Raw genomic sequence first — 101,421 nt, forward strand, 5'->3', positions numbered from 1 at the left:
AAACAATGAAGATGGCTTTTGTTAGTACTCACAGCGGTCAGGCTAGCAGCTGGTGGAAGCCTCTGGCGACGCACAATGGGCTTCATGCAGGAAGCAATATGAGAACAAATTGGACAAAATGGATCATTAAATTTGTTGGCTAAATAAATACTAGTGGTCCATTGACCCCAATTAAATCTATAAAAAACCCTTGGATGATATTGTGTGCATTCAGCTTCTGAATGGTTTATAAACTGCTCAGTACTGACGCTCGGGAAAATTATTATCATTATTATTATTATTCAGCCAGTCATAACTTTGTGTTCACAGAAGAATCAAACTGTTGAGTTCATTCTAACATTTCTCTCCTCTACAGTCCACAGGGAGGAAACTAACTCAGAGACTTTAACAGTGAAATAATAAAATGTTGGATTAACACTCACCCTGCTTCAGTCTTCAGTCTTCATCATTCTGCTCCGTTCACTCAAAATGGAGTCACTGAACACTTTCACTTTGAGGGTTCTCTTCCTGTTCACACAGTGTGTGTGTGTGTGTGTGTGTGTGTGTGTGCGTGTGCGTGTGCGTGTGCGTGTGTGTGTGTGCACTTATTTTCCTGACAAATGAGGACAATTCTATGATAACACACCTTCAATATCAGGAAAAAGCTCGGAAAAATGAGGACATTTTTGGGTGTGGGTATGTGTGTGTGTGTGAGTGTGTGTGTGTGTGTGTGTGTGTGTGTGTGTGTGTGGATATCTGGGAATAATAAGGTTCCTGGCTCATTTGGGTGTAACAACACGAATCCGACACTAGAGGTCTCTATATGTCCTGCATTAGCAGAGGCCTGATATACAGATCACAGGGGCTGTGACAGTTAACAGAGAGTTTACTCTCAAAAGTACTCTGTCAGTTTTGGTGAATAGATATTTGGGACTATTTATGGTCAGTGTTCCTGGTATTATATATATTCAAAAACTATAATCGAATTTCTTAAATTCAATCAGTTTAATTCAGATCTAAAAATTCAAGTCTAGTAAAAAAAAAAACCTGGTTGCTCAAACTGGCTTGGTCAGATTCAGATTCACACCTGAAGTCCGGGATGCCAAAGACGGAGCCTCAATGGAACTGATCCGACCTCTGGCCTATCACGTTAAGATCATGTGAGCCAAGCATCTGCGGCAGGTCATGATGGGAAAGTGGTGTGATGTGTTTTTTAAATCACCTTACTAAAACCAAAAACAGAGAAATATGGTAAGGAATAGATTAAACCAGGTATTCTCAACCACTGGTGGGCCTCAGAGCACCACCTAGTGGGTCGCGGAGGTACTGACAAATGGTTAAATTAACCTCTTCAAAATCCGACGGCCGCTATTCTGTTTTTCAGAGGTTGTAGCGGGCGGGTTTTAAAGCTAGAGGAAGGATACTGCAATGATATGAAACTAAAAAACCTAAGGAATCCCTTGGTCCCAACCATGCCATGCTAGCTTTTTGGGAAGGAGGCTAAATAACACTTCAAAGTTACGCTAAATTTTGGTGAGGAAAAACTGTCATGGCCATTTTCACAGGGGTCCCTTGACCTCTGACCTCAAGATATGTGAATGTAAATGGGTTCTATGGGTACCCACGAGCCTCCCCTTTACAGACGTATACGTCTGGGATGCAGTGATACTAAATGGAGCATTTTTTAAAACGCAAAGTGATGTTGGAGACAACCCTGCACCAGTAAAAGCTCCAAAGCGTGTGGTGAGGAAATATGATCCTGAGTAGTTTGGATTCATAATGGCAGGCAGTGATGGGTGAGGGTAAGCTGAATATTTATGTGGGTCATTACACCTGACGGTGGCATAACACATATTTATAGCCAAGTTTGTCATTTATTTGGGAAAGTGGTCCTCTGAATTATTTTAACAATCAGACATGGGCCTCAAGTTACAAAAGGTTGAGAACCCCTGGTAAAAGGAAGTAACAATTAACATGCAACATACAATACAGTTTTATGTGTAAAGAAAACACACACACTCAGATAAACTCACCTGACTTCCTGTAAATGGAGAGGGGAGGAGCAACACTCAGCAGGTGATCCAGGTACATGAACAGGAAGAGAACCCTGACTCTTAAAGTGTTCAGTAACTCCATTTTGAGTGAACAGAGCAGAAGGATGAAGACGGAACACTGAAGCAGTTTGAGTGTTAATCCAACATTTTATTACTTTACTGTCAATGTCTCTGAGTCAGTTTCCTCCCTGTGGACTGTAGAGGAGAGAAATGTTAGAATGAACTCAACAGTTTGATTCTTTTGTGAACACAAAGTCATGACTGGCTGAATAATCCTCATTAAACCTGCTGTAACCCAAGAAAACAAGCAGAGATTTAAGGAGAACTGACCAGGTGAATGCTGGATGCTTTTATTATACTGTATGCTGTATGTGTGTGTGTGTGTGTGTGCGTGCGTGCGTGCGTGCGTGCGTGCGTGCGTGCGTGCGTGCGTGCGTGCGTGCGTGCGTGTGTGCGTGTGTGTGTGTGTGTGCGTGCGTTAGTTCCCTTTCTCTCAGTCTTGCCTGTGACTCTTGCACAAACTTGTTTTCGTTAAATGTGCTGAGCTCACAGTCAGTGTTCCTGTTTAACCTGTCAGACTGACTTCAGATCAGAAGATGAGTGATGGTGTGGAGGAAGAGGAGGAAAGAGCAGAGTCTCTAGTCTCTGGCTGTCTGTCTATGAAGAGTGACCGGTCCAAAGATCAACCTCCAAACGTCAGTAATGAACCTGGAACCTCAGAGTCAAAGTAAGAGACTTTTTACTGTAAGCTGACCTGGGGGACGATGATGCATTGAGGATGAAGACAAAATGTTCTGCTAAAATATTTATATTCCTCAAAATGCAGCTTCATGTTGTACTGATAGAGAAAGAAGATGTGTCATCTCTGGCTACCATCTATGTTTGGATTATGAAAAAGAGTTGCAACTCAGTTGCAGTTTTTGTATTATGCAACAGACAATAGTTTTTTCTTTCAGATGTTGAGAAGAATCTTAGTCATATAAGTCTGAAAACAAAAAACTGAAATATTACAGAAAAAGCACCAAATTGATTTAAACATGAAAATGAGATCTTTGACATTTGACCAAAACTCATTATAATTCAACCTGTTCAAGCCAAAAGAGATTCTCATAAACACACCGTGTTAAAAAGCTGATCTGTGTGAGCAACACACACACGCCCTCATAGATAAACTCTAAGGTCAAAGGTTGAATAACAGAGCAGAAGGATGGAGACTGTAGACTGAGGCAGGGTGGTAGCGGAGCAGCTAAGCTGAAATATTCTTAACAATTGTGCATTTTGAAATAGAAGAAACACATTTGGCACAGATGTAGGTTTATATATTATGAAAAAATATAGATATCGGGGCACTGCGAATTTGGCCCCTGGGGGCCGTGGCAGCCATTTTTAAAAATGGCCGCCAAAAAGGCACTAAATATTCCAAAATGTTGCAGAATATTTTCATTAGCAGTAAAATTGACAGAGATATCGCTGGACAAAGGTCTGGGTCACCAGTAACTTCTAATCACAGTTAAAGCGATACTGACCTTTGGTAGAACTTTGGGTTGTATTGCTAACTAGCTGTGATATATTTTAGACTTTATTGTCCCACAAGGGGAAATTCTTTTTCCACAGCACTGTACTTGTCAGACACCAATACATACAACAGCACACAGTAACACAGTAACAGTAACAGCAACAGCAATACAACAGTGACAACAACAGGAAATGATGGTCAGCAGTACACACTCAGACCTATTCAGCGACGCCTGTTGTTTAAGGCGGCTATGACTGCAGGTATAAAGCTTTTCCCAAAGCGAGCCCTGTTGCACCTCAGTGTTCTGTACCGGTGCCCGGAGTGGGGCATTATGGTGAGGTGGTTTATTGAGTTAGTGTGTGATGTCCTGTGCTATTGAGATTACATTGCGTGCAATGGCTTTGTTGTTGAGTTCTGTGAGGTTGGGTGTGGAGAGACCAATTATCCTGGCAGCAGTGTTGGTTATGTGTGTGAGTTTTGCCCGGTTAGTGACGGATTACATGTTAAAAAAGCAGGTGGAACAGTAGAGTAGGATGTGCTGGATAATGCTCTGGTACAGCAGTAGGAGGAGATTGGGGGGGTAACATAAAGTCCTTTAAGTTTGCGGATGACTGATAGTCTTTGATGGCTCCTTTTTTGAATGTCGTTGATGTGTTGGTCAAACCTGAGTTTATTGTCCAGAGTCACTCCGAGGTATTTGAAGCTGTCAACTACTTCAACTGTTTGAGCATTGATGATAAATAATGGGGTGCTGAGGTGAGGTGAGATCGATTTGTATTTCCTTTGTTTTGCTGATGTTGAGGTGAAGATGGTTGTCCTCACACCACTGAGTGAAGTGAGCAACTGTGTTGTGTTGGTCCAGGGCAGTTATTGTCTGTGAGTATGGCGAGAATGGCTGTGTCGTCTGAGTATTTGAGGTAGGTGGTGTTGGGTGACGGACTGGTTCAGTTTGTCACTGAGGAAGTTGTGTATGAGATAGATCAGACGGTGGAAGAGGGGTGGGGGGGTGCCGTGCAATGTATTCTGGTAGCGTGGCGGCGCGATTCAAGAAACAGCGTCACGTCGCCCGCTCCTTATTTGCATAAAGTTGAGGTCTAGTCTACTTTATGCAAATCACGGGTGTCCGACGCGACTCGCTACCTCTCGGAACTCCTGAGAATCTTTTAAAGCAAACGTTGTCGATCAAAAATAAAGACAGATTCAGCAACTGCATGGATTATTTCTGGCCTCAAATGTTCTCAGAAACACATTTCAGTGAACTATTTTCGTGAAATATAAGAAGAAAAAAGTTTCCAAACGATCCTCCATATTGTTTCCGGTTTGAAAGCTGGGAGCAGCAGTCCACGGAGGGAAAGCGTTCTTCCAATCAGAATGTTAATCCAACATTTTATTACTTTACTGCCAAAGTGTCTGAGTCAGTTTCCTCCCTGTGGACTGTAGAGGAGAGAAATGTGCCGCTGCCACCTTGTGGTTTCCCGGCGTGCCCTCACAATATGCGTGTCCATGAGCAAGTTGCAGTTTTTTTTCCATCATGTTATATAGCCTCCAGAATAATATCAATGTTTTAAAAGTGGCCAAAGAGCGCTGATTATGTCCTTTACTGATTCACAGTCACTTTGGGCAGTTTAGTTTGAGTTAGTTAGGTTTGAACTGAGGTTACAAGTGGTCTGAATATTGCGGTGACCAGAAGTCTAAGACACACAGCATGTAACACTGGTGTCCTATTCTTCCTTGTTAGAATAGAATAATATCAATGTTTTAAAAATGGCCGTTGTTCACCTTTAATAAAAAAACTTCAGCCAGATCACTAAATGTTTAATAAGACAGTCAGACAGGAAAAACAGCTAATTGTTGTTTATTAAAGCAGGAGAGTTCAAATAAAGGAACATTTTCATTGCAGACTGAAAGTCTTGATATTTTTCACCAACAATCAACAAATCATTTTAGTAATAAAGTAATGTCTCCACAGAGAGAAGAAGAGGAGTCATGCTTCTGTGGAGGAGCTGATGTCCAGATCCAGTACAAGACCTGGACTGCAGACAGCCAGTCAGACCAGCACTGTACAAGGTAAGACTGTAGATCTGTCTGATGATGTCTTCATGTCTGAAAACAGGACTTGTTGTTTTAATACACTGACTATTGTTGTGACAACCATTTAAGATCGTCTCCATCATACATATCTGCTCTGCATCACTTGTACTTTGTTCTCCTTTGAGAGAAAATCTGAACCCAAAAGGAATACATTTATATTTTTATGTTTTGTTTTTATGATAGCACTCCGTCTTTGCATTAACCAATCAGAATGATCTTTTTTTTCCCAGCTGCATAGATGAAGATGGAGAACTATTAAACTCCGTATAAAGTAACAACATCACTGTTCTATCACAGACAGACAGTCACACTGACTAACAGCCAGACAGCAGCCTGAGACACAACAAGAGACACAGACTTTGAACAACAGCCCACATTAGCTTTCCTGCTAAAGTCTCCTTCTGTAACTTATAAACACACATCTGGTCCTGCAGAGCGACACGTTGAACAAGTGACCAAACAAACACCCACTGAGGAAAGCTGCACTGCTAACATCAGCTTTCAGGCTACAGTAGAGTGATAATTAGCTCGTCAGTTGCAGCACATTAAACATCTTAAAAAGTGTTAATATATAATATCTAATATCAACATTAGTTAGTTTAGATGTTTAACAGGGTCCTGTCACTTCAGTTCCTCTGCTAACAAAACACTGTCTGCACTCAGCTGGTAAGTTTCAGATTTCAGCACATTTGTTTACTTTGTCTTTTCCTGTTTTCTGTTCTGCGATGTGCCAAGCCATGAATACATGCATTACCACTGCAGGACAAACCGAGCTGAACTGTAGTCACATCGGAGGTTTATTTATTTACTGCTGAAAACTCAACATTTCCTTCTGCTTCACATAATAGTCCTCCACCAGCGGGGGGCTTTTATTTTGAAGCAGCTATAGGAAACGCAGTGTATTTCTCAGATTCATGGTTCTTTGTTAGAGGTGCTATATATAGTAAATACACGTCTACACAAGAAGACATGAACATATTCTGCGTTATTTGATCAGTTTTAAATATTACAGGAAGGTAGGAACAGCCACAGTGAGCTGTTTAGATGAAGAGCTGCTGGCGAGCAGCTGAGGCTCCGCCTCCTCTGCTGTCAATCAAACATGTACCCCAACACACAGTCAGAGGCTGAGAAAAAATTTGCATTTCTGGTGCTTATCTTTAAAAATAACATCTAAAAACAATAAATGTAAAAATCACCTTGACGTTAGTTTTGACTTCAAGAAGGGATGATGACTTTATAACCTTTACTTCTTTATATGTTGTTATATTGATATTTTCATGTTAGCATTGGAAATAAAAAAGTTTCTTTATTTCGTCTGAAACTTTTTTCTCTCTCTTTCAGCAGATAGTATTCTACAGGAGGTTTTAGATGAACATAAGATCAGTCTGAAGAAGAGATGTGAATGTGTGGCTGAAGGAAGTGATGAAACAGGAAGTGGAACCCTCCTCAACAGGATCTACACTGAGCTCTACATCACAGAGGGACAGAGTGAAGAGGTTAATACCCAACATGAGGTGAGGCAGCTTGAGACAGCTTCCAAGATGAAGACCCTCCATGACACTCCAATCAAGTGCTACAACATCTTTAAAGCCTTACCTGACCAACGGGGACACATCAGAGTCGTTCTGACGAACGGCGTCGCTGGTATTGGAAAAACCTTCTCAGTGCAGAAGTTCACTCTGGACTGGGCAGAGGGCTGGGAAAACCAAGATGTCAGTCTGGTGGTTCTGCTTTCGTTCAGGGAGCTGAACTTGATCAGAGATGAGCAGTACAGTCTTCTCATGTTGCTCCATGTTTTCCATCCAACATTACAGAAGGTCACAGCAGAGAAGCTCGCTGTCTGTAAAGTTCTGTTCATCTTTGACGGCTTGGATGAAAGCAGACTTTCACTGGATTTCCACAACAATGAGGTTGTGTCTGATGTCACCCAGAAGTCATCAGTCAACGTGCTGTTGACAAACCTCATCCAGGGGAATCTGCTTCCCTCAGCTCTCGTCTGGATAACTTCCCGACCTGCAGCAGCCAATCAGATCCCTCCTGCATGTGTTGACAGGGTAACAGAAGTACGAGGCTTCACGGACGCCCAGAAGGAGGAGTACTTCAGGAGGAGATTCAGTGATGAAGAGCTGTCCAGCAGAATCATCTCACACATCAAGACATCCAGGAGCCTCCACATCATGTGTCTAATCCCAGTCTTCTGCTGGATCACTGCTACAGTTCTGGACCACATGTTGACTACAGACCAGAGAGGAGAGCTGCCCAAGACCCTGACTGACATGTACTCACACTTCCTGGTGGTTCAGACAAAGAGGAAGAAGCAGAAGTACGGTGAGGGACATGAGACGAGTCCACAGGAGCTGACGGAGACTGACAGGGAAGTTCTTCTGAAGCTGGGGAGGCTGGCGTTTGAACAGCTGGAGAAAGGAAACATCATTTTCTACCAAGAAGACCTGGAGCGGTGTGGTCTGGATGTCACAGAGGCCGCGTTGTACTCAGGAGTTTGTACAGAGATCTTCAAAAGAGAGTGTGTGATCTTCCAGAAAACAGTCTACTGCTTTGTTCATCTGAGCATTCAGGAGTTTCTGGCTGCAGTCTACATGTTCCACTGTTACACAAACAGCAACACAGAGGTACTGGAGGCCTTCCTTGGAGAAGATTACAAGCACAGAGAGTCAAAGCTAAACTCTTTTTTCCAGAATATCTAAAATTTTTTTGGAATCGATCTTAGCCCATCTCTGGATGTCTTCCTGAAGAGAGCCATGGAGAAATCCCTTGAAAGTAAAAATGGCCACCTGGACCTGTTTGTTCGCTTCCTTCATGGCCTCTCTCTGAAGTCCAACCACAAACTCTTAGGAGGTCTGCTGGGTCAGACATACAACAGTCCAGAAATCATCCAGAGAATCATCAACAACCTGAAGGCTATGAACAGAGATCATATCTCTCCTGACAGAACTATCAACATCTTCCACTGTCTGACGGAGATGAACGACCAGTCGGTACATCAGGAGATCCAAGAGTTCCTCAAGTCAGAGAACAGATCAGAGAAGAAACTCTCTAAGATCCACTGCTCAGCTCTGGCCTACATGCTGCAGATGTCAGAGGAGGTTCTGGATGAGTTAGACCTGAAGAAGTACAACACAACAGACGCGGGACGACAGAGACTGATTCCAGCTGTGAGGAACTGCAGAAAAGCTCAGTAAGTCCAGATGTGATTAACTTTATAGATCAGTGTAGATTAGTAGTTTAGCTCTTCTAATATACACACTATAAAATTATTCTTAAAATATAATATTCTTTTAAGTGTTCCACGTGTTTATTACATAAATATGTCAGTTGTAATTTGTCAGAGAGGTTCTTGAGCTGTTTCAAATGTTGAGTGAAAAAAATGTTTCAGTAGGTTGTGATTCTAGCTGTCAAGTTAATGAACATTTATTCTATTTCTAATACTTGTTACATTTTACAGTTTGTTCTTATTTATCTTTTTGGGTGATTGAGGCGACATGTGAACCTGGTAAAACAAATTTTAAAAAACAAAAGATCAGCTGGCTGATGGAGCGCTGGGTCTAACTCGGCAGCAACAGAACGTTTTCTTGTCCGGAGGGGAGTTGGGACGGTCCTGGGATCAGAGCCCTGGTGCTGGGGTTTGCACTGGCTGAATTTGAGCTAACTTCTAACTGGGGGTACGTCTTCTGGAGCTGCAGTACACTCTACTCCCGGCGGCATGGAGGACAAGGCAGGGAGGACGAGGCGGGGGTGCGAGTCAATTTCTCGTTTCTGCTTCTTCTAATTTAATCCAGACAGTGCAGTGTCCATTCAGAGCATGTCTGTTCAGAACGGGCCGAATGCTTGGTTGTGGTGTTGCTGCTTGCAGCTTTCTTGAGGACCGCCCGTACAAATAACTTAACACTCGACATTGTGCTACCAGCAATACACCCACCAAGTGTGAAGTCGATTGGATGAGCGGTTGTCAAGATATGCGAAGGACAAACAGACAGACAGCTTTATAGTTAGATAAACAAACTATCAAAACACACACAGACCCTGGATGTATTATTCTGTAAAAGTGATTTGGTAGCACAAGTGGAGATATCAAGTCAGTGAACTGATTCAGTAACGTCAGTTGCACAACAGCATCAATCTAAAGTTTTAACATTAGCATTAGCTTGGGTTGAGCCAGGGTCAAATATTTCAAACCGGTTTGATATTAAGCCAACTTCAATTTCCCTTGGGATCAATAAGGTTACTATCTATCTATCTATCTATCTATCTATCTATCTATCTATCTATCTATCTATCTAAACACCGGACCAGACTGGTGTACCGAATTTTACCACTAGGTGTCACACTTGACTCAGCAGCCGGAGAGAGCCCATGAATGAGAGTGGAGCGACTCCAGTCTACATGGTGGCAGTAATGCACCTCTAAGCTGGTTTGCCAACCGCCAATAAACACTAAAGAAGAAGAGGCGGCACCACATTACACGTTACCTCCTGTTTTTTGGGCTCATCTCTTTGCCACGTCTCATCTCGCACAGGTTGTTGATGTAGGCTACTTTTTAATTTGATTTAATTCTGTCATAATGACAAATGTCGGTTCTGCCGGTTAGCATAAAATCAAACCGGTTTAAGCTTGTACACCGGACCAGACAGGCAAAACCGAAAATCTACCCAACTGTAGCATTGGTCACCGTAAACTACTGGTCATACGAGATAACGATTGTCGTTGTAAAACTCCTGAGTTGATGCTCAGAAAAGAGTGTTTATGACAAAACGCCATGCAGTCATCAAAATATCTAGTTATATTAATGTTTAATTATGAACAGGTCTAATATTATTACGTGATTTGTTTAATTTCTCTACTGTTTAGCAGCAGTCACTGAATTTTCCCATTTATGGACGTGAACCTGACAGCAGCAGGTAGCTAGCAAAGAGAGGTCAACTTCCTCAACTGTATTATTATTACATATTCACTGAGTTTTGAAAATGCTTTTCTAATCAAGAAGGCCTCATGCTAACTTTGTGGAGACAGACCTGGGATCAGATCACACTTACAGATTGGACATTAGGGAAGCCTCAATGTAACTTCATGTTCTCTCTCTCTCCATCTGAAAGATTAAAGAAAAACAAATATTAAAAGTCTGCAGGTTAGAGAGAGAGTGATGAGAATTATTGTTTCATGTCAAACAGTGAGATAAGATTAAATGAACCACTGATGTGAGGAGCAAATGTTAATCAAAGAAGTATATATCAAACTGTTTAGTCATCAAATGAAGTAAATATAAACTGTCCTCTTTCATAATAACATATTTTTTAATTTGTGTGTCATGACAGACTTTCTGAATGTGAACTCTCAGATACTCACTGTGAAGTTGTGGCCTCAGCTCTGAAGTCCAACCCCTCCCATCTGAGATATCTGGACCTGAGTAACAACCACAACATGCAGGATTCAGGAGTGAAGCTGCTGTCTGCTGGACTCGAGAGTCCAAACTGTAGACTGGAGATCCTGAGGTCAGTTCACTGACTGTAGCTTATGTAGTTTGTACACACACTCTCTATGCACTGGCTCTGTTCCAGATGGCTCTAGAGAGGGACATTCTTGTTTGCGTCAGCGACCGTAGCTCTCCAACACGCTTGGCACACAGGAGAGGCTTCAGTTGGTTGCAATCTCCTCACCTCAATTCAATTCAATTCAATTTATTTTTATATAGCGTCAAATCATAACAGAAGTTATTTCGAGACGCTTTTATATGGAGCTGGTCTAGAGCGTACTCTATAGTTTAGAGACCCAACAAGAGATCCCACCAAGAGCATTGAATTTGGGTGCACTGTGGCCAGGAAAAACTCCCCGTTTAGTGTGTAGAAACCTAGAGCAGAACCCGGCTCTGGGTGGGCAGCTATCTGCCGCGACCGGTTGGGTGTTGAGAGAGAGAGAGAGAGAGAGAGAGAGAGAGAGAGAGAGAGAGAGAGAGAGAGAGAGAGAGAGAGAGAGAGAGAGAGAGAGACAGAAAAGAGATGGGGAGAGATGTACAGCAACCACAATAATAGCACAGCAGCTGTAAGAACTAATACAAGTAGGACTAATAACAAAAATCAAAAGCAGTGGATGTAAAAGAGTGATAATACAACTATCAGAATTAATAGCTGTAATAATAATAGAACTATATAACTAATACTACTAATAATAAAAAGGCTGATAATGATGATGGTAGCAGTGGGTGTCGAGCAGGCAGCAGACGTGGCAGCAGATGCAACCACGATCCAGGTGTAACCCCATCCATGGATACCTGCAAGACGTGAAAGCACAAAGACTCCGGGGAAGAAATCAAGTTAGTAATAATGAATGAGACATGAATATATACGGAAGGAGAAAGGAGCTCAATGTGTCATAGGAAGTCCCCCGGCAGTCTAGGCCTCTAGCAGCATAATAAGGGGTTGGTCCAAGGCAGCCTGAGCCAGACTTGGGCCAGCCCTAACTATAAGCGTTATCAAAGAGGAAATTCTTAAGCCTACTCTTAAATGTGGAGACGGTGTCTGCCTCCCGGACCGAGACTGGGAGCTGGTTCCACAGTAGAGGAGCTTGATAGCTGAAGGCTCTGGCTCTCATTCTACTTTTGGAGACTCTAGGAACCTCAAGTAACCCTGCTGCATTCTGGGAGTGCAGTGCTCTAGTAGGGTAATAGGGTACTATGAGCTCTTTAAGATATGATGGGGCCTGACTGTTTAGCGCTTTGTAGGTGAGGAGGACGATGTTAAATTCTATTCTGGATTTTACAGGGAGCCAGTGTAGAGAAGCTACCTCACCGCTAGATACCGCCAGATCCTACACACTGGACCTTTAACCACAGACCTTATTTCAGGCATCTAACTAAAAACACATTAAAAAAAAACATTGACATCCAGACGAGGGAACAGGAAGTGCTTAAATGCTGACTCATTTCTGGGTTTTAGGACTCATTCCTGTAGCACTCTATTTGAACATGTCTAAAGGTGCAGCACTCTTCAACAAACACGTATTGCACCAACTTAAAGGCACGCAAGTGATGATTATGAACGACACCATCAAATTAGAGGTTTCTCTGGTTCTGAGTTATTTCCCACATTCTTTTTGACAGCAGATCTAACTGTGCTCTGTTTTCATGTCAGCATTGTCTAATTATTTGAAGCCGCAGACATTTAGATTGCAACAACAACCAAATAAATATTCTGCATCAGACACCTCTTTGCAGGTTCATATTTTTTTTCAATTCTATCTCCATACAATAATCACATGTTCATATGTACATTCAAAGAGTTATTGATGTATGTCATCATTCCTTCTGTCTGTGAATCAATCCCCGTATAACCTGAGTGTTACAAGATGAGGACAAAATCCAGTCTTATTCTGTGTAAAATGACCTGTAAAGTTGATCTTAAACTAATCGCAGGCTTCAGCAGTCTGAGTTAGATGTATTAGGGCAGGGTGACTTGGAGAAAATCAAATATCACAATATTTTTGACCAAATACTTCAATATCAATATTGCGACAATATGTAGGATTGACCATTGGTGCTTTCACAAAATATTTACACGATGAGATATTTGATAAATAATCATCAGTAATGTGGATCTAATGACAAAGTGTAAGTGACAAATAATAAAACAGCTAGAACAGTCTGGTAAGTTCAGAAAATTACATCACCTCACTGTAATTTAGCCTTTAAAGCCAGGAAAAGACAACACTTATGCCATATCACGATATTACGATATCAAAAATCGAAGATGATATCTCGTCTCATATCACGATATCGATATAATATAGATATATTGCCCAGCCTTAGTATGTATCCATTAAGTATGTTGTGTTTGACAGTTTCCTTGTTGAGCTGCAGGAGGAATAGTAACACAAAGAGGGAATTTGGTACTAAACAGTCTGTAACTTTGGTAAACACTAGGGGTTGGAAAACAAATTGATTCACCTATGTAAAGCCATTTTTTTTTACGATTTTGAATTAGATTTTTTAATGCCAGAATCTATATATTTACTCCATTTGAGTCTATGCGGAGGTAGAAGGAAGTTACCGCTTTTATTGTTGTAGTCTGAGTGACGTGACGTCATATCCGTTCCAACCAAAACAAACAAGCCGGCCACCGCAAGCTGAAACGAGAAAGTATAAAACAGCGGAGGGTCAGCGTGGATACGACCTGCACCCTCCCATTTTAAATCCAAAGTGGTAAACACTACACATCCAGTAAAGTATGGAAACACTTTGGGTTTCACACATTGCAGGAAAAGCAGAGCTAGACATCACGGATAAAGCTGCATGCTAACTCTGTCACGGGCAGGAAACGTCATCATATTGCGGTAACATGCGGTCGAGCCGGCCGTCTCTCTCATCTCCGTGGTCAAATGGGCCGACGATACAACTGTAGAGCACCCAGATACTGACATTTATGTTAAATGACCATGGATGTATAAAGAGAACGGAGCTGATGGGAGAGCTAGCAACGACCTTGGAGAAGTTAGAGGAAGTATACACTTGTGACTACATCTGGTTTTCAAAATAAGGTGTTAACAAAGGGAAGTCTATGTACAAAATACATATATGGAAATAAGACTGACTGATTATATTCACAGAAGTATAAAACATTACATATCCCTTATAAATTAGAAAGAAAATACCACTAATTTGTGAGGGAAATGTAATAAATACTTCCTGACAATGACTGGTATATTTGACTTAAGGACATCTCTGACTACATACATACTGAAAATCAAACATTTTTACTGGATTACTTTAGATATTTTCCAAAGTAAAAGGCCCTAGAAGTGTATGATTCAACTTTTTCCCCATGGTCTAGTGTTAAAAAAAATATCAAAAATCACCACATATCGCAAAATCGAATCACAATACCTGTAGAATAGCAATAATTGAAAATCACAATACATATCGAATCGTGATAGTATCGTATCAGGAGATAGTTGAATCGTCCCAGCCCTCGTAAACACCCACTTGATTTGTCAGACTCAGATTTCTGAATCTTCATATTAGTTTCAGTTGAACTGATGAAGTCATTTCTTACAGTGTAGTTGTTATGAAGGGACCACTTCACAGGAGGAATGATTACTGCCACCAATAACTCTTTTAATGTACATATGACATGTGGCTGTTGTTTTAAGACAAACTTGAACAAATGTGGACCTTTCCTGTAAATTACATAAATCTACTAAGCTCCCAGATACAGTAAGAAGAAGGCCATGTAATAAATGAAATAATGAGGTCCAACAAGTCTGATTTGATATTGATCCTCTAATTCCAGACTTGACAGAGATCAGCAGCATGTTATTGATGTGTGTTGACATGAATAGTTGTATGAATGTTGTGGTGACATTTGGATGATGTCTGTAGAAGGCTGACATTATGATGATCCACAATAACACAATGACAAAGTCACTCTACTCATTTTAGGGAAAAGCTCATTGATTAGGACATAGTACTGTTGAGCTACACATTTAAAACCTGAACACATCTGATTGGATTATAAAGTGATTTTTATCTTCATCATTTATTCTTTATTCAGATTGTGGAGCTGCAGTTTGTCAGAGATCAGCTGTGCTTCTCTGGCCTCAGCTCTGAAGTCCAACCCCTCCCATCTGAGAGAGCTGGATCTGGATGACAATGAGCTGCAGGATTCAGGAGTGAAGCTACTTTGTGGTTTTCTGGAAAGTCCACTCTGTAAACTGGAGGATCTGGGGTCAGACACCATTTTTTACTTCTGTACAGAGATTAATATGATGTGAAAGCTGTGGTGACACTAAACTGCAGACATAAGGCTGATATTATACTGATCCACACTGAGGGCCCTATCTTACACCGAGTGCAAAGCGGCGCACAGCACAGTTTCAGACCAACGCAGTTCTCATTTTCATGCCCAGCGTCCACGTTGTGTAAGTAGCAAGTGTACTTTTTGCTGATTTTTTTGTTGCCTGATTTCCTTCCCTTTCCCCCAAAATCCATCCTGATATATTTGAAACATTTGGAAACTTTGAGATCTTGAGTTGAATCTTGAATCAGTTTCTGTGGGTTTTTATTTGTGTTTGGCTGCACAACATGAGTTAGTATAGATGGATCCACTGGTGGAGCTGTCAGAGTTTAAGAGGTGAAGTCACTACGTCTTTATTGAAGTAGCAGCATGTTGTCATTCATATTAATGAGAGCTCTGTTTCACTTTTTGTATTTTACAGTTTTTAACCTGCATCCTGTTGGCTTCAGGTGTTTGGAGTTTACATTTTCTAAACTTCTACGTTCTAAACCTTCTTCAGCTCTGAACACATTATTAAACATTGAATGATTTCAAGCAGGAACGTTGTCTTCTAAACTTACATCATTTATTCTTTATTCAGATTGAGTGTCTGCAGGTTGTCAGATATCAGCTGTGCTTCTCTGGTCTCAGCTCTGAAGTCCAACCCCTCCCATCTGAGACACCTGGATCTGAGCTACAACGACCTGCTGGATTCAGGAGTGAAGCTTCTGTGTGATTTTCTGGAGAGTCCACAATGTAGACTGGGGACTCTGGGGTCAGTTCACTGACTCTGTTACTATTATAGATCTTATAGGTTTAATTAACAATTGAACCTGATTTATGTACAAACATAACTTACATTCATAAAGTTGTTAATGTCCTTTTGTTCATATTTTCATGTTTCTTGAACTAAATTTAGTCTGCAGTCACAAAAGACTTGTGTTTCTTAAAGAAACTGTTTGTAAGAATCAGAAATTGCTTGTTAACAGCGACACCCGTGGCTGTTAAGTCAATGAAAGTCAGCGTCCTGTTGCTCGCGCTCGCGCTCGCTCTACATAGACATGAACGAGCATCGTTCAAAACAGTGAGGCGACACACGTCAGCTAAAACCACAATATCACTCTATATTTCAGCTGCTTGGCAGTAATGTTAGCTGACCAGACGAAGGTCTCTCCATGAATCAATGCTGATCCTAGTGTTGGCTTTTCCTGCTTCAGCCTCCCGACCGTAGTGGGAGGGAGACACCAGCACCCGGTCGGAGACGATAACGTTTCTCTCTGCGGAGCTCCGTCACTTCACAAGACACAGGAAACCTCTGTTGGTCTGGAGGAGCTGGAGCAGTTATTTCTGCACAAACGTCCACTATACATTCACTAGATATTCTCAGAGCTACGAAGTCTTCTGCAGTGTGGAGTGTGCACGCATGCACGTGAGATGGAGCAGGCTGAGTGAAGGCAAGCAGGCAGAGGACCAGAGTACAGCAGAGACTCCGACCCTGGAGAACAAAGCTACGGTCTCCCCCGCATCCTCCGACCGCGGCCAACACTGTTTAACAGACGGGCTTCACTAGAGACAACTTTGAGGTTTTGGTGCTTCCGTGTAGTTTGTGTTGGAGTCTGAGTCTGAACAGCGTAGCCACACGCGAGCGCGCTTGGGACACCGACCCGGGTGATTTATACATGTAAGAAGTTACAAACAGTCCCTTTAAAGAAACTGTAGAAAATGTCCACTGTTAGTTGTTAAAGTAAATAAATGTTTATAATTTTTTGGTAAATGGTCACATCTGGATACAGAAGATCCTCTAAACTAATATTGGTTTTACATTGATCAAGTTTACTTCATGAAGTAGAAATATTTCTCTGGTTTCTGCTAATTTCAACGTATTCCACAAATAATGTCTGATCATTGATATTGATTATTCCACACACACACACACACACACACACACACACACACACACACTCACACACACACAAACACACACACAGACAGACAGACAGAGAGAGAGATCAGCAGCATGTTATTGAGGTGTTTTGACATGAATAGGTGTATGAATGTTCAGTCAGGACCACTTTAGTCAAAGACACTTATTCCATTTGCAGTATATACATTATATTTGGCGGTATGGCTCTGTTCTGGGACCTCCCTGCCCATCCACGCGCATGCGTGGATCCACGAGCCTACGTGTTAGCATGAGGCAAGGAGAGCACACCTCCTTGCCCTTCCATGTGCAGACATGGAAAGCCAAAGGCAGGGAGAGCAGCAGCAAAGACCCCCAAAACAACCATACCAGGCAATCCTCCCTGGCCTTCCATGCGCTTACATGGAAGAGCCACAGGAGGAGCTAGCTGAGCACCCAGAGAAACCCGTGCAGATTCAAACGACATACAGTGATGCCATCTGCATCTACACAGGTTGTGCCCCTCCATGTGCATACGTGGAAAGCATAAGGCAAGGAGAGCACACCTCCTTGCCCTTCCATGTGCATACATGGAAAGCTAAAAGCAGGGAGCCCCAAAAAATGACCACACCAAGAAAACCTCCCTGGCCTTCCATGCGCCTACATGGAAGAGCCAGCAGGAGGGGCCAGCGGTACGACTTAATAGAAAGCTAATTAGACTAAAACGATATACAGTGAAGCCTTTTGATTCTTCACAGGTTGCAGGCTGAGGCATATGGCTAGAAAGTTAAATGAGAGAATCAAGCAGATATGCCGTAACATTTACTATATATAGCCAGCAAGTTACAGAGCACTCATAGCTTTTGAGCTTCAAGGATGTCTTGAGCCTCCGGCCGGAGATAACGCTCATAAGCGGTTGATGACCATCGGCCCCAAAGCCTTGAGTGTGGAGACAAGAGCTGTTAATGCTGCCGTAGCTCGGGCTGCTGGAGCTCGGACTGCTGGGCTTGGACTGGGGTTCGAACCGGGCTCGGACCGGGGCTTGGACCGCAGGATCTCGTGCTCTTTTGGATGGCGGCTCAGCGGCCGTAGATGGGACTGCAGCGGAGTTTCGGGCACTTTCTTTCCTTTTCTCAGCGGCTTTCCTGGGAGCGCAGGATTTGAGAAGATCTGCTGGTGGAGTTTTGCCATGGACGTTTTCCAAAAACATTTCAAAAAGCTCTTAATGAGAAGACCCGACTGGAGCCGTGATTTGGTTTTCAACCAGCAACGGTAGGCCGGCTGAAGCAGCTTAAATAAGGCGCCCTGTATGAAATTTATCAATAAATGCATAGAGAGGAATCAGCTGATCCGACAGCTGATGCATCAGCTGATTGGGCTGGCTTAAGATCAGCTGTTATCACTTGATAGCCGTTGTATGAGCAGAGCTTGACATTATGGCCTGCCTGAACTAACACTACGCTCGATTTGTGGTGACATTTGGATGATGTCTGTAGAAGGCTGACATCATGATGATCCACAATAACACAATGACAAAGTCACTCTACTCATTTTAGGGAAAAGCTCATTGATTAGGACATAGTACTGTTGATCTACACATTTAAAACCTGAACACATCTGATTGGATTATAAAGTGATTTTTATCTTCATCATTTATTCTTTATTCAGATTGAGGTTCTGCAGGTTGTCAGAGATCAGCTGTGCTTCTCTGGCCTCAGCTCTGAAGTCCAACCCCTCCCATCTGAGAGAGCTGGATCTGGATGACAACGAGCTGCAGGATTCAGATGTGAAGCTGCTGTCTTATCTTGTGGAGAGTCCAAACTGTAGAATGGAGACTTTGAGGTCAGTAGAGGGTCGGAGTCGGCCCATGCTGGTTTCAGCAGTATTGTTGTGATGTGTTTCCTCAGTTAAGCTGTGAGAGGAGAACAGTCAGCCAATCAGATCAGCCAGAAGCTTGTTGTGATCATGTGTTAGAGTTGATGTGAAGAAGATGTTGTTGTTGTGTTCATGTCTCCAGGAAATAAAGCTGGATTACAGCTGACAGCATCACAACATGTATAGAGACAGTGGTCCTCATCCATCAAACTGCCGTACCATCAGATCTGATCAGAAAGTGTTTGTTCTCTCAATGATCAGTTCATCTTTGTCACAGCTCTGAGATCAGTCTGACTGAAGACTCAAATCACTGGCTCTTATTTCATAGAACCATCGTTACATTTAGTAACCATGACGTGGTCTTTATACAGACCAGAACCTCTGCTGAAGTCCAGTAATCATTTGTAATTCAAATGTCACTGAGACCCTGTTTTCTAACACCTTTGAACCCTAACAGCAGTAAATCCATCATTAAAGTGAGCAGTGAATGTCTCTCTGATTCTGCAGTATTGATGCGTTCAGGACTCTCAGCAGTTTATTTCCACTGTGTACTTCAGTGAAATCTACAGACTTGATGCCCAAAGTCTCTGCAGGTCTGTGAGTGCTGAGCTCAGTGTGTTCACTCCAATACGTTAACATGAGAGCTGAAAGGAAGCCGGCTACGCTACACAGACTGAAGTCCCTGCTGCTCTTTATACTGGATGATTTATTTATATTTTTATTTTACCTTTATTTAACCAGATAAGTCAATTTAGAACCAATTCTCATTTACAATGACGACCTGGTTCAAGAGGCAGCGACAGAAGGCAAGGTGATACAAGATATTAGATCATCGAACATAAATACGATAAGTGCAATAAAACATTAGACAAAATTAAAACATCACAATATATACAGTATATACAACAATAGATATATGTATATATAATGTATATATGTGCTGTGTACCTTGTAATGAGTTATTAAAGGAGGGTAACGGGATGAAGGTGTGGAGTTTTAGTGTCTTTTGTAACTCGTTCCAGTCACTAGGAGCAGCAAACTGGAATGAGTGACGACCAAAGGAGGTGCAGACTTTAGGAACGACCATACTAATGAATTTGCTAAAGCATAAATTGCGGTTACTGTTGGAGATATTGAGTAGTGAGCGGAGATATGGAGGTTGGTTCTGCCAATGATAGTTTTATAAATGAACTGTGTGCTGCATCACTGACTGACAGCTGATGAAGGGAGTCTCTGTAAACACTGATTCATGACTTCTGTTCTCTTCTTCTCTCATCAGATGGAAGCAGTGATCTCTGTCAGAGTCTGAGTGATCAGAAAAGTGGATGTGTTGAGAGGATCAGCCGTGTCCTGATGATCCACAGAGGTTCACCACCTGGACCTGGATCTTATTTGTCTTTTTTTTATTCATTCATATATTCTGAACCCAAAATGCCTCTGCAGAATAGTTCAGTTTATGACAACATAACTGTAGATGAACACATTTAAATAGATCTTTCTGCTTTGCTTTGTGTTGCAGCTCCACTCTGTGGAACGATGGAGTTTTGCTGTTTATTTCCACATATTTCTAAATGACAGTGGAAGTTAATAAAGTTACCCTATTAAAACCAAGCCCTCAGGAAGAGCGCCCTCCACACCTCCGTGGGATGGTGCAGATGGTACAGAGCTGCTTCAACCACCACCCCGCCAAAGCCAGCAGCAGAATAGAGCAGGTCTAGCATAATGAAGGTGCAATGGAGGTTCCTGCTATTTAAAGAGCGGGTCTATTACTATTATTATTATTTAGATTTTTTCTAGGTGTGTGTTTTCCTTATATATTGAAATCCAAACATTCAAATTTTGGTCGAAGTACTTCCACAGTAACAAGGTTTTGTTTTATTTTCTACACACAGATAACCGTACTTAAACTATCTTTAGTCTAACGCTGCCCTGCACTCCGTGTCATAAACTGCCTTACATTTTAAACTGTACAGAAAATAGTGAAAGTAACTGGCTGTCATTAAACCGACGCTACAATGCTTTGTCCTCCCTACACATGAAATCATACCTGATGTTCTCCTGGCACTGCTGAAATGAGCACACATACGGGGTTTAGGGTGGTCTCTTCAAGTTTAGGTTTCTCAGCCACAGTCTTCTGGATGTTCAACACACTGTTGTTGAAGCCACAAATTTAGCTTTGTCTGGTTGTTAGTACAGCCGCGAACAGCACAACAAGTACCAGAGCTCTGCAAGGACATTTTAGAAAACACAAATTTAACGTTAGTTAAATATCTGTTAAAAAATAAAGCAGGATTTACTAAATTGAAGGCGAATTACTCTTCAAAAGAAGCGCCGTTGGCGGTTAGCCACTATGATTATCCTATGGGACTAACTAGTTTACTGCTACTTCTGCTACCTCAATGGAAGTTAGGCCCATAATCATTTCTACAGTAACGCTCCCCGAGAATAAGCTGGATAAAGAGTTATTTAGCACCAGGCTGAGAAGCAGTGTTTTGCTGCTCCTGTATTTCACCACAGCAAGGTGAGAGGTTAAACCACCGGAGGTCAGCAAAAACAAGCTTCTCAGGGGTTGTTGAGTTACTCTGGAATCCAAGGCACTTTCAGGTAGACGTAACCTGAGGTGGGGCTACCAACATGTGCAAAGCCAGAGGGCTTTAGAAACTCCAGTAATCTGGAGAAAAATGTTGGGCACTCAACACCCTTGGCGAATCCTGTTATCTTCTTGTCAGTCAAGTGCTGGTTACAATTACGAAGAAATTACAATGATGATTTATGTTTTCCATCTTGCATAAAAAGGTTTTTGTTCAGTAGTGGTCATTTCAACCAGTAACCATGCTTATACCGGTTAGTTTGAATATATTACATACCGGCGGGTTTGCAGTTTGCAGGAGCTTAGTTTAGTTATTATACTGTAACTGAAAGGGGTGGGGGGAAAAAATCCATTCGCTGATTTTGAAATAGATTTGTTGATTACCAGAAGGAAGTTACCGATTTTATTGTTGTACTGTAGTCAGAGTACCGTGACGCCATATCCGTTCTGTATCCGTCAACCAAATCAAACCACAGTCGGCCGCAGTGTGCTGTAACGAAAAAGCGGAAAACAGCGGATACGACCTGCACCCTCACATGTTAAATCCAAAGTGGTAAACACTACACATCCAGTAAAGTATGGAAACACTTTGGGTTTCACACATTGCAGGAAAAGCAGAGCTAGACATCACGGCTAAAGCTGCATGCTAACTCTGTCATGGACAGGAAACGTTATCGTATTGCGGTAACGTGCGGTCGTGCCGGCCGTCGCTCTCATCTCCGTGGTCAAACGGGCCGACGATACAACTGTAGAGCACCCATATACTGACATTTATGTTAAATGCATTCAAACGGCCCCGATGGAGCTGACCATGGATGCATAAAGAGAACGGAGCTGACGGGAGAGCTAGAGACCACCTTGGAGAAGTTAGAGGAAGTATACACGTGTGACTACGTCCGGTTTTCAAAATAAGGTGTTAACAAAGGGAACTGTATACAAAACACATATATGGAAATAAGATTGATTGTATTATATTCACCAGAAATATAAAACATTGCATGTACCTTGTAAATTAAAAAGAAAATACCACTAATTTGTGAGGGAAATGTCTTTATTCTTTATAATTTTGGGTTGCTGGAAAAAATGTAATAAATACTTCCTGACAATGACTGATATATTTGACTTCAGGACATCTCTTTTTACTGGATTACTTTAGATTTTCCAAAGTAAAAGTCCCTAGAAGTGTATGATTTCACTTTTTCCCATGGTCTAGTGGTACAAAAGTTAACATAAATCGCAATACTTAAAATTCGCAATACTTAAAAATCACATACATATCGAATCGTGATAGTATTGAATCAGGAGATAGGTGAATCTTCCCAGCCCTAGTAACTAATGAGTCGTGCACATGCAGTGACAGGTAGATGAAGCTGTATGACATAGGTGGAAAAGTGGCAAAGATAGTATTGAGTGGGCTAGGTAAGTAAGGAGAACGACAGGTAGAGTAGGTAAGTGAGGGAGATGACAATACATGGGCAAGGATGAGTAGTTACAGTAAGTGAAGTTTGTTTGGTGAGTGACAGGTCGATCACGCTGAGTGACAGCTGGACTAAACATAACACTAGCTCCATTCTACGTTTCATGCTTAAAATATCTAGGAGACATAAACATGATGTTCTTTCTTTATTTGTTGACATTTGCCATTTTATGGGTTCTTCACAAATGAAGAAAGAACATCTGTATTTACAACAAATAATCCATATGAATAATAAGCATAAACAGAAATGAGTCTCTGACAATTCATTCATGCTGGTGCAGACACACAGACACTGTGCTTCATTAATGAAGCATTAATAACCGTAATGAAGGGCATGAAGTCATGCTTCTCTTAGTGTACCCATGCACACTTAACTCCACACAAATACTGGTGTTTCTGTAGCCTGAACCGAGAAAGGTTCCAGTCAGGCCAAATATATACACACACACTTGCAGTTAGAGAATTTCCTGGAGGATTACCAGTGTGGGAAATGAAGTCAGGCATTCAGGGTGATACCATTTAACTTAAAGTCAATCCCAGTTGTTTGTGCAGTGTCGTGCGAAGCATAAGGTCTGCAATGATCTTTAAATGAGCCATTAATACTAATGTAAGGCAGGCTTTTCACTACCTTAACTATAACCTTACTTATAACTTAATTAAACTCCTGTAGGGCTGTGGGTAGAATAAGAGCACGGGGAGAGCTTGGTCTGGTCAACAGGATCCACATTTTAATCACCCAACTCAGCCTAGGACAAAACACAAGGTGGCCCATCACTTCATATCCCTCCGCCAATCTAAACCATCACTCCTCCCACAGGCACGCAAGGTGCGCCAAACCATATAGTTCCATGCTCTAAATTAAAGAGCAGAATACAAAATGTACACTGTATAAAATATGTCTTTATAAAAATAAATCTAATCTTACATTCTTCCCCCTCTTCAGATGAAATGTCCTCATTTCAGAGTTTAAGAAAAATAAATCTAGTCTTAAAACTGAAACAAAGAGGAGACAATCAGTACCTTGTAACTGCTGAGTGAATATGGAAACAATAACACATCACATAACCAGATGAATGGAAATAACTTACAAACTTCAATAACATACAGGAAAGTAACTTTCTTTTTTTTTTCACATTTGTTTCAGGTTTTCTTTTTCCTTTTTCTTTTAGTACCTTTATTTGCTTTCTTTTGTTTTTGTCAAACACTGACTATCTGAAAATGTTGCATGCAAACCCTCAATAATCAGGAAATAAATGTCTAGTGTCCCAATAAATGTTCACAATCAGTCCATATCTGTCATTTGAGTGGGAGAGAGATTGCTCACAGCAAGAGCCGCTGGGGTCTCCGAACAACCCGTCCAGAACGTGTCGTTGATGGGTCACCGGTCCGTGTCCCAACAGGCACTGCTGGAGCGGTGTTAGTCCTTTGGATCTGTTGCGGGTGGACTCGTGACACCCGTCCTGAAGGTCTCCGCAGCAGGGGAACAGAGAGGCAGGCAGGAGCAGAAGCCTGACCAGTGTCAGATGGTCCAGGGTATATGGGGAGCGAACCAGACAATGACGTATACCTCGGGAGAGTGTCCATAGGTAGCTGAGGCACAGGTAGATTCACTGGTGCTGAAGATGTATCCCAAGTGGATCGATAAGGCTTCAATCGATCATAGTGAATTACTTTTGATCCAGCTTGTGGACGTTTCAAATCCAAGAGTTTGTATACAAGTCCCTCGTTATTTGACGAGACAACTTTGTATGGTCCAGTCCAGTTAGGGTCAAGTTTCTTTCTTTGTGTAGTGGGATCGTCCATCCAGACCAGATCTCCACATTTATAAGGTTTAAACTTGACATGCTTGTTGAAGTAGTACTCACGCTTGAGTCTCTGGTCCTCACGATGAGAGCGAACAGCTTGAAAAACGGTGTCAAGCCGTTTCACCAGTTCTGAACCGTAGTTCTGTGGAGTCTGTGATTCCACTGGCGTCGAAAGAGCCACATTAGCCGGAACACGGGGATCTCTGCCATGAGCAAGGAAATAAGGCGAGTATCCAGTGCTAGAATGTGGAGTTGAGTTAAAGGAGAGAACAACTGCTGGCAAATAATGGTCCCATTCACCTCCATGCTGATGAATGAGTTTAGCCAACTGTTGTTTCAGAGTTCGGTTAAATCTCTCAACCATCCCATTTCCACGGGGGTGATATGGTGAGGTTCTTTTATTTTTGATGTTCAGTCTCTGACATATTGTTTGAATGATTTCAGATTCATATTGTCGTCCCTGATCTGAAAATAGTTCTTCTGGAACTCCATGTTCAGGAATGTATCTCTCACAAAGTAGCTGTGCTACAGTAGCAGCTTTCTGATCTGACATAGGAAAAGCATTAACATACTTTGTAAAATGATCTTGTACTACAAGCACATACTTATGTCCATGTGATGTGAGTGGGAGCTCAGTAATATCTGTGCACACAAACTGGAAAGGTTTTTCTGCTTGTATGGATTGCAGAGGAGCTCTGTGTTGTGGTACAGGTTTTCTGTAAGCTTCACATGTATGACACGTATCACAAAAGTTATCAATATCAGACCTCATGGTTGGCCAATAGCACATAGTTAGGGCTTTCTTGAATGTGCGCTCAGCACTGTAATGACCAGAACTGGGATTACCATGGAGAATGTTCATTGTCTCTGTGATTAGTGAGGTGGGAATCAGCACTTGGTTCACCACTGGCTGTCCTGGTGCAATGTGAGCCTCTCGACAGAGTAAGTCATTACACAGCACAAGTTTAGGGAACTGCCACCAGAGTTTTCTCAGAATTTTCCCTTTTACATGTCTGAGGTATGGTCGTTTGTTTTTCTGTACCCATGTGTACACTTCAGAGAGAATGGGGTCAGAAAGTTGTTTAGATAAAATGTCATTTCCTTGAGTAGAAAGTGTGTGTTGCAACATTTCAATACCCTCATTTGTTTGAACAACAGCAGTGACTTTTACTGAAGAGCACACCTGAGCTGTTGTGGTAGAGGCAGCAGGAGGTTGCACAGGCAAATTGTGCAACTGTGGAACTGGAGGTGACGTTTTCATTTTGACAGGAGAGGAGTGGTTATCCTGGGAGGGAGGCGTTGTTTCCTCCGGAACCACTGGGTCCTGTTGTGAGAGGGGAATCCGTGACATTGCATCAGCGTTTGTGTGTTTCTTTCCTTCTTTGTGTATTATTGTCCATTGATAAGGATCCAACTCCAAAGCCCAGCGACCTCGTCGTCCTGTGGGGTCGAGTGTGACATCCAGTTTCCGTAGACTGAGGAGTGGACGATGATCAGTGATGATTGTAAATGGATTACAACTCAAGTAGTGTCTGAAGTGTCTGACAGACCAGACAATGGCCCAGAGTTCTTTGTCATATGTGGACCATTTCTTTTCCGTGCGGGTCAGAACATGACTTGCATATGCTATAACCCGTTCTTGTCCATTTTGAACCTGAGAGAGCACTGAGCCAACTGCATAGTTAGATGCATCTGCACTGAGAATAAATGGCTGATGAAAGTTTGGAAAAGCCATTATTGGAGGGGAGATGAGTGCATCTTTTAATGTCTGAAATGCAGCTGAACATTCCTCTGTCCATTCAAAGGGCACATGTTTTTGTGTGAGTCTATGAAGAGGAAGAGCAATGAATGCATACTTGTGCACAAAACGTCTGTAATAAGAGCACAATCCCAGAAATGCTCTTACCTCAGTGGGGGATCTTGGAACAGGCCACTCACTTATACGGTGGCTGTTGACTGGGTCCAGTGCCAGTCCATCACGTGAAACAATGTGTCCCATGTATTTAACAGCAGATTTGCAAAAGTCACATTTCTTTGGATTTAGTTTTAAACCCGCTTGTCTGAATCGTGTGAGAATCTCAGTCAGGTTTTGAAGATGATCATCAAAGTTTCGTCCCATACAAATGATGTCATCAAGGTAAATGACACATGTCGTCCAATGGAGACCTCTCAAGACAAGCTCCATTAGTCTCTGAAAAGTTGGTGGTGAGTTTTTCAGACCCATGGGCATCACTTTAAATTGGTAGAGACCATCACTTGTTGTAAATGCTGTTTTAGGTCTGTCTGCAGGATGCATTTCAACTTGCCAGTATCCACTTGACATGTCCATGGTGGAGAAAAACTGAGAGCCAGACAGTGCATCCAAACTATCATCAACTCTCGGGAGAGGATGTGCATCAGTGATGGTAACTGAGTTCAGTTTTCTGAAATCGACACAAAATCTGTACGTGCCATCTTTCTTTTTCACCATGACTACTGGGCTGGCCCAAGGGCTCGTACTGTCCTCAATGACATCCTGAGCTTTAAGCTCCTCCACCTGACGTTGGATTTCTGCTTTCATGGAAGGAGAGGTACGATAGGCTCTTTGTGAGATGGGAGTGTCAGAGCTGGTTACGATTTTGTGCGTGACCAGGTCTGTTCTTCCAAAGTCATGTGAGTGTTGACTGAACACATCAGAGAATGAGGTCAAAGTGTCTGTCAGTGTCTTATGTTGTGCACTTGTAAGGTCGGGGTTTGACATATCAGGCAGTACAGATGGCTTGGAGATCAAAGGCATCTGAATGTTGATATTACAGACAGAACTTTCCATCACATTGTATTCATCGTTGTTGCTGCCAGATGTGGCGTGAAAAGTTCCTATCTGAGTGTCGCAATGTAACATGACTTTCTCACTAGAAGGATTAGCTACTTTCACATAGATGGAACCTTGTTCAGCTTTTGCCACAGTCCATGCAAAACCAGCAGATGAATGATCAGTGTAGTGTGGCTCAAACACACCTGCATAGTCATGAGGTACTAGGCCTTTAAGTGGTACATCTAGTTTAGCAGTGATGACCATCTCTGACATGGCTGGAACTGTAACTGTAGAAGATACTGTAACATTAGTCAGTTTAGGGACATACTGGTGTGGGCTAACCAGTGGCACTACTTTGTCATCTACAATGAGAGCCATGTTGCGAGTATTTACAATAATGCCGTTAGCAACCAGAAAATCCCAGCCTAAAATCAGTGGTTTAGTACAGTTTCTGACAACTTGAAGGGCATGTATCATTGGCTTGTGAGCAATACTTAAATTGACTGAGATTGAGCCAACTGAGTCCAAAGGGTCACCTGTGACACTAGTGAGAGGAACAAACTGTTTCATAATGGGCTTTTTGTGGAGAGAAGGTGTAGACATCCTAAAATCTTCACTGATGACTGAAATGTCAGCTCCAGTGTCAACAAAAGCATGCACAACAGTGTCCTCAATCACAACTGACACATATCTTTTCGACACATCAATCCCAGATAAACTGTCTCTGGTAAAGTCAGTAGGCGTGGCATTACTGTCTTCATGGGCCTGGGTAACGTCAATAGCTGGCAATTGGCCCCCATTGTCAACTACTTGTAGTTTACCTGGTTGGTGTGAGAAGGAGAATGGAAGCGTACATGTCCAGGACTAGGAGAGTGATGAGAGCGATGAGAGGGATGTCTGTCCTCACGGCGTTCAGGAGAGCGGCCACGCTCGGTGTAGTCCCTGGTTGATGGGCTGTAGCCACGTGCATGGCGCTCAGATGATCCAGAACGATTGTGGGAATCCCGTCTGTCATACTTGTCTCTTTCATACCTTGAAGGTCTGTAGGAGCGATCACGAGCTGAGTATCGGTCATAGGAAGAGTCTCTGTAGGTGTTTCTGTCTGAGGAATAGTAATGGCTGCGGCCTCGTCCACCATCAGGAGTGGGGCTCCGCTGATGAGATCTGTAGTCTGATGAGCCGCGTCGTGTATCATGTCGCTGGCGTTGCACCTCTAGCTGTAGCTGCTCAACTTTTTCTGAAAGTGTATCCAGTGTCTTCTGCATTTTTCGAAGATCATCTGAGGTGGCAGAGTGGACACCGAGAGAAGTGGAAGATGCAGAAAGGTGAGTGGATGTTAAGGGAGGGGCAGGAGATGCGCCAGATGCCTGAGAAAAACATGGCAGAGTGTTGGTAGATGAAAACACCCTGCTAGCATGATGGGCAGTCTCAATCTGTAGTGCAAACTGAAGAGCAGTTTCCAGTGTCTTCACACCATGCTCATGACAACGCAGCTGAAGATATGGCTCAATTCCAGAGATGAAGCGTCTGAATTTTTCTCCATCTTTAGCATGTTGTCCATATGTGGGAAAAGCTTCCTCCACTAGTCTGCAAATTTCAGCAGCAAATACTGGAAGAGCCTCACCAGGCAGGCGAGTGCGTGCATTGACGTAACTTTGAAATGTAGACAGATAAGCAGTCTGTCCAAAAACAGCTTTCAGTTTTTCTTTAACTGCAGTGTAGTCAGATTTTGTTGCATCAGGTAGGCTATCCCAGTAGCTAAAAGCAGCACCACCAAGGCGTGTAGGTAGCAGCTTAGCCAAACTGTCTTCATCATCATAATTAGGAGTAGCCTCTACAGTCACTTCAAAACGTCTGCACCATTTTGAAAAATCCTCATTTCCATCTCCCATAAAAGCATGAGGAAAATCCCCCTTACAGTACTGTGGCATAACATGGCTAGAGCCGGGAGGGAAGGGCAGTTGGTTCCAAACGTCACTTTGACTGGTCATGGTTAATTACAGCGATCACTGTTTAAACTGACAGGGCCACGGCTCTTCAAAGTGTAGTGAAAGTTCAGAATAGGCACATGTAGCTTAACAGTCTTAGCTTTGGTGAGCTAGGCCAGTCCACTTTGACGTTGTAGCATCCAGAGTAACACGTCAACAACTTTACCATGCGACCGTCCCACGCGGAGAAGTTCACAAGCAGCACTCCACATGAAGCAGCGTGAAAATCCACGAGGAGAGCAGAAAAAGTTATGTCCACGTTGCCAGTCTCTGTAACTCACTTATATCTTCCTTTGTTGTTATCTTGATGATTTAATGTCCAAAAAAAAAAGTTTGTTTTATTCCACCAGCACACTGACCGAGTCACTACATTAGCGTTAGCTTGAAGCAGGAGCAGTCCACGGTGAGGAGGGAGAGGGGGAAAAAAATGGCGCTGTCGTCTACAGGCCGTCCGCTCGTTAGTCCCCGGCACAACTCAAAACTCTGCTGAAAGCAGTCCACAAACCCGCTGCCACCAGTGTAAGGCAGGCTTTTCACTACCTTAACTATAACCTTACTTATAACTTAATTAAACTCCTGTAGGGCTGTGGGTAGAATAAGAGCACGGGGAGAGCTTGGTCTGGTCAACAGGATCCACATTTTAATCACCCAACTCAGCCTAGGACAAAACACAAGGTGGCCCATCACTTCATATCCCTCCGCCAATCTAAACCATCACTCCTCCCACAGGCACGCAAGGTGCGCCAAACCATATAGTTCCATGCTCTAAATTAAAGAGCAGAATACAAAATGTACACTGTATAAAATATGTCTTTATAAAAATAAATCTAATCTTACACTAACACACACTGAGGGTCAAGTAGAGTTTGATCATTAAACTAAATACTGTATATTACTGCCTACACAGTGCAATGTTACAGTATATAATAGGTTCCCACTGCCTGTTGAGCGACTGCCCAAAAGTGATCCAAGCAAATCTCCTTGGGTGGCCTCCAGGAACCCCTTGAGGGTGAAACATAGGCGCAGTTTGAACTTTAAGGTTGGGGGTTCACAGAAATAAAAAAAATCAAGAGGAAATGTAATGTGTGCAACAGAGATGTTGTTTACACAAAAATTAATAAACAGCCACCACGCGGTCCATTTTTATACCCTGACTAATTTGCCCAATGAGTGATGGAATATTGCGAGAATTACCATAGAAACCGAACTCCCACAAACCGCAAAACCCAACAGTAAACCAGAGATTAGCCTTGCAGGCTCGTTGATAGACCTGCAGTAGGATACCCGGTGGTGTCTAATAGCATATATTGAGCAAAAATTCCATAATAACCTTTCAGCATATTGTAATTCAAGTGTTCTGAGAGATAACTAGACTTCTGTTCCTCCTCATGGCTCTGCTTTCAGGCTTTAGAAAATCTAGCCTGTGACGGGAGACTTTGACCAATCACAGGTCATTTCATTGAGAGAGCGTTCCTATTGGCTGTGCTCCGGTCATGTGACCGGAACTTGGCGTTCCTTCAACAGATTTCACCATAACGGCGGCGTCACAAACTTTCTCATTTTACAGCTAAACCGTGCACTACAAGATGATTCTGAGAACATTTGAGGAAAGCAATAGGCATTACAGTAACAGAATATTGATTCATATTTGATCAGCGCTGCCTAGTTTGACCGTTTGATCAGAGTTTGCTGGACAGCAGACCTCAGATCAGCTCTTACTGCTTGTTTTCCACCGGTCTGTGAAATCTTGCAGATGCTGTCAAGAGCACCGGAGGACACCGGAGTACACCGGAACACACAGAGGAACAAGGTTTTTTTCAGGTTACCTGTTTCATGTACTACTGTCAGGATATAGCGACCGACAAATAACTTTTTTTAATCATATTTGCTCCAATCTAGCCTACTTCAGCTTTAAGACGGCTTGCTAAAATCAACCAGTCACACTTTTTTGTTTCATCATTTCCAGTCCCCTTCTCTCTCCCCACAATTCCTGTTCCGTTCCATCTAAAAAATGCAAGAAAAACATATTCTTGCTGTTAGCCTGTTCCCAGTGCTATTTAACGGCACATCATCACAGTATACCCACTACAATAAACTAGAATACACCAGAGATATAAATACACAATATGTTCAATAGATAGCCAAACATTGACAGTGCAGCATTTACAGTAGCTTCATGATTGATGAATAGTGTTTTACAAACCTGCAATTAAGTGTTAAACTGACAAACTTTAAAATGCACGCATTACGAAGCTTCATTGAAAACGTTTCCATTCAAGGACAGTCAGATGGAACAATTACAATTACAAAATTGACGGTATAAATAAACTTTTGATTAATTACCAATCTGTATTCTGTTCAATTTAAGCATGCAAGAATAAATAAAGGAGTTTTACATCTTTTAATTCCCAAATACTTAGATATCAGTGGTATAAATAAAGCTAATTCAGCTTCTACCTTCTAGCATTTCATCAGTTACCACCAGTGAAAAAAAAGCTGAGGAATGCTTTTTAAATTGTTGGAGTAATTAAAAACTGAAATTCATCCAGTAGCACACGGGGTAAAGTCTGTCATTCATGATTGGTTCTAGATATCTTGGTACCAGCGGACAGATTGGACAGACATGTGAAATGGTTTAAATATGCAGTCCATACGTGCTGTACACTACGTGTGCAGTGTGTGAGGTTAGGAATTTATCATGATCTTTTACAAGGCCCCCTGAGCAGCTGTTTATGAACTGTAAAGGTGCTCCAGGTAAGATTTTTATGTCAGAATCCAGCTGTCTAATCAGCATAAATAACACAATGGGTCCACTCACCAATAGCTGCTGAACATTCACTTTATTTTCCAAATGGTCAGTGATAAAATATCTACATGTAGTAGGCTATTACCCAGTTGTCTCTGCTAACTTTGTCAGCTACTGAAGTCTTTACGGCATGATATAGAAAAGGATTGTATTGTGTGTACTATGCAGTGTACTATTAAAATGTTTCTATACAGACGATGTTCAGTTCCCACACCAGATGGGATATATATAATCCCAACATTGTCTTCCACAAACGGGAAAAACCTGACAGTAAACCAGAGATGAGCCTGGTTCGTTGATAAACCTACAGTAGGCTACCCCATGGGGTCTAATCATGAACCGTACGCCTGTGACAGGCACATTAAGCAGCACGTGGCTTCTGCGGAACCTTTTTTGTTTTTTTATTTCGGCGTCCATGTTAACAGGTTAGAGCAACCACGCTGCCCGCGTGAGCAGCGCGACTCAGCTGCGTGTCAGCTGCGTCTCTTCTAGATATTTGAGGTCTTGCTTATTTTTACCGTGAGCTACGCGTGGTTCACAGCAACAACAGACAGTGAAAGTGATTTTTTGACTGTATATTGAGATCATGTCAGCAACATTACTACACTTTCAATGTGTGTATTTGTAGAATATGTCACGGACGTGAAAAAAAAGTAAAGATTTATTGTAAAATCAACACTTCCTGCTTTCATTTCAAAATAAAAGCCCTTGAGTGTTTTTTCTGTGGACAAAATTCCTTCATTTTTATCACAAGGCTTTTATTCCGAAATATGTGCAGAACAGCGTTGTAGAACATGCAGTGACTTGGAGAGCTCCATAAATGAATAAAGTACTGGCTTTTAACTGTGGATTATTAATATTATTTACAATGAGCACACGCTTCTTCAACTTTTTCTGTCTAAAATAAATATAAATTACATATATAATGAACTGAAATGGCCATTATGAAAGGCAAACTCAATGTAGAAAGAAAGGGCTGGCAGCAGCAGTCCAGCAGCAGCAGCAGTCCAGCAGCAGCCACAACGCTGCAAGTGTGGACGTCACACACGTGAAAAACGCAGCCATTCAGCGAGGCTGCCGCCACGCACTGCTGACGTTCCCCTTATAGACAGAGTGTTATCCTTCCAAAGGACCCCTTACAAGACACCAGTGAGCATAGTTTCAATTGTATTATTTTCTTTTTTTTGCTTTATTATGTATGACTTGTATTTCCAAAAAAAACATGGTATAGATATATGGGTTAAATGGAAATTGTTAAAACCTATTAAAAATATAGTTATCTTTGCCCCAAAGCACATGTTACAGAGCAGTGTATAGTGGTGTCCCCATGTTCTAACTCTGCAATGAAGCTGGCGGGTGAAGTGTTATCGTGTTCAATAGACATGATGGCAAGAACTGTAAAAATAATACCCAGGTTGTAAAACAAATAAAGGACGTTTTCCTTAAAGCTAATGCTAACCTCTGCAGGTGATCCAGAAAGCGGCAGCGCGACTGGTCTTCAACCAACCCAGAACAGCACACGTCACTCTGCTGTTCATATCCCTCCGCTGGCTCCCAGTTGCCGCTCGCATCAAATTCAAAGCCCAGTTGCTCGCTTACATAACAGCAACAAAAACAGCTCCCTCCTGCCTGAACTCCCTCATCCAGGTCTACACTCCCTCCCTCCTGCCTGAACTCCTTCATCCAGGTCTACACTCCCTCCGTCCTACCTGAACTCCCTCATCCAGGTCTACACTCCCTCCGTCCTACCTGAACTCCCTCATCCAGGTCTACACTCCCTCCGTCCTACCTGAACTCCCTCATCCAGGTCTACACTCCCTCCGTCCTACCTGAACTCCCTCATCCAGGTCTACACTCCCTCCGTCCTACCTGAACTCCCTCATCCAGGTCTACACTCCCTCCGTCCTACCTGAACTCCCTCATCCAGGTCTAAACTCCCTTCGTCCTACCTGAACTCCCTCATCCAGGTCTACACTCCCTCCGTCCTACCTGAACTCCCTCATCCAGGTCTACACTCCCTCCGTCCTACCTGAACTCCCTCATCCAGGTCTACACTCCCTCCGTCCTACCTGAACTCCCTCATCCAGGTCTAAACTCCCTTTGTCCTACCTGAACTCCCTCATCCAGGTCTACACTCCCTCCGTCCTACCTGAACTCCCTCATCCAGGTCTACACTCCCTCCGTCCTACCTGAACTCCCTCATCCAGGTCTACACTCCCTCCGTCCTACCTGAACTCCCTCATCCAGGTCTAAACTCCCTTCGTCCTACCTGAACTCCCTCATCCAGGTCTACACTCCCTCCGGTTATAACTAGATGGTGAATCAGAAGACAACTAAACTATAAAACATTTAATCTGTGATCTGCTTCACTCCGGTATGAAACTCTAGTGATGTTGATGTATCAGATCAGTCTGATCAGCAGCAGCGTCCAATCAATAACTGATATCCAATAAGGGGGCGTGTCGGTCGGATATAAACTTCCGTGGAGGAGACACTGGAGGATGCACTGGTGTATCCTCGCTCATAGCTCCTCCAGCAAGCCTCCTCGCTCCTCGATCCACGATCCTCGATGCGCATTTTATGAATTGGGACGTCCTTCAAGATGGATCGCTGAGATCGATTTCCGGGTCACAGCCGGACGGCCGAGGAGCGAGGAGACGAGGAGGCAAAAAATGGTGAAATGAGATGCAGCTCAGGTAGAGCTAAACAGGAAGCTATTAAACAGGAAGTGACTACACAGGAAGTGACTACACAGGAAGTGACTACACAGGAAGTGACATCGTGGAATGACAGGAACTGACAAATAATATGAATTTACACATGAATTTCTTTTTAACTATAAAGTAATTATTTCCATCTCGTTTGATTACATATAATTGCTCAAATAAGACGTGAGAAAATAAATTAAAAGCCTTGAAAGGCACAACAATAATGTTTGATGTAAAATAAACCAACAGAACTGATTAAGATGCATACTCTAGATTTTATATTCACTAATCATGTACACACTGGAAAATTACAGTTCTATGAGATACTCTGCTAGATTTCACATTACATGACTGAACACAGACACATAAAGTCGCCCGTGGAGCTTCTTCCCCTCAGAAATCAGTGTTGAAGAGGTCGATATCACCACCTTTCATGTTCTGTTGTTCCTGCTGGAGCTGCTTTCTGCCAGCAGATGTCACCGTTCCCTCTGTTTTACCCCAAAGGTGGTTTATCTGAATGGATGCAGTGAACACTGAACTGATGATGTGAATGCTTTCTTTCTGACTGACTTGTTTTGTAAAGGTTAAGTGTCATCATGATGTATTTAAACTTGATTTAAAATGATGGAAACTGGATTTGAAATTAAACTCAGCAAACAAGTTGCACAAACGCCCACTTAGACTCAAGTATGAACTGATTAGAGTTTGGTGGTCAAAGGTCAAAGGTCACTGTGACCTCACAAAACACATTTTTGGCCATAACTCAAGAATTCATATGCTAATTATGACAATCTCACACAGATGTTTTTTATGATAAAATGATGAAGTGATGACATTTCCGACAGACATGGATTTAAACTGCACCTTGACTGGTTGGGGGAAGCAGACAACCGTGAGGCGGATATTCTCGTTTTTTCTTTTCCAAGACAAAACAAGTTTATTTATTTCATCTATGTTTAAGTATTTTGAGTCAACTCATTTTAAAATAAGTTAGCTAACTTTACGATATTAACAAAGAAATGTAATTAACGTTAGTGTTAATGGTCACTTTCATTTTTTAAAACTTAAACATGTTTCTGTGGTTTTCTGTCCACATCTTAAGATGAACAAATATCTGTTACTGCAATGGACAGTGAACTCATCATTGTAGTAAAGATGAGACTGCAGGTATTTTGTCATATTAGTATTCAACAACTGTCTTTGACAGAACCTCTTTAACATCTCACACAATAAATAAAAGTTCAGTGTTCCTCAGCAGGGAGAGAAAACTGCATGTTCATATGTTATAATAAGTGCAGCAGTATATTCTAGTATACTTTACAGTCCCAGTAGCTACAGTTTGTGCCTCATGTCTTTAGACCTTTAAACTCAAGTCACAGAGCTAAGCAGACTATTTTCTGACTATCTTTGAAAAATCCATAAAATCTTTCATCAGCAACACTTACAGCTGTTTTGAAGACTCCACAAAGACTCTTCTGAACATCTGTTGCAAAATAAAAATACATTTTAATCACTCTACAAAGTTGTGATTGTATTTCCAAATCCAAGTTGCTGGAAACGGCCCGTCCTTGCTCTAAAACACAAGCAAAACATTCACACCTTTTGTATGATATTGGAATTGTATATAGGAAGAAACATCAATATAAACAAATGTAACTCATACGATAATACAAAACATTTTAAAATTGTGCCTCACATTGTACTAACTGAGCAATAAGATGTGTCATTTCTGGCTACCATCTGTGTTTGGATTATGAAAAAGAGTTGCACAGTTGCAATGCATGAAAATGGCTTGAATAATTTTGTATTATGCAACAGACGGAATCATTTTTCATCCAGATATTCAGAAGAATTTAATTTGTATAAGTCTGTAAAAGAAAACAGAACAGAAAAAAATCTTAAGGTTTTATACTAAATAGATTTATTAACATGATTTAAACATAAAGCTGAGATCTCTCCATTCCTACACCACCATGTTCTTGTTTGGTTGGCTTCGGCTATGTTACTAGATTAGGTTTAACACCCTTCATTCACCACACAACCACTCATCCATCTCCTGACAAAGTGATAACACTGATTCACACACCTCATCACCTCACTGTGTTTTTTGGTTATTGTATGTTTAGTAATAAACTTGTTCACCTTTCAGTTTAAATCCGTGTCTCTGCCGTCTCTTGTCATGGCTCACGAGCCGGGTCATGACACTCATAAACACATCAAGTTAAAAAGCTGATCTGTGTGAGCGCACGCACACACACACGCACACGCACACGCGCACACACACACACACACACACACACACACACACACACACACACGCGCACACACACGCACACACACACACACACACACACACACACACACAGATAACTCACCTGACTTCTTGTAAATGGAGAGGGGAGGAGCAACACTCAGCAGGTGATCCAGGTACATGAACAAGAAGAGAACCCTGATTCTTAAAGTGTTCAGTGACTCCATTTTGAGTGCAGAGCAGAAGGATGAAGACGGAAGATTGAAGCAGGGTGAGTGTTAATCCAACATTTAATTATTTCACTGTCAAAGTGTCTGAGTCAGTTTTCTCCCTGTGGACTGTAGAGAGAAATATTAGAATGAACTCAACAGTTTGATTCTTCTGTGAACACAAAGTCATGACTGGCTGAATAATCCTCATTAAACCTGCTGTAACCCAAGAAAACAAGCAGAGATTTAAAGAGAACTGACCAGGTGAATGCTGGATGCTTTTATTATACTGTATACTCTGCGTGTTATGTGTGTGTGTGTGTGTGTGTGTGTGTGTGTGTTACTTTCTGTTCTCTCAGTCTTGCCTGTGACTCTTGCACAAACTTGTTTATGCAAGTAAAATGTTCTGAGCTCACAGTCAGTGTTCCTGTTTAACCTGTCAGACTGACTTCAGATCAGAAGATGAGTGATTATGTGGAGGAAGAGGAGGACAGAGCAAAGTCTCCAGTACCCAGCTGTCTGTCTATGAAGAGTGACTGGTCCATAGGTGAACCTCCAGACTTCAGTAATGAACCTGGACCCTCAGACACAAAGTAAGAGAGCTGCTATATTCGACTTTCCGCACAAATGTATTTGCCAACTAAAATGTAACAAACCTCGTCAAATAAACTCTTCCTCTTAGTATCTGTGACAGCTGTCAGTCACCTAGAAAAGATGTAATCTAATCTAATAATAGTGTCTAATAGTCTAATAGTCTGGTGGCTTTGAAGAGAGCGATATACTGTAACGGCTTCAGTTCCCCGTCAGAAAGGACTGTCTGACAGCGAGGTAAAGCGGCTGTGGACGGAAGCAGCAGAAAAAATTATTTTTGCCACCTAATATACTGTTTATATATATATATATATATATATATATTTGTTTAATTCTACGCTATATTTAGAATATTTTTTCTGCTTTACCTCGCGATCAGACAGCCCTTTCTGTGGGGAACTTAGGCCATTTTATCACTGTCTTCAAAGCCACCAGACTCCATTCACAAAAACAGTAACTTTACCTCTCAGAACACAGGAGTAGCTGGTCTACCGCTGCGTCGATCGGTTAATTTGTTTGTGTTATTGTGTGACTTTCTGATCTGAACTAACGTGGCGTCCACAACAGTACATCGCTTAGCTTCCTGCCGGTACTCCTGTCTGCTTCTCCTAACTGGGAGCACGCCGACCGCCATCTAAGTTACTGTGTGTAGCGTTAATACACTGACTATAAGGATGTATATATACTGTACATGTCGCAGCGTTATCACGCAGAAACCTACATCAGGTCACGATGTGGGAAAAAGTTTTTAGAAGAGCTTGAAGGGAAAACAGCATTTCGACGTTAAAACATACGTACGTAGTGTTCAGATTTGAATACATAAGGAACACCACTGGAAAGATACAGAATGATATAAAAACAAAATGATGCCATGCCAATGCCATGATTTTGTTGATTGTGTGTTTGTATATTACATTTCTACTAAAATGTATTTACTAACTGAAGTTTAACACACTTTTTTCGTGACAGAGAGAGAATTAATTTGTGCATTCTTCCTCTTTGTATCTGTGACAGCTGTCAGTCACCCACAAAAACTGTAATCTAAGAGGATTAATACAAACTTTTGAACCAGATTATTGACAGTAGCAGTAGTTTGTGTGTTTAGAGCTACTGAAATGGCTTTGTCATCAGAGAATTTATCAAGGATTCAAGCAATATGAATAAAATCATCTTGGTGTTTGCAGAGTTCAGTACAGACAGAGAGCAGAGTCTCCAGTACCCAGCTGTCTGTCTATGAAGAGTGACTGGTCCATAGATGAACCTCCAGACTTCAGTAATGAACCTGGACCCTCAGACACAAAGTAAGAGAGCTGCTATATTCGACTTGCTACACAAATGTATTTGCCAACTAAAACTTTACAGACTTCGTCAAATAAACTCTTCCTCTTAGTTTCTGTGACAGCTGTCAGTCACCTAGAAAAGATGTAATCTAATCTAATAATAGTGTCCAATAGTCTAATAGTCTGGTGGCTTTGAAGATAGCGATAAAACGGCTTCAGTTCCCCGTCAGAAAGGGCTTTCTGACAGCGAGGTAAAGCAGCTGTGGACGGAAGCAGCAGAAAAATTTATTTTTGCCACCTAATATACTGTATATATAAACTGGAAAAACAAAGTTCCATAACTTGTGTTTGGTCGATTATTTCTCTGTTGTTACAATGCTAATTGGCATTGTATTTTACATCGTTGGAAAGCCTGTTTATTTACCTTCACAATGATGTCCAACTTGTAAGGATCATGCATTTGTGGGATGAGCAGCACAGCTGATTATGTGGGTAGCGCCCAAGAAAAATTTGCCAAAATGCTCCGTCAATGGTAAACAGTGTATTCTCCTGTTGGTATTGACTCTTGTTTTGAGTTGTTTGGTGGATTGGATGATTGAACTCTCTATCAGTAACAAGGAACAAACAAGACATATTGGCAATTTTACACTTTATTCATTTAATACACCGTCAGGAGCCTCAGTAGCGGTGGAAGATCCATACGCAGCCACAGCAGCCTGGCACCTCCTCCTCATGCTGGTCACCAACCTGGTCACACGTTGCTGTGGGATGGCGTTCCATTCCTCAACCAGGATTCGTTGCAGGTCAGCCAACGAGGTTGTGTTGGTCACTCTAACACGTACAGCACGCCCAAGCTGATCCCACAAGTGTTGAATTGGGTTGAGGTGTGGACTCTTGGCAGGCCGTTCCATTCTCTCTACTCCCACATTGTGGAGGTAGTCTGTGATAACCCTGGCTCTGTGGGGACGAGCGTTGTCATCTTGGAGGATGAAGTTAGGTCCCAGATTGTGGCGATATGGGATCGCCACTGGCTGCAAAATTTCATCCCGATATCTACCTGCATTGAGATGGCCTTCAATGATGACAAGCCTTGTTTTGTCAGTGAGGGAGATGCCGCCCCACACCATGACACTGCCCCCACCAAAAGATGTTACTCCATCGGTGCAACAATCAGCATAGCGTTCTCCGCGTCGTCTCCATACTTTGACCCTGCCATCCAACTTTGGCAGACAGAACCTAGACTCATCACTGAACATGACATTCCCCCACATGTTCATGTTCCATTGTCTGTGTTGTCGACACCAGCGCAAATGGGCCTGACGATGAAGGGCAGTCATTGCAGGCTTCCTGGTAGCCTTATGAGAATACACTGTTTACCATTGGCAGAGCATTTTGGCAAATTTTTCTTGGGCGCTACCCACATAATCAGCTGTGCTGCTCATCCCACAAATGCATGATCCTTACAAGTTGGACATCATTGTGAAGGTAAATAAACAGGCTTTCCAACGATGTAAAATACAATGCCAATTAGCATTTTAACAACAGAGAAATAATCCACCAAACACAAGTTTCCGAACTTTGTTTTTCCAGTTTATATATATTTGTTTAAGTGTACGCTATATTTAGAATATTTTCTCTGCTTTACCTCGCCATTAGACAGCCCTTTCTGTGGGGAACTTAGGCCGTTTTATCACTGTCTTCAAAGCCACCAGACTCCATTCACAAAAACAGTAACTTTACCTCTCAGAACACAGGAGTAGCTGGTCTACCGCTGCATCCATCGGTTAATTTGTTTGTGTTATTGTGTGACTTTCTGATCTGAACTAACGTGGTGTCCACAGCAGTACATCGCTTAGCTTCCTGCCGGGACTCCTGTCTGCTTCTCCAAACTGGGAGCACGCCGACCGCCATCTAAGTTACTGTGTGTAGCGTTAATACACTGACTATAAGGATGTATATATACTGTACATGTGGCAGCGTTATCATTCAGAAACCTACATCAGGTCACGATGTGAGAAAAAGGTTTTAGAAGAGCTTGAAGGGAAAACAGCATTTCGACGTTAAAACATACGTACGTAGTGTTCAGATTTGAATACATAAGGAACACTGCTGGGAAGATACAGAATGATATAAAAACAAAATGATGCCATGCCAATGCCATGCTTTTGTTGATTGTGTGTTTGTATATTACATTTCTACTAAAATGTATTTACTAACTGAAGTTTAACACACTTTTTTCGTGACAGGAAGAGAATTAATTTGTGCATTCTTCCTCTTCGTCTCTGTGACAGCTGTCAGTCACCCAGAAAATCTGTAATCTAAGAGGATTAATACAAACTTTTAAATCAGATTATTGACAGTAGCAGTAGTTTGTGTGTTTAGAGCTAATTAAATGGCTTTGACATCAGAGAATTTATCAAGGATTCATGTGATATGAATAAAATCATCTTGGTGTTTCCAGAGTTCAGTACAGACAGAGAGCAGAGTCTCCAGTACCCAGCTGTCTGTCTATGAAGAGTGACTGGTCCATAGGTGAACCTCCGGACTTCAGTAATGAACCTGGACCCTCAGACACAAAGTAAGAGAGCTGCTACTAACTCATTTACATGACTCATTTTTCAGCTATCTCTGCCAATGTTTGCTGTTGATTTAGTTTTTATGTTAAAGTTTTTATTGAAGTATATTTGCAAACTACAATTTAAACTTTTTGTGACACAGACAAAGCTAAATCATTTGTGCCATTTTCCTCTTAGTATCTGTGACAGCTGTCAGTCACCTAGAAAAGATGTAATCTAATCTAAGAAAACAGCTACAAACGTTTAACCGTCCTTATTGTCAACAGTAGCAGTAGTTTGTGTGTTTAGAGCTACCTTAATGACCTAAAAAAGAGAATTTATCAAGGATTCAAGCAATATGAATATAATCATCTTTATGTTTGCAGAGTTCAGTACAGACAGAGAGCAGAGTCTCCAGTACCCAGCTGTCTGTCTATGAAGAGTGACTGGTCCATAGGTGAACCTCCAGACTTCAGTAATGAACCTGGACCCTCAGACACAAAGTAAGAGAGCTGCTATATTCGACTTTCCGCACAAATGTATTTGCCAACTAAAATTTAACAGACTTCGTCAAATAAACTCTTCCTCTTAGTATCTGTGACAGCTGTCAGTCACCTAGAAAAGATGTAATCTAATCTAATAATAGTGTCAAATAGTCTAATAGTCTGGTGGCTTTGAAGACAGTGATATAACGGCTTCAGTTCCCCGTCAGAAAGGACTGTCTGACAGCGAGGTAAAGCGGCTGTGGACGGAAGCAGCAGAAAAAAATATTTTTGCCACCTAATATACTGTTTATATATATGTATATATATATATATGTATATATATATATATATATATATATATGTATATATATATATATATATATATACATATATATATATATATTTCTTTAAGTGTACGCTATATTTCGAATATTTTCTCTGCTTTACCTCGCCATCAGACAGCCCTTTCTGTGGGGAACTTAGGCCGTTTTATCACTGTCTTCAAAGCCACCAGACTCCATTCACATAAACAGTAACTTTATACTGACTATAAGGAAGTATATATACAGTACATGTGGCAGCGTCATCATGCAGAAACCTACGTCAGGTCACGATGTGGGAAAACGTTTTTAGAAGGGCTTGAAGGGAAAACAGCATTTCGACGTTAAAACATACATACGTAGTGTTCAGATTTGAATACATAAGGAACACTGCTGGGAAGATACAGAACGATGTAAAAACAAAATGATGCCATGCCAATGCCATGATTTTGTTGATTGTGTGTTTGTATATTACATTTCTACTAAAATGTATTTACTAACTGAAGTTTAACACACTTTTTTCGTGACAGGAAGAGAATTAATTAGTGCATTCTTCCTCTTCGTATCTGTGACAGCTGTCAGTCACCCAGAAAAGCTGTAATCTAAGAGGATTAATACAAACTTTTAAACTAGATTATTGACAGTAGCAGTAGTTTGTGTGTTTAGAGCTACTGAAATGGCTTTGTCATCAGAGAATTTATCAAGGATTCATGTGATAAGAATAAAATCATCTTGGTGTCTGCAGAGTTCAGTACAGACAGAGAGCAGAGTCTCCAGTACCCAGCTGTCTGTCTATGAAGAGTGACTGGTCCATAGATGGACCTCCAGACTTCAGTAATGAACCTGGACCCTCAGACACAAAGTAAGAGAGCTGCTATATTCGACTTGCTACACAAATGTATTTGCCAACTAAAACTTTACAGACTTCGTCAAATAAACTCTTCCTCTTAGTTTCTGTGACAGCTGTCAGTCACCTAGAAAAGATGTAATCTAATCTAATAATAGTGTCCAATAGTCTAATAGTCTGGTGGCTTTGAAGATAGCGATAAAACGGCTTCAGTTCCCCGTCAGAAAGGGCTTTCTGACAGCGAGGTAAAGCGGCTGTGGACAGAAGCAGCAGAAAAATGTATTTTTGCCACCTAATATACTGTATATATAAACTGGAAAAACAAAGTTCCATAACTTGTGTTTGGTCGATTATTTCTCTGTTGTTACAATGCTAATTGGCATTGTATTTTACATCGTTGGAAAGCCTGTTTATTTACCTTCACAATGATGTCCAACTTGTAAGGATCATGCATTTGTGGGATGAGCAGCACAGCTGATTATGTGGGTAGCGCCCAAGAAAAATTTGCCAAAATGCTCCGTCAATGGTAAACAGTGTATTCTCCTGTTGGTATTGACTCTTGTTTTGAGTTGTTTGGTGGATTGGATGATTGAACTCTCTATCAGTAACAATGGAACAAACAAGACATATTGGCAATTTTACACTTTATTCATTTAATACACCGTCAGGAGCCTCAGTAGCGGTGGAAGATCCATACGCAGCCACAGCAGCCTGGCACCTCCTCCTCATGCTGGTCACCAACCTGGTCACACGTTGCTGTGGGATGGCGTTCCATTCCTCAACCAGGATTCGTTGCAGGTCAGCCAACGAGGTTGTGTTGGTCACTCTAACACGTACAGCACGCCCAAGCTGATCCCACAAGTGTTGAATTGGGTTGAGGTGTGGACTCTTGGCAGGCCGTTCCATTCTCTCTACTCCCACATTGTGGAGGTAGTCTGTGATAACCCTGGCTCTGTGGGGACGAGCGTTGTCATCTTGGAGGATGAAGTTAGGTCCCAGATTGTGGCGATATGGGATCGCCACTGGCTGCAAAATTTCATCCCGATATCTACCTGCATTGAGATGGCCTTCAATGATGACAAGCCTTGTTTTGTCAGTGAGGGAGATGCCGCCCCACACCATGACACTGCCCCCACCAAAAGATGTTACTCCATCGGTGCAACAATCAGCATAGCGTTCTCCGCGTCGTCTCCATACTTTGACCCTGCCATCCAACTTTGGCAGACAGAACCTAGACTCATCACTGAACATGACATTCCCCCACATGTTCATGTTCCATTGTCTGTGTTGTCGACACCAGCGCAAATGGGCCTGACTAATCTAAGAAAACAGCTACAAACGTTTAACCGTCCTTATTGTCAACAGTAGCAGTAGTTTGTGTGTTTAGAGCTACCTTAATGACCTAAAAAAGAGAATTTATAAAGGATTCAAGCAATATGAATATAATCATCTTTATGTTTGCAGAGTTCAGTACAGACAGAGAGCAGAGTCTCCAGTACCCAGCTGTCTGTCTATGAAGAGTGACTGGTCCATAGGTGAACCTCCAGACTTCAGTAATGAACCTGGACCCTCAGACACAAAGTAAGAGAGCTGCTATATTCGACTTTCCGCACAAATGTATTTGCCAACTAAAATTTAACAGACTTCGTCAAATAAACTCTTCCTCTTAGTATCTGTGACAGCTGTCAGTCACCTAGAAAAGATGTAATCTAATCTAATAATAGTGTCAAATAGTCTAATAGTCTGGTGGCTTTGAAGACAGTGATATAACGGCTTCAGTTCCCCGTCAGAAAGGACTGTCTGACAGCGAGGTAAAGCAGCTGTGGACGGGAGCAGCAGAAAAAAATATTTTTGCCACCTAATATACTGTTTATATATATACATATATATATATATATATATATATGTATATATATATATATATACATATATATATATATATTTCTTTAAGTGTACGCTATATTTCGAATATTTTCTCTGCTTTACCTCGCCATCAGACAGCCCTTTCTGTGGGGAACTTAGGCCGTTTTATCACTGTCTTCAAAGCCACCAGACTCCATTCACATAAACAGTAACTTTATACTGACTATAAGGAAGTATATATACAGTACATGTGGCAGTGTCATCATGCAGAAACCTAAGTCAGGTCACGATGTGGGAAAACGTTTTTAGAAGGGCTTGAAGGGAAAACAGCATTTCGACGTTAAAACATACATACGTAGTGTTCAGATTTGAATACATAAGGAACACTGCTGGGAAGATACAGAACGATGTAAAAACAAAATGATGCCATGCCAATGCCATGATTTTGTTGATTGTGTGTTTGTATATTACATTTCTACTAAAATGTATTTACTAACGGAAGTTTAACAGACTTTTTTCGTGACAGGAAGAGAATTAATTTGTGCATTCTTCCTCTTCGTCTCTGTGACAGCTGTCAGTCACCCAGAAAAGCTGTAATCTAAGAGGACTAATACAAACTTTTAAACTAGATTATTGACAGTAGCAGTAGTTTGTGTGTTTAGAGCTACTGAAATGGCTTTGACATCAGAGAATTTATCAAGGATTCATGTGATAAGAATAAAATCATCTTGGCAGAGTTCAGTACAGACAGAGAGCAGAGTCTCCAGTACCCAGCTGTCTGTCTATGAAGAGTGACTGGTCCATAGGTAAACCTCCACACTTCAGTAATGAACCTGGACCCTCAGACACAAAGTAAGAGAGCTGCTACTAACTCATTTACATGACTCATTTTTCAGCTATCTCTGCCAATGTTTTCTGTTGATTTAGGTTTTATGTTGAAGTTTTTATTGAAGTATATTTGCAAACAAAAATGTAAACTTTTTGTAAGACAGACAAAGCTAAATCATTTGTGCCATTTTCCTCTTAGTATCTGTGACAGCTGTCAGTCACCTAGAAAAGATGTAATCTAATCTAAGAAAACAGCTACAAACGTTTAACCCTCCTTATTGTCGACAGTAGCAGTAGTTTGTGTGTTTAGAGCTACCTTAATGACCTAAAAAAGAGAATTTATCAAGGATTCAAGCAATATGAATAAAATCCTCTTGGTGTTTGCAGAGTTCAGTACAGACAGAGAGCAGAGTCTCCAGTACCCAGCTGTCTGTCTATGAAGAGTGACCGGTCCAAAGGTAGACCTCCAGACCTCAGTAATGAACCTGGACCCTCAGACACAAAGTAAGAGAAGAGAGAGTTCAACTTTTATTAATCACCAGCAGAACTGGCAAAACAAAATAAGCTGTCGATACAGCACTGTGCACACCCTCTTCACAGACCAAGGGCTCCGTCTAACAACAGAAACTTCTTCTACTTCGCTGGTAGTCATTTACCACAGAGAGTTTCACCCTGCCCCCTGCTGGCGGGTGTAATTATACACACTCAAACAAAAGACTGAATATTACAGCATATTACTGAATGAAAGGTTAAATAAATGTAACTAATATACTATAAAAAATTATATTTCTTTCAGGTGCTACATAAGCTGACCTGGTGGACGATGATGTATTGAGACTAAAAGATTTATATTCCTGATGCAGAACTATTAGTGCAGATACTGTTTCAACCTAAGATGGACCACACACAAACACACAAACTACTGATGGTATTTCTGTAGCAAAACACCTGAAAACCTCCAATTCACAATTTATCATCAATTTAAATCATGTTTTCATTCAGATCCACTGCAACAGGAAATAAACTGGGACACATTTGGAATGTTTACGTTAACAACTGTGAAATGGTCTACAGATCTGCAACTATTCAAAATCTGCAAGAATGTGCTTCAAATGTGTAATTCATTTTCTCAAGTTTGTCCTCAAAATATTTAGTTGGTTTGACTTCACCTAAAATCAGCTGTTATGACCTACTGGGTGTCATCTTGAATCAGTGCACATCATAATTGTGCAACATGTGGTGAAAAATCATCTGTAGAAATTATTTGCTCACCTTGATTATATGTGTTGATGGTTTGAGTTTGTTCTTTTACTACATATGTAAAATATGGTGAAGGAAAACTCTACTCAAAGGTCCACTTACTAATGATTTAGAGCTTGCAATTGAAAGCTTTGGATCATTATTATGTGGACCTTTGAGCTTAGATTCTCTGCACCACATCTTGTTTCTGAAGGTGAAAAACAAACATCTCTGGTGTAAAAGTATCTGCTGACAAAAAAATGGCATGAAATGGTCACTTCTGTTTTTCAGAATATTTGAATTCATGCCTTCATTTGATAGTTGACAGTAGAAAGTGTCAGAAAACATATTGACATTAAAAAAAGGAACACCATGACACCAGTGTTACATGCTGTGTGTCTCAGACTGCTGGTTTACCTCAATATTTAGACCACTTGTAACCTCAGTTCAATCACCTCAGTGGTGATATGAATGGAGTATAGAATTTATATATAAATAAACATGCTGTTACTTTCTGAATCTATTCTATGTGTTAATAATAAACACTTATAAAACAGGGAAACTGTGTCAGACCTTTCTGACTTCTGTCATCTTCCAGTAGTTATAGTTTATACAAGTTCTGTCCACTGAAACGGAGAAATCCATGACAGGATTTCAGCGCACGTTGTGAAGGTCATCCTGCGGCTAGCGACCATGCTAGCAACAGGCACGACATATTGGTAGCTATAACTAGTTAGTTTGTTAAATAACGTTAGCTATAACTAATTCAATAAATACCTTCCTAGACTTTTGTTGACCAGGTAGAGCACAGATGGAAATAATCCGAGATACCTTACTGGTGTGCTGTTCATCACTGTGGAAACTACAAGCTAGATGCTGCCCAAATCCTGTCATGGATTTCTCCGTTTCAGTGGACAGCAGTTGCATAAACTATAACTACTGGAAAACTAAAGAAGTCAGAAAAGTAAGAGACCGTTTCTGTGTCTTATAATTGTTTATTGTTAACACAATAAATTCAAGATGTTTATTTATATTGCAAATGTTGAAATTCTATACTCCATTCATATCACCACTGGCAGGCAGTTCATGTTTACTGTGATGACGCTGCCACCTTGTGGTTTCCCAGGGCGCCCTCTCAATATGTGCGTACATCAGCAAGTTACATATTTTATATAATTATTTTATCTCCAAAATAATGATTTTTTTTTTTAAATGGCCATTGTTCCCCTTTAATAAACAAACTTCAGCCAGATTACTAAATGTTTAATAAGACAGTCAGATAGGAAAAGCAGCCAATTGTTGTTTATTAAAGCAGGAGTTAAAATAAAGGAACATTTTCATTAGACTGAATGCTGAATTCAAACAGAAAAGTAACACCACTTTAACTCTTCTCTGTGATCATCTGAGCTTCGGTTTCGGCAAAGTCATGATATTTTTCACCAACAATCAACAAATAATTTTAGTAATAAAGTAATGTCTCCACAGAGAGAAGAAGAGGAGTCATGTTACACTGGAGGAGCTGCTGTCAAGATCCAGAACAAAACCTGGACCTCAGACAGCCAGTCAGACCAGCACTGTACAAAGTAAGACTGTAGATCTGTCTGATGATGTCTTCATGTCTGAAAACAGGACTTGTTGTTTTAATATGTCACAAAAGTGTGTGAAGTTATATTTGGATACCAGCAATAAAAGGTGTTTCCACTGTTAAGGAGGACCCAATGCAATATAAACAGTTTAAAAGATTTATTTAAACTGCTTAAACTATCATAAAACAGATAAATAAAATCAGATAAAACAGTGGCAATTGAGATAAAACTACAACAAATGTCCTTAGAATGGAGGTGCTAAAGTCCAATGGCACAGCGGGCAATAAATAGTTAAAAAAAGGGGAGTATTTAAGTCTCAAGATGTCAAAGGGGGAAGGGGGTCCTGAGGCCGTCGGCTCCTCTGTTCCGGCCCTGCAGCTCTGCTGCACCCTCGTCCGTCGTTGACGCTACGGAGAGAAAAAGGGAACCTCAGTGGCCAGCGCACACAAAGTAGCAGCTCACACGCACACACCAGAGATTGCTTGGTTCACTTTCCTTTACTTATCGTTTAGTAGGCGTTGAACTAAGTCTTTTCACTTCCGTCTAGCTCGTCCCACAGCGGCCCGTGTTCTTGTGGCAAAACGCACCGGTGAAGCCGCCTCTGTCCCAAACTCGCGTGTCAAGCTCCGCATCCTCGTTCCCTCGTGCCTGCTTGTTCTCTACCTTTGTTCAACTCCTGCGCACCTGTCCACAATCAACTTAAAAGAAGCACAGCGTCTCTGTCTGCCAATACGGAGCTGTCAGGGGTGTGTGAATCAATTTGTCACAGCTGTTTCTCATCCGTTAATCACCTTGATCCAAATTAAAAACAAATCAGTAAAACCAGATATGAAATATAAAAACCCATGCAATAATAAAACTGGAAAACATGCAACACCACAACATCAATAAAAACAATATAAGAAATACATATACACACATGATAAAACCCATAATAATAAATAAACATGCGACACTGGATCAAGTGATTAAAAAAACTATATCTTACTGACAAATACACTGACTATTGTTGTGACAACTGTTTAAGATCTTCTCCACCATACATATCTGCTCTGCATCACTTGTACTTTGTTCTCCTTTGAGAGAAAATCTGAACCCAAAAGAAATACATTTATATTTTTGTTTTGTTTTTATGATAGCACTCCGTCTTTGCATTAACCAATCAGAATGATGTTTGTTTTCCATCTGCATAGATGAAGATGGAGAACTATTAAACTCTGTGTAAAGCAACAACATCACTGTTCTATCACAGACAGACAGTCACACTGACTAACAGCCAGACAGCAGCCTGAGACACAACAAGAGACACAGACTTTGAACAACAGGCCACATTAGCTTTCCTGCTAAAGTCTCCTTCTCTAACTTACAAACACACGTCTGGTCCTGCAGAGCGACACGTTGAACAAGTGACCAAACAAACACCCACTGAGGAAAGCTGCACTGCTAACATCAGTTTTCAGGCTACAGTAGAGTGATGATTAGCTCGTCAGTTGCAGCACATTAAACATCTTAAAAAGTGTTAATATATAATATCTAATGTCAATATTGGTTAGTTTAGATGTTTAACAGGGTCCTGTCACTGCAGTTCCTCTGCTAAAAAAAACACTGTCTGCTCTCAGTTTGTAAGTTTCAGATTTCAGCACATTTGTTTACTTTTTGTCTTTTCCTGTTTTCTGTTCTGCGATGTGCCAAGTCATGAATACATGCGTTACCACTGCAAGACAAACCGAGCTGAGCTGTAGTCACATCAGTTTTTTTTATTTACTGCTGAAAACTCAACATTTCCTTCTGCTTCACATAATAGTCCTCCACTAGCAGGAGACTTTTATTTTGAAGCAGCTTCAGGAAATGCAGTATATCTGCCAACAAGACATGAACATATTCCGGGATATTTGATCAGTTTTAAATATTACAGGGAGGTCGGAACAGCCACAGTGAGCTGTTTAGATGAAGAGCTGCTGGCGAGCAGCTGAGTCTCCGCCTCCTCTGCTGTCAATCAAACATGTACACCAACACACAGTCAGAGGCTGAGAGAGAAATGAGCATTTCTGGTGCTTATCTTTAAAAATAAAATCTATTAACAATAAATATAAAAATCACCTTGACGTTAGTTTTGACTTCAAGATGATGGGATGATGACTTTATAACCTTTACTTCTTTATAGGTTGTTATATTGATATTTTCATGTTAGCATTGGAGTTTCTTTGTTTTGTCTCAAACGTGTCTCTCTCTTTCAGCAGATAGAGGTCTGCAGGAGGTTTTAGATGAACATAAGATCAGCCTGAAGAAGAGATGTGCATGTGTGACTGAAGGAACTGATGAAACAGGAAGTGAAACCCTCCTCAACAGGATCTACACTGAGCTCTACATCACAGAGGGACAGAGTGAAGAGGTTAATACCCAACATGAGGTGAGGCAGCTTGAGACAGCTTCCGAGATGAAGACCCTCCATGACACCCCAATCAAGTGCCAGGACATCTTTAAAGCCTTACCTGACCAACAGGGACACATCAGAGTCGTTCTGACGAACGGCGTCTCTGGCGTTGGAAAAACCTTCTCAGTGCAGAAGTTCACTCTGGACTGGGCAGAGGGCTGGGAAAACCAAGATGTCAGTCTGGTGATTCTGCTTTCGTTCAGGGAGCTGAACTTGATCAGAGATGAGCAGTACAGTCTTCTCATGTTGCTCCATGTTTTCCATCCAACATTACAGAAGGTCACAGCAGAGAAGCTCGCTGTCTGTAAAGTTCTGTTCATCTTTGACGGCCTGGATGAAAGCAGACTTTCACTGGATTTCCACAACAACGAGGTTGTGTCTGATGTCACCCAGAAGTCATCAGTCAACGTGCTGTTGACAAACCTCATCCAGGGGAATCTGCTTCCCTCAGCTCTCGTCTGGATAACTTCCCGACCTGCAGCAGCCAATCAGATCCCTCCTGCATGTGTTGACAGGGTAACAGAAGTACGAGGCTTCACTGACGCCCAGAAGGAGGAGTACTTCAGGAGGAGATTCAGTGATGAAGAGCTGTCCAACAGAATCATCTCACACATCAAGACATCCAGGAGCCTCCACATCATGTGTCTAATCCCAGTCTTCTGCTGGATCACTGCTACAGTTCTGGACCACATGTTGACTACAGACCAGAGAGGAGAGCTGCCCAAGACCCTGACTGATATGTACTCACACTTCCTGGTGGTTCAGATTAAGAGGAAGAAGCAGAAGTATGAGGGTGAAGGACATGAGACGAGTCCACAGGAGCTGACGGAGGCTGACAGGGAAGTTCTTCTGAAGCTGGGGAGGCTGGCGTTTGAACAGCTGGAGAAAGGAAACATCATGTTCTACCAAGAAGACCTGGAGCAGTGTGGTCTTGATGTCAAAGAGGCCTTGGTGTACTCAGGAGTTTGTACAGAGATCTTCAAAAGAGAGTGTGTGATCTTCCAGAAAACAGTCTACTGCTTTGTTCATCTGAGCATTCAGGAGTTTCTGGCTGCAGTCTACATGTTCCACTGTTACACAAACAGCAAAACAGGGGTACTGGAGGACTTCCTGGGAAAAACACATCTTTATTCACTCCTGGAGAGAGCCATGGAGAAATCCCTCGAAAGTAAAAATGGCCACCTGGACCTGTTTGTTCGCTTCCTTCATGGCCTCTCTCTGAAGTCCAACCAGAGGCTCTTAGGAGGCCTGCTGGGTCAGACAGACAACAGTCCAGAAATCATCCAGAGAATCATCAACAACCTGAAGGCGATGAACAGAGATCATATCTCTCCTGACAGAAGCATCAACATCTTCCACTGTCTGACGGAGATGAACGACCAGTCGGTACATCAGGAGATCCAAGAGTTCCTGAAGTCAGAGAACAGATCAGAGAAGGAACTCTCTGAGATCCACTGCTCAGCTCTGGCCTACATGCTGCAGATGTCAGAGGAGATTCTGGATGAGTTGGACCTTGAGAGTTACAATACAACAGACGCGGGACGACGGAGACTGATTCCAGCTGTGAGGAACTGCAGAAAAGCTCTGTAAGTCCAGATGTGATTAACTTTATAGATCAGTGTGGATTAGTAGTTTAGTTTTTCAAATATACACACTATAAAATTATTCTTAAAATATAATATTTTTATAAGTGTTCCACGTAGGGGTGGGCGATATATTGAATATAGTCGATGTATCGCTGCTTGTCCCACGCGCGGTATATAAAATGACTATATCACGAACATCGAATACAAATTGTCATGTAATGTTTTTAAGCCACCCCGCCGGCATGAGACTCGCTTTGGCATGTCCTCCTGTCCCTCTCTCTCCTCCGGCTCCCTCTCACAGACACGTCACAGACTCTGCCCCCATGCATCCAGAGTTCTCTCCTGGGTGAGTGTGTGCAGGGTTTTACCTGCAGAGAGGATTACGAGGCGGCCGCCTCTGTCAAATATCTCCTCGCCTCCAGCTCCGGACTTAACTCTGACGGGTGTTTCATGGAAAACACTATTTTCTAACAAGCATTGCTGGATGGATTTTAGTCATTTGTAACTACATGTGCGGCATTATGCCATTGTGTTGGCGATGTAACAAACAGCACAGTGAACCAGAAGCCGCTTTGGTTTTCGGCTGGATCGCTGCAAAGCGGGAGCAGCTGTGTTACCGCTGGTAACGTTTTCTCCACCACAGCAAAAAAATCCACTAAAGTAAACAAAACCCCCTTCCCCTCCCGTTTGATGTTATAATATAGCTTTATATCGCCAGTTGGCGTTTATAAACGCCGTTGCAAGCGGCAGTCTGCGTTTGTGAAAGCCGCTCCATCCGCCTCTTTACATGTGTGCCATGAACAGTTTCATAATGAACCGAAAATACTTTTACACTTCTCAGTGGGCTGGCTGGCCCTCACCGGGCGCATTTCCTCCAACAGTCCGCACACTGCTCTAGTTCGGCTCGGTAAGCCCCGGGCAGGGAGGGGGGATTGGCTCGTGGCTCCGCGGGGGCCGTTGAGGGCTCGCTGTTCCCTTTGTCGCTGCGGGGAGGGGCGGTCCCCTGCTCCGTACTTAAGTACAGTACTTGAGTAGCCTACAGTCCACCACTGCTAGAGCACGACATTAAAATTGTTCCAAAAGAAATAACTAATGAATATAAACAAGAATGTTTTAATGCAGTGTGCTGCAGGGACTACAAGAATCATCATATTGGTGTGATTCTGTGCATCAAAGGGTTAAATTGAGCATTTATGAAGTGCTTAGAGGATATTTGAAAATATCGCGATATATATCGTGTATCGCGATATAGCCTAAAAATATCGCTACATTATTTTTAGGCAATATCGCCCAGCCCTAGTTCCACGTGTTTATTACATAAATATGTCAGTTGTATTTTGTCACAGAGGTTCTTGAGCTGTTTCAAATGTTGAGTTCAAAAAATGTTTCAGTAGATTGTATTTCTAGCTGTCAAGTTAATGAACACATTTATTCTATTTATTTCTAATATTTGTTACATCTTACAGTTTTTTCTTATTTATCTTTTTGGGTGATGGAGGCGACATGTGAACTTGGTAAAACAAATGAAAAAAACAAAAGATCAGCTGGCTGATGGAGCGCTGGGTCTAACCGGTGTAACGGCAGCAACAGAACGTTTGCTGGTCTGGAGGGGAGTTGGGGCGGTCCTGGGATCAGAGCCCTTGTGCTGGGGTTTGCACTGGCTGAATTTGAGCTAACTGCTAACTGGGGGTACGTCTTCTGGAGCTGCAGTACACTCTACTCCCGGCAAAGCAGCCTCCCGGCAGCGGGGAGGACGAGGCGGGGGTGCGAGTCGATTTCTCATTTCTGCTTCTTCTAATTTAATCCAGACAGTGCAGTGTCCGTTCAGAGCATGTCGGCTACTCGCGGTTAGGAACACCGGTGAAGTACAGTCTGTTTCACAGGAAAAAACATACCCCGGTAGCTGTTACTAGCAGTCAGAAACATTGGTGAAATACACTTAGCGGAGGTAATTTCCAAATAGGTGTATTAGTTGCTTGCTTTGACACAACCACCACAGTTATAAAGTAGAGCATGGATTTAATTATCGGAGGTATTTTCCTGCAGGTACCGTTATTAGTGTTATTTGACCGGACAGGTATACCGAATTTTACCACTAGGTGTCAAACTTGACTCAGCAACTGAAGCTGAGCCCATGAATGAGAGTGGAGCGACTCCAGTCTACTTGGTGGCAGTAATGCACCTCTAAGCTGGTTTGCCATTCGCCAATAAACACTAAAGAAGAAGAAGCGGCACAACATTACACGTTACCTTTTGTGTTTTTGGGCTCATCTCTTTGCCATGTCTCGTCTTGTCACCCCAAAAAAACACATGAACTTCCTAGTCAACAAACCTCTTCCCCCTACCTCCTCTACTAACGTTTGATCTCCTTCATGTTGCCGTTCTCGGCTCATGGCCTGTCGGACACCACTGACTCCGTTAGTCTGTTTATGAACCATCATAATATCATAATATTACGTTAATCACGTTGTCATATTGATTATTAGTAATGGAATACAGGCTGGATATAACACTGTGACTCTGTTGGCACAGGTTGTTGAGGTAGGCTACTTTTTAATTTGCCAGAATGTGTCATAATGATAAATGTCGGTTCCGCCGTTTAGCATAAAATCAAACCGGTTTAAGCTTGTACATCGGACCAGACCGGCAAAACCGAAAATCTACCCAACTCTAGCATTAGCCACCGTAAACTACGGGTCATAAGAGACAACGATTGTCTTTGTAAAACCCCTGAGTGTGTTGAATCGAGCAATGGTGCATTTTATTGCTAATGAATTCAAGTTGTGTTCCATAATCTTGATTTTAAGTCTTTCCTTTTATTCTGTTACTCACAGAAAGAAACTCAGGTGTTTCTTTCTCTTGTTGGTGTAGAGAAGAGTAGTAGCAGGAAATACACAGCTTCCACCAATAACAGCGGTCCGATGAATATATAACAGCAGAATGGTAGAATTCTGACTATTTAAGAGATCTTATACACACCAAAGATCAATGTTATGTTTTTAATGCTGATACACTGATAACATCTTTCTGATGACATTATGTTGAAAATAATGAAACCTTATTGGTTCGTTAATTGTGTTTGTGAGCTGAATACATGTGATGCTCAGAAAAGAGTGTTAATGACAAAACGCCATGCAGTCATCAAAATATCTAGTTATATGAATGTTTAATTATGTACAAGTCTAATATTATTACGCAATTTGTTAAATTCCTCTACCGTTTGGCAGCAATCACTGAATTTTCCCATTTATGGAAAACAGTTGGGACATTAGGGAAGCCTCAATGTAACTACATGTTCTCTCTCTCCATCTGCAAGATTAAACAAAAACAAATATTAAAAGTCTGCAGGTTAGAGAGAGAGTGATGAGAATTATTGTTTCATGTCAAACAGTGAGATAAGATTAAATGAACCACTGATGTGAGGAGAAAATGTTAATCAAAGAAGTATATATCAAACTGTTTAGTCATCAAATGCATGAAGTAAATATAAACTGTCCTCTTTCATAATAACATATTTTTTAATTTGTGTGTCATGACAGACTTTCTGAATGTGAACTCTCAGATACTCACTGTGAAGTTGTGGCCTCAGCTCTGAAGTCCAACCCCTCCCATCTGAGAGAACTGGACCTGAGTAACAACCACAACATGCAGGATTCAGGAGTGAAGCTGCTTTCTGCTGGACTCGAGAGTCTAAACTGTAGACTGGAGAGTCTGAGGTCAGTTCACTGACTGTAACTTATGTAGTTTGTACACACACTCTCTCTGCAGTGGCTCTGCTCCAGATGGCTCTAGAGAGGGACATTCTTGTTTTTGCGTCGGCCACCGTAGCTCTCCAACACGCTTGGCACACAGGAGAGGTTTCAGTTGGTTGCAATCTCCTCACCTCACGGCTAGATATCGCCAGATCTGGACCTTTAACCACAGACCTTATTTCAGGCATCTAACTAAAAACCCACTCAAAAAAAACATTGACTTCCAGACGAGGGAACAGGAAGTGCTTAAATGCTGACTCATTTCTGGGTTTTAGGACTCATTCCTGTAGCACTCTATTTGAACATGTCTTAAGGTGCAGCACTCTTCAACAAACACGTATTGCACCAACTTAAAGGCACGTAAATGATGATTATGAACGACACCATCAAATTAGAGGTTTCTCTGGTTATGAGTTATTTCCCACATTCTTTTTGACAGCAGATCTAACTGTGCTCTGTTTTCATGTCAGCATTGTCTAATTATTTGAAGCCGCAGACATTTAGATTGCAACAACAACCAAATAAATATTCTGCATCGGAAACCTCTTTGCAGGTTCATATTTTTTTCAAGTCTATCTGAATAAAATACTCACATGTTCATATGTACATTCAAATAGTTATTGATGTATGTCATCATTCATTCTGTCTGTGAAGCAATCCCCGTATAACCTGAGTGTTATCAGATGAGGGCAAAATCCACAGACTTGTTCTGTGTAAAATGACCTGTAAAGTTGATCTTAAACTAATCGGAGGCTTTAGCAGTCTGAGTTTTATGTATTAGGGCAGGGTGACTTGGAGAAAATCAAATATCACAATATTGTTTACCAAATACTTCGATATCGATATTGCGACGATATTGTAGGATTAACCATTGGGGCTTTCACAAAATATTTACACAATGAGACTTTTGATAAATAATCATCAGTAATGTGGATCTCATGACAAAATGTAAATGACAAATGATAAAACAGCTAGAACAGTCTGGTAAGTTCAGAAAATTACATTACTTCACTGTAATGTAGCCTTTAAAACCAGGAAACAGCCAGTACCACAAAGAGGGAATTTGGTACTAAACAGTCTATGACGTTGGTAAATACTTGTGATGGGGAAAAAAAAAATTCACTTACAGTACTGTATGTATCGCAATTTCTTTTTTAGGATTTTGAAATAGGTTTTTTAATGCCAGAATCAATATATTTGCTCCATTTGAGTCTATGCGGAGGTAGAAAGAAGTTACCGCTTTTATTGTTGTAGTCTGAGTGACGTTCCAACCAAAACAAACCAGTCGGCTGCCGTGAGCTGAAACGATAAAGTATTAAACGGCGGAGGGTCTGCGTGGATTCGACCTGCACCCTCCCATTTTATATCCAAAGTGGTAAACACTACACATCCAGTAAAGTATGGAAACACTTTGGGTTTCCGACATTGCAGGAAAAGCAGAGCTAGACATCACGGATAAAGCTACAGGAAATGTTATCGTATTGCGGCAACCTGCGGTCAAGTCGGCTGTCACTCTCATCTCCGTGGTCAAATGGGCCGACGATACAACTGTAGAGCACCCATATACTGACATTTATGTTAAATGCATTCAAACGGCCGTGATGGAGCTGACCATGGATGTATAAAGAGAATAGAGTTGACGGGAGAGCTAGAGACCACCTTGGAGAAGTTAGAGGAAGTATACACGTGTGACTACGTCCGGTATTCAAAATAAGGTGTTAACAAAGGGAACTGTATGTACAAAATACATATATGGAAATAAGATTGACTTATTATATTCACCAGAAGTATAAAACATTACATGTCCCTTATAAATTAAAAAGAAAATACTACTAATTTGTGAGGGAAATGTCTTTATTCTTTATATTTTTGGATTGCTGGAAAAAATTTAATAAATACTTCCTGACAATGACTGATATATTTGACTTCAGGACATCTCTGACTACATTCATGCTGAAAATCCAACATTTTTACTGGATTACTTTAGATATTTTCCCCAAAGTAAAAGTCCCTGGAAGTGTATTTTTTCCCATGGTCTATTGCTACAAAAGTTATTAAAAATCACAATAAATCGCAAAATCTAATCAAAAGACTTGTAGAATAGCAATACTTAAAAATCACAATACATATTGAATCGAGATTGTATTGAATCGGGAGATATTTGAATCATCCCATTCCTAGTAAACACACACTTGATTTGTCGGACTCAGACTGCTGAATCTTCATATTAGTTTCAGTTGAACTTATGAAGTAATTTCTTACCAACAGTCCAACAAGCCTGATTTGTTATCTAATTCTCTAATTCCAGACTTGACAGAGATCAGCAGCATGTTATTGATGTGTGTTGACATGAATAGTTGTATGAATGTTGTGGTGACATTTGGATGATGTCTGTAGAAGGCTGACATTATGATGATCCACAATAACACAATGACAAAGTCACTCTACTCATTTTAGGGAAAAGCTCATTGATTAGGACATAGTAATGTTGAGCTACACATTTAAAACCTGAACACATCTGATTGAATAATGAAATGATTTGTATTTACTTTTTTCGTCTTATTCAGATTGGACGACTGCAGGTTGTCAGAGATCAGCTGTGCTTCTCTGGCCTCAGCTCTGAAGTCCAACCCCTCCCATCTGACAGACCTGCAGCTGAGTGAAAACAAGCTGCAGGATTCAGGAGTGAAGCACCTGTGTGGTTTTCTAGAGAGTCCACACTGTAGACTGGAGACTCTGAGGTCAGTTCACTGACTCTCTGTTACTATTATAGATCTTATATGTTTAATTAACAATTTAACCTAATTTATGTAAAAACATAACATTCTTCATATTTTCATGTTTCTTGAACTAAATTTAGTCTGCAGTCACAAAAGACTTGTGTTTCTTAAAGAAAGTGTAGAAAATGTCCACTGTTAGTTGTTAAAGTAAATTAATGTTTATCATTGTTGGTAAATGGTCACATCTGGATACAGAAGATCCTCTGAACTAATATTGGTTTTACATTGATCAAGTTTACTTCATGAAGTAGAAATATTTGTCTGGTTTCTGTTAATTTCAACGTATTCCACAAATAATGTCTAATCATTGATATTGATCCTTCTGAACACACACACACACACGCACACACACACACATACACACACACACACACACACACACAAACACACACACACACACACACACACACACACACACACACACACACACATAGATGAACACAGAGATCAGCAGCATGTTATTGATGTGTGTTGACATGAATAGGTGTATGAATGTTGTGGTGACATTTGGATGATGTCTGTAGAAGGCTGACATTATGATGATCCACAATAACACAATGACAAAGTCACTCTACTCATTTTAGGGAAAAGATCATTGATTAGGACATAGTACTGTTGAGCTACACATTTAAAACCTGAACACATCTGATTGGATTATGAAGTGATTTTTATCTCCATCATTTATTCTTTATTCAGATTGAGTGTCTGCAGTTTGTCAGAGATCAGCTGTGCTTCTCTGGTCTCAGCTCTGAAGTCCAACCCCTCCCATCTGAGATACCTGACTCTGGGTGGAAACGAGCTGCAGGATTCAGGAGTGAAGCTCCTGTGTGGTTTTCTGAAGAATCCACACTGTAGACTGGAGACTCTAAGGTCAGACACCATTTTTTACTTTTTGCTGATTTTTTTGTTGCCTGATTTTCTTCCCTTTCCCCCAAAATCCTTCCTGACATATTTGACATATTTGGAAACTTTGAGATCCTGAGTTGAATCTTGAATCAATTTCTGTGGGTTTTTATTTGTGTTTGGCTGCACAACATGAGTTAGTATAGATGGATCCACTAGCGGGGCTGTCAGAGTTTAAGAGGTGAAGTCACTACGTCTTTATTGAAGTAGCAGCACGTTGTCATTCATATTAATGAGAGCTCTGTTTCACTTTTTGTATTTTAGTTTTTAACCTGCATGCAGCGCCACATGCTGCCCCTTTTATCCACACACGTTCACACGTTCACACACACACACACACACACACACACACACACACACACACACACACACACACACACACACACACACACACACATACATAGGGTCGGATACAGAGAATACACACACACTCAATATTATTCTATTCACACACTTGTATTTATATTCCATATTGTATATAAACCCCTCTCATTGTAAATAATGCCATTGTCCCCACAATTTTTATCACATTTAAACATTATTTGTATAGTTGATGTTGTTTTCCACAATCTTGTGAGCACTGCCACTTTGCATTTCACTGCACATCCTGTATGAGCATGTGACAAATAAAACTCTTGAATCTTGAATCCTGTTGGCTTCAGGTGTTTGGAGTTTACATTTTCTAAACTTCTACGTTCTAAACCTTCAGCTCTGAACACATTATTAAACATTGAATGATTTCAAGCAGGAACGTTGTCTTCTAAACTTACATCATTTATTCTTTATTCAGATTGTGGGACTGCAGGTTGTCAAAGATCAGCTGTGCTTCTCTGGTCTCAGCTCTGAAGTCCAGCCCCTCCCATCTGAGAGAGCTGGAGCTGAGTTACAACGACCTGAAGGATTCAGGAGTGGAGCTCCTGTGTGGTTTTCTGGAGAGTCCAAACTGTAGACTGGAGTTTCTGGGGTCAGTTCACTGACTCTCTGTTACTATTATAGATCTTATAGGTTTGATTAACAATTTAACCTAATTTATGTAAAAACATAACATTCTTCATATTTTCATGTTTCTTGAACTAAATTTAGTCTGCAGTCACAAAAGACTTGTGTTTCTTAAAGAAAGTGTAGAAAATGTCCACTGTTAGTTGTTAAAGTAAATTAATGTTTATCATTGTTGGTAAATGGTCACATCTGGATACAGAAGATCCTCTGAACTAATATTGGTTTTGCATTGATCAAGTTTAGTTCATGAAGTGATTTTTGGTTTCTGTTAATTTCAACGTATTCCACAAATAATGTCTGATCATTGATATTGATCATTCAGAACACACACACACACACACACACACACACACACACACACACACACACACATACACACTAAATGCAGTTGTTTAAAGGATCAATATAGTATTGATCCTGTAATTCCAGACTTGACAGAGATCAGCAGCATGTTATTGATGTGTGTTGACATGAATAGGTGTATGAATGTTGTGGTAACATTTGGATGATGTCTGTAGAAGGCTGACATTATGATGATCCACAATAACACAATGACAAAGTCACTCTACACATTTTACGGAATAGCTCATTGATTAGGACATAGTAATATTGAGCTACACATTTAAAACCTGAACACATCTGATTGAATTATGAAATGATTTGTATTTACTTTTTTCATCTTATTCAGATTGGACGACTGCAGGTTGTCAGATATCAGCTGTGCTTCTCTGGTCCGAGCTCTGAAGTCCAACCCCTCCCATCTGACAGACCTGCAGCTGAGTGAAAACAAGCTGCAGGATTCAGGAGTGAAGCGCCTGTGTGGTTTTCTAGAGAGTCCACACTGTAGACTGGAGACTCTGAGGTCAGTTCACTGACTCTCTGTTACTATTATAGATCTTATATGTTTAATTAACAATTTAACCTAATTTATGTACAAACATAACTTACATCCATAAAGTTGTTAATGTCCTTTTGTTCATATTTTCATCTTTCTTGAACTAAATTTAGTCTGCAGTCACAAAAGACTTGTGTTTCTTAAAGAAACTGTAGAAAATGTCCACTGTTAGTTGTTAAAGTAAATTAATGTTTATCATTGTTGGTAAATGGTCACATCTGGATACAGAAAATCCTCTGAACTAATATTGGTTTTGCATTGATCAAGTTTACTTCATGAAGTGATTTTTGGTTTCTGTTAATTTCAACGTATTCCACAAATAATGTCTGATCATTGATATTGATCATTCAGAACACACACACACACACACACACACACACACTAAATGCAGTTGTTTAAAGGATCAATATAGTATTGATCCTGTAATTCCAGACTTGACAGAGATCAGCAGCATCTTATTGATGTGTGTTGACATGAATAGTTGTATGAATGTTGTGGTGACATTTGGATGATGTCTGTAGAAGGCTGACATTATGATCCACAATAACACAATGACAAAGTCACTCTACACATTTTACGGAATAGCTCATTGATTAGGACATAGTAATATTGAGCTACACATTTAAAACCTGAACACATCTGATTGAATTATGAAATGATTTGTATTTACTTTTTTCATCTTATTCAGATTGGAGGACTGCAGGTTGTCAGATATCAGCTGTGCTTCTCTGGTCCGAGCTCTGAAGTCCAACCCCTCCCATCTGAGAGAGCTGGATCTGAGTGGAAACGACCTGCAGGATTCAGGAGTGAAGCTCCTGTGTGGTTTTCTGGAGAATCCACACTGTAGACTGGAGGCTCTGAGGTCAGACACTATTTTTTACTTCTGTGCTGAGATTAATATGATGTGAAAGTTGTGGTGACACTAAATTGCAGACATAAGGCTGATATCATACTGATCCACGCTGAGTATCTTAATGCTAAAGTACATTTTCTTCTACAGTGGTTTAGTCCATTGACTGCGGCAGAGCAATGTTAAGCTACACAATTAAAACCTTAATATATCACAACACCTGACTTGCATCACGTTTTTTTTTTTTTTTTTAAAGAAATGATGATAAAATAAATACATAAATATAAAGAAAAAAATAATCTCTATTTCAGTTATCAGACAATAATAAATATATTCAGTATTTGTTTTTTTTTGTTGTTTTTTTAAGTAAATCTTATGAAGCTATATGATGCTTATACTGACTGAAAAGTTTAAACTGAAGATGTTTTGATTTTATGACTCCACTATTCCTAAATTATAAATTATATTGTAGATGTCTTATCTTACATATCTTTTGTTCACATATTCCCAAAATCCATCCTGACATATTTGGAAACTTTGAGATCCTGAGTCGAATCTGGAATCAATTTCTGTGGGTTTTTATTTGTGTTTGGCTGCACAACATGGGTTTGTATAGATGGATCCACTGGTGGAGCTGTCAGAGTTTAAGAGGTGAAGTCACGACGTCTTCATTGAAGTAGCAGCACGTTGTCATTCATATTAATGAGAGCTCTGTTTCACTTTTTGTATTTTACAGTTTTTAACCTGCATCCTGTTTACATTTTCTAAACTTCTACGTTCTAAACCTTCTTCAGTTCGGAACAGATTATTAAACATTGAATGATTTCAAGCAGGAACGTTGTCTTCTAAACTTACATCATTTATTCTTTATTCAGATTGTGGGACTGCAGGTTGTCAGAGATCAGCTGTGCTTCTCTGGCCTCAGCTCTGAAGTCCAACCCCTCCTATCTGAGAGGGAGCTGGGTGGAAACGAGCTGCAGGATTCAGATGTGAAGCTGCTGTCTGATCTTGTGAAGAGTCCAAACTGCAGGCTGAAGACTCTGAGGTCAGTAGAGGGTCGGAGTCGGTCCATGCTGGTTTCAGCAGTATTGTTGTGATGTGTTTCCTCAGTTAAGCTGTGAGAGGAGAACGGTGACACAGAGAGAGAGAGAGAGAACAGTCAACCAATCAGATCAGCCAGAAGCTTGTTGTGATCATGTGTTAGAGTTGATGTGAAGAAGATGTTGTTGTTGTGTTCATGTCTCCAGGAAATGAAGCTGGATTACAGCTGACAGCATCACAACATGTATAGAGACAGTGGTCCTCATCCATCAAACTGTCGTACCATCAGATCTGATCAGAAAGTGTTTGTTCTCTCAATGATCAGTTCATCTTTGTCACAGCTCTGAGATCAGTCTGACTGAAGACTCAAATCACTGGCTCTTATTTCATAGAACCATCGTTACATTTAGTAACCATGACGTGGTCTTTATACAGACCAGAACCTCTGCTGAAGTCCAGTAATCATTTGTAATTCAAATGTCACTGAGACCCTGTTTTCTAACACCTTTGAACCCTAACAGCAGTAAATCCATCATTAAAGTGAGCAGTGAATGTCTCTCTGATTCTGCAGTATTGATGCGTTCAGGACTCTCAGCAGTTTATTTCCACTGTGTACTTCAGTGAAATCTACAGACTTGATGCCCAAAGTCTCTGCAGGTCTGTGAGTGCTGAGCTCAGTGTGTTCACTCCAATACGTTAACATGAGAGCTGAAAGGAAGCCGGCTACGCTACACAGACTGAAGTCCCTGCTGCTCTTTATACTGGATGATTTATTTATTTTTTAATTGTATCTTTATATAACCAGATAACTCAATTAAGAACCAATTCTGATTTACAATGACGACCTGGTTCAAGAGGCAGCAACAGAAGGCAAGGCCATACAAGATATTAGATCATAGAACATAAGTATGATAAGTGCAATAAAACATTAGACAAAATTAAAACATCACAATATATACAGTATATACAACAATATATATATATATGTATATGTGCTGTGTTCCAGAGAGGCAAATTCAGAAGCAGGTGCAGTGATCAGAAACTATCTCTTGTAATGAGTTATTAAAGGAAAGTAACAGGATGAGTGTGTGGAGTTTTAGTGTCTTTTGTAACTCGTTCCAGTCACTAGGAGCATCAAACTGGAATGAGTGACGACCAAAGGAGGTGCAGACTTTAGGAACGACCATACTAATGAATTTGCTAGAGCATAAATTGCGGTTACTGTTGGAGATATTGAGTAGTGAGCGGAGATATGGAGGTTGGTTCTGCCAATGATAGTTTTATAAATGAACTGTGTGCTGCATCACTGACTGACAGCTGATGAAGGGAGTCTCTGTAAACACTGATTCATGACTTCTGTTCTCTTCTTCTCTCATCAGCTGGAAGGAGTGGCCTGTGTGGCTGTGTTGAGAGGATCAGCCGTGTCCTGATGATCCACAGAGGCTCACCACCTGGACCTGGATCTTATTAACTCTTTTTTTATTCATTCATATATTCTCAACCCAAAATGCCTCTGCAGAATATTTCAGTTTATGACAACATAACTGTAGATGAACACATTTAAATAGATCTTTCTGCTTTGCTTTGTGTTGCAGCTCCACTCTGTGGAACGATGGAGTTTTGCTGTTTATTTCCACATATTTCTAAATAACAGTGGAAGTTAATAAAGTTACCCTATTAAAACCAAGCCCTCAGGAAGAGCGCCGGGCAGCAGTACTACAACTTCTGTGACCGTCACGTGATTCCATTGGGCCAAAAAATACTTTTTCCCATAGACTTACATTGGGAAAGAGACGTCTGTAACTCAGCGGATAGTTTATTTTGAGGTGAATCAACTTCCCAGTATGAACACTCTAATAGCCCTTATTTAAATAATTAGGTCCTAAAAGTTGTAAAATGCACTAATAGCTGAATCCAGAGTAATTTCCCTTCCTCTGTTCATGTGACCGAGCTATGTGACTGAGCAGACGCTACTATGCCTGCTCTATGGGACCAATTTGTGTGGAAGATCGCCGGAAGATCCGGGTACTTTTCCAATCGGAAGTCGAGCCATTTTGGCTTCATGCGCCACTGAGCAACTTTCATAGGACCGAACGGGGCGCCGTCTCCAACGCTGTATCCAGGTCTCTTAATACTGTACGTCCATGGTAGTATGTGATGGGAAGGGTCCCTCCACACCTTCGTGGGATGTTGCAGAGGGTACAGAGCCGCTTCAACCACCACCCCGCCAAAGCCCGCAGCACAATAGAGCAGATCCATTATGATGAAGGTGCAACGGAGGTGCCTGCTATTTAAAGAGCTGGTCCATTATTATTTTATTTTTATTTATTTTTATGTGTGTGTTCCTAATATATTGAAATCCGAACATTCAAATTTTGGTTGAAATACTTCCACAGTAACAAGGTTTTGTTTTATTTCCCACACACAGATAACCGTACTTAAACAATTTTTAGTCTAACACTGCCCTGCACTCCGTGTCATAAACTGCCTTACATTTTAAACTGTACAGAAAATAGTGAAAGTAACTGGCTGTCATTAAATTACATACCGGCGGGTGTGCAGTTTGCAGGAGCTTAGTTTAGTTATTATACTGTAACTAATAGGGGTGGGGGGAAAAAATCCATTCGCTTATTTTGAAATAGATTTTTTTAATACCAGGATCAATATATTTGCTTCATTGAGTCTATGCGGAGTTAGAAGGAAGTTACCGATTTTATTTTTGTATTGTAGTCAGAGTACCGTGACGCCATATCCGTTCTGTATCCGTCAACCAAATCAAACCACAGTCGGCCGCAGTGTGCTGTAACGAAAAAGCGGAAAACAGTGGATACCACCTGCACCCTCACATGTTAAATCCAAAGTGCTAAACTCTACACATCCAGTAAAGTATGGAAACACTTTGGGTTTCACACATTGCAGGAAAAGCAGAGCTAGACGCCACGGCTAAAGCTGCATGTTAACTCTGTCATGGACAGGAAACGTTAATGATTGCAGTAACGTGCGGTCGAGCTGGCCGTCACTCTCATCTCCGTGGTCAAATGGGCCGACGCTACAGCTGTAGAGCACCCATATACTGACATTTATGTTGAATGCATTCAAACGGCCCCGATGGAGCTGACCATGGATGGATAAAGAGAACGGAGCTGATGGGAGAGCTAGCGACGACCTTGGAGAAGTTAGAGGACGTATACACGTGTGACTACGTCCGGGTTTTCAAAATAAGGTGTTAACAAAGGGAACTGTATACAAAACACTTATATGTAAATAAGATTGATTGTATTATATTCACCAAAAGTATAAAACATTACATGTCCCTTATAAATGAAAAAAGAAAATACCACCAATTTGTGAGGGAAATGTCTTTATTCTTTATAATTTTGGGTTGCTGGAAAAAATTTAATAAATACTTCCTGACAATGACTGATATATTTGACTTCAGGACATCTCTTTTTGCTGGTCTTTCCCATTAGTGCTTTTATACGGCTTGACTCCTCGACTCCTCGACTCGCGTCTTAGTCCCACCCACGGGAGATGCGAGCGGAGGAGGCGAGGAAAAGACTCGAGGAGAGAGGAAACGAGGAAATATGTTTTTAGAGACATGAGACGTCGTTTCCTCTGAAGCGTCACGTGAAGCGACGTCCGTTTCTGATGACAGCAGCAGCTGATCACATCTGGATCAGCTGTCAGTTGGCTTCAACAGCTTTTTATGTCTGAACTGATCTAATAGTAATAAAGAAACAGAGTTATCAGAGCAGCAGTGTTTCCTCTCTGTAGCCTGTTACCTGTTTAACAAACACCTGCACATTAATAACAGCTGCAGTCTGTATTTCTACTGTGGACTGAGTCCTGCTTAGAGGACCAGGAACCATCTCTACTGTGGACTGAGTCCTGCTTAGAGGACCAGGAACCATCTCTACTGGCACAATATCTTTATATTATTTATTCATTATTAGCGTCTGTATTAATTTATATTCTGACAGTAGAAGTTATGTATTAGTCTGAATGTTTGAGGGAAAAGTGAAATGATATAACTCATATCAAACCCGACGCTCAGGAATTATCAGCTTCACATGTGACTGAATGGAAATGAGGATAAATGATGTAAAAGGTATAAAAGACAGACCCTCCTTCTCTCTCTGACTTTAACTGGATACTTAATAAAAGTGAATGATCATAACAGATCATCAAAAGAAAACTCTTTCTAATAAATGAAGAAAGTTATTTTAAGTCTGTTCATTGTCAGCTTTTATAAACCCCTCTCAGTGTCAGACTCCTTCAGTGACGGTGTGTGAAGTAGAGATACTGCAGGTCCTTCTGCTGCTGGAACACTTCACCATCAACATGATCCGTCTGTTGTTCACACCTACAGTTAACACAGATTATAACTAGATGGTGAATCAGAAGACAACTAAAATATAAAACTGTTAATCTGTGATCCGTCTTCACTCTGGTATGAAACTCTAGTGATGTTGATGTATCAGATCAGTCTGATCGGCGCGGCGTCCAATCAATAACTGATATCCAATAAGGGGGCGTGTCGGTCGGTGATAAACTTCCGTGCAGGAGACACTGGAGGATGCACTGGTGTATCCTCGCTCATAGCTCCTCCAGCAAGCCTCCTCGCTCCTCGATCCTCGCTCCTCGATGCGCATTTTATGAATTGGGACGTCCTTCAAGATGGAGCGCTGAGATCGATTTCCAGGTCACAGCCGGACGGCCGAGGAGCGAGGAGACGAGGAGGCGAAAAATGGTGAAATGAGATGCAGCTCAGGTAGAGCTAAACAGGAAGCTATTAAACAGGAAGTGACTACACAGGAAGTGACTACAAAGGAAGTGACATCGTGGAATGACAGGAACTGACAAATAATATGAATTTACACATGAATTTCTTTTTAACTATAAAGTAATTATTTCCATCTCGTTTGATTACATATAATTGCTCAAATAAGACGTGAGAAAATAAAATAAAAGTCTTGAAAGGCACAACAATAATGTTTGATGTAAAATAAACCAACAGAAGTGATTAAGATGCATACTCTAGATTTTATATTCACTAATCATGTACACACTGGAAAATTACAGTTCTATGAGATACTCTGCTAGTTTTCATGTTACATGACTGAACACAGACACATAAAGTCGCCCGTGGAGCTTTTTCCCCTCAGAAATCAGTGTTGAAGAGGTCGATATCACCACCTTTCATGTTCTGTTGTTCCTGCTGGAACTGCTTTCTGCCAGATGTCACCGTTCCCTCTGTTTTACCCCAAAGGTGGTTTATCTGAATGGATGCAGTGAACACTGAACTGATGATGTGAATGCTTTCTTTCTGACTGACTTGTTTTTGTAAAGGTTAAGTGTCATCATAATGTAGTTAAACTTGATTTAAAATGATGGAAACTGGATTTGAAATTAAACTCAGCAAACAAGTTGCACAAACGCCCACTTAGACTCAAGTATGAACTGATTAGAGTTTGGTGGTCAAAGGTCAAAGGTCACTGTGACCTCACAAAACACATTTTTGGCCATAACTCAAGAATTCATATGCTAATTATGACAATTTCACACAAATGTTTATTATGATAAAATGATGAAGTGATGACATTTCCGACAGACATGGATGTAAACTGCAACTTGACTGGTTGGGGGAAGCAGACAACCGTGAGGCGGATATTCTCGTTTTTTCTTTTCCAAGACAAAACAAGTTTATTTATTCCATCTATGTTTAAGTATTTTGAGTCAACTCATTTTAAAATAAGTTAGCTAACTTTGCGATATTAACAAAGAAACGTAGCTAACGTTAGTGTTAGCGGTCACTTTCATTTTTTAAAACTTAAACATGTTTCTGTGGTTTTCTGTCCACATCTTAAGATGAACAAATATCTGTTACTGCACTGGACAGTGAACTCATCATTGTAGTAAAGATGAGACTGCAGGTATTTTGTCATATTAATATTCAACAACTGTCTTTGACTGAACCTCTTTAACATCTCACACAATAAATAAAAGTTCAGTGTTCCTCAGCAGGGAGAGAAAACTGCATGTTCATATGTTATAATAAGTGCAGCAGTATATTCTAGTAAACTTCACAGTCCCAGTAGCTACAGTTTGTGCCTCTCATGTCTTTAGACCTTTAAACTCAAGTCACAGAGCTAAGCAAACTATTTTCTGACTATCTTTGAAAAATCCATAAAATCCTTCATCAGCAACACTTACAGCTGTTTTAAAGACTCCACAAAGACTCTTCTGAACATCTGTCGCAAAATAAAAACAAATATTTCTAATCAGTTTACCAAGTTGTGATTGTATATCCAAATCCAGGTTGCTGGAAACGGCACGTCCTTGCTCTAAAACACAAGCAAAACATTCACACCTTTTGTATGATATTGGAATTGTATATTGGAAGAAACATCAATGTAAACAAATGTAACTCATATAATAATAAAACATATTTTAAAATTGTGCTTCACATTGTACTAACTGAGCAATAAGATGTGTCATTTCTGGCTACCATCTGTGGTTGGATTATAAAAAAGAGTTCCACAGTTGCAACGCAGGAAAATGGCTTAAATTATTTTGTATTATGCAACAGACCAGAACAGAACAGAAAAAATACTTAAGTTTTATACTAAATAGATTTATTAACATGATTTAAACATAAAGCTGAGATCTCTCCATTCCTGCACCACCATGTTCTTGTTTGGTTGGCTTCGGCTATGTTACTAGATTAGGTTTTACACCCTCCATTCACCACACAACCACTCATCCATCTGCTGACAAACTGATAACACTGATTCACACACCTCATCACCTCACTGTTTAGTAATAAACTTGAACACCTTTCAGTTGCGTGAGTGCACACAAACACACACACACACACACACACACACACACACACACACACACACACACACGCACACACTCACACAGTCACACACACTCAGATAAACTCACCTGACTTCCTGTAAATGGAGAGGGGAGGAGCAACACTCAGCAGGTGATCCAGGTACATGAACAGGAAGAGAACCCTGACTCTTAAAGTGTTCAGTGACTCCATGTTGAGTGAACAAAGCAGTAGGATGAAGACTGAAGACTGAAGCAGGGTGAGTGTTATTCCAACATTTTATTATTTCACTGTCAAAGTCTCTGAGTCAGTTTTCTCCCTGTGGACTGTAGAGGAGAGAAATGTTAGAATGAACTCAACAGTTTGATTCATCTGTGAACACAAAGTCATGACTGGCTGAATAATCCTCATTAAACCTGCTGTAACCCAAGAAAACAAGCAGAGATTTAAAGAGAACTGACCAGGTGAATGCTGGATGCTTTTATTATACTGTATAATGTGTGTTACTTCCTGTTCTGTCAGTCTTGCCTGTGACTCTTGCACAAACTTGTTTTTGTTAAATGTTCTGAGCTCACAGTCAGTGTTCCTGTTTCACCTCTCAGACTGACTTCAGATCAGAAGATGAGTGGTGGTGTGGAGGAAGAGGAGGACAGAGCAGAGTCTCTAGTCTCTGGCTGTCTGTCTATGAAGAATGACGGGTCCAAAGATCAACCTCCAAACGTCAGTAATGAACCTGGAACCTCAGAGTCAAAGTAAGAGACTGTTTTTACTATAAGATTACCTGGTGGAAAATTAAGCATTGAGGATGAAGACAAAATGTTCTGCTAAAAGATTAATATTCCTCAAAATGCAGCTTCATGTTGTACTAACAGAGGAAGAAGATGTGTCATCTCTGGCTACCATCTATGTTTGGATGATGAAAAAGAGTTGCAACTCAGGAAAATGGCTTAAATTATTTAATAACAGACAATATTTTTCTCTTTCAGATGTTGAAAAGAATCTTAGCCATATAAGTCTGAAAACAAAAAACTGAAATATTACAAAAAAAGCACATTTGTTTTAATCAAATTGATTTAAACATAAAAATGAGATAACATTTGACCAAAACTCATTTTAATTCAACCTGTTCAAGCCAAAAGAGATTCTCGTAAACACAGCGTGTTAAAAAGCTGATCTGTGTGAGTAACACACACACCCTCATAGATAAACTCTAAGGTCAAAGATTTCCTGTAAATGAATAACAGAGCAGAAGGATGGAGACTGTAGACTGAGGCAGGGTGGTAGCGGGGCAGCTAAACTGAAATATTTGTAACAATTGTGCATTTTTCTATAGAAGAAACACATTTGGCACAGATGTAGGTTTATATGTTATGAAAATATATAGATATTGGGGCACTGCAAATTTGGCCCCTGGGTGCTGTGTCAGCCATTTTTTTCAAAATGGCCACCAAATAGGAGCTAAATATTCCAAAATGTTGCAGAATATTTTCATTTGCAGTAAAATTGACAGAGATATCGCTGGACAAAGGTCTGGCTCACCAGTAACTTCTAATCACAGTTAAAGTGATACTGAACTTTGGTAGAACTTTGGGTTGTATTGCTAACTAGCCGTGATATATGACCAACTAAAGAAGAAAAACATCATCAACGGGCGTGAGCGGATTACGTTTTGTTGTGCTTTTTCTCTCTCTCTATTTACTCCCTTGCTTGGGAAACAGGTCGCTATGGTTGCTTTCACTCATAACCCATTCTGTTCGGTTAAAACAAACTCAGGTCTGTTTGCCCGGTTAGTACAGTTTGTTTAGGGTGATGTGAAAGCTCATTCAAACTCTGGTGAAGACCAAACAACCGAACTCTGGTCCACCTTAAAAGTTTTGTCTCGGTCCGCTTCCAAGCAAACTCTGGTGTTGTTTGATTCAGATGTGAAAGCAAGCGAACCAACCACCAGCAGAGATGTGATTTTAGCATTATTTCAAAAGCTAAACTACTAATAAATCCATCTGCTGATGGTGAAATCTGTTCAGGAAGTGATCTTATTGATTGTATTTAACGTCATGTATAGAAGCACGGCAGCGGTTAAAACTGCTGTGCTTGTATCTAACTCTGTGTACTTTGTCAGTTCATGAACTCCATTAAAAAGTGTGTGACAGCGATCCCAAAGTAATACGCCTCATGCACGTGTCCGTGCGCTCCCCGACGTTCGCACTATGCATTCGCACCAATCATCTGAAAGCGTGCAAAGGGGCTTTTGTACAGTCCTGTCTCTACTATTACAATATGATACGATACAACTTTATTGTCAGTTTGCACTGAAATTCATTTTGCATCCATAGGCAGCTCAGTTTGAGAAAAAGTACACATACAATAGACATACTGTTACCATAAACAGACAGACAAGTAAGACCCATCAGACAAAAAAACAAAACACATCACAATTATTCATACATAACCCATTACAAAATTACCATCTGTCCTCTGGATTTACATGTCTTTAGCAGCACATTAATTATTATTTAACAGCAAGATGGACTGATGAACAAAAGCGTTCTTTAGCCTGATGCGGTTAAACGTAGGGACTCTGAATCGCTTCTTGGATGGCAGAAGTTGATATTCCCCATTTAAAACATGTAAGGTATCAGAAGAGATGCTGTTGGCAAGTCTGAGCATGCTCTTGTTGTGAGTTGCTTGAAAGGAGGCTGTCACAGGTTGGCCAATGATCTTCGCGCAGATTTTGATTTGGCTATAAAGTTTAGTTTTAAGTTTTACAGATATACTACCGAGCCAGGCTGTGCTGCAGTACAACAGGACACTCTGAATCACGGAACTGAAAAATAGAAAAATAATCTGGCTACTGGCTCCAAATGATCTGAGTCTGCGAAGAAAGTAAATGCGCTGCTGTATCTTCTACAAGTAAATTCAATGTGAGGGGTCTATGATAGGGTGGAGTCTATCATAACTCCCAGGTATTTGTATGAAGAGACCTGTTTATAATTATTCATCATAACATGTGGCCAATTTATTAGTATGTATTAATCAAAGAACACAAATATACACATCAGAAGCAATAAAGTGCTGCAAAAAATTCTGTCAGTCACAGAATTTGATTTCCCCACGTGGGTCCTGATGATGCAGGATGACAATCAGAGAGTTACCTGTCAGTCTCTATGACTTCCTGTTTACTCCTCTGGTTGGTTTGTAAAAAGTCAGTGTGAACAGGAACCGGACCAGAACTAAAATGTAACAATGGATTATTTTTTCTCTTGGTCCGGTCCAAATGAACTCAACTACAGGCGTGAAAGAACCTTTAATCACACTTTTAGCACATAAACAAACGTGAACAAAGGGGACTCTGCCAACATGTAAATAAGGAGTTCTGTAGTCCATGTGATTTGAATTTGATAATAAAAAATGGAATCAACTTTAAAAATTCGAAATATCGTGGAATTTACCAAAATGTGGATACAATTGATAAAAACCAGGGTTTTCCCTGCCATTATAAGTGTTTTTTCACAGCGTCTGAGCCAACTGAACAGAAAACAAACTATGCTGCTATGTTTTGGTGTCCTTTACGGGGACGCTGCTTCTGTCCTCTGCTCTCTGTGTTGGTGTTTCATCGAGAGCGAGGCTCAGATTCTCGTCCTCACACGGACACACTGGTGGCTTCTCAGTGCGAGACCTATAAAAAACATGAAGACTCTGACATGTTCCCGTGGTACCAGTCCATCTATCCCCTCAGTCACGAACAGCTTGCTGGCAGGACCTCACAAATATGTTGTGCTGGTTAAAGGTTCAGCGAAAATTTGTTTCAAATCCCGGCGCTCTTTCTGGGGGCTTGATTTAGTAATATCTAAAGATATTCCTCTACACTTCAGTAATGATCCTGCACCGTCAGACACAAAGTAAGAGAGCTGCTATATTAAAAATGTCTACACAAATGTATTTGCCAACTAAAATTTAACAGACTTCGTCAAATAAACTCTTCCTCTTAGTATCTGTGACAGCTGTCAGTCACCTAGAAAAGATGTAGTCTAATCTAAGAAAACTGCTACAAGCTTTTAACCCTCGTTATTGTCAACAGTAGCAGTAGTTTGTGTGTTTAGAGCTGCCTTAATGACCTAAAAAAGAGAATTTATCAAGGATTCAAGCAATATGAATAAAATCATCTTGGTGTTTGCAGAGTTCATTACAGACAGAGAGCAGAGTCTCCAGCACCCAGCTGTCTGTCTATGAAGAGTGACTGGTCCATAGGTAGACCTCCAGACTTCAGTAATGAACCTGGACCCTCAGACACAAAGTAAGAGAGCTGCTACTAACTCATTTACATGACTCATTTTTCAGCTATCTCCGCCAATGTTTTCTGTTGATTTTGTTTGTATGTTAAAGTTTTTATTGAAGTTTATTTGCCAACTAAAATTTAACAAACTTTTTGTGACACAGACAAAGTTAAATGATTTGTGCCATTTTCCTCTTAATATCTGTGACAGCTGTCAGTCACCTAGAAAAGATGTAATGTAATCAAATAGGCTATAGCTACAAACTTTTAAACTTCCTAATTATTGACAGTAGCAGTAGTTTGTGTATTTAGAGCTAATTAGATGGCTTTAACATCAGACAATTTATCAAGGATTCATGTGATATGAGTTCAACCATCTTGGTGTTTGCAGAGTTCAGTACAGACAGAGAGCAGAGTCTCCAGTACCCAGCTGTCTGTCTATGAAGAGTGACTGGTCCAAACATTCTCCTCTGAACTTCAGTACTGAACCTGGACCCTCAGACACAAAGTAAGAGACTGTTTTTACTGTAAGCTGACCTGCTGGACGATGATGCATTGAAGATGAAGACAAAATGTTCTGCTAAAAGATTTATATTTCTCAAAATGCAACTTCATGTTGTACTGATTGAGCAAGAAGATATGTCATCTCTGGCTACCATCTATGTTTGGATGATGAAAAAGAGTTGCAACTCAGAAAAATGGCTTTACTTATTTTTTTATTATATAAGAGACAATATTTTTTTCTTTCAGATGTTGAGAAGAATCTTCATATAATTCTGAAAAAAAACAGAAATATCACAGAAAAAAAGCACAATATTTTTTAATCAAATTGATTTAAACATCAAAATGAGATAACATTTGACCAAAACTCATTTTAATTTAACCTGTTCAAGCCAAAAGAGACTCTAATAAACACACCATGTTAAAAAGCAATGTAACTACATGTTCTCTCTCTCCATCTGAAAGATTAAAGAAAAACAAATATTAAAAGTCTGCAGGTTAGAGAGAGAGTGATGAGAATTATTGTTTCATGTCAAACAGTGAGATAAGATTAAATGAACCACTGATGTGAGGAGCAAATGTTAATCAAAGAAGTATATATCAAACTGTTTAGTCATCAAATGCATGAAGTAAATATAAACTGTCCTCTTTCATAATAACATATTTTTTAATTTGTGTGTCATGACAGACTTTCTAAATGTGAACTCTCAGATACTCACTGTGAAGTTGTGGCCTCAGCTCTGAAGTCCAACCCCTCCCATCTGAGAGAGCTGGACCTGAGTGACAACCACAACATACAGGATTCAGGAGTGAAGCTGCTGTCTGCTGGACTCGAGAGTCCAAACTGTAGACTGGAAACTCTGAGGTCAGTTCACTGACTGTAACTTATGTAGTTTGCACACACACTCTCTCTGCACTGGCTCTGCTCCAGATGGCGCTAGAGAGGGACATTCTTGTTTTTTCGTCGGTCACCGTAGCTCTCCAACACGCTTGGCACACAGGAGAGGCTTCAGTTGGTTGCAATCTCCTTACGTCATCGCTAGATACCGCCAGATCCTACACACTGGACCTTTAACCACAGACCTTATTTCAGGCATCAAACTAAAAACACATTAAAAAAACCCATTGACTTCCAGACGAGGGAACAGGAAGTGCTTAAATGCTGACTCATTTCTGGGTTTTAGGACAAATTCCTGTAGCACTCTATTTGAACATGTCTAAAGGTGCAGCACTCTTCAACAAACACGTATTGCACCAACTTAAAGGCAAGTAAGTGATGATTATGAATGACATCATCAAATTAGAGGTTTCTGTGGTTCTAAGTTATTCCCACATTCTTTTTGACAGCAGATCTAACTGTGCTCTGTTTTCATGTCAGTATTGTCTAATTATTTGAAGCCGCAGACATTTATATTGCAACAACAACCAAATAAATATTCTGCATCAGACACCTCTTTGCAGGTTCATATTTTTTTTAATTATATCTCCATACAATACTCACATGTTCATATGTACATTCAAAGAATTATTGATGTATGTCATCATTCCTTCTGTCTGTGAAGCAATCCCCGTATAACCTGAGTGTTACGAGATGAGGGCAAAATCCACAGTCTTGTTCTGTGTAAAATGACCTGTAAAGTTGATCTTAAACTAATCGGAGGCTTTAGCAGTCTGAGTTAGATGAATTAGGGCAGAGTGACTTTGAGAAAATCAAATATCACAATATGTTTGACCAAATACTTCGATATCGATATTGCGACGATATTGTAGGATTGACCATTGGTGCTTTCTCAAAATATTTACACAATGAGATATTTGATAAATAATCAAAGTGTCAATAACAAATAATAGAACAGCTAGAACAGTCTGGTAAGTTCAGAAAATTACATCACTTTACTGTAATGTAGCCTTTAAAACCAGGAAAAGACAACACTTATGCCATATCACGATATTACGATATCAAAAATCTAAGATGATATCTTGTCTCATATCACGATATCGATATAATATTAATATATTGCCCAGCCTTAGTATGTCTCCAGTTAGTATGTTGTGTTTGAAAATGTCCTTGTTGAGCTGTAGGAGGAATAGTAACACAAAGAGGGAATTTGGTACTAAACAGTCTGTAACTTTGGGCAACATTGATTTTTTAAAGCCAGAATGGATATATTTACTCCATTTGAGTCTATGCGGAGGTAGAAGGAAGTTACCGCTTTTATTGTTGTAGTCTGAGTGACGTGACGTCATATCCGTTCCAACCAAAACAAACAAGCCGGCCACCGCGAGCTGAAACGATAAAGTATTAAACGTTGGAGGGTCTGCGTGGATACGACCTGCACCCTCCCATTTTAAATCCAGCGTGGTAAACACTACACATCCAGTAAAGTATGGAAACACTTTGTGTTTCAAACATTGCAGGGAAAGCAGAGCTAGACATCACGGATAAAGCTGCATGCTAACTCTGTCACGGACAGGAAACATTATCATATTGCGGTAACGTGCGGTCGAGCCGGCCGTCTCTCTCATCTCCGTGGTCAAATGGGCCGACGATACAACTGTAGAGCACCCATATACTGACATTTAAGTTAAATGCATTCAAACGGCCCTGATGGAGCTGACCATGGATGTATAAAGAGAACGGAGCTGACGGGAGAGCTAGAGACCACCTTGGAGAAGTTAGAGGAAGTAAACACGTGTGACTACGTCCGGTTTATTAAATGAATTACATTATTAAACATTGAATGATTTCAAGCAGGAACGTTGTCTTCTAAACTTACATCATTTATTCTTTATTCAGATTGAGTCTCTGCAGGTTGTCAGAGATCAGCTGTGCTTCTCTGGTCTCAGCTCTGAAGTCCAACCCCTCCTATCTGAGAGAGCTGGAGCTGAGTGGAAACGTGCTGCAGGATTCAGGAGTGAAGCTTCTGTGTGGTTTTCTGGAGAGTCCACACTGTAGACTGGAGACTCTTGAGGTCAGTTCACTGACTCTCTGTTACTAATATAGATCTTGTATATTTAATTAACAATTGAACCTAATTTATGTACAAACATAACTTACATCCATAAAGTTGTTAATGTCTTCTTCTTCATATTTTCATGTTTCTTGAACTAAATTTAGTCTGCAGTCACAAAAGACTTGTGTTTCTTAAAGAAACTGTAGAAAATGTCCACTGTTAGTTGTTAAAGTAAATTAATGTTTATCATTGTTGGTAAATGGTCACATCTGGATACAGAAGATCCTCTGAACTAATATTGGTTTTACATTGATCAAGTTTACTTCATGAAGTAGAAATATTTGTCTGGTTTCTGTTCATTTAAATGTGTTTTGTCAAATAATGTCTGATTGTTGATATTGATCTTTCTGAACACACACACACACACACACACACGCATGCATGCCCACACACACACACACACACACACACACATACACACGCAGAGATCTTCAGCATGTTATTGATGTGTGTTGACATGAATAGGTGTATGAATGTTGTGGTGACATTTGGATGATGTCTGTAGAAGGCTGACATTATGATGATCCACAATAACACAATGACAAAGTCACTCTACTCATTTTAGGGGAAAGCTCATTGATTAGGACATAGTAATGTTGATCTACACATTTAAAACCTGAACACATCTGATTGGATTATAAAGTGATTTTTATCTTCATCATTTATTCTTTATTCAGATTGGAGGACTGCAGGTTGTCAGAGATCAGCTGTGCTTCTCTGGCCTCAGCTCTGAAGTCCAACCCCTCCCATCTGAGAGTCCTGGATCTGAGTGGAAACGAGCTGCAGGATTCAGGAGTGAAGCCCCTGTGTGGTTTTCTGGAGAGTCCACACTGTACACTGATTACTCTGGGGTCAGACACCATTTTTTACTTCTGTACTGAGATTAATATGATGTGAAAGTTGTGGTGACACTAAACTGCAGACACAAGGCTGATATTATACTGATCCACACTGAGGGCCCTATCTTACACCCAGCGCAAAGTGACGCAAAGCACAGTTTCAGACCAACGAAGTTGTCATTTTCATGCCTAGCACACACGTTGTGTAAGTAGCAAGTGTACTTTTTGCAAATTTTTTTGTTGCCTGATTTTCTTCCCTTTCCCCCAAAATCCTTCCTGACATATTTAACAGATTTTGAAACTTTGAGATCTTGAGTTGAATCTTGAATCAATTTCTGTGGGTTTTTATTTGTGTTTGGCTTCACAACATGAGTTAGTATAGATGGATCCACTGGTGGAGCTGTCAGAGTTTAAGAGGTGAAGTCACTACGTCTTTATTGAAGTAGCAGCACGTTGTCATTCATATTAATGAGAGCTCTGTTTCACTTTTTGTATTTTACAGTTTTTAACCTGCATCCAGCGCCACACGCTGCCCCTCTTATCCACACACGTTCACACACACACATAGGGCGGCCACATCCAGAGAATACACACACACTCAATATTATTATATTCATACACTTATATTTATATTCCATATTGTATATAGACCCCTCTCATTGTAAATAATGCCATTGTCCCTACAATTTTTATCACATTTTAAAATTATTTGTGTAGTTGATGTTGTTTCGCACAATCTTGTGAGCACTGCCACTTTGCATTTCACTGCACATCCTGTATGAGTATGTGGCAAATCAAAATCTTGAATCTTGAATCTTGAATCCTGTTGGCTTCAGGTGTTTGGAGTTTACATTTTCTAAACTTCTACATTCTGAACCTTCTTCAGCTCTGAACACATTATTAAACATTGAATGATTTCAAGCAGGAACGTTGTCTTCTAAACTTACATCATTTATTCTTTATTCAGATTGAGGGGCTGCAGGTTGTCAGAGATCAGCTGTGCTTCTCTGGCCTCAGCTCTGAAGTCCAACCCCTCCCGTCTGAGACACCTGGAGCTGAGTAACAACGACCTGCAGGATTCAGGAGTGAAGCTCTTGAGTGGTTTTCTGGAGAGTCCACACTGTAGACTGAAGACTCTGAGGTAAGATAAGATAAGATATACTTTTATTGTCCCCGTGGGGAAATGTTTCCTGGACTCCGTCCAACTGCAGTTACAAACACTAAATTAAAACAGCATCAACAACAATAATAAACAATTCCACATCAGACAGGGAAACAGTTTCACAGAAACAGATGTTTCAACACATACAAAGTCCATGTACATAATGGCACATACTATCACACACACTATCACACACACCATGGCAGGTATTGCACCGGTAGTGCACTGCACCGTCTACCGTGTTGCCCATATTGCACAGACAATAGCCTAATATTACACAGATGCAACATATTGCACTGTCCCTATTTAACATATTGCACTGTCCCAATTTAACATATTGCACTGTCCCAATTTAACATATTGCACTGTCATTATGATAGCCTGATGTTACGAGTTGTTGAGGAGTTTAATAGACATCGGCAGGAATGAATGTTTGTAACGGTTCAATCTGCACCGTGGGATTCTATATCTCCTGCCGGAAGGTAAAAGTTGGTACTCCTGATGTAAGATGTGAGTTGGGTCTGACACAATGTTCTGTGCCTGTCTGATGACAGACTGCTCATAAAGCATCTGGAGGGTAGGGTGGTTTTTGAACCCAATAATCTTCATGGCAGTCTGCACCAGGCGAGAAATCTGTGACCTCAACTGCACAGTCAGGTTACCGTACCAGGCCGTGATGCCGTATCTTACGATACTTTCCAAGACAGCCCGGTAGAAAAGCAACATGATCTTCTGCTCCACTCCATAGAACCTGAGTCTGCGTAAGAAGTACATCCGCTGTTGAAGTTTGGAGCAGAGGTTTCCAACATGTACCTTCCAGCTGAGAGTGTTGTCGATGTGGACCCCTAAATACCTGTATGAACAGACCTGTGTGATAGGTGTATTTTTAATAACCACAGGCCTGAGGTCACCCACCATCTTTGGGTCAAACACCATCTCCTCTGTCTTCCTCACATTCAACTCAAGATGGTTGTTGTCACACCGCTACACAAATTCCTCTATTTCAGAGAAATCGTCCAGTGGGCTGCTATCCCTGTGTAGCAGGCTGAGTATGGCTGTGTCATCAGAGAACTTAATAATAAAGTTCTCAGGATGGGATCGCTTATAGTCATTTGTGTATAATGTAAAGAGGACTGGGGAGCTAACACAACCCTGAGGGGCACCAGTGCTGATCGACCTGGGTGGGTCTGAGAGGGCGCTGTTGACCCTGACCTGCTGCGTTCTGTCTGTCAGAAAGGAGAGGTACCATTTTAAGGTGAAAGGATTTACACTCATCTCCCTCATCTTTCCCATGAGCAAGTGCGGCTGCACGGTGTTGAAGGCTGAGCTAAAGTCAACAAACAACACACGTGCATAAGCTTTTGGATCCTCAAGATGTTTACTTACCAAATGAGTGATACATTTAATAGCATCATCTGTGCTGCGGCCTCGCTTATAGGCAAACTGAAAAGGATCTAAATGCACCTCCACCTCCTTCCTGAGCAGTGTCACCATAATCCTCTCAAAACACTTCATGACAATGGATGTCATAGCCACCGGCCTGAAGTCATTGTTGACCTTTGGGCACGTTTTTTTAGGGACCGGTGTGATTATTGATTTCTTCCAGAGGGAGGGGATGGTGTGAGAGTCCACAGATTTTTGGAAGATGGGGCACCATGCTGTTGTTAGCTCCTCTGCACATGTTTTAAGAAGAAAAGCAGATATCCCATCTGGCCCTGTGGCCTTCTTAGTACACAGTTGTTTAAAAAGTGATTTTATTTGATGAGGTTCCATCACCAACCTGGCGTCCTGCTCAGAGACAGAGATTGAGTTAGAAACATCTCTACATTCAGAAGAAAAGTCCCTTGTTTCAAATCTCAGGTAAAAGTCATTTAGCTCCCTTGCTTTTTGCAGATCGTTGGGGGTGCTGAGATTTTTATGAGATGGAGCCATGTTGGTGATTTTCTTCATAGTATCCCACAGTTTACTTGGGTTATTAGCCACCATTTTTTACTTCTGTACTGAGATTAATATGATGTGAAAGTTGTGGTGACACTAAACTGCAGACACAAGGCTGATATTATACTGATCCACACTGAGGGCCCTATCTTACACCCAGCGCAAAGTGACGCAAAGCACAGTTTCAGACCAACGAAGTTGTCATTTTCATGCCCAGCGTCCACGTTGTGTAAGTAGCAAGTGTACTTTTTGCTAATTTTTTTGTTGCCTGATTTCCTTCCCTTTCCCCTAAAATCCATTCTGACATATTTGACAGATTTTGAAACTTTGAGATCTTGAGTTGAATCTTGAATCAATTTCTGTGGGTTTTTATTTGTGTTTGGCTGCACAACATGAGTTAGTATAGATGGATCCACTGGTGGAGCTGTCAGAGTTTAAGAGGTGAAGTCACTACGTCTTTATTGAAGTAGCAGCACGTTGTCATTCATATTAATGAGAGCTCTGTTTCACTTTTTGTATTTTACAGTTTTTAACCTGCATCCAGCGCCACACGCTGCCCCTCTTATCCACACACGTTCACACACACATCCAGAGAATACACACACACTCAATATTATTATATTCACACACTTATATTTATATTCCATATTGTATATAGACCCCTCTCATTGTAAATAATGCCATTGTCCCTACAATTTTTATCACATTTTAAAATTATTTGTGTAGTTGATGTTGTTTCGCACAATCTTGTGAGCACTGCCACTTTGCATTTCACTGCACATCCTGTATGAGTATGTGGCAAATCCAAATCTTGAATCTTGAATCCCGTTGGCTTCAGGTGTTTGGAGTTTACATTTTCTAAACTTCTACATTCTAAACCTTCTTCAGCTCTGAACACATTATTAAACATTGAATGATTTCAAGCAGGAACGTTGTCTTCTAAACTTACATCATTTATTCTTTATTCAGATTGAGGGGCTGCAGGTTGTCAGAGATCAGCTGTGCTTCTCTGGTCTCAGCTCTGAAGTCCAGCCCCTCCCATCTGAGAGAGCTGCAGATGAGTAACAACGACCTGCAGGATTCAGGAGGGAAGCTCTTGAGTGGTTTTCTGGAGAGTCCACACTGTGGACTGAAGATTCTGGGGTCAGTTCACTGACTCACTGTTACTATTATAGATCTTATAGGTTTAATTAACAATTAACCTAATTTATGTACAAACATAACTTACATCCATAAAGTTGTTAATGTATTTTTCTTCATATTTTCATGTTTCTTGAACTAAATTTAGTCTGCAGTCACAAAAGACTTGTGTTTCTTAAAGAAAGTGTAGAAAATGTCCACTGTTAGTTGTTAAAGTAAATTAATGTTCATCATTGTTGGTAAATGGTCACATCTGGATACAGAAGATCATCTGAACTAATATTGGTTTTACATTGATCAAGTTTACTTCATGAAGTAGAAATATTTGTCTGGTTTCTGTTCATTTAAATGTGTTTTGTTAAATAATGTCTGATTGTTGATATTGATCTTTCTGAACACACACACACACACACGCATGCATGCCCACACACACACACACACACACACACACACACACACACAAACACACACACACACCAAATGCAGCTGTTTAAAGGATCAATATAGTATTGATCCTTTAATTCCAGACCTGACAGATCAGCAGCATGTTATTAATGTTTGTTGACATGAATAGGTGTATGAATGTTGTGGTGACATTTGGATGATTGGATGATGACATTATGATGATCCACAATGACAAAGTCACTACTCATTTTAGGGAAAAGCTCATTGATTAGGACATAGTACTGTTGATCTACACATTTAAAACCTGAACACATCTGATTGGATTATAAAGTGATTTTTATTTTCATAATTTATTCTTTATTCAGATTGGTGAGCTGCAGCTTGTCAGAGATCAGCTGTGCTTCTCTGGCCTCAGCTCTTAAGTCCAACCCCTCCCATCTGACAGTCCTGGATCTGGGTGGAAACGAGCTGCAGGATTCAGGAGTGAAGCTTCTGTGTGGTTTTCTGGAGAGTCCACACTGTAGACTGGAGGCTCTGGGGTCAGTTCACTGACTCTGTTACTATTATAGATCTTATAGGTTTAATTAACAATTGAACCTGATTTATGTACAAACATAACTTACATCCATAAAGTTGTTAATGTCTTCTTGTTCATATTTTCATGTTTCTTGAATTAAATTTAGTCTGCAGTCACAAAAGACTTGTGTTTCCTAAAGGGACTATTTGTAAGAATCAGAAATTGCTTGTTAACAGCGACACCCGTGGCCGTTAAGTCAATGAAAGTCAGCGTCCTGTTGCTCGCGCTTGTGCTCGCTCTACATAGACATGAACGAGCATCGCTCAAAACACTGAGGCGACACACGTCAGCTAAAACCACAATATCACTCTATATTTCACCTGCTTGGCAGCAATGTTAGCTGACCAGATGAAGGTCTCTCCATGAATCACTGCTGATCTTAGTGTTGGCTTTTCCTGCTTCAGCCTCCCGACCGTGGTGGGAGGGAGACACCGGCACCCGGTCGGAGACGATAACATTTCTCGCTGCGGAGCCCCGTCACTTCACAAGACACAGGAAACCTCTGTTGGTCTGGAGGAGCTGCAGCAGTTATTTCTGTACAAACGTCCACTGTACATTCACTAGATATTCTCAGAGCTACGAAGTCTTCTGCAGTGTGGAGTGTGCGCGCATGCACGTGAGATGGAGCAGGCTGAGTGAATGCAAGCAGGCAGAGGAGCAGAGTACAGCAGAGACTCCGGCCCTGGAGACCAAAGCTACGGTCTCCAGCGCATACTCCGACCGCGGCCAACACTGTTTAACAGACGGGCTTCACTAGAGACAACTTTGAGGTTTAGGTGCTTCCGTGTAGTTTGTGTTGGAGTCTGAGTCTCAACAGCGTAGCCACACGCGAGCGCGCATGGGACACCGACCCGGGTGATTTATACATGTAAGAAGTTACAAACAGTCCCTTTAAAGAAACTGTAGAAAATGTCCACTGTTAGTTGTTAAAGTAAATTAATGTTTATAATTTTTTGGTAAATGGTCACATCTGGATACAGAAGATCATCTGAACTAATATTGGTTTTATATTGATCAAGTTTACTTCATGAAGTAGAAATATTTCTCTGGTTTCTGTTAATTTCAACGTATTCCACAAATAATGTCTAATCATTGATATTGATCATTCAGCACACACAAATACACACACACACACACACACACACACACACACACATAGATGAACACAGAGATCAGCAGCATGTTATTGATGTGTGTTGACATGAATAGGTGTATGAATGTTGTGGTGACATTTGGATGATGTCTGTAGAAGGCTGACATTATGATGATCCACAATAACACAATGACAAAGTCACTCTACTCATTTTAGGGAAAAGCTCATTGATTAGGACATAGTAATATTGAGCTACACATTTAAAACCTGAACACATCTGATTGGTTTATAAAGTGATTTTTATCTTCATCATTTATTCTTTATTCAGATTGTGGAGCTGCAGTTTGTCAGAGATCAGCTGTGCTTCTCTGGTCTCAGCTCTGAAGTCCAACCCCTCCTATCTGAGAGAGCTGGATCTGAGGAAAAACGACCTGCAGGATTCAGGAGTGAAGCTGCTGTCTGATCTTGTGGAGAGTTCAAACTGTAGACTGGAGACTCTGAGGTCAGTAGAGGGTCGGAGTCGGTCCATGCTGGTTTCAGCAGTATTGTTGTGATGTGTTTCCTCCGTTAAGCTGTGAGAGGAGAACAGTGACACAGAGAGAGAGAGAGAACAGTCAGCCAATCAGATCAGCCAGAAGCTTGTTGTGATCATGTGTTAGAGTTGATGTGAAGAAGATGTTGTTGTTGTCTTCACGTCTCCAGGAAATGAAGCTGGATTACAGCTGACAGCATCACAACATGTATAGAGACAGTGGTCCTCATCCATCAAACTGTCGTACCATCAAATCTGATCAGAAAGTGTTTGTTCTCTCAATGATCAGTTCATCTTTGTCACAGCTCTGAGATCAGTCTGACTGAAGCCTCAAATCACTGGCTCTTATTTCATAGAACCATCGTTACATTTAGTAACCATGACGTGGTCTTTATACAGACCAGAACCTCTGCTGAAATTTTTCAACACCTTTGAACCCTAACAGCAGTAAATCCATCATTAAAGTGAGCAGTGAATGTCTCTCTGATTCTGCAGTAATGATGTGTTCAGGACTCTCAGCAGTTTATTTCCACTGTGTACTTCAGTGAAATCTACAGACTTGATGCCCAAAGTCTCTGCAGGTCTGTGAGTGCTGAGCTCAGTGTGTTCACTCCAGTACGTTAACATGAGAGCTGAAAGGAAACTCTACGCTACACAGACTGAAGTCCCTGCTGCTCTTTACACTGGATGATTTATTTCTATTTTTATTTTATCTTTATTTAACCAGATAAGTCAACTGAGAACCAATTCTCATTTACAATGACGACCTAGCCAAGAGGCAGTGACAGAAGGCAAGGCCATACAAGATATTAGATAATAGAACATAAGTACGATAAGTGCAATAAAACATTAGACAAAATTAAAACATCACAATATATACAGTATATACAACAATAGATATATAAATATATATGTGCTGTGTTCCAGAGAGGCAAATTCAGAAGCAGGTGCAGTGATCAGAAACTATCTCTTGTAATGAGTTATTAAAGGAGGGTAACGGGATGAGGGTGTGGAGTTTTAGTGTCTTTTGTAACTTGTTCCAGTCACTAGGAGCATCAAACTGGAATGAGTGACGACCAAAGGAGGTGCAGACTTTAGGAACGACCATACTGATGAATTTGCTAGGGCATAAATTGCGGTTACTGTTGGAGATATTGAGTAGTGAGCGGAGATATGGAGGTTGGTTCTGCCAATGATAGTTTTATAAATGAACTGTGTGCTGCATCACTGACTGACAGCTGATGAAGGGAGTCTCTGTAAACACTGATTCATGACTTCTGTTCTCTTCTTCTCTTATCAGATTGAAGAAGTGATCTCTGTCAGAGTCTGAGTGATCAGAAAAGTGGATGTGTTGAGAGGATCAGCCGTGTCCTGATGATCCACAGAGGTTCACCACCTGGACCTGGATCTTATTAACTCTTTTTTTTTATTCATTCATATATTCTGAACCCAAAATGCCTCTGCAGAATAGTTCAGTTTATGACAACATAACTGTAGATTAACACATTTAAATAGATCTTTCTGCTTTGCTTTGTGTTGCAGCTCCACTCTGTGGAACGATGGAGTTTTGCTGTTTATTTCCACATATTTCTAAATAACAGTGGAAGTTAATAAAGTTACCCTATTAAAACCAAGCCCTCAGGAAGAGCGCCCTCCACACCTTCGTGGGATGGTGCAGATGGTACAGAGCTGCTTCAACCACCACCCCCCCGAAGCCCGCAGCAGAGTAGAGCAGGTCTAGCATAATGAAGGTGCAATGGAGGTGCCTGCTATTTAAAGAGCGGGTCCATTATTATTATTATTTAGATTTTTTCTAGGTGTGTGTTCCTTATATCAAATTTTGGTCAAAGTACTTCCACAGTAACACGGTTTTGTTTTATTTTCTACACACAGATAACCGTACTTAAACTATTTTTAGACTAACGCTGCCCTGCACTCCATGTCATAAACTGCCTTACATTTTAAACTGTACAGAAAGTAGTGAAAGTAGCTGGCTGTCATTGAACCAACGCTACAATGCTATGTCCTCCCTACACATGAAATCATACCTGATGTTCTCCTGGCACTGCTGTTGGTCCCTTTAAGGACCTGACATCTCTTCTCCGCTGCTCTTTCGTAGCCCAACCACAAAGTAGAATACAGGTTTTCCTACGTTAGATTTTTGTCGACAAAATGAAATGAGCACACATACGGGGTTTAGGGTGGTCTCTTCAAGTTTAGGTTTCTCAGCCACAGTCTTCTGGCTTCCTCGTCTGAAGGTAGGCGATGGAAACTGTACCGTTGGTCACAAAAACAATCCCTTTTTGTTTTGGGTGCATGTTCAACACACTGTTGTTGAAGCCACAAATTTAGCTTTGTCTGAATATTAGTACAGCCGCGAACAGCACAACAAGTACCAGAGCTCTGCAAGGACATTTTAGAAAACGCAAATTTAACGTTAGTTAAATATCTGTTAAAAAGGGGTTTAAAAATGGTTGTCCTATGGGACTAACTAGCTTACTGCTACTTCCGCTACCTCGATGGAAGTTAGGCCCATAATCATTTCTACAGTAACGCCCCCCCCCCCCCCCCCGAGAATAAGCTGGATAAAGAGTTATTTAGCACCAGGCTGAGAAGCAGTGTTTTGCTGCTCCTGTATTTCACCACAGCAAGGTGAGAGGTTAAACCACCGGAGGTCAGCAAAAACAAGCTTCTCAGGGGTTGTTGAGTTACTCTGGAATCCAAGGCACTTTCAGGAAGACGTAACCTGAGGTGGGGCTACCAACATGTGCAAAGCCAGAGGGCTTTAGAAACTCCAGTAATCTGGAGAAAAATGTTGGGCACTCAACACCCTTGGCGAATCCTGTTATCTTCTTGTCAGTCAAGTGCTGGTTACAATTAAGAAGAAATTACAATGATGATTTATGTTTTCCATCTTGCATAAAAAGGTTTTGGTTCAGTAATGGTCATTTCAAACAGTAATCATGCTTTTACCGGTTATTTGGTGTGCAGTTTGCAGGAGCTTAGTTTAGTTATTATACTGTAACTAATAGGGGTGGGGAAAAAAAATCCATTCACTGATTTTGAAATAGATTTTTTTAATACCAGGATCAATATATTTGCTTCATTGAGTCTATGCGGAGGTGGAAGGAAGTTACCGATTTTATTGTTGTACTGTAGTCAGAGTACCGTGACGCCATATCCATATCTGTATCCGTCAACCAAATCAATCCGCAGTCGGCCGCAGCGTGCTGAAACGAAAAAGCGGAAAAACAGCGGATACGACCTGCACCCTCACATGTTAAATCCAAAGTGGTAAACACTACACATCCAGTAAAGTATGGAAACACTTTGGGTTTTACACATTGCAGGAAAAGCAGAGCTAGACATCAAGGCTAAAGCTGCATGCTCACTCTGTCATGGACAGGAAACATGCGGTCAAGCCGGCAGTCGCTCTCATCTCCGTGGTCAAGCGGGCCGACGCTACAACTGTAGAGCACCCGTATACTGGCATTTATGTTGAATGTATTCAAACGGTCCGGATGGAGCTGACCATGGATGCATAAAGAGAACGGAGCTGAAGGGAGAGCTCGCAATGACCTTGGAGAAGTTAGAAGAAGTATACACGTGTGACTACGTCCGGTTTTCAAAATAAGGTGTTAACAAAGGGAACTGTATACAAAACACATATATGGAAATAAGATTGATTGTATTATATTTACCAGAAATATAAAACATTACATGTTCCTTATAAATTAAAAAGAAAATACCACAGATTTGTAAGGAAAATGTCTTTATTCTTTGATTTTTGGGTTGCTGGAAAAAATTTAATAAATACTATACTTTACTTACTTCTTTTTACGGGATTACTTTAGATTTTCCAAAGTAAAAGGCCCTAGAAGTGTATGATTTAACTTATTCCCATGGTCTAGTGGTACAAAAGTTAACGGAAATCACAATAAATCGCGATTTTCAAGTCGCAATACTTGTAGAATCGCAATACTTCAAAATCGCATACATATTGAATCGTGATAGTATTGAATCAGGAGATAGGTGAATCTTCCCAGCCCTAGTAACTAATGTATCGTGCACATGCAGTGACAGGTAGATGAAGCTGTATGACATAGGTGGAAAAGAGGCAAAGATAGTGGTGAGCGGACTAGGTAAGTAAGGAGAACGACAGGTAGAGTAGGTAAGTGAGGGAGATGACAATACATGGGAAAGGCTGAGTAGTTACAGTAAGTGAAGTTTGTTTGGTGAGTGACATGTCGATCACGCTGAGTGACAGCTGGACTAAACATAACACTAGCTCCATTCTACATTTCATGCTTAAAATATCTAGGACACAGACTGTGTCTAAAGACACATAAATATGATGATCTTTCTTTATTTGTTGACATTGGCCATTTTATGGATTCTTCACAAATGAAGAAAGAACATCTGTATTTACAACAAATAATCCATATGAATAATAAGCATAAGCAGAAATGAGTCTCTGACAATTCATTCATGCTGGTGCAGACACACAGACACTGTGCTTCATTAATGAAGCATTAATAACCATAATGAAGGGCATGAAGTCATGCTTCTTTTAGTGTACCCATGCACACTTAACTCCACACAAATACTGGTGTTTCTGTAGCCTGAACCGAGAAAGGTTCCAGTCAGGCCAAATATATACACACACACTTGCAGTTAGAGAATTTCCTGGAGGATTACTAGTGTGGGAAATGAAGTCAGGCATTCAGGGTGATACCATTTAACTTGAAGTCAATCCCAGTTGTTTGTGCAGTGCCGTGGAAAGCACAAGGTCTGCAATGATCTTTAAATGAGCCATTAATACTAACACACACTGAGGGTCAAGTACAGTTTGATCTTTAAACTAAATACTGTATATTACTGCCTACACAGTGCAATGTTACAGTATATAATAGGTTCCCAGTGCCTGTTGAGCGACTGCCCAAAAGTGATCCAAGCAAATCTCCTTGGGTGGCCTCCAGGAACCCCTTGGGGGTGAAACATAGGCGCAGTTTGAACTTTAAGGTTGGGGGTTCACAGAAAATCTAAAGTAACATACTGTACACAACTTGTACAGTAATAAACTGTTGAGAATACAGTATTATAGTTCAGAAGTTTACTTAATTTTGAAAGTTAAAATCTCTAGTTTTCATTTTGAGACTTATTTCAGAATAAACATGAGGTCTCGGGAACAGAGCAGTAGCTTCCGTCTGTTGTTAACTGTCTGATCTCTGTATCGTCGTCCTCTCTCTACGTACCTCCTCTTCCTCTTCCACAAAGCTGACTTTGGTCTTTGGGAAAAGAAGTTGAGTTTTCTTTGTCTGTCTCCCTCGAATACATATGCTAAATATCACTCAAAGTTGTAATAAATGTATGAAATTTAACAATATTCAACAAACAAACAGCCTGATCTGTTGAAAATAGCCCAGTTGTTATGGAAACCAAGTACGCAATGACACTTATCTGCCCCAGTCTTTAGCTAAACTCAATGAAAAGATTTCAGATGGACTTTATATCTGTGAAATAATATTAGCTAACACTCTGCACTTCAGCAGATATGAGTCGGCTTATTGTGTTTTTATACATTCCATCCTTTCTTGTAGTTTGAAGGAAATACTAACTGTGCAAATTTGATTAAGGTTTGTGTGCACATTCATATTCCCCAGAGGGTGAACTTTTCTCTTTTTGGACTGTAGTTCGAAATTAGTTCTTTTCAGATTCAGTTTATTTTTCTGACAGTTGACATTCCTCACATTAAAGCTAGGGTTGGTAATGTTGAGAAACCAGCAAAATTACACTAAATTTAAAAAAAATGATCCAACCTAAAAAAACTTCCCAGTGTTGCCAACTCTTCTCCAATGAAAGTAGCTAGCAGCTCCAACAGTCCCTAAATCTAGAGAGAAAGTCACCAACGCTGACAGTCCGTCTCTTCAGGCCTCCCTCTAAAGACATTCCCCCAAAATTATCATAAAGAACGTAAACAACGGACATGGTTATTGTTAGTACTCACAGTGGTCAAGCTAGCAGCTTGTGGAAGGCTCCGAAGATCCGCAACGAGTGCACGGCAGGTAGGTAGACGGACAGGTAGCCCGTCCAATCATTATATATCTTTTATTTTATTTTTGTCAGAGCATTTGATTTATTGATTGCTGTCGGAATGTAATGAGAATTTCAACTAATATAACAAAAAAATATTTTTGAAGCTTACCAACTCTAGCTTTAAAGCTTCAGTAGTCAGTATATTTTTGGCATCATTGGGCAAAAATTCCATAATAACCTTTCAGCATATTGTAATTCAAGTGTTCTGAGAGAAAACTAGACTTCTGCTCCTCCTCATGGCTCTGTTTTCAGGTTTTTTCTTGGTCGGAGTTCGCGAGTGATTGACAGCCGGCTCTCATAGACGGCAGCTGGACAGCAGACCTCAGATCAGCTCTTACTGCTTGTTTTCCTCCGGTCTGTGAAATCTTGCAGATGCCGTCAAGAGCACTGGAGGACACCGGAGAACACCGGAAGACACAGAGTAACAAGATTTTTTTCAGGTTACCTGTTTCATGTACTACTGTCACGATATAGCGACCGACAAATAACTTTTTTTAATCATATTTGCTCCAATCTCGCCTACTTCAGCTTTAAGACGGCTTGCTCTAATCAACCAGTCACACATTTTTGTTTCATCATTTCCAGTCCCCTTCTCTCTCCCCACAATTCCTGTTCCGTTCCATCTAAAAAATGCAAGAAAAACATATTCTTGCTGTTAGCCTGTTCCCAGTGCTATTTAACGGCACATCATCACAGTATACCCACTACAATAAACTAGAATACACCAGTGATATAAATACACAATATATTCAATAGATAGCCAAACATTGACAGTGCAGCATTTACAGTACCTTCATGATTGATGAATAGTGTTTTACAAACCTGCAATTAAGTGTTAAACTGACAAACTTTAAAATGCAAGCGTTACAAAGCTTCATTGAAAACATTTCCATTCAAGGACAGTCAGATGAGACATAATTACAATTACAAAATTGATGGTATAAACAAACTTTTGATTAATTACCAATCTGTATTCTGTTCAATTTTAGCATGCAAGAATAAATAAAGGAGTTTTACATCTTTTAATTCCCAAATACTTAGATATCAGTGGTACAAATAAAGCTAATTCAGCCAGATTCTACCTTCTGGCATTTCATCAGTTACCACCAGTGAAAAAAAGGACAAACCTGAGGAATGCTTTTTAAATTGTTGGAGTATTTAAAAACTGAAATTCATCCAGTAGCACACGGGGTAAAGTCTGTCATTCATGATTGGTTCTAGATATCTTGGTACCAGCGGACAGATTGGATAGACATGTGAAATGGTTTAAATATGCACAGTCCATACGTGCTGTACACTACGTGTGCAGTGTGTGAGGTTAGGAATTTATCATGTTCTTTTACAAGGCCCCCTGAGCAGCTGTTTATGAACTGTAAAGGTGCTCCAGGTAAGATTTTTATGTCAGAATCCAGCTGTCTAATCAGCATAAATAACACAATGGGTCCCACTCACCAATAGTTGCTGAACATTCACTTTATTTTCCAAATGGTCAGTGATAAAATATCTACATGTAGTAGGCTATTACCCAGTTGTCTCTGCTAACTTTGTCAGCTACTGAAGTCTTTACGGCATGATATGGAAAAGGATTGTATTGTGTGTACTATGCAGTGCACTATTAAAATGTTTCTATACAGACAATCCTCAGTTCCCACACCAGATGGGATATATATAATCCACACATTGTCTTCCACAAACGGGAAAAACCCGACAGTAAACAAGAGATGAGCCTTCAGGATCGTTGATAAACCTACAGTAGGCTACCCCGTGGGGTCTAATCATGAACCTTACGCCCGTGACAGGCACATTAAGCAGCACGTGGCGGCTGCGGAACCTGTTGTTTTTTTATTTCCGCGTCCATGTTAACAGGTTAAAGCAACCACGCTGCCCGCGTGAGCAGCGCGACTCAGCTGCATGTCAGCTGCGTCTCTTCTAGATATTCAAGGTCTTGCCTATTTTCACCATGAGTTGTGCGCAGATCACAGCAACAAGACAGTGAAAGTGATTTTTTTTACTGTATATTGACATTGTGTCAGCAACATTACTACACTTTCAATGTGTGTATTTGTAGAATATGTCAATACGGACGTGAAAAAAAAGTAAAGATTTATTGTAAAATCAACACTTCCTGCTTTCATTTCAAAATAAAAGCCCTCGAGCGTTTTTTCTGTGGACAGAATTCCTTCATTTTTATCACGAGGCTTTTATTCTGAAATATGTGCAGAACAGTGTTGTAGAACATGCAGTGACTTGGAGAGCTCCATAAATGAATAAAGTACTGGCTTTTAATTGTGGATTATTAATATTATTTACAATGAGCACACGCTTCTTCAACTTTTTCTGTCTAAAATAAATATAAATTACATATATAATGAACTGAAAAGGCCATTATGAAAGGCAAACTCAACGTAGGAAGAAAGGGCTGGCAGCAGCAGTCCAGCAGCAGCCACAACGCTGGCGTTCCCCTTATAGACAGAGCATTATACTTCCAAAGGACCCCTTACAAGACACCAGTGAGCATAGTTTCAATTGTATTATTTTCTTTTTTTTGCTTTATTATGTATGACTTGTATTTCCAAAAAAACATGGTATAGCTATTTGCTTTAAATGGAAATTGTTAAAACCTATTAAAAATATAGTGATTCTTTGCCCCAAAGCACATGTTACAGAGCAGTGTATAGTGGTGTCCCCATGTTCTAACTCTGCAATGAAGCTGGCGGGTGAAGTGTTATCGTGTTCAATAGACATGATGGCAAGAACTGTAAAAATAATACCCAGGTTGTAAAACAAATAAAGGACGTTTTCCTTAAAGCTAATGCTACGCTTCATGTATCATATTCCACCATTTCTATGAGCCTTTCTATCTAAGGTGCTCTGGTATGTGGTGCCTGAATTCTTTGGCCCTGACAATTCACTGCAGACATCAAGCACTGTGCAAGAAGATTCCTTCAGGCGAGTCAGAGCACGAGCAAACACACACACACACACACACAAACACATGGTTGTAGTCACACTCACACATGTATATACACACACAGATGCACCGTCTGGAACTATCGGGCATATCACAGGAAACAGGGCAATTAAGCAGCCTCAGAGAGAGAGAGGAGCCAAACCCATGTGACTAAATTCCCACAGCCACCACAACATTCACACACACTCACACTCCTGTTAGGACTAGAGGTCGGGGGGGCTCTCATTAGCCCTGTGGCTCTAAACCAGGGAGGATTAATGCCACAGTGGCTTTTCATGGTCTGCACAGAGGCTGGTGTGTGTGTGTGTGTGTGTGTGTGTGTGTGTGTGTGTGTGTGTGTGTGTGTGTGTGTGTGTGTGTGTGTGTGTGTGTGTGTGCGTGTGCGTGACTTTCAGTTGGGGTTTAGTGGGCTACCTGAATGCAAACACACTGTGACTCCGCCCAAATGTGCTGGAAAGCTGCTTTGAGAGTCTAGTTTTTACAGTGTAGCAGGTTGAAATATAGCAACATGTCGCTAAAGACAAACATACCGTAGCTTTGTTCATTCATGTTACCAGGAGAAATAAAATTAGCTCTACCATGACAATTATATTAACGTTAAAGAACGAGTTATTATAGGTAAAGTTTTTTCTTAAAGGGACTGTTTGTAACTTTTTAAGCGTATAAATGTACCGGGTCGGGACACATGCGCGCTCGCATATGCGCGCTCGCATATGCGCGCTCGCATATGCGCGCTCGCATGTGGCCGGAGCCTCGTCTCCTCTGCCTGCTCGCCTTCACTCAGACAGCATGCGCGTTCTTGTGTACTCGCTCCACCTCTTGAAGTGAATGCGCGTACACTCCACACTGCAGAAAAGTTAGTTTAGCTCTGAGAATATCTAGTGAATGTACAGTGGACGTTTGTGCATAAATAAATGCTGCAGCTCCTCCGGACCAACAGAGCTTTCTCGTGTCTTGTGAAGTGATGCGTCAATGATCAATGTTACGTCGTCGTCTCGTTACCGACCGGGTGCCGGTGTCTTCCTGCTCACTCCGGCTGCGAGCGGAGAGAGCAGGGAGACACCCTGCGGAGCCCCGCTGCCTCAGCCTGCGCTGAGGCAGGAAAAGCCAACACTAGGATCAGATCTAAATCATGTTCATGGAGAGACCTTCGTCTGGTCAGCTAACATTACTGCCAAGCAGCTGAAATATAGAGTGATATTGTGGTTTTAGCTGACGTGTGTCACCTCACTGTTTTGAGCGATGCTCGTTCATGTCTATTTAGAGCGAGCAAGCGCGAGCTCGACGCTGACTTTCGTTGATTTCACGGCCACAGGTGTCGCTGTTAAGAAGCATTTCTGAAAGTTACAAATAGTCCCTTTAAAGCTGAAGTAGGCGCGATTGGAGCAAATATGAATAAAAAAAGTTATTTTTATAAAACGGTCGCTATATCGTGGCAGTAGTAAATAAAACAGGTAACCTGACAAAAATCATGTTCCTCTGTGTCCTCCGGTGCTCCTAACGGCATCTGCAAGATTTCACAGACCGAAGGAAAACAAGCAGTCGGAGCTGATCTGAGGTCTGCTGTCCATCTGCTGTCTATGAGAGCCGGCTGTCAATCACTCGCCAACTCCGACCAAACGGTCAAACTACGCCGCGCTGATCAAATATGAATCAATATTATGTTACGTTAATGCCTAATTCTCTCCTCAAATGTTTTCAGAATAATTTTGTGGTGCACAGTTTAGCTGTAAAATGAGAAAGTTTGTGAACCAGCAGCCATGTTGGAGTATCTTGAAGGAATACCATCTGTGATTGGTCAAAGTCTCCCGTCACGGGCTAGATTTTCTAAAGCCTGAACACAGAGCCATGAGGAGGAGCAGAAGTCTAGTTTTCTTTCAGAACACTTGAATTACAATATGCTGAAAGGTTATTATGGAATTTTTGCCCAATGATGCCAAAAATATACTGACTACTGAAGCTTTAAAGCTAGGGTTGGTCATTCTGGGAGAGTGTCTTTGGAGGGAGGCTTGAAGGGACGGACTGTCAGTGTTGGTGACTTTCTCTCTAGATTTAGGGACTGTTGGAGCTGCTAGCTACTTTCATTGGAGAAGAGCTGGCAACACTGGGATGTTTTTTTAGGTTGGATAATTTTTTTTAAATCTAGTGTACTCTTGCTGTTTTGTCAACATTACCGACCCTAGCTTTAATGTGAGGAATGTCACCTGTCTATCAGAAAAATAAACTGAATCTGAAAAGAACTAATTTCGAACTACAGTCAAAAAAGAGAAAAGTTCACCCTCGGGGGAATATGAATGTGCACACAAACCGTAATCAAATTTGCACAGTTAGTATTTCCTTCAAACTACAAGAAAGAATGGAATGTATAAAAACATAATAAGCCGACTCATATCTGCTGAAGTGCAGAGTGTTAGCTAATATTATTTCACAGATATAAAGTCCATCTGAAATCTTTTCATTGAGTTTAGCTAAAGACTGGGGCAGATAAGTGTCATTGCGTACTTGGTTTCCATAACAACTGGGCTATTTTCAAAGGATCAGGCTGTTTGTTTGTTGAATATTATTAAATTTGATACATTTATTACAACTTTGAGTGATATTTAGCATACAGTATGTATTGGAGGGAGACAAAGAAAACTCACCTTCTTTTCCCAAAGACCAAAGTCAGCTTTGTAAAAGAGGAAGAGGAGGTACGTAGAGAGAGGATGACGATACAGATATCAGAGAGTTAAGAACAGACGGAAGCTACTGCTCTGTTCACGAGACCTCATGTTTATTCTGAAATAAGTCTCAAAATGAAAACTACAGAATTTAACTTACAAAATTAAGTAAACTTCTGTACTATAATACTGTATTGTGTACTGTAACAGTTTATTACTGTATAAGCTGTGTACAGTATGTTACTTTCGACTTTCAGTGCATTCTGGGAAATATTACTGTAAATAATACAGTAATACTGTCTGTGAAAAAAACAATCACAAACTTTCACCTTCAAATGAAACACTGTCCTTGATTTGAGTACAATGTTTTTTTGTTTTATTGTTAATTTTTAACATCAGAGCTCAGCAAATCTCCTTGTGACTTTCACTTCACACTCAAGGAGGTTTGATAGATAATTTAGTCTAGTATGATGTTTATATCGGTGTACTATTGTTCTGTGTTATTGTTATTAGGCTACTTTATTGTTCAAATTGTACAATACATTTCTGTTTTTTGTGCAGATGATTCGTCAGTCGTCCTTTTTCTTATTTTACATCAACAGCTGAATAACAGTATTTAGTTGTAATAAATACAGTAGTACAGTAGGTTGTACAGTAGCATTGTAAAATAAATTATAGTAAAATTTCCATAACAGTATAATACAGACTCTAGCTATATACATTATTGTTGAGTATGCCAAAAAAGATAACAGTAGGCTATGATGTTGTACTTCAGCATAGTAAAACTGTATACTGCTGTACTCTGTTTTACAGTATGCTAAAAACTACTGTAGTCAGGCTAGTTTTATGGGAATTTTACAGCAACTACAGGAGAGGTCTGATTGTTGCCAAAGTTACTGTTTATTAAAACATTTTTAAAAGATATTTTTGGGGCTTTTTCTTGCCTTTAATTGATAGAGACAGTGATAGTCATGAAAGGGGAGAGAGAGGGGGTGACGTGCAGCAAAGGGCCGCAGGTCGGATTTAAACCCGGGCCAGTGTGGTAAGGACTGAGCTTTGGTACATGGGGGCGCCCGCTCTACCAGGTGAGCTATCAGGGCACCCCGACAATAAACATTTTATAGTGTATACATTACGTTAATGGTAGACGATGCAACAATGCAACTCCCTACTGGCAGGCCTCCCTGCATGCACATTCAAACCTCTGCAGGTGATCCAGAACGCAGCAGCGCGACTGGTCTTCAACCAACCCAGAACAGCACACGTCATTCTGCTGTTCATATCCCTCCGCTGTTCATATCCCTCCGCTGGCTCCCAGTTGCCGCTCGCATCAAATTTAAAACCCCGTTGCTCGCTTACAAAACAGCAACAAAAACGGCTCCCTCCTACCTGAACTCCCTCATCCAGGTCTACACTCCCTCCCTCCTACCTGAACTCCCTCATCCAGGTCTACACTCCCTCCCTCCTACCTGAACTCCCTCATCCAGGTCTACTCTCCCTCCCTCCTACCTGAACTCCCTCATCCAGGTCTTCACTCCCTCCCTCCTACCTGAACTCTCTCATCCAGGTCTTCACTCCCTCCCTCCTACCTGAACTCCCTCATCCAGGTCTACACTCCCTCCGTCCTACCTGAACTCCCTCATCCAGGTCTACACTCCCTCCGTCCTACCTGAACTTCCTCATCCAGGTCTACACTCCCTCCGTCCTACCTGAACTCCCTCATCCAGGTCTACACTCCCTCCCTTCTACCTGAACTCCCTCATCCAGGTCTACACTCCCTCCTTCCTACCTGAACTCCCTCATCCAGGTCTACACTCCCTCTGTCCTACCTGAACTCCGTCATACAGGTCTACACTTCCTCCCACCCACTATGCTCTGCCAATGAAGGGTACCTGGTACTCCCATCACAACAGGGCCCGAGGTCACTAGCTAGACTCTTCTCCTCTGTAGTCCCCCCGGTGGTGGAATGAGTTACAGAACTCCATTCGATCCGAAGAGTCTCTTTCCACCTTTAAGAAAAAGCTACAGACCCAGCTCTTTCATGAACACCTCCGCACCTAAAGACATTGATGCTATTGATGATGATGATGATATTGATGACGTTGTTGATGCTGTTATTGATGATGATGATGACAAACAAAAAGAAATCTGCTTCTATCCACCCTGTTCATTGCCTCTGTGCACGGCCTGTCGCCACCTGTGTCCGATCGGAATTGAAGCCGTTGCCGGCACTTACTCACGTTGTCCACTCCTATCTAAATCCTTGCTTGTGTTGTACGAACTCTCAGATGTACGTCGCTTTTGACAAGAGTATCTGCTAAATTAAATTGTAGAACTGTAGAATTTTAGACGAATAGTTATTTTAACTCAATTCCTGTATTATGGGACAGTAACACTTCATTTTACAGGTCTGCAAATTTCATGGTAATTAGGTGATAATTAGCAAGTAACCTATTTCAAATTTCTTGGGTATTACTGCCAAATTACCTCAATATTTACCTCAAAAATGTATCAAAAAACTCCTTTATTACAAACATTATTTAATAATTATATTCCGCTGTTTCCCAATAGCTGATCATTTATTTAATATATTTCCAGGAAAAAAATACAAAATGATTTGATATGCTTTATTTCCGTGGCTGCTGATAAATAGATAATAATTAGCAAATTACTTGAAATGTTTTAAAAAACTCACTGAATCGTGACATTAGCTACCAGGATAC

The 101,421-nt window shown here is 40.8% G+C and overlaps 1 protein-coding gene and 1 pseudogene across 1 annotated transcript; both read left to right on the plus strand.

Annotated features, from left to right (window-relative positions):
• The first annotated feature begins 5,474 nt into the window (after window positions 1–5,474).
• LOC141781486 (protein NLRC3-like) lies at window positions 5,475–21,214 on the plus strand (annotated as a pseudogene).
• Window positions 21,215–37,973: 16,759 nt separating this feature from the next.
• LOC141781478 (uncharacterized) lies at window positions 37,974–88,463 on the plus strand. Its single transcript, XM_074657237.1, has 20 exons — window positions 37,974–38,415; window positions 39,598–39,714; window positions 42,155–42,271; window positions 42,635–42,751; window positions 43,799–43,915; window positions 45,365–45,481; window positions 46,499–46,615; window positions 46,979–47,095; window positions 49,316–49,413; window positions 51,654–53,436; window positions 56,976–57,152; window positions 59,756–59,929; window positions 60,665–60,838; window positions 61,662–61,835; window positions 62,559–62,732; window positions 63,454–63,627; window positions 79,963–80,136; window positions 81,092–81,265; window positions 86,768–86,941; window positions 88,272–88,463. Exons 1-20 carry the CDS (start codon window positions 38,285–38,287, stop codon window positions 88,282–88,284), a joined length of 4,413 nt encoding a protein of 1,470 aa, XP_074513338.1. The 5' UTR covers window positions 37,974–38,284; the 3' UTR covers window positions 88,285–88,463.
• Window positions 88,464–101,421: the final 12,958 nt, after the last annotated feature.

This window comes from Sebastes fasciatus, chromosome 13, assembly GCF_043250625.1.
Source record: "Sebastes fasciatus isolate fSebFas1 chromosome 13, fSebFas1.pri, whole genome shotgun sequence".
Lineage (NCBI taxonomy): Eukaryota > Metazoa > Chordata > Actinopteri > Perciformes > Sebastidae > Sebastes > Sebastes fasciatus.

What these genes read in the sequence shown, in the direction of transcription:
- LOC141781478 (XM_074657237.1), top strand. Translation starts at nt 38,285, where the DNA reads ATGAGTGATTATGTGGAGGAAGAGGAGGACAGAGCAAAGTCTCCAGTA. An exon ending in CCTGGACCCTCAGACACAAA is followed by an intron (nt 46,616 to 46,978) that starts GTAAGAGAGCTG and finishes TGGTGTTTGCAG; the next exon opens with AGTTCAGTACAGACAGAGAG. An exon ending in TGTAGACTGAAGACTCTGAG is followed by an intron (nt 81,266 to 86,767) that starts GTAAGATAAGAT and finishes TTCTTTATTCAG; the next exon opens with ATTGTGGAGCTGCAGTTTGT.